The sequence below is a fragment of the Globicephala melas genome, chromosome 13 (assembly GCF_963455315.2).
Source record: "Globicephala melas chromosome 13, mGloMel1.2, whole genome shotgun sequence".
Taxonomy (NCBI): Eukaryota; Metazoa; Chordata; class Mammalia; order Artiodactyla; family Delphinidae; genus Globicephala; species Globicephala melas.
In genome coordinates this window covers 38,920,050-39,064,228 of record NC_083326.1, presented here as the reverse complement: position 1 = coordinate 39,064,228, position 144,179 = coordinate 38,920,050, and the positions used below count along the sequence as shown (strand labels likewise).

Sequence of the window (144,179 nt, the reverse complement as noted above, 5' to 3'; positions counted from 1 at the left end):
CTGTTAATTAACTAAAATATTAGGTCATTTTCTTGGATTTGGTGCTATTTAAGGCATCTTTCAGCATGTTATTTTTTAAAATAAATTTATTTATTTATTTATTTTTGGCTGCTCTGGGTCTTCATTGCTGTGTGCAGGCTTTCTCTAGTTGTGGTGAGTGGGGGCTACTCCGTTGTGGTGCACAGGCTTCTCATTGTGGTGGCTTCTCTTGTTGCGGAGCACAGGCTCTAGGCACGTGGGCTTCAGTAGCTGCAGCATGCGAGTTCAGTAGTTGCAGCATGTGGGCCCTAGAGCGCACGGGCTTCAGTAGCTGTGGCTCGCGGGCTCTAGAGTGCAGGCTCAGTAGTTGTGGCGCACGGGCTTAGTTGCTCCGTGGCATGTGGGATCTTCCCAGACCAGGGATCGAACCCACGTCCCCTGCATTGGCAGGCGGATTCTTAACCACTGGGCCACCAGGGAAGCCCCAGGAGATGGGCGTTTTAATGCTGACTTTACCACAGGATTAATTTCCTACTGTTTTAACAAAATACCACCAATCGAATAACTTAAAACAACACTGGTTTACTATCTTTCAGTTCTGGAAGTCAGAAGTTTGATATGAGTCTCACGGGGCTATAATCAAGGTGTCGGCAGAGCTGCGATTCCTCTGGAGGTGACAGGGATGAATTTGTTTCCTTGACTTTTTCAGTTTCTAGAAGTCATGGCTGCATCACTCTGACCTCTGTTTCCATGGTCACATCTCTCTCTCTTTTACCCTTGCCTCCTGCCTCCCACTTATAAGAACCCTTGTGATTATACCTGGATACTCCAGGATAATCTCTGCATCTCAAAATCCTTAATCATATCTGAAAAGTCCCGTTTGCCATGAAAGGGAACATAGTCACAGGTTCTGGGGATAAGAGTGTGACATCTTCGGAGCCATTATTCTGCTTACCACAACCCCCAACTTGCTGTGTGATCCTGACCAAACCATCCACCTCTCTGAGCCTGCTTCATCTTGTGTATCATAAAGAATTGAAATAATTCATGCCTCTTAGCTCTAAGAGTCTATGATTCCATGATCCAGGGCTGACCAGCGTACTTTGGTGAGATGGGAGCTCAGGTCAAGTGCAGTATCCCTGGTTATGGGTAAAATGTCCCTGTGGAAGCCAAACAGCACGGGGCTGAGACCAGGGCCTGTGGCTTCTCAACATGTTTCTGTGCACAAATTCACCTAGTGATTTGAATTTTGTTTGAAGAAACCTGGAGCAACATGTGAAAAAGTTTTAGGAAGTTAAGTTCTGCTTATTTATCTCACTTTACCTTAAAGTAAAGCTATCTCATGAAGCAAAGGTAATTCTTGGCTGTTTTTCATGGATATAGAGCTGCAAATTCAGTCTTCAAAACATTGTTTCTTTTCCCTTAGATGCTTTACTTAGCTAACATAACGCATTGTTATCTCCCATAGCCACTGCCTTCAGTCACACTCAGTGGAATGGCTCTTTTCCCTCCCTCAGTGATATTCTGGTAGGTCTCATACCTTACCCTTAGCTTAGTCCACTTCGCAGCTTCCAGCAAGGCTCCCTCCCTTCCCTCCTCCCCCGTCTGGCCAGGCTCGCTGGAGGCAGTAGGAATGGGGAGGAGTTTGCTTGGAGCACCTGCTTCCCCTCCCTCCCTGTGCTGGGTCTCCACTGGGCAGAGGGGTGTGTAGAAGAATGGGCCGGACAGAGCTGGACAAGTGGCCTCCCATGTCCGGTCAACCTGCTACCTGCTGATGCCCTCTGTGGGGGTTATCCAAATGCTGGCTGTCTTGAAGCGGGGGACAGGCTTCCTCAGAGGCCTGCAGGGCCTCCTCACTATACTCCTCTTTCACCTGGGACCATGGCAGACCTGCCCCACTCAGCTTCTTCCAACCCTACCCCAGCTCCAGCCTCCAAGAGTTCCCTCATCACCACATGTCCAGCTCAGTCACCAGTCGCATGTGAGCAACTCAGTGACCACTTGACCCAGAGGAACCTCCATCATTTTAGCTACAATGAAGGCCACGCCTGCAGGCTACTCCACTGTAGGCGGCCCATCTCTTTACCATGCCAGCTCTCATAGGTTCTTCTCCTCCTGCCCAAGAAGCATGATGCTCATGTGGATATCCAACCAGAGAAGGACATACCAGTCACCCCTTTTTCCAATCATTCATTCACTCAGCAAACATTTATCAGTAACCAGCTATGAGGCAGGCACAGCTCAAGGCACTAGGAATATAGCAAAGACATAAACCCCTATCCTCACGGAACTTACAAATAAGCAAATTATATGTTGGATTGTGTAAGGTAATGGGGATAAAAAGTGCCAGTGGCAAGGGAGAGTGTAAATGGGTTTGTCAGTGAAGGTCTCATGAAGAAGGTGACATTTGATAGAATTACCTACCATATGGTCCAGCAATACCACTCTTGGGCATATATCCAGAGAAAACTCTAATTCAAAAAGACACAGGAACCCCTATGTTCGTAGCAGCACAACTCACAATAGCCAAGACATGGAAGCAACGTAAATGTCCATCAACAGAAGAATGGATAAAGAAGATGTGGTACATATATACAATGGAATATTACTCAGCCATAAAAAAGAATGAAATAATGCCATTTGCAGCAACATGGATGGACGTAGAGATTATCATACTAAGTGAAGTAAGTCAGAAAGAGAAAGATGAATACCTTATGGTATCACTTATATGTGGAATCTAAAATACGACACGAACTTATGTACGAAACAGACTCACAGAGAACAGACTTGTGGTTGCCAGGAGGTGAGGGATGGATTGGGAGTTTGGGTTAGCAAAGAGGCAAACTACTATATATATATATATATATATATATATATATATATATATATATATATATATATATATATATATAACTGAATCACTTTGCTGTACACCAGAAACTAACACAACATTGTAAATCAACTATACTTCAATAAAATAAATTTTTTAAAAAAAGGTGACATTTGAGAAAAGCCTTGAAGGAGGTGAGGAAGTAGGCCCTGTGGATCTCTTGGGGAAGAACGTGCCGGGCAGAGGGACTGGTGCCAAGGCCCTGAGGTGGGAGCCTGTGTAGGATGTTCAAAGAACAGGAAGCAGGCCAGGGTGGCTGGAGCAGAGTGAGCCAGGAGGAGCAGTGGGTGGTGAATGGGTAGTACAAGTGATAAAGGACCATATGGGCTACTATGAGGTCTTTGGAATTTACTCTGAATTCAAAGGAAAGACACTGGACGGACCCAGGCAAAAGAGTGACATGATCTGACTTTAACAGCTTCCTTCTAGCTGCTCTGTGGATAATAGACTATCAAGAAGCAAGGGAATAAGCAGGGAGACCAGTCAGGAGGCTGTTGCAGTGACCCAGGAAAGGGATGATGGTGGCTTGCACCAGCATGGTAGCAGGGTAGATGGTAAGAAATGGTTGGATTCTTGATGTATTTTGAAGTAGAAGCAACAGAATTTCCTGACCTATTTGATGAGAAGTATGAGAGAGTGAAGAGAAGTCAAGATTTTTGACCAGAACAACAGGAAAGATGGAGTTGCCATGGAGATGGGAGGAGAAGCAGATGGGGTAGCGGGGAAGGAGATCATGTTACGTTTGGACGTGGTCAGTTTGAGATGTCTGTTAGACATTTGAGTGGAGATACAGGACGGCAGTGGATATATGTGTCTGAACTTCAGGGGAGAAGTCCAGGCTAGACATAAAAATTCAAGAGCCTCAGCAGTGATACTTGAAGTTATGAAATATGGAACAGAATAGAGAGTTCAGAAGTAGGCCCATACAAGTATAGTCAAATGATCTTTGACAAGGAAGCAAAGTCAATTAAGTAGAGAAAGGATAGTCTTTTCAACAAATTGTGCTAGAACAATTGGATGTCCATATACAAAAAATAAACCTAGACACAGACTTCCTTACACCTTTCACAAAAATTAACTCAAAATGGATTATAGACTGAAAAGTAAAATGTAAAACCATAAAATTGCTAGAAGAAAATATAGGAGAAAATCTATAATGACCTTGGGTTTAGTGATGAGTTTTTAGATGCAACCCCAAAAGCATGATCTATGAAAGAAAAAAATGATACGCTGGACTTCATTAAAATAAATCTATAAGACTGGATAAGACCGCCAAGTGAAGGAGTGCAAAGAAGAGAAGAGGTCCAAGGACAGGGCCCACTGAGCCCTCTCACATTTCTAGCATCCCCATGAACAATTCTCCTGAACTCCCATAGTTTTAGGATGGGAGGGTTGGAGATACAAATTTGGAAGTCAGGAGCAATATAATATTTACAGTACCCACCATCCTACATGAGATCACCTGAAGGGGGTCCCAGACCGAGGAGAGAAGAGGTGAAGAAACAAGACTTGGGACTCTCCAACACTTAGATATGCTGGAGATATGAAGAGCAGTAGCCTTCAGCAGACTGAATAGGAAGGACCAGCAAGGCACATGAAAAGCCAAGTGACAGAGCTGTACCAGGGGCCAGGAGAAGAAAGTGCTTCAGGAACGTGAGGACGATCAACGTGTCAATGCAACTGATAAGCTGCATTGAGAGGCTGAGGGTCAACTATGGGATCAGTCATGTGGGGTCACTGGCAACGACACCGTGGGCCATTTTGGTGGAGTGGCAGATACAAAGCCCCGCCCAAACTGAGTTCAAGAGGGAACTGAAGAAGAGGCAGGGAAAGTTACCTTAGACAATTCCATCCCAGAATTCTCTGGAAAGGGAATCAGAGATGATGGGCAGTATCTGAAGGGGAAGCCAGGCAAAGAGAGGGTTTTTGTAGACAGAAAAAAATTGCTGCAGGTGTGCATCCTGTTACAAATGGTCCAGTAAAGGGAAAACTCAACAGTACAGGAGAGAAAGGAGAAAACTGCAGGAGGAAAGGGTCTATCAGAGAGAGGAGAGGGAGGGGCCCACACTCAGCCATCTAATCCTACAGGACACATGGCGAGATTCAAATGCAGCTGTGACGTTCTGGATTCCCAGTTCTGAGGAGTTCAAACATTGGGCCAACTTCCTCATGAAATCTGCTTTGTCATAGCAGTTCATACTCTGAGAAGCACCCAAGAATACAAGTTAAATTAACGACATGAATTTCAGAGAAAAAGAAAATGGTAACAAAAAATCAAATCTAGGCTTGTACCCTACTATCTCTATGGAGTTCTACAATCATCTAGCTATATGAAAGTTTGGACCTTCAAGTCAGCCGACAATTCATAACTGACCTTTCACAGAATATATTCAAAGATGATAAGCAATAGGTTATTGCATCTTTTAACACATTAAATTGTAACACATTAAAGTTACTGAATTTTTTATTTTTATGAGACTATGCAAAAATTGTCAACTTGTCTGTGTTTTGCTTCATCCCAGGTGCAGGGCAGATGCTGTGTTTGCAAAACATCCCCAGTTTCATCCGTATATAAAACTGTTCAGACAGAAAGCAGATAAGTGGTTGCCTAGGCCTGGAGGTAAAAACTGGGTGTGAATACAAATGGAGGTTTCTTTTTGGGGATGATGGAAATGTTCTAAAATTAGATCGTCATATATGTACAACTCTTTAAAGGTACTAAATACCATTGGGTTGTACACTTAAAACAGGTGAATTGGGCTTCCCTGGTGGTGCAGTGGTTGAGAGTCCGCCTGCTGATGCAGGGGACACGGGTTCGTGCCCCAGTCCGGGAAGATCCCACATGCCACGGAGCGGCTGGGACCGTGAGCCATGGCTGCTGAGCCTGCACGTCCGGAGCCTGTACTCCGCAACAGGAGAGGCCACAACAATGAGAGGCCCGCGTACCACAAAACAAACAAACAAACAAAAACAGGTGAATTTTATGGTAGGTAAATTATATCTTATAAAACTTTTTTTTAAAGAGAGAGAAAACTGTATGTTAAAGACTTGGGTCCTGTGGGAGGAGCTTGGGAGAGGATGCTTCAACCCTCCGGCTCTGGTTCTTGGGAGCCAGAATTTGCCTTCAGTGCTGTTGGATCTGGAAACACCAAAGTCACCTAGCGAAAGTCCGGGTTCTGTCCAATGAGCAGCCAAGAGCTCCTCAAACAAACATGGTCTAGCCTCTGGTGTGTTTGTGTGGTGCTTTAATATATAGCTACTTGACCAGTGATCTGCAAAGATTTCTATCAGCTGGTAAATAGCACCGTGTCTGGGACACTTTGGTAAGAAGTAATGGTCCTCAGGGCAAATAGGTGGAGTTCACAAGGAAGAAGCATGGCTGTGCTCATCTAAACAAATTTTTGGCGCTCACTCTGTTCCAATGACATAAAGATTCCCATTTTCTCCCTTAAGGTTTAGATCAGTGTTTTTATGGGTTTGCTCCTACCTTAGGATCTTTGAGTCTCTGTCCCAGTAGCCTGCTCAATAAAGTCCTCTATATGATGATAATCCACCCTCCAGACATGCAGCTCAGCATGCATGGTCCCCTCTAGAAACTGCCCTACACCAGTGTAACCCCTCAAATCCCACACCCATGGCCGCCTTCAACAGTACAGAGGCTCAGCAACAGCTTGATATGTGGTGCTATTTGGCCAGTAGAAAGCAGATTGTCTAGGTTTTCTAGGTGGTTTCCTCCCCCTGCAGTTGAAGGCTGTAGGTCTCCTGAGCTGGGAACTGGGCCCTGTCCGGTCCCCACCCCTCAGTGGTCTCTCTTTTTTACTGTTCTTGAGGCAGGAGATGGATGGGCCACAAGCTAGGCATTCACAACTGGCCTCCTGTTTACATGTCATGGGGCAGGAAGAAGTGGGCTTCAGGCCGGACACTTACAACTAGTCTCCTGTTTGCATTTCCTGAGACAGGAGATAGATGGGCTCCAGGTTAGACATTTAAAATCAGCCTCCTGTTTGCTCTCCGAAATGGAAGTAACAACAGAAACAAGGTAAACAGCCAGGCTTTGTCTCCTGTGGACACCTTAAAATAACAGTCATGGCAGGAACAGAGAGGGGCTAAACATTGTTTGGGTAAAGGACCAAGAGGTCACATGTTTCCCATCCTTGGGGCAAAGGAGACATTGCACATGTGCATAAAAGCTCCTTGGGGGTCAAAAAGGAGGGGGCACTGCCCCATAATATGTGATGCTAAGGCCATCCCATAGGCCTCTGGGCTGAAATCCATCTTGGAAAAAAGTTGCGCACGCCTGTTGGGGAGGGCCTTAGGGCAGGTCAGGTGTGGAAAAAGAAACCAGGTAATTGGCCAAAGGTAAACAAAGACCCGGAAGAACTGCCCTATATAGATCACTTAACCGCCTCTTTGCTGTGTTCCTCCTCATTAGGGAGGACGCCCACATCCTTTCTCTCCCGGTGTGCCTCTCTGCCTTGCTTCTATCTTAACTAAACAAACTGTGTGCTCTCCCACTGTTGTGCTGTGCCTCTAATAATAAACTTTGTACCTGTTTTTACAGTTTTTGCCTCTGTGAGAAATGCATTTTTCACTGGAGGCAAGAGCCAGGGCTTCTGGTAGCTAGGATTCCTGGTTTTCATCCAGGCTACCCAGGTTCAATTCCTGGGCAGGGAATGAAGATCTTGCTTCAGGCCACCACTCACTGCTGCCTCTCTGAGATCATTCTCATGCTGCTTACGTCGTCCCTCTTCACTTACCTGCTCCCTGTGCCCCCAACACCGCATTTCAGATCATCACCATCCACGCAAACCTTTTCTTTCTGTTTGATCTGAGCAGTTGAGAGCAGAGGCACAAATCCTGGCTCCTTCTCTTAATCACTGAGCACCTGGGGCAAGTAACTTCCAGCCATCTGTGTATCAGTTTCTTAGTCTGTTTGGAGAATTAAACGGGCTACAAGGAAAGTGTTTTCTAGCACACTCCTGTGCATGGGAGTCAGCACACAGACATTGTTAGCTCTTCCGCGGTCAATGAATGGTTCTGTTGCAGTGCCTTTGGGGGAATCTTCAGGTTTGGGGGACTTTCCAGCTGTCTTCAGTATCATTGTTTGTGGCCCAGGAATTGCCGTTTTACTGTCAGAGATCTTCTCTTCCCTCTTCGTGCTGTTGCCGAAGTTTGCAATTGCTGGGCTGCCAACTCTGGGTACCAAACATGCTTCCTGCAGCTATTCACACTCATTCCAAGGCAAGCCGAGACCAGAGGAGCCTGCCAGGAGCCATGCAGCTCTCCTCATCCTTGCTCTGTCCCCACTCCTCCTTGGCTCTCAGTTCCTGGACTGAGCAAACGTTCACATTTGTCACTGCAAGACCCTTGTCCTCTGTAGGGAGTCATTTTCCCTTCCCAGCCCTAATTCTTTGCCATTTTAAACCGGAGCTATTATCACTTCTAATTTGCATTGAATGGTCTCTTAACAACAATCCCACATTGAATGGGATATCAACTTACTTCTAATACTGCTAGATTTACCAAAATCTTAGCTCTACCAGAGTACAACTTAAAATGAAATAAACAGAAATGTAAACAGCTGTCACCACGTCCCCATACATAAATATTCTCCTTTACAGAACAGCTGCACAACAGCCAAGTTGACTAGAAGGCACGTTTGGATGAATCCCATTTTTCCTTTGCCATCAATAAAAAATAATCTCATAAATTTATGTACCCTGGAAACATTTTTGGACCCAAAACAGTGCCAATGTTCTTTAGATTTAAAATTATAGGCAATATTTAAATAAGATAGATAATTTCATAGTACTTGTAAAAAACACAATAAAAAACTTTTTTTAAGTTGAAGTAGAGTTGATTTACAAAACTGTGTTAGTTTCTGGTGTATAGCAAAGTGATTCAGTTATATGTATATATTCTTTTTCAGATTCTTTTCCATTATAGTTTACTACAAGATATTGAATTTAGTTCCCTGTGCTATACAGTAGGTCTTTGTTGTTTGTCTATTTTATATAGACTACTGTAGTATGTATCTGCTAATCCCAAACTCCTAATTTATCCCTCCCCACCTTTCCCCTTTGGTAACCATAAGTTTGTTTTCTGTGTCTGTGAGTCTGTTTCTGTTCTGTAAATAAATTCATTTGTATCATTTTTTTAGATTCCACATACAAGTGATATGATATTTGTCTTTCTCTGTCTGACTTACTCCACTTAGTATGATAATCTCTAGGTCCTAAAAAAAAAACATCTATTAAGACTTCACCTTTTCTAGATAAGATATAAACAGTAGTATGCTGGTAAACTAGTTCCCTGGTGGTGGGGGGGAAGGCCTATTTTGTAGTGCCTGCCTATGTCTGTGGTGTAAATATTCCCACTATGGCTGATTTCAAGCTATCAACTGTTTAACGGGGGGCTCATAAAATGCCTGAATATTTAACAACTGCAAAGGTTCTAGAACACCACTGGAAGACAACCTAAAAGGGTACATAAAATGCATCAAGGTAACATAAGCAAAAAGTAGGTGAAAAGGAAGGAATGAAACAAGCATAAAGGAGTAAAATGGAGCCAGGAATTAGTAAACATGAAAATGTACAAAGCCCTATACACAGGTTGAAAACTCACATTTGGCTTTAAGAAACTTCCAACACTGTGAGAAGCTTACCTGATTCACAGTGTCCTTAAGATAAAAATAAGTCTCATGCTGAGAAGTACAAGTTTCTTGTTCTTCAAATAGGTCACATTTCTCCGGAGGGTGCCCATGAACCAAAGACTGTGTCACATAGTGAAGTCCCTCATCCACATCAGGGTGGTAGGCTGACCTTGAGACTCCAGTTAGGTGAAAGCAACTCTGCAGGATGCTGAGCACAGTCGGGGTCCGGGACCAGCATTCCCGCATTCCCAGTTTAATCCCTGGCAGGTGGAGCTGTGGCTGCATTCCGCAGCCTTTGAGTAATCTTCCGGGCTTTTGCTAAAGACAGAGTGTGCTAAGTTTGAAACTGCTCTCCCAGGCAGATCTCCCTATCCAAGGGTCTTTCTAGAAATTCCAATGTTCACAATATTCATATGATGGGGCTTCTGCCTCAGGGGCCTGATCAACAAGGCCCTGATCTTGGACTGGGTCCCAAGAACCAGAGCTTCAACAGAGTCAGGTCATGTCCCAGCCTGATCAATCCAGAGCTATCTGCAACCCTTGGCACTGTAGTTTGCATGGTTGACCACTCCCTTTGAGGGTGAGCCCTCTATGTGGTCTGGTCTCCAGCCCCGACCTGCCCTTCCCAGTCCTCCCCTTGTCCTCCCTGGCACTCCTTGGCTAAGCTCAAGCAAGCGCCCGCACAAACCTCCACCAACTGGCTCCACTTTGGGGGGAATTTGCCTTTGTTAACATGGGCCCGCAGCAATGTTTCTCAGGGCAAGAAACAGTCCCGTTCACTCGGTTGTCTTGTGCCATCACCCAAAACACACTGGATTCAACAAATGGCCTTTCCAAGTTCCTCATTTCTGCTTTTTTAGGTAGAAGTGAAGATGGGTGGGGAGAGGTGTTAAGCAGCTGACAGTAATTACTGAAGGGATGACGACAACACCTAGAACACACGCAGCGACCCTGTTATATAGAGAGCCCTGGGCCACCTTGGCCTGGTTTTCCTCACTGAGGACAAAGCCACCAAGATTCATCCTTCACTACAAGCCCCAGTGAGACTCAAGTACCCTGGCCTCACCCAGCAGCGAACAGGCTCTCAGGACAGCTGGGTACAGAAATGGCACAGCTTGTCTGCTGGGGCAGGTTCCATCCTCCCCCAGCCAACATGCCCATCCTGCTACCCTGGGTCATTTTACTCTCGAAACCAAAAGTATGTACGCCTGTGCTGCAGCATACGGCCAAGCCACAGCTCTGCAAGGGAACTTGAAAGCCACAGTGCCTATCCAAGAAGAGGCCTTTGGCAGAGGCCATTGTCCTACCCTTAGTCCAGCAATGAAAAAGACGCTGGCGTAAAGGAAACAGTCATCTGTGAGTCAGGGTGTATGTGTACCTGTGTGTGCACACATGGGGTTTCTTCTTTTCCATAAATTCTGATGGTCCTCTATGAAATGCTTACTTCAGACATAAATTATAATCAGATACAGCAAAATATAGGAACTGGGAAAGAAAACAGTTACTTCTAAAAAGAAGTGAAATATTCCTTGGTTAATTAAGAGGAAAAGAATCCAGAACCCTTTTGAGCCCTCTTTGCAGAAGTGTATTAATTCCTCTAGGGATTTTTCTCCCATAAAGCAATTGGTGGACACGTTGAGCCAGGCACCAGGCTGCTCCCTGGGCACATGGAACCCGCCTCTCCTTCTCTGATGCACTAAACTCACGTCTCAAATCCGCTATCAACTGGTTGATGGACCCTACAAAACTGCAAATGTCTGGTAGAGAAACGTTACCTATAAGGAGTATAATTGCAGGAAGCTTTCCACCTGCCCCAATCTAGAGGCATCGCAAGACAAATTCTTTCTGGAGGCCAACAAAAGAGTGAGAGAGTTTTGATAGAATTTACAAGACCTGCCAAGGCACAATCTGGCATTGTTCATCCCAAAGAAATGCATATGCACACAGTTTTATAGTAGCGCTCCTCACAGTAGGTCCAAGTCCTTCTCTTGTTCTCTTTTCATTGGCCCTGTCAGATGGAGTGAGCAATAAACCTCCCTTTCTCTCTTCCACTCCACCCCACCCTACCATGCAGCGCCCGGGGACTTTGTGTGGGGTCGCGGCTGCAGGTAGGACCTGACTAGTCCAGCCCAATCAGAGCACCCCTATTCCTCTGCTGCAGTGTTTGGTTCAGGAATAGTCTCGCACAGAGTGTGGCCCAATCAGAGTAAAGCACAGAGGCAGCTGGCAGCCCCTACCCCTATGAATGAAGTCAGCCTCAAGAAAAAGCCAACACAGAGGTGAGCAATCTAGGAGAAACTAAGAGAAATAGATCCATAAGCAGAACCCTGATCAAACCATGCCTGAAACCCATCAAGCACTTGGGTCACAAGACTCAGTGAATCTCCTCTAATGTTCAAGTCCTGTGAATTAGATGGGATTTTCAGTAAACTGCAACCCAAAACGTCCTAACTAAAATGTCATGTGTCTTCTGAATTATTAAACGATAGAATAGAAACTACCACATCTTGCGTAACAGGCTTCAGAAATTCTGGCTTTGAAAGGTGCTATACTCAGGAAGAGCAAACAACCAACAGTGACTGTATTTTAATGGGGGCAATTCTAATAATTCACACATCACTTTCTACTTATGCACTGCCTCTAGCAGGATTTGAGTCAGCTTACAATACAAAGACCTATATATTAGGACAATTAAAATAAGAATTAAATATCCAGTGGAAAAGATAGATATATCAGAAAACAACAGTGAAGTATAATTTTTATACTGGAACATACAATTTAACTCAGAGCATCCTAGCAACCAAAGTAAAAAAAAAAAAAAAAGTAGCTTAATTTTTACATAACTCTTATTATCTGAAAAAGAAAAACATTCCTGTTTGCCAGAAGATATCACAGTTTTTCCTAGCAGAAAGTAAGATCTAGAATGGTTGTAGTCAATTTGGAAAGATTAGGCCCCTGAAAGCTGACATTAGCCGAACCACTTCACCTTATCTGTCTTTAGAAGGTCAACAAAAGTGTCGACACTAATCTAAGTCCTGGAAGTATTAGAATGTTACCAGATTCTGGCAGAGAAACATTTACATCAGCACTTGCAAGAAAGTACAGCGAGTTGCAGTGAATTTTTGAAGAAATTACAATGTGACACCAGCCCCACAGGGGTGCAGCCAGCAGCACCAGGAGGGCATGTTGAGGGCTTGAGCTTTGCAGCCCCTCTGTATCCAGACAACGAAGATGGCAGAAAAGTAGAGAAGTGGAGGGATGGAAAAGGAGAAGGGGGACCACGTGGGAGTCCTTGGAGAGGCAGCTAAGCTGCAAGACCCTGAGGTATGCGGCAGGAGACATAAGGCGTGCTTCATCAGCGTGTGCTGACACAGGTCTCCACGTTTCCCCAAGAGAAATATGGAAGCACAGAGAAGTTGGCTCACCTTGAAAGAGAAAAGGGAACTCTGGACACACTTTAGACTAGGAGACTGTTGTTGGGTAACGATAGCTAATCTTTATTGAGCACAATACTCCATGAGGTACCGTAATAGGGAAGAACAAATCAGACTCCATATTAGATCTGTTTCTTTTAGTTTAACCTTTGTATTCTTATAGCGTTTGCTTTGAGTTAAGAATGTTGCCTATAGCCTGAAATATACAGGATAGCCCATTCTCAAGGCTCTGACCTTTAAGGGTATAATAATACTTTTCCATTCATGTAGAGATAAAAATTTGCAGAACAGAGAATAACATCTGTCTTGTGGGAGGTTTACAGGAACATCATGACCTGACCTACCTGGACAGCTGCAAGAAAAAGGATTCCTACACCAAGGAGGTAGCAACCAACCATGCCCCTCCCTCACCTTGCCTTTAAAAATGCTTTGCTTAAACACTTGGAGGAGTTCAGGGTTTTCTGGGGCATGAGCCACCCATTCTCCTTGCATGGCCCTGCAATAAACCTTTCTTTGCTCCAAACTCCTATGTTTCAGTTTGTTGGGCCTCAGTGTGTGTCGGGCACATGAACTTGCCTTCGGTAATGGTACTATTATTATCCCCAAGAGGATAATAATATCCAACGATGAAAGTGATGTTTGGTTTTTTGACCAGGATCTCACAGTTAATCATCGTTGGAGCCAGGGATCTGATCTGAGGTGGTCTGGCTGCAAAGTGAGCTGCTCACCTCTGGTTACGATGTCCATCACATTCATCCCCCCTAATAGGAGGTGCAGCTGCAGGGGACATTTCCACGTGAGCTGTGACAGGCCCTCCAGCTTATGCCGCACCTCTCCGCTTTCCCACACCATCCCACTCTACCTGCAGCCTAGAGATGCAAGGCAGGGAAGAGGCCCAGGGAGCATTCAACCAATGGGCAACAGGAGCCAGTGGAGAAATGCTCTGGGCTCTGGCCCTCAGCAGACAACTCTGAGAGGTGTTCTGACAGAACTGAGCCCTCTACCCAGAGAGAGAGCCCCCGCTCCTCTCTGACTCACCCTCTCCTCTCCCAGAATCACCTCCCAAATGAACTGTCTGCAGCAAAGCCCTTGTCTCAGGCTCTGCTAGAAAGCAGCCTTAACCAGGAGAAGGCATCAGCATCTAGGACATCAGAGACTGGAAAAGACAAAGCATCATATTCTTAGCAGGTTCAGCCTCTCACTGTGAAAGCCACTGGCCACTGCCCTACTCTGGAGAGAGAGGTTTTCAAGGAAAGGTGAGCTCAGTGCTCAGCCACAGGCAAAGATTTCAGTGGACAAGTATGTCTGACTGCACTATGTATTTTCTGAAGATTGACTTGTCCATTTCAAAGTGAGTCATGACAGGAATCATCAGACCATGGCGCTGGTGGACAATGTGAGGCGTTCTCAGATAGATGCATTTCAAAGTACTCTTTCTCTAGGGCAGTTGTACAAGGCTGATGAAATGGGTCTTTGTAGTGTCACTTGTCAGTTTCCTCATAAGTGGAGCATGTGCCCCTGATTTGAAACAGAGTAAAAAAGGACACATTGACTTTTTTGCATATTCTTATGCTACAGGCACCCATTTAAAAATAAAAAAGAAGAAGAAACTTTGGTGCCTGGGAAGAAATCTAATTTTCTCCAGGTTCTCAAAGGTGCCACATTTTTGCCAGCCGTTTGCAAAGTGTGAACAAATGCACTGAGAAAGTGACCTTTCATGACTGCATTCAATTTATTCGACTGTATCCAATGGTTACTGCAGAACCAGGGGTTTGCCTGAAGACAGTAAATGAGTCTACTGCTAGACAAGACATGGGGCCGCCCTTGAGCAAGGAAAAAGTCTAAGCTTTTTTTTTTTCTATCCATCACTCTTACCTCAGTGATTCAACTTATGGTCCAAGCCATTATTCAGAATATCATTTCATGAGACATTTCATGCCAAAGTTCTCCAGCAAGGGAAGGCAAGTTTCCTCAGACACAAGAGGGCAAGAGATGCTTCCACTGATGCTGGTGTTTCTGAGCTGCTCAGAGAAGAATGAGATCCAGACCTGGGACCCAAAACTCTGAGAAAGGGGCGCTGACCAGTTGGTGCTGGTGCCTCTGAGCTTGGATGGAGGTCCCAGTGCGCCTGGAGCCCAGATCTCTAGGAGGAGACACTGGGTCTCACAGAGGAGCACAATGAGTGTAGCTTTGCAAGTGTTGGAAAAACTACAAACAGGATCCATCAGGATCCAGCTGCCTCTGTGGGAGGAACTGCCGCCTCCAGGGTGATCAACCATTGTCGGAATAATGTTCACAGGAGCCACAAGCCAAGAGAAGAGGGGAGCATGTCCCTTCCTCCTGCAGTTTGCCCTTTCCATCTAGCACCCCCTACTGGCACAGCCTGAGTGTCAGCAGGAAAAGCAAAAATGAGGTTTGCAGAGCCCCTGTACCAGCATCCAACCCAGGATGGGTTTGCAGGTTAGAGGCAGCTTAATGACTGGCACAGCACTCTATAAGACTTTCAGCCTCAGAATACTAAAGCCCTAGTTTTCAAATATTTCCTGTGCTTGGAATTCAGTGAAAAAAATAAAATATTGAGGAAGCTGTGGAGGAACAGTAGTCCTGTGTTTTGTCGGCAAAAGTGCGCTCAGCTGGGAAGGTGAGCTCTGGATAAAACCTGAAGATGGTGAGGGATGTCTCTCCTGATTGTTTTAGCCACTTCAATATGAGTGAGGTAAGCTGAAGAGTTGTGTTGTGTTAGAGGCAAAAACAAGAGACAACGTTTGGGATACCAGTGGAAAATCAAAGGATGTGGATAATGGCAGAGAAAAAGGAAAAGGTAGAGTTTTCTGGCATTTAAGAAAGTGTTGGGCTTCCCTGGTGGTCCAGTGGTTAAGAATCCACCTGCCAATGCAGGGGACATGGGTTCGAGCCCTGGTCCAGGAAGATCCCACATGCCGTGGAGCAACTAAGCCCGTGCACCACAACTGATCCTGCGCTCTAGAACTTGCAAGCCACAACTGCTGAGCCCACCTGCCACAATTACTGAAGCCCATGCACCTAGAGCCCGTGCTCCGTAACAAGAGAAGCCCGTCCACCGCAATGAAGAGTAGCCCCACTCACCGCAACTAGAGAAAGCCCGCGTGCAGCAACAAAGACCCAACACAGCCATTAATTAATTAATTTATTAAAAGTGTTGCTGGGAATTCCCTGGCTGTCCAGTGGTTAGGACTCCATGCTCTCATTGCCGGGGTCCCAGGTTCAATCCCTGGTCGGGGAACTAGGATCCCACAAGCCACGCAGCGCAGGCAAAAAAAAACAAGTGTTGTGCATTGTGGGGAAAGACTGTTTCTGCTTGTAACACATTACTGTTTGAAGGAAGCAGCCTCGTTAAATTGCCTCCAGGTCTGCAGCCCCACACTTGCCTTTGCACTTCTGTGAGGAGGCAAAGTGGAAAGCAGGCCAGCGCTTGGAGCTCTTCTGAGCCCACCTGTGCTCCTTCCCAGGGAACTAACCCACAGCAGTTGCTGGGGTCACTCCCCATCCCCTCAAAACAAAGCAGTCCATTCAGCTGAGTAAGGACAAAATGTGTGCTATGTTTCTGGAATGATTTATGTTCAAAGGCACAGAATATGTGGATGTAAAGGATTGACATTTGTTAATCCAGGAAAGTCGTGTTCAAAGACCCTGGATAGTCAAGGTGTTACTGACAGTTGAGAAGAGAATGTCGGCAAACCCTAGGGGAATGTGCTCAGTGAGAAAAGTCATGCTCACAGCCAATGCCTGAGAGGGTGAGGACTTTTTGAAAACCTCAGGATGGAAATCAAGGCCCCTCCATGGAGAGAAGGACCCTCCCCCCACCTCCCAGCTTCCTTTCCCAGCCTTGTGGCTGTACCAGACCCAGACTCACTCACGGTCATAAGAGGGGTTCCTGGCCTCTCGTGCAGGTGGCCTGCAAGGCCTTTTCCTATCAAATGATGATAAAGAGGACGTTTAGGTTTAGGACAGGAAAACATGACAAAAGTACGGAATAAACATACAAGAATGCCCTGAGGGTAAATGCATTATGCACCTTCTAAGAAGGACCCACAGCTCTAAATGCCTATGATGATAGTTCTGCATTCTGTTTGTTTTTGTCAGGTTTAACTCCGGCCACTTACTTCTGTGCAGCGTGGATGTTTTTCAAGTTCAAAGTGAAAACTCTGCCTTTTATCTTTCTTATAAGGTTTTTCTAATCTTCACCTGGCATTCATGTGCTCTGGCAACAGACACTTCTATCCCCTGCCTCCTTATGGTTCCACTGTGACTCAAGTCAACTAAGTAAATTTCAATGCTTTGTGGGAGCTTTAATTAGCTTTGGGGAGGGGGAAGTAATTATTAATAGCTCGTCATGATCTTTCTGACCTCTGTTTCGGGGTTCAGCCAGTTCCTTTCAAATGACACATAAGCCAACGGTTGGTCTGCAGACCCATGTTCCCTGGGAGAAATATTCTGGGGAATAATTGGCTTCATCTAACACAACACTTGACCTCTTATACAAAATCCCCTTGAGCTGTGGGTGGGAAGGAGTTCTCAGGAAAGGACAGTGACTCCTACATAAAGTCAGAAAGACAGGGAACAACAGAAAGCAGTCTTAGGGGCGACTGTCTTAGATGGAAGTGGGTAAAAAAGGGGGGTAGGGTCTCTGACCTGTTGGGTACCTCTCATCCATGTGCAGACTGAGCTTCCTGGCAGCAATCCCTACGCTAAGGCCAGCCCCAATACCTGATATTTATATAAAGACACACACACAAACCACCACCACCTTCGCCTACCACCTTCTGAGGCTTGCCAGCTCTTGCAGACACTTTTATTCATTCCATCAGCCAACACTTTCCAACAGGCCTGGTTATGTGCCAGGCACTATACTAGGCTTTGGGGATCAAAGTTAAGTAAGCACGAGTCTGAAAAGATGGCAAACAGACAGTCACGTGGAGGTCATGGTGCAGCCCTGCAAGTGCTATCACCAAAGCAAGACTAGGGTCCTGGCAATGCACAGCTCCAGCGGCACAATCGTGGGAGCCTCTGGGAATCTCACTCCTCCCCCCCATTGTCCATTCACCAGGTGAACGTGGCCCCTGGAGTTGTGCTACCCAGTGGCCCTGGATGTGACCCAGGGACACAGAGATAGGTGGAGGAGGTGCTAATGGTAGGTGTCACCATCCTACTGTGATAATGGCAGCTGCCCAGAGGATGGGAATCTACCCTCTGTCCACCTGGTGCCTGCACTGCCTGCTCTGACCTACTTCAGCCTTTGAAAGGCCACCACATTTAAACTTATTAACCACACGGGCAAAGGATATGAACAACGAACCCACATGCCTATAATGAGCTACCCAGGGCCACTAGCTGTAAAAACAATGCAAATTAAAGCAATACCAGCAGATGGGAAAATGTTTTAAAGGCTGCTAACATCCAGCACTGATGAGGATGTGGAAATGCATTTCTCATACATTGCTGGTGAGGGAATGAATTTTTACAATCTTTTGGAAGATACTCTGGCAATATCCAATAAAATTAGAAATTCATTCCACCTTTGACCCAAGAGTCCCACTTCAGGGAATTTATCCTATAAGAATAAAAGCACCAGCATTGTTTATAATGGAAAAGGAAAATAAAACTGGACACATCCTAAATATCCACCCTAAAACTAGAGGAATGGCTAAATTATAATATCCATACCAAGGAATATTGCACGGCCATGAAGAAAAACGTCACATTTATACATATTTGGCTAGACATATACCAGTGGTGAATTGTTTCGAGGGAGGGGATAAAATAAAATTATGGAGAAATGTATACAGAAACTTATTCTTGAACAAAAATATAAGGAAGAAGCCCACGTACATTTCCATAAACACACACACACACACACACACACACAAACACATTTGAGCAGAAAGATGCAGAAGGTTACAAATCAAGCTCTTTAGATCAGTTACCTCAAAGGATACAATCAGAGGCAAAGAGATGATTATTGAGTTTTTCTTAATACCTCTGCTTTGTAACACTTGCTACAATGGATATGATTTTTTCAGTAATTAAAAAAATTCTAGTCAAGAAAATGAGACGACAAGCCACAGACTGGGAGAAAATATTTGCCAAAGCTATATCTGATATAGAACTGTTAGAGAACACTTAAAACTCAACAATAAGAAAACAAACAACCTGGTTTAAAAATAAGCAAAGCATGTGGATGGATAACGCACCAAAAAGTTATTGAGATGGCAATTAAGCTTATGAAAAGATGCTCAACTTCATTTGTTGTTAGGGAATTGCAAATGAAAACAACAATAAGATACCACTACATACTCATTAGAATGGCCAAAATTCAAAACACTGACAACAGCAAATATTGGCAAGGGAGTGGAGCAACAGGAACTCTGATTCATTGCTTGTGGGAATGCAAAACGGTACAGCCACTTTGGAAGACACTGGCAGTTTTTTACAAAACTAAACACACCCTTACCAAATGATGTAGGACTCCTTGGTATTTTACCCAAATGAATTGAAGATTTAAATTGTGTGCTGTTCTGAGTAGCGTGATGAAATCTTGTGCCTTCCTTCTCTGTCCCTCCAGGGACATGAATCATCCCTTGGACCAGTGTATCCATGCTGCATATGCTACCCGTCCATCAGTATTGGAGAGAATTTAGTATATATAGGGTTTGATACTATTCAAGGTTTCAGGTATTCACTGGGGATCTTGGAACATAACTCTTACAGATAAGGGGAACTGCTGTTTCCTGCAGATAAGGGAAACTGCTGTATATGACATTCTGGAAAAGGCAAAAACTATGAAGACAGTAAAAAGATCAGTGGTGGCCAGGGATTGGAGGGTGGGGGGAATGACTAGGTCGAGCACAGAGCATTTTTAGGGCAGTGAAACTATTCTGTATGATACTATAGTGGTGGATACATGTCATTATACATTTGTCAAAACCCACAGAGTGTACAACACCAAGAATGAACCCTAGTGTAAACTACAAACTTCGGGTGTGTATGCACAGAAAATTGCTAATTGGAGAATGAGAGACTCTTAGTGGTTGTCTAGCTATGGGGGATGGGAGGGAGGTCTTATACCCTCCTGAGCTGTCTGAAATTTATGAGTAGATTAGCTTATAAATAAGTTAGAAACTAATTGTTTTAGGAAAAGCAGTTTTTCTTCCTTGCCTCATATCAATATTGTGCACTAAGATGTAAGTGTATACTCTACCCTGTTACAGAGCCCTTGTCAGTCTCAAGCTCACAAAGTCAATCATCAGTTTCTACGTGTGGTACTACCTGACCCTCAGGTATTATGAAAAGACATGTCATAACCAAGTAAAGGTGTGTCCAGCTTAAAGAATTATAGTGACACTTACATTTATATAGTGCTTCACAATCTAGGAAAGGCAAAAAGTCCTCCGTGAGGAATTTGTCTTTATGGAAGTAATATATAATGCAAGCAGTAAGTTTAAAGGTCTATCACAAGCAGAATGGCAAGCCTGTCCTCACTGTAAACAGCCACAAAAAATATCAAAAAACACATCAACAACCTGTAACATCCCTGCCTATAGCTATTACATAAGCAATTATGAGAAAATTCACTTTACAATATTTTTAAAACCCTCCCCACATGGAAGATCACACTTAACCTTTGGTTAAGGCACAGCCTAAAACAAATTCAAAGTATGTCTTCAAGAGCACCCAGACGTGACTGGTTTTTCTCTCAAGCTGCCTTTGTCCCAAAGGAGCAGTCTAAGTCCCACCCAAAAGCAGCATTGGGGGATCATGTAACACAGAGGAACAAACACCCCATACTTCCAACCTCCTCACTTACCCCCGACAGAGCAAAAACAGGTACATATATTATGGAGAAACTTTGCGTTACCTTTGGTATGTAATTAGATACTGTTCCTCTCAATTCATGATTTTGAAAAAAGTTTTGCAGTATTTTAAAAGAAGCTTTTAAATGTAGTAATGGCGTTGAAAATAAACTTTTCAGTGGGAAAGGATTCTTGTTTTATGACAGACATCTATGGGAAGATATCATTTGATGAATAGCTAACTTTTCAAGATCATCGATTCCACAAAGGGAGCACACAGTTGCTTATGTAAGTTAAAATAAAATAACAGTAATGGCTGCCATCTATTGAGCACACACTAGTATTCACATGCACTCTCTCTAATTTTCACAACAACCCTATAAAGTGGGTACCATTGACCCCATTTCACAGATGGGAAAACTGAGGCAGAACAATAAAGCCTGCTCAAGATCACACAGCCAGAAAAGGGGTGTATCCAGGACTTGATCCAGTTCTTCCAGAGCTCAAGGGCCACAGCCCTCTCCTGGATAAGGGATAGAGGGATCAGGGGAAGGGATGTGCAGCCAATCCAGAGCACAGCACTGACTGTGCAGTGGCCTGGCTGGATGGAGATCTGATTCGATCAGCCCTCCTCTCTGAGAACAGGAGCCAGGCAGCCTGACAGCAGTGAGGAGCTGCCAGCTCACAATGCACACAGAGAGGGGGTTGAGGCAGCCTGAGGTCACGCAGGACAGAAGCTTTGGAACAGAGGAAGAGGGTCGAGGCCAAACACAGGAGCACGGCCCACGTGCCAAAGTCTGAGAGTAATGATCCCATAGGACCTTGCTCCTGAGGTCCCATATGTGCCTTTTCTGTTTCAAGCTGCCACCAGGTAACTGGCGGCTGTGTAAAACTGTTCACCCCTCCCCAACCCCACCTGGGATAGCCATCCCCTTCCTCTATAATAACAGACTTCTACCACTTCCAATGCAGCCAAGGACCCAAATAATGAACCTCACGTCTTGGCCATCCTGGCATTTGGAGGCAGGGGGCCAACTGATTGTGTTTCAACTCAATTCAGCAACGATTATCATTTTTGACAATTCTGTAGGTTGGCAAGGCTTAGCTGGGTGGTTCTTGTGTATCATGTGGTATCCGCTGGAGCTCAGCTGGTGCTGGTACAACCAAGATGACTTAATGTACATGATTGATACCTCAGCTGGGGTAGTTGGAATAGCTGGGGACTGGCTGAGCCTCCCTTCAGATGGTTGCTCATTATTAAGTAGTCTAGTCCAAGTCTCTTTACATGGTAGCTAGATCCCAAGAGGGTAAAAACAGAAACAACAAGGCCTAGTAAGGCCTTCCAATGCATTCTATTGGTCAAGGCAAGTCACAGGGCCAGCCCCCACACAATGAGAAAAGAAAGAGACTCCACTCCTTGATGGGAAAAGTGACATGAGCATACAAGAATGATTGGCAGCCATCTATGTGGCCAATATACCACAAAATATATCGAGGCAAGGTACTCGTCACTAAATAGTGGAAGTTGTTAAATCTTACTCAGCTACCAGGTGCCCTCTGCCCTTCTCCCTTTCTTCTTTGCTCCCACCTAGAATGTGGGTATGATGACTGGAACTTCAGCAGTCACCTTGCAACCATGAGGCAACCTGGAAGATGGACGCTACACACTGAGGATAACAGAAAGGAAGAAGGTTCCTGGTGAGATACAGGAGCTGCTACACCAGCCAAGGACTGCCTACTTCCAGAGTATTTACACATTTAAAAAAGACAGACCTCTGGGACTTCCCTGGTGGTCCAGTGGTAAAGAATCCACCTTCAGATTCAGGGGATGAGAGTTCGATCCCTGGTGGGGGAACTAAGATCCCACATGCTGTGGGGCAACTAAGCCCCTCACACCACAACTAAGACACAATGCAGCCAAAAATAAATCAATAAAAAAGATAGACCTCTATCTTACCTAAGTTATGATTATTTGGATTTTCCAGTGGGCAGCAGCTCAAATGTGAACAGCCAACAGAAGGAATCACATAGCCCACAACACAACATTTCTTATTAAAAAAAAATATATATATATGTACATATATATATATAACTAATAGCACATATCCTGATTAATCATTAAGTTCCGTTAGAGCCATATAAAATATACTAAAGCAAAGGTAAATGTTTAGTGGCAAGTAACTTGTGCCTCTAAGGTACCAGGCATCAGTCCCTGGGGGCTTATGAGAAAATGTAAAGAGGTTCCTTAATACTTCCATGTAAACCGTGCCTGAGAAAAATATTTTTAATGTCTTTCAGCCAAAACGAAGCTTGAGTGCCTATTCTAAACTCCTCCCCATTTAGGAAGAAATAGTATGTAAAGTTCAAATGGGGTCACCATATCCTACCCCAAACCCCTAATTTCTCATTTTCCACGCAGTCAGATGATCCCTTCTCCAACAATTGAGGCTGATTTATGAGCCTTTCCTCCCCATTCCAAATTTTCTTAAATGTCAAGCAAACAGGCAAGTTTTAAAACACAAGAATGGGATTTTTTTTTTTTTTAACAGATGTGCATAGGAGGACCCTAGGACCGGTAAATTGAGAAGTGGGAAGGACAGTCAAGTATTACAGGCCTAACTGGGGCACACAGACCAAATCTGCAGTAACAAATAGCCCCCAGCGCTCAAATACAAAGACAGGGGAAATGGCTGCATTGTAGCCTAATACATCTCTTCTGAATAGTAGCTGAAGTTGGCTATGTTATCATTTCACTCATTTTCGTGTAGGGTTTGGCAAATGTTTTATTTGATGTTTTGCATATATTTCAAATGATTGGAATATTTTAGATTCCTGTCTATTTAAAACTAGTAATTAGCTATCTTAAAAAAGGACACATTGTTGAAATAGTTTTTAAACATAATTAGAGTACTACTGCTGCTACATGCAGTATTATTAAGACCTTAGAGTAATTAAAAAATTTGTTGTGCTGTTTTTCAACCCTTTAATCCTAAAGTCTAATTATTTACACGAAAGGCTTTTCCAGAGATTCCTCTTTGAATGTTCATCAGGGTGCAGAAAAACAAAGCATCTGGCAATTTATCTCCTAATCCAATTAAATGTGTACATCTTATCACTTGACCATTTGTCAGAAGAAAACTTGCTGACATGGTGCACACGTTTCTATCCCTACCATGATAACCTTAAAATACCAGCGATAACCAGTGGGTTCTGAAACAATGACCTCCTTCCTCTGACTCCAACAATCTGCTTAGGGTCTGGCTCTCGACAGACAGACGTCAACCCGGACGTACTCCTGCTGCTAACCTGCGCGCCTCACCGAGCTGCGGGGTCCACCCGGCTGTTTCCACGCGGTTCCTTTCCTTGACTTCCCATATCTTTGCTTCTTATCTTTCTGTTCTTTGCTTTCCGTCTCCAATCTCTCTCGCTGCTTCAGCACCCACTGACTTTCCATGTTAAAGATCTCGAAAGTGGTGGCTGTTTCTTTCCAGACTCAGCTCATCATTTGCCCACGCATTTACTCTGGGGCACAGACCCAGGCTCTACGACTGGTCACCAGATACAGAGTTTAGTCAAGATCCTGGAGGGAATAGTTAACATTCAGCGCTAATAAAATAACCACTCTCCTTCCCCTTCCACACACAGCATCTCAGGAGCATGGTTTATTTTTAAGGCTAATACTGTGAACACACTTGGCAGGAGAATGTCCTTTCCAATCTCCTGATCCCCGCCCTGGAAGACACAACTGTGCAGGCCGGTATCTTGAATCACCAGCCGGCTTCGCTGTCCGCTTCAAACCATTTTGCCCTCTGACTGCTTGAGTCCTATGACCCGACTCTGACCGGGACCCTAGAGTCGCTGGACGCGGGCTCACCTGGTCACCGGCGGACACGGGCGTACGCTCACCTGGCTCCCACTCGGACTCTGGCGTGGGCTTACCTGGTCACCCGCGGAGCGGCGCGCGGCCCCACCTGGGTCCCCCTCCTGCCCGCGCCTCTGCGGCCGCTCTGGAGCAGGCTTTGCGCTGCTGCAGCCCTGCATGCAGGGCTGAGCGGTCAGCAGGGAGTTCCAGCCAACTTATCCTGTGTGCCTGGAAAGACAGGGCTGCTGGGACTATGTATATCCTGTTTCGCGGGTCCTTGTGTTCCGAGTGACCGCTCTAGGCCACTTACCTCTGTACACTGACCGAGATCTCCCCGGCGCTCTTCCCTTCTTTCCCTTTGGTTAGGGAATTAGCTGCGAGGCGCCGGGATCCATCGGAAACAGAAAACTACCTTTTCCCCCTGCTGGTGACTGTAAGGAACTGCATGTGGTGGATTAAACCCGCAAACAAGGCTTCCTAACCTCCTAGCAGTTAAGATTAGGGTTCGTGCCCACCCCCACGCCTGCCATATCAAACTTTTGAAATTTTTCCTTTTTATTCATTTTACTGTATTTTAAGTGCCATATTAAGGGAAGGCAACTCATTTTTAGCCTTCGAATTAGAAAATTTAAGACAATTAAGACCCAAAAAATTAAGACAAAATCCTGTGCAATCCATTTTTATTTCTTTTTGTAATTATAGAAAATTGGTGGGCTTCCCTGGTGGCCCAGTGGTTAAGAATCTGCCTGCCAATTCAGGGGACACAGGTTCGAGCCCTGGGGAGGGAAGATCCCACATGCCCAACTAAGGCCCTGCGCCAAAACTACTGAACCCTGCACACCTAGAGCCTGTGCTCTGCAACAAGAGAAGCCACCGCAATGAGAAGCCCATGCACCTCAACAGAGAGTAGCCCTCACTCGCCATAACTAGAGAAAGCCCGTGCGCAGCAACAAAGACCCAACGCAGCCAAAAATAAATAAATTAAATAAATTTATTTTTTAAAAAAAGAAAATTGCAGAATAAAAGTATGCAGAAGAGTATAATAGATTCTAGCTTTTGGTGATGGTGGACTAATCTTCATGCAGATAAGATTTCTAAAATCTGAGCAAAACATTTAAAAAAAATATTTGAAGGCCTTGGAGGTTGACCAAAAGAAGGTAGAAGCTGGAGAGGAAACCATCCTTGAAAGATGAATGGAAATTGTTGAAATTTGTGAGGTTGTGGATTTTTATCTGAGGGCAACCCCCAATCCATGAGCAGCTCCAGCTGAAGAGAGCCACAGCCTGACTGGCTTGAAGGAGACACAAGGCCAGTAGAAGAATGGGAAAGTTAGCGGGAAAATGCACGGAGGAATCTATGGAGAGAATGAACTCCAAAATATGTGTTGTATTAGTTTTCTATTGCTGCCACAACAAATTACCACAAGCTTAGTGACTTAAAAACAACACTGTAAGATTTGTTATCTTACAGTCCCGGAGGTCAGAAGTCCTGTGCAGGTCTCACTTGACCAAAATCAATGTGTTGACAGGCTACACTACTTTCTAGAGGATGTAGGGGAGAATCCGTTTCTGGATCATTCAGGTTTTTGACAGAATTCAGTTCCTTGCAGTTGTAGGACTGAGTTTCCTGCCTTGTTGCTGGCTGTCAGCTGAGGGTCATTCCCAGTTCCTACAGGCCTCTGCCACATTCCTTGACTTGAGGCCTCCTTCCTCCATCTTCAAAGCCTACAACTGTAGGTTCAATCCCTTTCACACTCTTCACTGTCTCATCTCTCTGACCCAGCCCAGAAAGTTTCTCTGCTTCTAAAAGAATAATGTAATTAGATTGGGCACACCCAGATTATGCAGGATAATCTTCCCATTTCAAGGTCAGTAAACTTAATCCCATCAGTGAAATCCCTCTTGCCATGTAAAGTAACATATGGACATGTTCTGGGGATTAGGGCATGGACATCTTCAAGGGGCCATTACGCTGTCTATGACAGTCTGCCCTCTGATCCCTCAAAGATGTCACATCTTAATATCAATAATTACATTAAATATAAATACACTAGGCATGCCAATTAAATCACAGAGATTGTAAGACTGGATTAAAAACTAAAGAAGACAAGACCCAATTGTATACTATCTACCAAAAAAAAGGACTTTAACTACAAAGACACAAATAGATTGAAAGTAAAAGGATGGAAAGAGATACACCATGTAAACAGAAAGAATAAGAAATCTGAAGTGGAAAGTAAAAGGATGGAAAGAGATATGCCATGCGAACAGAAAGAATAAGAAATCTGAAATGGCCAATGAGCACATGCATAAAATGATGCTCAATATCACTAATAATAAGAGAAATGAAAGTCAAAACTGCAATGAGATATCATCTCATATCCATTAAGATGGTCACTATTAAAAAACAAACAAACAAACAAAAACAGACAATGACAAGTGTTGGTAAAGATGTGGAGAAATTGGAACCCTTGCGTACTGTTTGTAGGACTATAAAATGGTGCAACTGTATGGAAAACAGTGTGGAGGTAGAGCAAAACATTAAAAAAATTAAAAGTAGAATTACCATATGATCCAGCAATCTCAGAAAACTAAAAGTAGAATTACCATATGATCCAGCAATCTCACTTCTTGGTATATATGCAAAAGAATTCAAAGCAAGATCTCAAAGAGATATTTGCACACCCATGTTCACTGCAGGATTATTTAAAGTAGCCAAGAGGTGGAAGAAACCCAAGTGTCCATCGACAGACAAATGGTTAAAGAAAACCTGATATATACATATGGTGGAATATTATGCAGCCTTTAAAAATAAGGAAATCCTGTAACATGCTGTCACATGGATGAAACTCAAGGACATTATGCTAACTGAAATAAGCCAGTCACAAAAGGGCAAAATACTGTATAATTGCACTCATACAAAATATCTAAAGCAGTCAAAACTCATAGAAACAGAAAGTAGATAAGTGGTTTCTAAGGGCTGAGGAGAGAGGGAGGGGAAATTAGTGTTTAATGGGTATAGAGTTTCAGTTTTGCAAGATGAAACTGTCCTAGAGATCTGTAGCACAATATGAATATACTTAACACTACTGAACTTAAAAGTTGTTAAGGTGGGACTTCCCTGGTGGCACAGGGGTTGAGAGTCCGCCTGCCGATGCAGGGGACGCGGGTTCGTGCCCCGGTCCGGGAAGATCCCACATGCCGTGGAGCGGCTAGGCCCATGAGCCATGGCCACTGAGCCTGCGCGTCCAGAGCCTGTGCTCCGCAACAGGAGAGGCCACAACAGTGAGAGGCAAGTTGTTAAGATGATAAATTTAATGTTATGTGTTTTTACAACCCCCCCACAAAAAAAAGAAATCAGAAGTGGCTATATTAATATTTGACAAAATAGACTTTAAGACAGAATATTATTAGAGATAAAAAGGGAAATTTCATAATTGTAAAAGGTCAATCCAGACAGAGAAAGACAAATACTGTATGATATCACTTATATGTGGAATCTAAAAAATACATACTGAATATAACAAAAAATAAACAGATTCACAGATACAGAGAACAAACTAGTAGGGAGAGGGAAGGGGGAGGGGCAATATAGGAAATTAAGAGATAACAAACAATTATGTATAAAATAAGCTACAAGGATATATTGTACAACAGGGAATATAGCCAATATTTTATAATAACTATAAATGGAGTATAACCTTTAAAAATTGTGAATCACTATATTGTATACTTGTAACATATAATATTGTACATCAACTAAACTTCCAGCTTAAAAAGGGGTTAATCCATCAGGAAAACTTAACAATTATAAGTTTTTATGCACCTAATGTCAGAGCTTCAAAATAACCTTAAGCAAAACTAACAGAACTAAAGGGAGAAATAAGCAAACCCACAATCACAGTGAAAGACTTTAAGACCCTGCTTTTGATAATTGATTGAATTAGACACAAAAACTCAGTAAATATATAGAATATCTTCAAAACACTATAGTCCAGGGATTGGTGAACTATGGTCTCTGACCAAATCCCATGAATAAAGTGTTATTGGAAAATAGCTACCTCCATTTGTTTATGTACTGTTTATGGCTATCTATGGCTGTTTTCATGGGACTGAGCAGATGAATCAGATCCAAATTGTTTGCAAAGCCCAATAATATTTACTACCTAGCCCTTCATGGGAAATTTTGCTGTCTTTCTACTTTTCAAGAGTGTTCTTGTTGGAGCATTTGTACTATAGGTACTTTAAAGTCATTGTCAGATAATTCCAACATCTGTGTCAATCTCAGCTTTGATGTCTGTTGATTTTTTGGCCATGTGAGTTGAGAATTTCCTCGTTTTTTTTAATGTACCAAGAATTTTTTTACTGTCTCCTGGAAAAATTTAATACTGTGTAATGAGACTCTAGGTCTTGTTTAAATTCTATGGAGAATGGACATATTTTTGTCTTAGGCAATAGACTTGCTTAGGTTTGGGCTACAAGTTCACCCTGCCTTCTGTGGGTTGTGGCAAATGTAAATTCAGTTTTCAAAGCCCTTGCAGTACCATTTGGATAGACCCTGAACATGTGACACTCAATCATCTGGAACCTGGTCGATTGTCTGTTAGTTCAGTTTTCAAAGTCACAGCTATCCTGATCAGACTCATGTGTGCAGAGCCTAGTGGTGAGCCCAGAAATTCATGTACAACTTTATGAGATTTTCCTATAAAATTAAGAAAGAGCACCTCTTTCTACACAATCTCCCCAGTACTGTGCAGTTTTCTACAATTCCCCCTTTGGATCCTATGGCCAGAAAGTTACTTCACTCTGTGTACTCCTGTGACTGCTGCCATCTGTGGCCAAGTGGCAGAAGACAGAAAGAGGATAAAAAGAATATGGGGCTTCCCTGGTGGTGCAGTGGTTGGGAGTCTGCCTGCCAACGTAGGGGATACGGGTTCGAGCCCTGGTCTGGGAAGATCCCACATGCCGCGGAGCAACTAAGCCCGTGAGCCACAACTACTGATCTTGCGCGTCTGGAGCCTGTGCTCCGATCCGCAATGGGAGAGGCCGCGATAGTGAGAGGCCCACGCACCACGATGAAGAGTGGCCCCCGCTCGCCGGAACTGGAGAAAGCCCCCACACAGAAACGAAGACCCAACACAGCCAAAAATAAATAAATTAATTAAATATATTTTTTAAAAGGAGCAATAGGGATTGGTCAAATTGGGGAGGAATGTTCCCCTTCCTCAGAGTTTTGGCTCCTGCTGGTTCTTGTTGTGGCCTGTGCTGCTGTCACCACAGGAAGGCTTAGGGGCTGGGGCTACAGAAAACTGGGAGAAGAAAAAACATGGGAGAATTCGACACACACTCTCTCTGAGTGTTAGGAGTTTCCTGATAATCAGCCAGAACTAAAGGGCCTCCCCTGGAGCTCCCTCTACATGCATCCCAGGCTACATTGCCACCAAATGAACAAAAATGATAAACTCACATCTAGCTCACTGGTACTTCAAGTTGTCTTCCCATTTAGCCTGCTACTATTCACTTTTCAGTCTTCCTGTAGGTGCCCTATGCATTCTGTCCAGGTTTTACAGTTACATTCAGTGGAGGGACAGAATGGAGTGCGCTCACTCAATCCTTACCCAGAACCACAATATCAAAGATTAAAGCGAGGATTTCACTACAGATTTTACAGACATGAAAAAGATAATAAGTTAGTATTATAAATAATTTTATGCCAATAAAGTTGACAGTTTAGATGCAACAGACAAATTGCTTAAAATAAAACTTACCAAAAATAACACAAAAAGAAATGGAATATCTGAATAGCCTTATATTTTTTATTAAAGTAAAATTAACTTCCAATATTATATTAGTTTCAGGTGTACAACATAGTGATTCGATATTTTTATGCTTACTAAATGTTCACCACTATAAGTCTAATTACCATCTGTTACCAAAGTTGTCACAATATTATGAACTATATTCCTTATGCTGTACATTATGCGCCCATGATTTATTTATTTTATAACTAGAAGTCTGTAACTCTCTTAGAACCCTTGCCCTATTTCACCCATCTCCCCATTCCTTCCCCTCTAGCAACCACCAGTTTGTTCTCTGTATCTATGAGTCTGTTTCTGTTTTATCTTTGTTCAATTGTTGTGTTTTAGATTCCATATAAGTGAAATCATAAGGTATTTGTCTTTCTCTGTCTGACATTTCATTTAGCATAATACCCTCTAGGTCCATCCATGTTGTCACAAATGGCAAGATTTCATTCTTTTTATGGCTCAATAATGTTCCACTCTGTGTGTGTGTGTGTGTGTGTGTGTGTGTGTGTGTGTGTATACCACATCTTCTTTATCCATTAATCTAGTGATAGACACTTAGTCTGCTTACATATCTTGGCTATTGTAAATAATGCTACAATGAACATTGGGGTGCATTTATTTTTTTCCAATCAGTGTTTTTGTTTTCTTTGGATAAATACCCATAAACGGAATTGCTGGATCATAAAGTAGTTCTATTTTTAATTTTTTGAGGAAACTCCGTATTTTTTTCCATAGTGGATGTACCAAATTACATTTCTACCAACAGTGCACAAGGGTTCCCTTTTCTCCACATCCTCACCAACACTTGTTACTTATCTTTTAGATAGTAGCCATTCTGACAGGTGTGAGATGATACCTCACTGTGTTTTTTATTTGCATTTGCCTGATGACTAGTGATGTTGAGCCTCTTTTCATATACCTGTTAGCCATCTGTATGTCTCCTTCGGAAATATGTCTATTCAGATCCTCTGCCCATTTTTTAAATTTGCTTGGGTTTTTTTAGGTTGTTATTGTTGAGTTGAATGAGTTCTTTATATATTTTGGATATTAACCCCTTATCAGACATATCATTTGCAAATATCTTCTCCCATTCAGTAGGTTGTCATAGATTAATATAAGCATGGGTTCACTTTTGGCTCTCTATTCTGTTTCTTTGTGTGAAAGACACATCTGTGTCTGTTTTTTTGCCATACCATACTGTTTTGATTATTAAAGCTTGGCAATATAGTTTGAAATCAGGGAGCATAATACCTCCAGCTTTGTTCTTCTTTCTCAAAATTGCTTTGGCTATTTGGGGTCTGTTTTGGTTTCATATAAATTTTAGGATTGTTTGGTCCCGATCTGTTGAAAAATGCCTTTGGTATTTCAATAGGGATTGCACTGAATCTGTAGATGCCTTGGGTAATATGGTCATTTTAACAATATTCATGCTTCCAATGCATGAGCCTGGTATATCTTTCCATCTGTTTGCATCATCTTCAAATTCTTTCATCAATGTCTTATAGTTTTCTGAGTACACATCTTTACCTCCTTAGGTAGGTATTTTGTTCTTTTTGCTGCAGTTGTAAAGGGGACTGTTTTCTAATTTCTCCTTCTGATATTTTGTTATTAGTGTATAGAAATGCAACAGATTTCTGTATGTTAACTTTGTAGGTTGCAATTTTACTGAATTAATTTATTATTTCTAATAGTTTTTTGGTGGAGTCTTTAGGGTTTCTATATATCAGATCATCATCTGCAAACAGTGACAATTTTACTTCTTCCTTTCTTATTTGGATGGTTTTTATTTCTTTTTCTTCTCTGATTGCTGTGACCAGGACTTCCAATCGTATGTTGAATAAAAGTGTCAAGAGTGGGCTTCCTTGTCTTTTTCCTGATCTTAGAGGAAATGATTTCCATTTTTGACCATTGAGTATGATGTGTGCTGTGGTTTTGTCATAAATGGCCTCTATTATTTTGAGATATGTTCCCTCTATGCCCACTTTGTTGAGAGTTTTTACTATAAGTGGATGTTGAATTTTGTCAAATGATTTTTCTGCATCTATTGAAATTATCATATGATTTTTATCATCTTGTTAATGTGGTGTATCACACTGATTGATTTGCAGATACTGAACCATCCTTGCATTCCTGGAATAAATTCCACTTGGTCATGGAGTATGATCCTTTTAATGTATTATTGAATTCAATTTGCTAATATTTTGTTAAGGATTTTTGCATCTATGTTCATTAGGGATATTGCCCTGTAATTTTCTTTTTTTGTAGTGTCTTTGTCTGGTTTTGGCAATGCTGGCCTTGTAGAATGAGTTCAGAAGCATTCCTTCCTCTTCAATTTTTTGTAGTAGTTTTAGAAAGATACGTGTTGACTCTTCTTTAAATGTTTAGTAGAATTCACTTGTGAAGCCATCTGATCCTGGGATTTTTTTTGTTGGGAGCTTTTGGATTACTGATTCAATTTCATTGCTTGTTTTTTGGTTTTTAATTTATTTATTCTATTTATTTATTTTTGGCTGCATTGGGTCTTCATTGCTGGGCGCGGGCTTTCTCTAGTTGCAGAGAGTGGGGGCTACTCTTCGTTGTGGTGTGCGGGCTTCTTATTGTGGTGGCTTCTCTTGTTGCAGAGCACAGGCTCTAGGTGTACAGGCTTCAGTAGTTGTGGCTCGCGGGCTCAGTAGTTGTGGCTCGTGGGATCTAGAGTGCAGGCTCAGTAGTTGTGGTGCATGGGCTTACTTGCTCTGTGGCGTGTGGGATCTTCCCCGACCAGAGCTCGAACCCGTGTCCCCTGCACTGACAGGCAGACTCTTAACCACTGCACCACCAGGGAAGTCCCAATTTCATTACTTGTAATTGGTCCATTACTTGTAATTGATCTTCCCCGACCAGGGCTCGAACCCATGTCCCCTGCACTGACAGGCAGACTCTTAACCACTGCACCACCAGGGAAGCCCCAATTTCATTACTTGTAATTGGTCTGTTCAGATTTTCAATTTCTTCCTGATTCAGTCTTGGAAGATTGTATGTTTCTAGGAATTTAGCTTTCTTCTGGACTGTCCAACTTGTTGGCATGTAATTGCTTACAGTAGTCCCATGATTCTTTGTATTTCTGTAGTATCAGTTGTAATTTCTCCTTTCAGTTCTGAATCTATTTAATCCCTCTCTCTCTCTCGATAAGTGTGGCTAAAAGTTTATTTTTTAATCTTTTCAAAGAACCAGGTCTTAGTTTCATATATCTTTTCTATTATTTCTTAGTCTCTATTTCTGATCTTTATTATTGCCTTCATTCTATTAATTTTGCAGCTTTGTTTCTTCTTTTTCTATTCCTTTAGGTGTAAAGTCCAGTTGTTTATTCGAGATTTTTCTTGTTTCTTGAGGTAGGTCTGTATCAGTAGGAACTTCCATCTGAGAACTGCTTTTGCTGTGTCCCATAGATTTTGGAAAAGTGTGTTTCCACTTTTATTTATCGCAAGGTATTTTTTAATTTCCCCTTTGATTTCTTCATTGATTCATTGGTTGTTTAGCAGCATGTTATTTAGTCTCCACGTATTTGTGGGGTTTACAGTTTTCTTCTTGTAAGTGATTTCCAGTTTGATATCATTGTGGTCAGAAAAGATGCTTGATATGATTTCAGTCTTCTTAAATTTTTTGAGACTTGTTTTGTGGGCCTAACGTGTTCTATCCTGGAGAACATATCATGTGCACTCGAAAAGAATGTGTATTCAGCAGTTTGGGGATGGAATGTTCTGTATATTCCATCTAGTATAATGTGTCATTTAAGGACAATTTTCCTTATTGGATAAGTAGATGATCTCTCCATTGATGTAAGTGGGGTGTTAAAACTCCCCTACTATTATTGTATTATTGTCAATTTCTCTCTTTATGTTTGTTAATATCTGCTGTATATATTTAGGTGCTCCTGTATTAGGTGCATATATGTTTACAAATATTATATCCCCTTCTTGTATTGATCCTTTATTATTATATAATGTCCTTCTTTGTCTTTTATTGTAGACTTTGTTTTAAAGTCTACCTTGTCTGAAATGAGTATTGCTACCCCAAATTTCTGTTCATTTCCATTTGCATGGAATATCTTTTTCCAACTCCTCACTTTCAGTCTCTGTGTGTCTTTAAATGTGAAGAGAGTCTCTTGTAGGCAGTATACAGATGGGTCTTCTTTTTTTATTCATTCAGCCACCCTACATCTTTTGATTGGAACATTCAGTCCATTTACATTTAAAGTAATTATTGATAGGCGTGTACTTTTTGCCATCTTGTTAACTGTTTTCTGGTAGTTTTCATAGTTCTTCCCTGTTATTTTCTTTTCTTGGTCTCTTCCCTTTCTATTTGATGATTTTCTTTATTGTTATTTTTGGGTTCCTGTCTCTTCATTTTTGTGTATCTATTGTAGGTTTTTGGTTTGTGGTTACCATGAAGTTCCTAAATATTGACTTATATGTATAGTTGTTTATTTTAAGCTGATAGTCCTTAACTTTGAATGCATTCTAAAAGCACCTAAAGTTTTACTCCATCACCGCCACAACGTTTTGTTTTTGATGTCTTATTTTATATCATTTAATTTTGAGTATCCCTTAACTACTTACTGTAGTTATAGTTGATTTTAGTACTTTTGTCATTTAACCTTCAAACTAGCTTTTTAAGTGGCTGGTCCATTCCCTTTACTGTATACTTGCCTTTACCAGTGAGAGTTTTTCTTTCATATATTTTCTTTCTTTTTTAACATCTTTATTGGAATATAATTCATATATTTTCTTATTTCTACTTATGGCCTTTTCTTTTTTACTTAAAGAAGACCCTTTAACAAATAGCTTAAAAATGCAACTTACCAAAACTAATACAAAAAGTGAATATCTGAGTAACTTTATATTTATCAATGAAACTTAATATACTACCAAAAACTCTCAAGAAAACCTAAGCCTAAGATGGTTTCACTAGTAAATTCTATCAAACATTTAAGGAAGAAATAACATCAATCTTAAACTCTTTCAGAACACAAAGGATAAAGGCACATTTTCCAACTTGTTTTATGAGATCAGCATAACCCTGATACCAAAGACCTTATAAGATATGAATACAAAAATTATTCACAAAATATCAGTAAATCAAACATAACAATACATAAATCCATCATGAAAAAGTAGGGTTTAATCCTAGGAATACAAAGTTTCTTTAGCATTCAGAGACCAATCAGTGTAACCCACCATATTTAGGTAATAAAGAAAAACATATGACTATCTCAACTGATGCAAAGAAAGCATCTGACAAAATTCAATACCTATTCATTATGAAAAAAATGTTTTTAACTCTCAGTAAACTGGGAACAAAAGAGAGTTTGTTTAATTCGATTGCAGATATCTGTGAAAAACCTACAACTAATTAATTCTTAATGGTGAAACACTAAACACATTTTCCCTAATAATAGAAAGAAAGTAAGGTTTTCTGCTCTTGCCAATTCTATTGTATTGGAGGTCTTTGCCAGTTCAATAAGGGAAGAAAAAGAAACAGAAGGCACATAGACTGAAAAAGAAGAACTATATATACCCCTATTTGCACGTGGCATGATCATTTGTATAGAAAATCCTAAGGAATCAACTATAGGAACAAACCTTCTAGATCTAATACATGAGTTTAACTAGGTTACTCGTAAACTAACGTGTGAGATTAACTAAGTCAATATATTAAAATCAATAGTATGTCTATATTGGGAAAGTGGAATTAAAAAATAATCTTGGGGACTTCCCTGGTGGTCCAGTGGCTAAGATTCTGTGCTCCCAATGCAGGGGGCCCGGGTTCGATCCCTGGTCAGGGAACTAGATCCCACATGCTGCAACTAAAGATCCCACACGTCACAATGAAGATCCCACATGCTGCAATGAAGATCCAGCATGCTGCAATGAAAATCCAGCGTGCTGCAACTAAGACCCTGTGCAGCCAAATAAATGAGTAAATAAATAAATAAATAATCTCATTTACAATACCATCAAAAGCATAAAGTATTTGGAATAAATTTCATAAAAGACATGTAAGCCCTATACTCTACAGGGCTTACATGTCTTTTATGAAAACAACAGAACATTGCAAAGATAAATTAATGAAGACCTAAATAAATGGAGATATATACTACATTTATGGATTTAAATTCAACATTTTTTAGCTGTCAATTCTCCCCACAGTGGTCTCCCTACAATTCAATGTCAATAGGCTCCTTTTAGAAATTGGCAGGAAAATTCTAAAATGCATATGTAAAGGCAAAGGATCTGGAATAGCCAAAGCAATCTTGGGAAAGTAGAACAAAGCTGGAGCACTTACACTACCTGACTTCAAGGTTTATTACAAAATTATAGTAATTAAGACAGTATGGTATCTATATAAGGGTAGACAAATAGATCCATACAACAGACTAGAAAGTCCAGAAATAGACCCACAGTTAAGTGATCAACTGGTTTTGACAAAGGTGTTAGATAAATTCAATGGCGAAAAGCTAGTCTCTACAACAAATGTTGCTGGAACTACTAACACCCTGCCCTCACACCACACAAAAATTAATTTGAGATATCTCATTGACCTAAACATAAAAACAAAATTACCAAGCTTTTAGAAGACAATATAGGAGAATATCTTACAATCTGAGGCTAGATGAGCAATAACCATAGAAGAAAAATAACAAAAATTAACAAATTAGATTTCATCAAAATTAAAACTTCTGCTCATCAAAAGACACCATTAAGAAAATGGGTAGTCAAGACTTTTATTAAAAATATATAATGGGGGGGACTTCCCTGGTGGCGCAGTGGTTGAGAATCTGCCTGCCAATGCAGGGGACATGGGTTCGATCCCTGGTCTGGGAAGATCCCACATGCCACGGAGCAACTGGGCCCGTGAGCCATAACTACTGAGCCTGCACGTCTGGAGCCTGTGCTCTGCAACAAGAGAGGCCGCGATAGTGAGAGGCCCACGCACCACGATTAAGAGTGGCCCCCGCTCGCCGCAACTAGAGAAAGCCCTTGCACAGAAACGAAGACCCAACACAGCCAAAAATAAATAAATAAATTTATTTTTTTAAAAAAAAGAATATATAATGGGAAATTCCCTGGTGGTCCAGTGGTTAGGACTCCACACACTCACTGCCAAGGGCCCAGGTTTAATCCCTGGTCAGGGAACTAAGATTCCATAAGCTACGTGGTGTGGCAAAATGAAATGAAATGAAATAAAATAAAATAAAATAAACTCCTACAATTTGATAATAAAAACAAACACAATTTTTTAAATGGGCAAAAGACTTGAATAGACACTTCACAATGGAAGTCACACAAATGGCCAATAAGCACACGAAAAAGTGCTCGATATCATTATTCACCAGTCAAGTGAATACTGAAACCACAAAGAGATATCACTCCATACCATTACAATTGTTCAAAAGTTAAAAGACTGACAACACCAAATATTAGCAAAAATGTGGAGCAACTGGAACTCTCATACATTCTTGATGAGAATCCAAAATGATCCAAACACCTTGGAAAAATATTTGCCCATTTCTTATAAAGTTAAACATGCTCATTTGACCAAGAAATTCTACTATTATTTACTCAAGAAAAGTGAAAATATAGGTTACAAAAAGACTTGTGTAACAATGTTAATCACAGCTCTATTTAAAATAGACAAAAACTGGAAACAGTCCAAATGTTCAACAGGTGAATCAATAAACAAAATGTAGTATAACCATAAAATGGAATGCCACCCAGCAATAAAAACAGTAAAAGAAGTACATACTATTTCAATCCATTAATGTGAAGTTCTAGAAAGTCATAACTAATTTACGTGAAAAGTGTATATCATATGATTCCACTTGTATGAAATTCTGGACAGGTGAAACTAATATATGATAGAAGAAAAAGAAGAAGGAGGAGAAGAAGAAAGAAGAAGAAGAAGGAGAAGGAGAAGGAGAAGAAGAAGAAGGAGGGGGAAGAGGAGGAAGAGGAGGAAGAGAAGGAGAAGAAAAGTGGTGCCTCTTTGAGGGGCAGGTGACTGGGAAAGATCACTACAGGGACTTACGGGATGAGGAAAATCTTGATAGAGTGTAGTTCCTCTTCCAGGGGGTTGGAAATGTTCTATATCTTGATAGGAGTATACTCACTTTTTAAATTGTACATTTAAGATTTGTACATTTCAACATAGGTACATTTTTCCTTAAAAATGTTTACAATTGTTATTATAATTGAAGGGGATTAGGGAGAGTTAGAGATGAAACAAGAATGCCAGGATGCTGAGAGTTGCTGTGTGGTGTATATATGAAGGTTCATTATATTATGGTGATTATTTTGTATATGTTTGAGATTTTTCATAATAAAAAGTTTAAAATAAATAAATAAACATAACAAACTCACTGCCAACAACTGTCAACTCATGGCCAATCTAGTTTTATTTTCAACCCCTTCAACTTCCTTTCCTTCCAGTATGATTTTGCAGCTCCTTATTGAGCCCCTGCTCTGTTGCCAGGCCCTGGGCTGGGGTCCACGTAAAGAGCAACAAAAAGGACAGACCAAGTCCTGCTGCCAAGGCATTCAGGAGGATAACAGGAGGAGAACAGGCAAACCATGAATGAATAAGGCAATTTCAGATAGTGAGGTTACTATGACAATAAAAACTAGTTATGGCAGAGAGTGACTTGGTGGGTGGGCCAGGAGCAGTTCTTTATTGGGTGGTCAAGGAACGCCTCTCTGAGAGAGTGATATTTGAGCCAAGATGAATGAGGAGGAAAAGTAGCCATGGAAAGGATCCTCATTCAAAGCCAAGGCCCTGGGGTGGGTCTGAGCAGGATATGTTGAGTGACAGAGAGAAGGCTGGCAAGACAGGAGCAGTATGAGTATAGGTAGGTGAGACAAGGTGAGGTCTGCGGTGGGGCAGTGACCAGCCACATGGGGCCCTGGAGAGCAGGGCAAGGAGCTTGTGTTCCAAGTGCAACGAGGAGCTTGCAGAGGACACTCCATGTCCCCCCAAATGATTTACATTTTAAGAATGTCACTTTGTCTGCCCTGTGAAGAATGGACTGGGAGAAAGGAAGCAGGAAAAGAATGTAGGAGCCAAGGTAGGGATGCAGGCAAAAGAAGAGAGGATGGCCAAGGTGTGAGGAGAAGTGGGCAGAGTCGTGATCTGCCTCTGATTGGGAGCCCGCAGAGCTTGTGGGTGGAGTGGCTACAAGGGGTGGGAAGCAGCAGCAGCAATGGCTCTTTGGTGGGGGAAGTCAAGGGTGCTACCTGGGCCCCACGGCGTCTGAGAAAATAAGTTGTGATGCAAGTAGTGGTGCTGACGAGGCATCTGGTTATAGGAGTGAGGTGTTCAGAGCAGATAGAAGGAAACAGCTGAAGGAAAGTGTGCTGGGGGCCAGGGGAGTACGTACACATGCATATACAGTGCGTTTCTCCTCTTCTGCTTTACCGGCTAGTGAAACAAAAAAAATCTAGAAGCAGATGCAACTTTATTTTAAAAAAACTTATATAGATAAGCTGACATTTCACCTATGCCACGGGGTTGTGAGGATGACGTGAATTAATACAAGACACTTTAAAAAGTGCCTGGCACATATGCAGTGTTCAGTGCATATTTTTTTAAACTTCAATTCCAGTAGAAAAAGACTAGTTTAGCTAGTAAGGGATCTTTGCATAACTTGCTGTGCATCTGGAAAAAATTCCAGTTATATGTTCTACCTCATACTTAAGTGAAAATACATTTCATACGGTTTAAAGATGTACATGGAAGAGAGACTTCCCTGGTGGCGCAGTGGTTGAGAATCCATCTGCCAATGCAGGGTACATGGGTTCAAGCCCTGGTCCAGGAGGATACCACATGTCATGGAGCAACTAAGCCCCACGACTACTGAGCCTGCGCTCTAGAGGCCATGAGCCACAACTACTGAGCCCACGTGCCACAACTACTGAGGTCCGTGCACCTAGAACCCGTGCTCGGCAACAAGAGAAGCCACCACACTGAGAAGACCGTGCACTGCAACGAAGAGTAGCCCCTGATCGCCGCAACTAGAGAAAGCCCACACGCAGTAACGAAGACCCAGCGCAGCCAAAAATAAATAAATAAAATAAATAAATTTATTTTAAAAAAAGAGATGTATATGGAAGAAACCAAACTAGAAAAGCATGAGAAAAACATTTGGATGAATAGTCAGTTGTCTAGCTTCAGCATAAATGAGGCCCTTTAACACTATACAGAAAACCCAGACCCAATCGTGCAGATTTTGACCACATACAAAATCTTGTGTGGCAAAAATGCTATAAACCTTGCCAAGGATAAGAGTTAAGTGAGGAAACATTGCGTCATAAATGACAAGCAGAGGACGAATTTCACCAAAATACAAAGATTCCTAGAAATTGATAAACAACCCAGTGACGATTTCTTTTCACAAAAGAAAATGCAAACCATCAAGAAATAAATGAATAGAGGCTTTATCTCACTGGTATTTAAGCGAACTAATGACCTTCGCCTTTTCACTCATCCAGTTTGACCCAGTTCTCTCACATATTGATGCTGGGAGTGTGAATTGCTACAACCTTTTTTGAATGCTCTAGCAAATTAAAATATGGATATCATTCCACTCAGTGATTTCTCTTTTAGGAATTCAGACAAAAGAAATAAAAAGCATTAGCATATACAAGATATTTGCTGGTATACTAGTTGAACTAGCAAAGAACTGAAAAAAAATTGAATGTTCATCAATAGGAAAATAAATTATGGTTCATTACATTTTGTAATATTGTCAGCTATTAAAAAGTACATGTGAGAACTGTGTATACTGGAGAGATGTTTGTGGCCTGTTGTTAAGGAAAAAGGCAAGTTATATCGTAAAGGACTAACATTCTATTTTTGGTTTTTGGTTTTTGTGTATGTCTTGGTTTTTTGTTGTTGTTGTTTGTGTGGTGATGGCGATTGGGGATATTTATACATTCATACAAGTGCTTACATGTGTAAGGTCATAGAAGGAGAAGAGACCCAACTGCTAATGTTGATCACCTCACAGAAGCAGGATGGAAAGGTGGGAAGAGCAGACGTAATAACTTCTCTTCTGAAAAATTAAAATATGTCTATATAGGAGTAAATATATAGTTTCTCTTTACAAACTTTTGCATCATTTGACTCCTTCCTGAACTTAAAAATGAAGGATAAATAAGGGTTTAGTATCCAGAATATATTTTTTTTCCTTTTTTTTTCAGAATATATTTTTTAAAAACTCTAACAACTCAACAACAAAAGGCAAATAATCCAATTTAAACATGGGCAAAGAAGTGGAACAGACATTTCTTCAAAGATATACAAATTGCCAACAACACATGAAAAGATGCTTAACATCATTAGCCATTAGACAAATGCAAATCAAAACCACAAAGAGATGCTACTTCACACTACTAGGATGGTTAGAATTAAAAAACCAGAAAATGAGTGTTGGTGAGGATGTGGAGAAACTGGAATCCTTGTTAAAAATGGAATTACAGTATAACCCAGCAATTTCACTGCTAGGTATAAATCCAAAAGAATAGAAAACAGATACAGTAGCAAATACATGTTCAAGTTCATAGCAGCATTATTCACAATAGCCAAAAGGTAGAAACAACTCACATGTCTATCAATGGATGAATGGATAAACAATACATGGTACATACATACAACGTAATATTACTCGGGCATAAAAAGATATGAAGTTCTGATATAGGCTGCAAAGTGGATGAACCTCAAAAACATTATACTAAATGGAAGAAGCCTCACACCAGAGATTCCACGTATGATTCCATTTATATGATATGTCCAGAATAGGTAAATCCATAGAGACAAAAAGCAGACTAGTGGTCGCCAGGGGCTGGGAGGGAGGGAAGAATGGGGAGTAACTGCTAATGGGGTACCGGTAGGCTGACAGAAATGTTTCCAAACTAGTAACAGTGGTGTTTGCACAACACTGCCATTGTACTAAACATCGCTGAGTTGTTCACCTAAAATTGGTTAACGTTATGTCATCTGAATTTCAGTTGACGGAAGTTAGGAAGGAAGCTCGAGGCCTCGCTTCTCCCAGCTGCCCCCCGCGGACCGCACTTCCGCCCGCCGCGGCCCAAGTCAGTACCCCAGCCCGCAAATTTAGAGGGCGACGGGGGCTGATGAAATGACAACCAGGGGTATGGTAAAGGAGGCTACCAGACAAAGACGGAGAGGCGGGCGGCACCCTCGGCTCCTGACGCTGCCACCCCTGCCCAGTCAAGCTGCTCCACCCAGACTATCGTCTGAGGTGATCGCCACCTCGCCCGCGGGGACGGGGTGGGACCCGGGGGGCGGGGCCAACGGCAGGGGGAGGGTCGCCTGCGCGCCGGACCGGACGCGAAGGCACCGGAACCCTTCAGCCTAGGGCACCTGTTTCCGGAGGGAGCTCTTATCCCGACGTCAAAGTCCGCCACGTTGGGAATCCGGTTTCCGGAGTCTCTTTTTGTGACCGGGTCTCAGCGGTGCAGAGGTGGCGGTGGCTATGAGGCAGAAGCACTACCTTGAGACTGCGGCGCGGAAACTACAAGATAGCTGCCCGGGCCAGGCCCGCTATCTCCTGTAAGAGAGGGAGGGAGGGGGAGCGGGAGGCTAGCCGCTAGGGGGTGTTTCCTTGTCCCTTATGAGTCTCTTTCTCTTTTGCAGCTGGGCCTACAGTTCGTCACACGGTAGGGAGGACGCCCGTTGGTTGTGGGTCAGGCTGTCGTCGCCCCGCTCGCCTTCATTCCCCACAACGCTCAGGATGATCCAAAAGAATCAGATCGACCCACTGCCATAATAAACCCCCTCGAGAGGCTTCTCAGTTTCGTAAAAAAATCCAAATTCCTTAACGTGCCTTATCTTGCCTGACCTATTAGCGGCATTTGACGCATTGATCAGTCTACTCGAAATAGTTTCCTCACTTGGCTTCCGGACCATCACAAAGTTCACCTCCTACCTCTTTAGCCAGTACTTCTGTTTTGCTGGTTTCTTCTAATTTCCCCAACTTACAAATGTTGGAGTGTCCCAGGACTCATCCCTTGGACGTTTTTTCTAGCTACACTCAATTCCTTGGTGACAGTTTTTCATCCACTCTCATGGCCTTTAAATTCTGCATACTGAGGACTTACAAATTTATATCCCCAGTCCAGACCACTCCCGCGAATCCTAGACTCATTCAGATACGTTGACAACTTTTTTTGAATATTATGCTAGGCGAAAATTCAAGCTTTATCCCCCAACACGACAACCCGCCTCCTCCAATTATTCCCATTTCAGTAAATGGTAACCCCATCCTTAAGAATTAGCCCCCAAACCTAGGAGCCACTCTTGACTCACTAACAGCCTTCCTCCCCAAGCCAGTACGCCAGAAATCCCACTGGCTTTAAAATCTATCCAATATCTAGCCACTTCTCTCCACATCCAACTTACCACCGTGGTCCAAGCCATCAGTTTCTCTCCTGGATTATTGGCAATAGCTCCCATGCATTTCTACAGTCCATTCTCAATCCAGCAGCCAACGTGAGCCTAATAGAAACCTAAGCTAGATCATGTCACTTCTGTGCTACCAACTCTGAAATAACTGCCCATCTCAGAGTAAAAGTGAAAATCTTTTAAAGGGACTTCATGGCCCTATGTCATAGGTCTGCATTACCTCTCCGACCTGCTCTCCCTTTTGTTCACTGAACTCCAACCACTGCCAGGCCCCTGTGCTGTTTCACAGCCTTTGCACCTGCCCTTCCTTCTACCTGGAAATCTTACCTCACATATCTCCTTGGATTCTTCCTTCACTTCCTTCTGGTCTCTTGCAAATGTCACCCCACAAAGCCTTCACTGGCTGCCCTATTTAAGATTATAGCAGCTCCATCGCTATGCCCCATTCTCCTTTTCCTGTATTTCTTTTTTCTCCCCAGCACTTAACATTTGGCATTGTTGTATTCATTGTCTCTCTGCATGAATTGTCCTTTGTTCTCTGTGGTATTTCCCACACCCAGAACAGTGCTTGGCACTTAACTGTCACTCAGTAAATATGAATGAATTTTACATTTGGCAGAGCTAAGTTACGAACATGGTCTTTGGCTTTTTGTAGTGCTGTCTATCCCTAGCACTTAACACAGGGCTCACCAATAAGTATTTATTGAATAACAGATAGTGTGCCCACCTTCCTTTTCAGCAGCATCACCTTCACACCTCACCTTTCCCGAAATAACCATGCTTGCTTTTTCACTGTACTTGTACCTGAAAGCCCGTTACCAATAATAGATGCCATTTCCAAATACAGATAAGAGTTTACAGTCACCTGTGATGACTTTTTCCAAGCCTGTTGGAAGTGTTTCTGGCTAGTCTATGCAGAGTTTAATAATTTTCAGGGCGTTTTAATCATATTCTGTTGCAGTTTTTACCAATCTTATCTTTATTTGTTTAGGGCTCCCCAAGAGCGTGAGTTCTGTAAAGGTAGCAACTCCTTTACTTCCATGTTTATGTCTCCACAGCCTAGCATGGTAGATGGTCAGTGAATGCTTTCTTGACTGCATAAAGGTCCTGGGGCAAGTCTGTTGTCCTGTTACCTTGTACTGCAGACAAAGCCCAGCTCACAACCACAGAATTGTGCTAATTGTTTTAAAAAGAAAAGTCACAATATAATTTGTTATTTTGTGATAAATGTGTTTGTAAAATTGATGAGAAATACAGCCTTTTTTACTTGGTAGCAAGTAATGAACAATGTAGCAAAGGGTGGGGACTTACCTATCTGTTGCTAAAAGGAGTGAATGGATAGAATTATAGTGTTTTATAAAATAAATTATTGCTGATTTATGCTTTTGTAAATTCTCATATTTTGAGTGTGCTTAAGGAAAATGTATATTTGCTTGTATTAAATAATATACTCTTTTGCATTTATAATATTGATAGTTTACAGTAACAAAATATTCTGTTTGCTGACTCGTGAGTTTCATTTGTATAATTTTAGATGATAAAAGCACTTTTGAAGGAACATGTCCATACTGTTTCCAGTTGCTGGTTCAGGATAAGTCTCGAGTACGTCTCAAACCCAAACCCAAATTGACACCCAAAATACAGAAACTTCTTAATCGAGAAGCAAGAAATTATACACTCAGTTTTAAAGAAGCAAAAATTTTGAAAAAGTACAAAGACTCCACAAGTGTATTGGTAAGATTTCAATTCCAGTATGTATAAGTAAACCAGAATTTTCTTTTCTTTCACTTAAGATGAGGTTAAGAATTAGCCTGAATATAACTCAGAGGTTTGTAGTAGTATATTTAGATTGTCAAAATATATACATAGGATTTCTTTCTAGTGATTCCTGTTTCATCAAGAGTACAGCTTATTTTTGTTTTTCACAATTACCTAAAACCAAACATCGTGAACTCTCAATTGCCCAGATCTTATTGCTGAGCACAATTATTTTCACAAAGTTGAGAATTTCTTGAGCTCACCAGTGTGACTTCACCTGAACTGCAGTTACCACTAAATTATTTTTTCAGCTAATGGTTCCTTTCTTCGAACAACAGTATGTATTAGGTATACATAAAGCTCTTGCCTTATGTATTAGGTACCAGTGTTACTTCTTCAGTCACCTCCGCTCCATGTCAGAGTATGTATTTAAGTTTATGCCCAACAAAGGTAAGTGCATCTTATGTTCATTCATCAAACATTTATTGAGGATCTATCTTATGCCAGACAATGCTGTGTATTGGGGATGTTAAGTGCAATAAAACAACCAAAAGCAAATTACTCTGGTTTACTGTATAGAGACCAGTATCAGATACACTTTATCTGCATGTTTTGTGTTAACATTCATCAACTATTCGAGTGCTTGCTTACTACCAGGCACTGTGCTGGGCATTCTGGACATTATGACAGATTATGTCTGGCCCAAGACTACAGTTGGTAATAACTTAGATTGGAACTGCCATATTTAGGAGTTTACCATAATTGGACAGGTAAATGAATTTTGCTATGTCATAAAATTGATTGTTTATAGAAAGCATAAAGTAACCTAAATAGACCTCTATAAATGCATTTTTACCTGCTCATGAACATCAGAGTACTTCTCAGCTAAACTAGTTTCTGTTAATTTTGTTGAGGCCTGGGCTGAATCCTGTGCCTTGTGAGTCAGATATGTAGAAGAAAGGCATTTAGCTATAAAATGAACCATGTGTTGAAAAATGAATCCTGAAAAGAAAGTCAACCTCTATCGCTAATGAAGTAAAGAAGTATGAGAATGTGAGGATTCATTTGATTGGTTTTATAAATTGCTTTAGACCTGTATTTACAGAATAAAGGTTTGAAGGAGTCAATTAAATTTTCAGTGATATTTTGCCATGTTGTATTGGGAAAAGGCTTGGAGTTTGTCTGCAAAAAAATGCTAAATGTCTACTATTGTTATAAAGAACAACTTTCCGGATGTTAAAGGGTATCATTCCCAGTCTCCTCCATTCCCTGCCGAACACGGTTTTACACTGAGAAAGTAAAGACTTTATCATCTTTAAAAAGGTGTTTTAAATTATATACAAATGTTTAGCCATTAACTTTTTATTGAAGATTTTCTTTTAAGTTTGTGTCTTGTCTGATTCCTGCTGCTAGTTTACAAGCTTGCTGAGGGCAGCCTTTGTTACTCACCCTGTAGTACCTGGTGTAGTCCCTTATGTATATGAATTTAATGAGCATGCAGTTTATTGGATTAAATTATAAGAGAAATCAGACCCACTATTTCTTCTTTTTATGGCAGGTGATTACTTGTAAAACATGCAACAGAACAGTTAAACATCATGGTAAAAGTAGAAGCTTTCTGTCAACATTGAAGAGCAATCCTACCACTCCTGCAAGTAAACTCAGCCTAAAGACCCCAGAGAGAAAGACTCTAAGTTCTGCAAAACTAAATCATGATATGTCTGGTTCCAAAGCCAAGAGCCCAGCATTGATTTTCAGGTATATTAATCCATTAAGCTATTTAAATTACCAGTGTTAACCCATGAGTTCTAATTTCTCTGTTAATACACTCCCTGAAATTGCCATGCAGTTGAGGAAGTCATCACTGCACTGACTTCCAGGTGTATTCCTCTACTTCCAGTCTCTCCCTGGACCTGTTCCCAGCTGCCTATTAAATATATCCATTTCCCACCCCTACATGTCCCCACAGGTAACTACTCAAACCTGCCCATCCTCCTAAGTTCTTTATTCTGTAAATGAACATGCCCTTCTAGACATTCTGACCTGAAATGGTGAGTATAGTTGACAATCCTGCTTGCTCAGTCTTGGTCCAGTTAGTCGCCAGTTTCTACCCATCCTGCTTCCAAGGTGTCTGCAGCTATTCTTTCCTTTTTCTCCCTGCTGCTGCTATCTGTTCAGGTCATTATTCACTCTTTGCCAGGACTACTACAATAATTCCCTGAGTCTTCCAGCTCCTAGTTTCAAGCCCTTTTAGTCTGATATTTTTTATTTTTATTTTTTATATATTTATTTGTTTACTTATCTTTCACCGTGTTGGGTCTTCGTTGCTGCATGCAGGCTTTCTCTAGTTGTGGCGAGCAGGGGCTACTCTTCGTTGTGGTGTGTGGGCTTCTCCTTGCAGTGGCTTCTCTTGTTCTGGAGCATGGGCTCTAGGCTCACGGGGTTGCTTCTCTTGTTGCGGAGCACGGGTGCTGGGCATGAGGCCTTCAGTAGTTGTGGCACATGGGCTCAGTAGTTGTGGCTCATGGGCTGTAGAGTGCAGGCTCAGTAGTTGTGGCATGTGGGCTCAATAGTTGTGGCACGTGGGCTCTAGAGCGCAGGCTCCGTAGTTGTGGCACACGGGCTTAGTTGCTCCACGGCATGTGGGATCTTCCTAGACCAGGGCACGAACTCGTGTCCCCTGCATCGGCAGGCGGACTCTCAACCATTGCGCCACCAGGGAAGCCCCGACAGGCGGATTCTTAACCACCGTGCCACCAGGAAGTCCAAAAGCACAGTTCTGATTAGAAGCTTTAGCACCTCACTCTGTAGCATATGGAACAAATACTCCAGCATGGATTTCCAGCCCCCACTACCTGGCACCAATCTGTCTGCCTCTCTTACTTGCCTTAATTCATCTTATGTGTCAGCAAAACTGAAGCACTCAGTTTACTTTCCTGCTCTAAACCTTTGTTCTTGCTGTTCCTGTATCAGAAATTCCTGTGGCAATCTAACTGAATAGGGATTTGTGAAATGATACTAAGTTAACTGTGTGACTGGGCACATGTTTTATTTTTAATAATCCTCAATACACTCTTCACTATGCTAATCAATAAATTTAGCTCCATAGAAACTGTGAAAGGAATTTTTAAACATTTTGTTACAAAAGAGTCTGGTAGTTTCTTGAAAATCAATAACAAAATTCAGCAGGAACTGGATTATTTGTTTTTACTGAATTGAGGTTTTTTTATATTGGGTTTGACATTTAAAATTTCAAGTCCAGTTTTCTCTATATTCCTAGTTATTTTGATGTTTGGTACAATAGGAATTCATCATGGAAGTTTCTACTTTATTGGACATGTGCAGATAAAAGAACATTTTGCATATTTAAAATAATTCAATTGCATTTAGACCAGACTCCTTCTTAGATATATGCAGGAAAGAGAAAGCTATTTCACATTTGTCATGGATGGGGAGTCAGAAAAGGGATGAGACTGACAAACCCCAAATATTGTTTGGGGGGATGAACACAATTAGAAGGAAGGAAATAGAACGAGGCATAAATACACACATACCAGATGGGGAATCATCTATTCAGTGGATATTTTTAGAGGGCGTCCTCTGTGCTTGGCACTGTTAAAAAGCACTGGAATATACAGTTAGTTGTACAAAGTGTCTGCCCCATGGAGCTTATATTGTAGGGGCGAAAATACAATGGAATGGTACCTATATGTGTAGGTTGATATTCTTCACTTTTGAGAAAGAAATGGGTCTTGAGCTGTGAAGAAAAAATATGTTTTTAAAGTCCTTGCTTAGAACTGTCATGAGTCTTGGTGTCAGACTTACAAGGAACTCAGACCTGATGACACTTTGCCTTTAGCTTTCTCTTTCAGGTGGTGAAAGAAGCTTCCAGAACCCTCATTATACCTCCTAAATGTTGCCTGTAGCCTGTTTAGTGAGGAGATTTTTAAATAAAATTGGAATGACTTTGCTGGGTACAGCCACTGCTCATATATGGCCATAATTATGGAAGAGTAGAAAACGATTCTAGTAGCAGGTATCTAGGCTAAGAAGGAAGAACTGTTGTTTGTCAGTATACCTAAGTGTGGCTTTATGTTTCTTTTCAGAAGAGCTAAATCTGGACAGTCAACACCCATTTGCTCCTCAAAGAATGTGAGCAAAACAAAGAAACACTTCTCTCAACTAAAAATGTTGCTTAGTCAGAGTGAATCCGAAAAGAATCCAAAGGTGGACTTCAGAAATTTCTTGTCTTCTTTGTAAAGGATGGACTATGAAAATAAGAAATGTTTAATGTAATTTCTGAAACTAAAGTTAGTCAGAAAACCTACTTTTAAAGAACTTATTTATTCTTAAAATACATGGAAACTAGGGTTCAAGAGCAAACTTTTCTTGGCATTCTTCAGTGTTTATGGAGAAAATACCTCATTAGAATGAAAAACTGAAACCTGCCTACCTCACCAGGTGATTGTGAGGATCAAAAATATATGAAAGGTCCTTGTAAGTAGTAAAGATATATATGGAATTGAGTGGTTATATTATTATTTTCTCCTCCCTTAAGTTTTCATTATGTCATTTTATTTCATAAGGAAATTGAGATCTTTATGAGAGGTGTGCTTACTCCTTTCTAGGTGTCTGTAACCTTATTGATAATTCAGAAAAACAATAAAGTATAATATTTCACCATAAGTGGCATTTCATTTGCTCTGGTGAAGACTTATTTTTAGGTCTAAAATTTATATCAGAACATAACATGGGAAGACAGAGTCAAGATGGTGGAGTAGGAGGACGCAGAGTCCGTGTCTCCTCACAACTAGGGCACCTACCAGATGCTGGTGGGGGACCTCGACACCCAAGGGTATGGGAGGAACCCCCAAAAGATAAGGCAGAACATGGGCGGGGGAGCGAGGGGGGAGGAGAGGTGGAGGTGGAATGGGACTGGCACCCCTGAGGGGTGGCGGTAGGGGAGGGGTTCCCACGCCTCAAGAGGCCCACTCACTGTGAGGGGATCAGCAGGGATGCGGAGAGACCCTCGGGGATTCAGAGGATCGGAGGGGAGCACAGCTAGCATTTCCCCTGCCCACTTGGGCCCCAGGGAACCTGCTGGGGTCATGGGCCTTGTCTTCCACCCTCCAGGGCCCCCTCTGGCTGTGTGGGGGCATTGGAGGATGGGGGAGGAAGAGTAGAGGTGAATGGGGACGGACCCTTGGGGGTATGAGGATTGGGGGGGAATGTAGCTATCATTTCCCGCACCCACTTGGGCCCTGGCGAGCCTGCTGAGGTCCTGGCCCTGATACTCTGCACTCTGAGGCCGGCAGCACTCCAGGGCCCCATCCAGCTGCGCTGAGCCTAAGCCCCGCCCCCCACTTGGGCCTTTTCTGGCCCCGTGGGACCTGAGCATAGGCCCCAGCCCCCTGCCTAAACCCCACCCTTGCCTAAGCCTCACACCCTGCCTAAGCCAAGGCCTTTTCTGGCCTTTTTTTTTTTTTTTGCTATTTTGGTTCTGTTTTCTCTTCCAGTTGTTGTTTCATTTATACCTTTATTGTTTCTAATATATCTGTTAGTTTTCTAATTTTATTTCTTATTCTTTGTTATTGTTATGTGCCATGTTGGTTTTTTTTTTTTTTTTTTTTTTTGCTGCGTGGCTTGTGGGATCTTGATTCACAGGTCAGGGGTCAGGCCTGAGCTCCTGTGGTGGGAGCACTGAGTCTGAACCTCTGGACTAACAGACAACCTCAGACCCCAGGGAATATTCCTTGGAGTCAGGTCTCCCAGAGTTCCTCATCTGTGCACCAAGACCCAGCTTTACCCAACTGCCTGCAAACTCCAGTGCTGGAAGCCTCATTCCAAACAACCAGTAAGACAGGAACACAGTCTCACCCATCAAAAAAAATGAGATGACAAAAAAATATACTACAGATGAAGGAGCAAGGTTAAAAACCTACAAGACCAAATAAATGAAGAGGAAATAGGCAAACTACCTGAAAAAGAGTTCAGAGTAATGATAGGAAAGATGATCCAAAATCTCGGAAATAGAATGGAGGCACAGACTGAGAAAATACAAGAAATGTTCAACAAAGACCTAGAAGAACTAAAGAACAAACAAACAGAGATGAACAACACAATAACTGAAATGAAAAACACACTAGAAGGAATCAACAGGATTATAACAGGCAGAAGAACAAATAAGTGAGCTGGAAGATAGAATGGTGGAAGTAACTGCCAAGGAGCAGAGTAAAGAAAAAAGAATGGAAAACAGTCTCAGAGACCTCTGGGACAACACTAAACTCACCAACATTCAAATAACAGGGGTCCCAGAAGAAGAAGAGAAATAGAAAGAGTCTGAGGAAATATTCAAAGAGATTATAGTTGAAAACTTCCCTAAATTGGGAAAGGAAATAGCCACCCAAGTCCAGGAAGCACAGAGAGTCTCATACAGGATAAACCCTAGGAGAAACACACCAAGACACATATTAACCAAACTAACAAAAATTAAATTCAAAGAAAAAATATTTTAAAAGCAGCAAGGGAAAAGCAAAAAATAACATATAAGGGAATCCCCATAAGGTTATCAGCTGATTTTTCAGTAGAAACTCTGCAAGCCAAGAGGGAGGGGCAGGGCATATTTAAAGTGATGAAAGGGAAAAACCTACAACCAAGATTAGTCTTCCCAGCAAGGATCTCATTCAGGTTTGATAGAGAAATCAAAAGCTTTACAGATAGGCAAAAGCTAAGAGAATTCAGCACCACCAAACCAACTTTACAACAAATGCTAAAGGAACTTCTCTAGGCAGGAAATACAAGAGAAGAAAAAGACCTACAAAAACAAACCCAAGACAATTACGAAAATGGTAATAGGAACATACATATCGATAATTACCTCAAATGTAAATAACTTAAATGCTCCAACCAAAAGACACAGACTGGCTGAATGCATACAAAAATAAGACCCATATATATGCTGTGTACAAGAGACCAGACCTAGGGACACATACAGACTGAAAGTCAGGGGATGGAAAAAGATATTCTATGCAAACGGGAATCACAAGAAAGCTGGAGTAGCAATACTCATATCAGATAAAATAGACTTTAAAATAAAGCCTGTTACAAGAGATAAGGAAGGACACTACCTAATGATCAAGGGATCAATCCAAAAGAAGATATAACAATTATAAATATTTATGCACCCAAAATAGGAGCACCTCAATACATAAGGAAAGTGCTAACAGCTATAAAAGGGGAAATCGACAGTAACACAATAATAGTGGGGGACCTTAACATCCCACTTACACCAACAGACAGATCATCCAAACAGAAAACTAGTAAGGAAACACAAGCTTGAAATGACACAATAGACCAGATAGATTTAATTGATATTTATAAGACATTCCACCCAAAAGTGGCAGAATACACTTTCTCCTCAAGTGCACACAGCACATTCTCCAGGATAGATCACATCTTGGGTCACAAATCAATCCTCGGAAAATTTAAGAAAATTGAAATCGTATCAAGTATCTTTTCTGACCACAACGCTATGAGATTAGAAATCAATTACAGGAAAAAAAACTGTAAAAACCCCCACAAACACATGGAGGCTAGACAATGTGCTGCTAAATAACCAAGAGATCACTGAAGAAATCAAAGAGGAAATAAAAAAATACCTAGAAACAAATGACAGTGAAAACACGACAACCCAAGACCTGTGGCATGCAGCAAAAGCAGTTCTAAGAGGGAAGTTTATAGCAATTCAATCTCACCTCAAGAAACAAGAAAAATCTCAAAACAATCTAATCTTACACCTAAAGCACCTAGAAAAAGAACAAAAACAAAAAACCCCAAAGTCAGTAAAAGGAAAGAAATCATAAAGATCAGAGCAGAAATAAATGAAATAGAAATGGAGAAAAAAATAGCAAAGATCAATAAAACTAAAAGCTGGTTCTTTGAGAAGATAAACAAAATTGGTAAACCTTAGGCCAGACTCATCAAGAAAAAACAGGAGAGGACGCAAATCAATAAAATTAGAAATGAGAAAGGAGAAATTACAACTGACAATGCAGAAATAGAAAGGATCATAAGAAACTACTACAGGCAACTACGTGGCAATAAAATGGACAACCTGGAAGAAATTGACAAATTCTTAGAAAAGTACAACTTTCCAAGACTGAATCAGGAAGAATTAGAAAATATAAACGGACAAATCACAAGTAATGAAATTGAAACTGTGATTAAAAATCTTCCAACAAACAAAAGTCTAGGACCAGATGGCTTTACAGGAGAATTCTATCAAACATTTAGAGAAGAGCTAACACCTATCCTTCTGAAACTCTTCCCAAAAAATTGCAGAGGGAGGAACACTCCCACTTTCATTTTACGAGGCCACCATCAACCTGATACCAAAACCATAGAAAGATATCACAGAAAAAGAAAATTACAGACCAATAACACTGATGAACATAGACGCAAAAATAATCAACAAAATACTAGCAAACAGAATCCAACAACACATTAAAAGGATCATACATCATGATCAAGTGGGATTTATCCCAGGGATGCAAGGATTCTTCAATACACACAAATCAATTAATATGATACAGCATATTAACAAATTGAAGAATAAAACCCATATGATCATCTCAATAGATGCAGAAAAAGTTTTTAACAAAATTCAACACCCATTTATGATAAAAACTCTCCAGATAGTCAGCATAGAGGAAACCTACCTCAACATGATAAAGGCCATATATGACAAACCCACAGCAAACATTCTCAATGGTGAAAACCTGAAAGCATTTCCTCTAAGATCAGGAATAAGACAAGGGTGTCTACCCTCCACTATTACTCAACATAGTTTTGGAAGTCCTAGCCATGGCAATCAGAGAAGAAAAAGAAATAAAAGGAATCCAAATTGGAAAAGAAGTAAAACTCACTGTTTGTAGATGACATGACACTATACATAGAAAATCCTAAAGATGCCACCAGAAAACTACTAGAGCTAATCAATGAGTTTGGTAAAGTTGCAGGATACAAAATTAATGCACAGAAATCTCTTGCATTCCTATACACTAACAATGAAAGATCAGAAAGAGAAATTAAGGAAACAATCCCATTTACCATTGCAACAAAAAGAATAAAATACCTAGAAATAAACCTACCTAAGGAGGCAAAAAACCCCGTACTCAGAAAACTATATACTGTATAGCACAGGGAACCCTACTCAGTGCTCTGTGGTGACCTAAATGAGAAGGAAAACCAAAAAGGAGGGGATATATGTATATGTTTAGCTGATTCTCTTTGCTGTACATTATAAACTAACACAGTATTGTAGAGCAACTATGCTCCAATTAAAAAAAAGAAAATTATAAAATACCAATGAAAGAAGTCAAAGATGACACAAACAGATGGAAAAATATACCATGTTCTTGGACTGGAGGAATCAATATTTTGAAAATGACTATACTACCCAAAGCAATCTACAGATTCAGTGCAATCCCTATCAAATTACCCATGGCATTCTTCACAGAATTAGAACAAAAAGTTTTACAATTTGTATGGAGACACAAAAGACCCCAAATAGCCAAAGCAAATTTGGGAAAGAAAAACGGAACTCGAGAAATCAGGCTCCCCAACTTCAAACTATTACACAAAGCTACAGTAATCAAGACAGTATGTACTGACAAAAAACAGAAATACAGATCAATGGTACAGGATAGAAAGTCCAGAGATAAACCCACATACCTATGGTCACCAAATCTATGACAAAGGAGGCAAGAACACACAACGGAGAAAAGACAGCCTCTTCGGTAAGTGGTGCTGGGAAAACTGGACAGCTACATGTGAAAGAATGAAATTAGAACACTCCCTAACACCATACACAAAAATAAACTTAAAATGGATTAAAGACCTAAATGTAAGATCAGACCCTATAAAACTCTTAGAGGAAAACATAGGAAAAACACTCTGACATAAACCAGTGCAAGATCTTTTTTGACCCACCTCCTAGAGTAATGAAAATAAAAACAAAAATAAACAAATGGGACTTAAACTTAAAAGCTTTTGCACAGAGAAGGAAACCATAAACAAGACAAAAAGACAGTCCTCAGAATGGGAGAAAATATTTGCAAAGAAAGCAATGGACAAAGGATTAATCTCCAAAATATACAAACAGCTCATGGAGCTCAATATCAAAAAACCAAAAAACCCAATCAAAAAATGGGCAAAAGACCTAAATAAACATTTCTCTAAAGAAGACATACAGAGGGCCAAGAGGGACATGAAAAGATGCTCAACATCACTAGTTAGAGAAATGAAATCAAAACTACAACAAGGGCTTTCCTGGTGGCGCAGTGGTTGAGAGTCCGCCTGCTGATGCAGGGGACATGGGTTCGTGCCCTGGTCCAGGAAGATCCCACAAGCTGTGGAGCAGCTGGGCCCGTGAGCCATGGCCGCTGAGCCTGCACATCCGGAGCCTGTGCTCCGCAACGGGAGAGGCCACAACAGTGAGAGGCCCGCGTACCACACACACACACAAAATAACCACACTGGTCAGAATGGCCATCATCAAAATATCTATAAACAATAAATGCTGGAGAGGGTGTGGAGAAAGGGAACCCTCTTGCACTCTTGGTGGCAATATAAATTGATACAGCCACTGTGGAGAACAGTATGGAGGTTCCTTGAAAAACTAAAGATAGAACTACCATATGACCCAGCAATCCCACTCCTGGGCATATACCCTGAGAAAACCGAAATTCAAAAGGACATGTGCCCCAGTGTTCATTGCAGCACTATTTACAATAGCCAGGATATGGAAACAACCTAAATGTCCAATGACAGATGAATGGAAAAAGAAGAGGTGGTACATATATACAATGCAATATTACTCGGCCATAAAAAGGAACGAAATTGGGTCATTTGTAGAGATGTGGATGGACATAGAGTCTGTCATACAGAGTGAAGTAAGTCAGAAAGAGAAAAACAAATATTGTATATTAACGCATATATATGGAATCTAGAAAAATGGTACAGATGAATCTATTTCCAGGGCAGTAATAGAGACGCAGATGTAGAGAACAAACATGTGGACACAGTCAGGGAAGGGGAGGGTGGGACCAACTTGGAGATTAGGATTGACATATATGCACTACCATGTGTAAAATAGCTAGCTAGTGGGAACCTGCTATAAAGCACGGGAAGCTCAGCTCTGTGATGACCTAGATGGGTGGGATGGGGGGTGGGGTGGGAGGGAGGTCCAAGAGGGAGGTATGTATACATATAGCTGACTCACTTCATTGTACAGCAGAAACTAACACAACATTGTAAAGCAATTATACTGCAATTTTTTAAAAAAAATAACATAGTAACAGTTTATCATAAGTCTTTCCTGGAACATAGATAAACATTCTTTAAATGATAGGCTAGGACTGTATTCAACCTTTTAAAACCTCTTTAAATAAACAATTTAGATACTTTATAATACGTTTCCAAGCCTCTTTGCTGCTCAAAAGTTTAAAACTTAAATTTTCTTAAGAACATACAATGAAGAAAGGTTAGTTTCTTCAATAAATTGTGCTAGGAAAACTGGACAACCACATGCAAAAACATGAAACTACCACTATCACACCATACATAAAAATGAACTCAAGGGCTTCCCTAGTGGCGCAGTGGTTGAGAGTCCGCCTGCCGATGCTGGGGACACTGGTTTGTGCCCCGGTCTGGGAAGATCCCAGATGCCACGGAGCGGCTAGGCCTGTGAGCCATGGCCACTGAGCCTGCGCGTCCGGAGCCTGTGGTCCACAATGGGAGAGGCCACAACAGTGAGAGGCCCGCCTACCACCAAAAAATAAGAAAAAAAAAGAACTCAAAATGGATTAAAGACTTGAATGTTAAGACCTGAAACCACAAAACTCCTAGAAGAAATCATAGGCAATATGCTCTTTGACATCAGTCTTAGCATTATCTTTCTAGATATGTCTCCTCAGGCAAAGGAAACAAAAGCAAAAATAAATGGGATTACATCAAACTAAGAAGCTTCTACACAGCAAGGGAAACCATCAATAAAATGAAAAAACCTGAATGGGAGAAGATATTTGCAAATGATATATCTGATAAGGGATTAATTTATAAAAGACTCATATAACTCAACAACAACAGCAAAAATAACCTGTTAAAAAATGGGCAGAGAAGCTGAATAGACATTTTTCCAAAGAAGACATACAGATGGTCAACAGACACATGAAAAGATGTTCAATATCACTAATTATTAGGGAAATGCAAATCAAAACCACAATGAGATATCACTTCACACCTGTCAGAAATGTGAGTATCAAAAAAAGCAACAAAGTGTTGGCAAGGATGTGGAGAAAAGGAAAGACTTGTACGCTGTTTGTTAGTAGGAATGTAAATTGGTGTAGACACTGTGGAAGACAGTATAGAGATTTCTCCAAAAATTAAGAATAGAATTACCACAAGATCTACCTATCCCACTTCTTGGTATTTATCCAAAGAATACAAAAACACTGATCTGAAAAGATACCTGTATCCCATGTTCATCGCAGCATTATTTACAATAGCCAAGATATGGAAACAACCTAAGTGCCCATCAACAGATGAAGATAAAAAAAGATGTGGTAAAGCTGTTATTTTAAAAATGAAAATTAAAAATTACCTAAAAATGTTACAGCGTATGTTGACGGCAATGTAAATTGGTGCAGCCAGTATAGAAAAGGGTATGTAGGTTCCTTAAAAACCTAAAAACAGAGCTACCATATGATCCAGCAATTCCACTCCTGGGTATCTTCTGGAAAAAATGAAAACACTAATTCGAGAAGATACATGCATCCCAATGCTCATAGCAGCACTATTTACAATAGCCAAGACATGGAAGTAATCCAAGTGCCCATCAACAGATGACTGGATTAATAAGACATATATACACATACATATACATACAATGGAATATTAGTCATAAAAAGAATGAAATACTGCTATTTACAGCAATGTGGCTAGACCTAGAGAATATTATGCTTTGTAAAATAAGTCACAGAAAGACAAATAATGTATGATATCACTTATATGTAGAATCTAAAAAATAATATAAATGAATGTATATGCAAAACAGACTCACAGATACAGAAAACAAACTTGTGCTTACCAAAGGGGAGAGGAAAGGGGAAAGGGACAAATGAGGGGTATGGGATTAACAGACACAAATTACTCTATATAAAATAGATAAGCAACAAGGATATACTGTACAGCACAGGGAATTATACCATGAGTCTTGTAATAACCTATAATGGAGTGTAATCTGCAAAAATACTGACTCCCTATACTGTACATCTGAAACTAACACAATATTGTAAATCAAGTATACTTCAATAAAATATTTTAAATATTACAGTGTAGATAGTTAAGTGAAAATGATAGTCTTATAAAGAGAAGCAGCACATGTGCAGGGCTCAGACTACGAGCAGTCCTGATTCCTGGACCTCCATCTCGTTGCCATGGCACTTGTTCATATGCTGATGAATCCTCCCAGCTACCACAGTGCTTCCTGAACACACCTCGCTTAGCTCTGGGCTACTTGTCTAGTCATTGGATGTGGAGACTGGAACATGTGACCAGAGAACCACTGATCCTGTGGACTGCAGCAAGCCTAATTGGAGGCCCTCACCAGCCAGAGAGGGATGGGGTGGGCAGAACCCTGAGAGGGAAAATCAAACCAACAGGAATGGGTGGGAAAGGGGCAAGGGGAGACAAAGAGCTAATATTGCCTCATTTGTGTCCACAAAGAACTTTGGCACCAGATAGTTGACAATCTGTAGACCAAAATCATCTTCAATATACCCTGGTTCCATGCTGTCCACTATTGTCTCCCTCAGCACAGCCCCTGGGCCGCAACTGCAAAAGCACAATGGTGACTTTTAATGTGATCCCTATTCAGATTTTAGGACTCTGAGTAATGTTCCTAGGTGGGTCAGTCAAAGTACAATTGCACATTTGAGACATTGCTCTACTTTTTTTTTTTTTTTTTTTTTTTTTGCGGTACGCGGGCCTCTCACTGTTGTGGCCTCTCCCGTTGTGGAGGGCTCGGATGCGCAGGCTCAGCGGCCATGGCTCACGGGCCCAGCCGCTCCGCGGCATGTGGGATCCTCCCGGACTGGGGCACGAACCCGAGTCCCCTGCATCGGCAGGCGGACTCTCAACCACTGCGCCACCAAGGAAGCCCACATTGCTCTACTTTTAAGCTGAGTTCTCTCACTTTCTCACCAGTGCCTCTCTTGCTTCCCTCCTGTTCCAGAAGAGGCAGCCTTCCTCCTCCCCAGCAAGGCCAGTCTGGCCATCGATCCTGGATTTCACCCCTTCTCTGACCCAGGGCAGTTGGCCAGTGGAATAGCCCTGCCTTCTTCATCTTCTCCCTCTACTGGATCCTTACTCTCAGCCTTTTTAATTTGCTTTTAGTAAGCCATTTATTGATGTATAACACACAGAGAAATGCTCAAAGCCCTGATCACAAGCCTTTGCACAGCTCTTCCCACACAGGAGCCTGGTGAGACTTGTGCCTGTGTGCCTCCCAGTCTGAGCTGTGCGGGCTGTAACCCCTGGGTGTAACTCAGCCAGAAAGTGTTCAGTATGCTTCCATCTGTCCTGGGACTAAACGTACAATTAAATATAAATAGGAATTTTTCTGAATAAAAATCAATTGCATATAATACTAGTTATTTGAAAAGAAAATCCCAATTTTTCTATAGACTACTTGTTTTAATTTAGTCTCTATTTTGTATTTTGATGTTTACATTGTTACATCTTGACCAATGAGAGGCCCTTTTAAGCTGCCTTCTTTTTTCTTTCAGCCCCATCAGAACTTTGAAAGCATCTGCCTTGCTTTCTCGCAAAGAAAAGTTCCAGACTATCTTCATTCTCTCAGTCAGAAGATGTGGAAGCAGCCCCTCTCCAAGAAACCCTACTACTTTTGAGCACAAATTAGTAGTGATGCCAGAAATAGGATGTTGCTGATACTTCTACTGAGGAATAGTAATAGTACCTAGACCACTGCAGAGGCAGAGCTGGAAAAGATAAATTCTTAAAAATCCTGAGTTCTTATACTTAAAATTTAATTCTAATATTACCAAATGCCTATTTGAATGTTTTAACCCTGCAACCAAATATAAGTATCTTTTCTTTTATAATCTGATAAGCCATATATTGTTCATTTAAATAAAATTAATTCTAAGAATTACTTGTTTGTTCTTAAAAACAAGTACAACCTTCTGGTTAAGACTGTAGTCTTTGTGGTCCTGCCTTGCAGAACCTGGCTGTGCCATTTATTAACTGTGTAATCTTTGGCAAATTCTTAATTTCTCTGAGTCTGTTTCCTAATATGTAAAATGAGGGTAACGATAGTACTTACCACAGAAAGGTGCTGTGAGGACTCCATGAGATGGTACGTGAAAAACATCTAAAAGAGTGGATGGCATGTTGAAAGTGCTCAAGAAATTTGTGGTATTATCATAATTGATCAAAAAAATTGAAAAACTATGAACACCAACAATAAAACCACTAGATGAATAACAAGATCTAGCATTGCCCTGTGGTGGTTGTCCTTTGAAAGCATCTCGTTAATGATGTAGGCAAATTGTTTTGAGGTATTTGTAAACATTTTTTGGTTTTAATTATATGGACAAAGACCCTCTTCTTGACCAAACTTTAGACAAGCTTCTCTGAGCCCTCTTTTTGACTAGGCCTCATCCTTGGGCTTTGTATTTGGCCTGCCTAGCCCAGTTATAGCAAAAATCCTGCTAAGTCAGTTTAGCAAGAATTTCCCCACCCTCAACATCTCCTTTTAGTAATTTTTCATCCACCGATCCTCTTACTCTGCTCCTTGGCCATAAATCCCCAGCTGTCTTTAGCACAGAGTTGAGCTCAAACTTTCTCCCCTATTGGAATAGTCTTGATACCTATCACAAAGGTCCTGAATAAAGTCTTTTAACAAGTGTTAGATTGTTTTTTTCTTTAACAATATCAACACTTGTCTAATATATCTTCAGTCTAAGTTCAGGTTCAATTCAAGGCAATTTGGTGTTCTAACAAGTGACAGATTTACTTTGGTGACTGCTTTCTTGAGGTGGCATGTAGGTAGTGGAGGTTAATGGAAGTCTGACCTATGAATTCATTTCATGAAATGCAGAAACTCCAAGTGGTTCAACCTCCAGAATTATGGACAAGAGGCCCTTACAGCCTCAACTGGGTCTTCCTGTAATGGCTCTACGAGTTGTAAATACAAGATTTATATACATGTCTGCTTAGAATAATTCCAAATCATCTTTTACTTTTCTCAAGGACAGAAATTGTAGCAACACTTGTGGAATCAACATATTCTCTTATATATTGTGCACCCCAAAATGTTGGTTATAAATCTTGAGGTCAATTATCAATTGTCATTAAAGTTAACAGACAAAAGAGAACGCAGTGGTACAGGTGTTTAAAGTATATAGTTTTTGATATATTCAATTCAACCTAAGTCTTTTTAACCTTTTCTTGATATGAAATATTTAAAATTTATCTTTTTAGAACTATTAGCTTTTTAGAGAATATTTTCTTACTAATTTTAATATGCAATCACACACACACATCAAATATACATATGATTTACACTATTTAAAGTATGTCTTTGAATCCTTAACTTTTAAAAATGTAAAATCACCAGTCATAGCATTAGATCTAACTCATTTCAGATTAGTTATTCCAAAATTTCACTCTGAATTTAGGGAAACTTTGCACAAAGATTGGGTAGTGGTCTTAAATATCTGTATTTGGGATTTTCATTTCAGTATCTTGGAATTACATTTACAGTGTATAGCTCTAAATAATTCTCCCTGTATTACTAGCTAGCTATAGTACCAGCTACTTTTTTTCGTACACCCTCAGGGGCACACCAGGCAGGATACCTGGTATTTAAATATAATTGATAATTATATGATTAATGAAAAGAGACAAAAGTTTTTTAGGTAGGTAAAATTTAACTTCTTAATTTTGTGGCCAAAAGCAGGACTATTTATTTAATAGTGACAGTTTTGGGGAGGTTTAAAGCAGTTTTTGTTGAACTCCCAAGTCAATACAGGCAATGCTTCTGAATTTTAAATATCTCCTAAACTTCTGCTGTTGTCTTGATGAAAGACACGACTGTTTGACAAATGGAATATAAAGGAGCAGTTGGGTGGCTGACTTCAAACTTCTGTTTAAAAATCTAACTTGGGGGAGTTCCTGGTGGCCTAGTGGTTGGGATTCCAGGCTTTCACTGCTGTGGCCTGGGTTCAATCCCTGGTCGGGGAACTGGGATCCTGCAAACCGTACAGTGTGGCCAAAAAATAAAAATAAAAATCTAACTTGACTTTTGGGTTTTGGGGAGAGCACACTCCACCGCTAAGATTCCAATCAGTGCTGTGTTGCTCCCTCACATCAATTCAGTAAGAATTTCACTATTCCCCTGAGCTTCAAGTATCTCTCTCTAAGGTACAGCATCTTGTCTAGGATAAAAGTGCTCAGAGAGAATGGTCTACCTAAACTATTTCTGGCATACCAATTCTATTCTAAAGAATTTACAAACTTTCTTACCACAGTCTTATATACACACATCAAATATGATAATACTCTCTCTAGGCACTTCCTTGAAAACTATAGTACCTAAATTCTGACAAGAGAAAAACACTTACTTACTCAGATCAGTAAGCCTAATGAAACCTGAGGCTATGAAACCTGGGGGAGTTTCATAACCTCAATTAAATATGTAAGCCTTTAGGCTCATGCAGGGGAATTATTAATTCAATAAAAGCAGGAAAATATAGTAGATTCCAACAAATCAGTCCTTAGATTAATCGGTGAACAGAACCCTCACTTGAGTCTTGAACTTAAAGGTCCAGGTCTGAGCGACACAGCCAAAGCTGGGTGAGGGATGCTCCTCCAAAGAGAATTCAAATATTTTACCTCAGCCAGTATGTAGTCCTGGCTGTTGCCTCAGATCCTTTACACAGTCAGAAACGGCATTCCTCAAATTATGTGGTTAAACAAACGAGCTGCTGCATTTACCCAAGGGTAAATCTAGCTAGTTAGCAGCAAGAACAAGTGGCATGCTCCTTGGTCTACAGTTCAGACAGATAGCTGCCATCTGTTCCACTCTCCCTGTCAGATAGTCAATCCCAGTCATGACAATATAGTGAAAGAAATCAGACTGCACATCATGTTTCATTTCTATATGCTAGAGTCTTTATTTTACTGGTCTATACTTTAACAATTGTTGCAATACAGTTCAGACACAGAGTTGGGTTTTATGAAACTAAACATCATGTTCTATCTATCACAGAATTTCCAACAACATGAATAGAATAAAAAAACTGCATCACCTTTTTAGCCACAGAGAAATGTGTGTGTGTACATATACATACACACATACGTGTACTTACACATATAGCTGTGGCTTGGGGTAGGGGCTGGGGGGGCAAGGAACAATCCTGAAGACAGCTTCTGTCATTTGGCCCATGCAGCACATGGTTGAAATCAGGTAACTACGTTCTTCCTTAAAATCTTACCCTTCTTTCCAGTAGACTTACCCTAAACCTAGCCATGTTATTCAACATGAGTAAGATCTAATGCCTTCAGATTTCCACTGAGCAAAAGGTATGTTTATATATATTATTTCATTTAGCTTAATTTTCATTTAATTCATCAGTATTGTTGTGTTCAGGTACGGAACACATTTTAAAAAATCTTTTTCATTGCTTATTTGACGCATGGTTAGTTAACAGAGATGAATTCAAATGTCCTTCATCTTTTCTATAAAGCTCTAGGCAACGGTTCCCCATAGACATCAACCATTCTTTTCTCAGTGTTCCACATTTTTCATACCACTTGTGTAGAACTTAATACATTATAATATAGTCAGTATCTGTTTCCCACATTAGATTCTGAGCTCTGTAAGGGCAGAGCTGCATCTTACTCATGTTTGAATTCTCTCAGCTTCTGGTATGGTAACTTCCATATATTAAAGGCTCAACACATTCATTCAAAAACCATAGAAACTACATTTGCTGTATTAAATGGAAAGGAGGGATTTATTTAGACACTATACATCCCTATTAATTGGGCTTCTGACAACTTAGGTCAATGAAATCTTGAAAAGCTGGACTGGGAATTTTGGACTGGGAAACTACAGTTTTCTTGGGAATCTACAAACTCTGAGACCACCTTCCTCTTACTAGTCACTACAGTTTAGTTGACGCCATTTTTGAAACTGTAAAGAACTCATTAAACTTCTTCCTAGACAGCAAAGAAATATATTTCAATTGCTGTTCCAACTCCAGCTGAATTTTGTTGGCTCTTGATAGTATGTCTTTTGAAATAGAAGACTGCTTAATTTTTTTTAATCTGAAGACCTCTGCAAACAATTACTGACAGTTTTTATCCTTTAGAAAAGTACACTGTGCATTCTTAGAGGACATAAAATACAAATTACAATTTCACTAAGTGGCATACAATGAAACAAGTCTATATATCCTTAATACTATACTTTAACAACAAATGAGATTTCTACTACAGTATCAAGAAATTATAAACTGCCTACAGAATGCTATCATATCCATGTAATGCACTCAGTAATATAACAAAAATGGAAACCAAATCAATGTTCAAAAACAAATATGAAATAGAGGAATATTTTAACCAAATGATGCTTAACACTGCCTCTAACTTTTTATGATGAAAGTAACTGTTTAGAATTTCTAAAATGACAGCAAACAAGCACTTGGGAAATCTCTTCATTATATCTAACCTCATCAAAGTATTCAAAGGTAATTATTAAGCTGCAAAATATATATCTAGTAAAGATTAAATTTCATATATGACTATGATTAAGTAACATCTAAAAATAAAATTGCATACCTATTGCCCTGGGTTATTTGAATTACCAATTATTACATTGTATAACTACAAGGATTCTAAAACTAATTTAAATAATATGGAGCTTTTTAAAAACGCCCTAGGGGCTTCCCTGGTGGTGCAGTGGTTGAGAGTCCGCCTGCCGATGCAGGGGACACGAGTTCGTGCCCCGGTCCGGGAAGATCCCACATACCGCGGAGCGGCTGGGCCCGTGAGCCATGGCCGCTGAGCCTGCGCGTCTGGAGCCTGTGCTCCGCAACCGGGGAGGCCACAACAGTGAGAGGCCCACGTACCGCAAACAAAACAAAACAAAACAAAACGCCCTTAAAAACACTTCCACTATATTAAAATAATTAGGTTTTCTGTTTACATATTATTTCTAAAACACTTCCACTATATTAAAATAATTAGGTTTTCTGTTTAAATATTATTTCTAAGTCATACATTTTGAAAAACATACTAGCCTTAAAAAAAAAAGCTCTAAGCCATGTTGCAAAACCTGCTGGTTAAGGAAAAATTATATTTTAACCAATCAATAAGCTCCATCATTAGTAGTTTGCTTTTTATTGGTTCCTGGTGGGAAAATTACACCCAACTAGTAAAAGAGCTTTATTCTGTTGATGTAAAACTTTACCACAATTGTAACTGCTCTGTCCATCAATGGACATAAAAGCAAGGAAGAAAAGACAAAGGAAATAGAAAGAAGTTAGTCTTTCTTCCTCATGCTAGCCAAGGTAGGGAGGGACAAGCAACTCTAACAGGGAGAATGCTAAGCACTAATGACTAGGATAGGGTATCAAGAACTATCAATTAGATAAAGGCACAAGGAACTGGACATGGACATGAAGTGTGCCCGAGGTCCTGCAGAGCTCAAATACCAGCTCAAAAAGAAGAATGAAAACTGAATTTCCCTCTGTTAAGCGGTCTAACAGTTCAAATCACAAAACCACAACCAAACCCACAAGCACCTTATGGCAGTTATCACTAAATTATGCAAAGACCCTTAAGAATCAAATAGCATTGTGAGCTCTCTGCTAGTAACTCAATCCCATAAGAGTATTACAAGATTTTATAACATAAATATCAAGAGCTGGAAAAAGGAAACACTAAATACTAATGTAATAATGTATTAATGTATGATTTAAACCTCAGAATTTCTTGTTTAACTTGTATTTCCATAAATAAACGTTTTATTTTTAAAAAATATTTCTTTGTATATTTGAAATGACTTTAAGACAATCAACCAAACTAAACAATACCGATACAACTGATTTTTTCTAGATACATCTGAATAAGCTAATGGCTCTGCATAACAATTTCACTTAAATTAATTCAAAATTTCAATTTTTTACCTTTTCCATGATGCATAGAATTCAAATGTGAAATGTGTAATTCTAAAATTCACTTTAGTCATTCCATTTTAGTCAGTGATTCATTTACAAAAAGGGCAGTAAAATACAGTTTTCATTTTTGATGGCATCCAACAAGTTGGAAATAAAATCACAGGGACTTCAGCAATTAAAATGGCTAAACCTGTGGTGGTGTAATTATACCAAGGGCTAATCAGTCTTTTAGATAAGGCAGATAATGGTCAGAGCCCAGACTGCATTACTGTTTCTCCTTCACTCTACCCGCCTCAGAAGAATGACAAGAGATGCACTAGACAGAGAAATGAAATAAGAAAATATGGAGAAATTTGCCAGGGCAGAGAGAGTGGGGTTCCTAAGAGTAGAAATAAGGCAGATAAAAAGCATTCCTTGGCTTGTCAGGAAAAGCACACTTTTTTACAATAGCTTTTGTTGGACCAAGTCCTTTTATTCCCTCTAAAGTTTTCCCATACTTGAGAATAAAGTGTTGAGGTAAGGTGTTGGATGCCTAGAACAGTGGTACCCAAAACAAACCTGGAACTTGAGTGTGCATTAGAATTACCTAGAGGGCTTGTTTAAAAGATACATTGCTGGTCCCCAGCCTTAGATTTTCTAATTCAGTAGGTCTGGAGCCTGAGACTTCAGCACTTCAAAGAAGTTCCCAGCTGAGGCTAATGCTGGCCTATGGAACCACTGGCTTGGAAAAAATATGCTAGTTTAAAAATAAAAGCAAGCTTTGGTCAATTCTAAAAACTGTTACTGTATCCATTCCCACTAGATTGTAAGTTTTTTGAGAGCAGCCATGCAGTTGAATAATCTCTGTATATCTCACAAGATTTAACACCATGCCTTAAACATAGGTATTCATTAAAATGTTGTCTAGACTATCCCTATCAATAGTTCATTCTAACTCTACTTCATTGATACTAATATAAATAATTGCTTTGAAAAAACCAATTGGAAATCAAAGCAGGGACTTGCACAGATATTTGTACACCCATGTTTATAGTCGTATTATTCACAATAGTCAAAAGGTGGAAGCAATCCAGGGTCCATCAACAGACGAATGGATAAACAAAATGTGGATAAACAAAATATCCATTGGATAAACAAAATATACCATTCTATATCTATACAATGGAATACTACTGAGCCTTAAAAAGGGAAATTCAAGGGCTTCCTTGGTGGCGCAGTGGTTAAGAATCCGCCTGCCAATGCAGGGGACACGGGTTCAAGCCCTGGTCTGGGAAGATCCCACATGCCGCGGAGCAACTAAGCCCGTGAGTCACAACTACTGAGTCTGCGCTCTAGAGCCCACGTGCCACAACTACTGAGCCCGTGTGTCTCAACTACTGAAGCCCGTGCACCTAGAGCCCGTGCTCCGCAACAAGAGAAGCCACCTCAATGGGAGGCCCGCGCACTGCCACGAAGAGTAGCCCCGCTCGATGCAGCTAAAGAAAGCCCGAACAGCAACAAAGACCCAACGCAGCCAAAAATAAATAAATTAATTTTAAAAGAATGTCTGTGGTGAGAAACTTTATAAAAAAAAAAAAAAAAGGAAATCCTGGGCTTCCCGGGTGGCGCAGTGGTTGAGAGTCCGCCTGCCGATGCAGGGGACACGAGTTCGTGCCCCGGTCCGGGAAGATCCCACATACCACGGAGCGGCTGGGCCCGTGAGCCATGGCCGCTGAGCCTGCGCGTCTGGAGCCTGTGCTCCGCAACCGGGAGAGGCCACAACAGTGAGAGGCCCGCGTACAGGAAAAAAAAAAAAAAAAAGTAAATCCTGACACATGATACAACATGAACGAACCTAGAGGAGATTATGCTAAGTTTAATAAGCCAAGCACAAAAGAACAAATATTTTATAATTCCACTTATATGAGGTACCTGGAGAAGTCAAATTCATAGAGACAGAAAGTAAAATGGCTGCAAGGGGCTGGAGAGAGAGGGAGTTATAGTTTAATGGGCAGAGTTTTAAATGGGGAAGATGAAAATGTTCTAAAGATGAATGGTGGTGATGGTTGCACAACAGTGTTAATCATCAATGTATTGAATGCCAGAGTACACTTTACAATGGTGCATTTTATGTTACATACATTTTACCTCAATAAAAACAACACACAAGACAACTGCATATAATATCTTTTCAAAAGCCCCCCTCCTTCACCACACTTCTAGCTAAGATGTTACTTTTTAATTTGAATATTTGCATGTTATAATTTCACTATAACTTCACGTTATGCAAAATGTGGATATGGTGATGATGGAGCTGCTACACAACATATCAGTATAACAGGCAGCACTATGTAGTAGTTCAGAAGCACAGGCTCAGAGTCAGACTTGGAGCTGGGTCTGAATCCCAGCTTCACCATCTGACTTGCTCAGGGTCACACAGAATTTACACTGTGTCTTAGCTTCCCCATATGTAAAACTAGAATAATCAGAGCATCTATCGCAAAGGATATGTGAAGTGCTTAGAGCAGCCCTGGTGTACAGGAAGTACCATAAATGCGTGACCTACCATCACTGTATGTTATAGACCATAATTTGCTTTGCAGGGCATTGTTTCTCAAAGTACAGTCAAGAATTACCTGCATCAGAATCATCTTGGTAGCTTGTTTAAAATGCAGATTTCCAAATCTATCCCAAATCTTCAGAAACAGAATCTCTGGATGCAGGTCCCACTGTATAAAACCTACTGCTGCAAGGGGGGAAGATTGGAATGGGAATGGGAATGGGAAGCACCCGGATACAGATAAAGTGACCAGAATGGCCATCCAGAATGGAAAACCAGGGGCACTAGCCTAAGGACTAGACCTCCCAGACTTTCTAGATAAGAATCACAGAGAATTCTGATTCAGGAGGTATGTGCCGTTTTTGCAAACGTCCCAAGTGAGTCTTATAAAAGGAGTTTGGCAAACACTGCCCTAGAGATTCCCTCAGATTTCTAGTATTTTCCAATTCTGCTTTAAATTCAAGATGTGGTGAGAGGACCTGTACTCCAAGGGATTTCAAGGTACCAAGTGAATCTGTTCACTCAAAAGCACTACTGGGCTTCCCCGGTGGCGCAGTGGTTGAGAGTCCGCCTGCCGATGCAGAGGACACGGGTTCGTGCCCCGGTCCAGGAAGATCCCACATGATGCGGAGCCCTGGGCCCGTGAGCCATGGCCGCTGAGCCTGTGCGTCCGGAGCCTGTGCTCTGCAACGGGAGAGGCCACAACAGTGAGAGGCCCGCGTACCGCAAAAAAAAAAAGAAAGAAAAAAAGCACTATTTATTTCTGTGCAGTAGGTCACAAAACAAGATATGGTCTCATTCTCTGCCCAAAGGAACCTGCTATATACGGAACTGTAAAACCCATACTTTATTATCTTATTACTTGGAATTGCCTGAAATTACCTGGAATTTTAAATCATGAAGCAAGTCACGGACTTGAAAGTTACTCTAGAGCAGCGGTTGTCAAAATGTGGTCCCTAAACTCAGTGGCATTACCATCAAATTGTTAGAAATGTAAACTATCAGGCCTTATCCCAGAACCTCTGGGGGTGGGGCCCAGCAACCTATAGCTTAATAAGCCCTCCAGGTGATTCGGATGTTCGCTCAAGTTCGGTTCCCATTGACCATGCAAATAGAATCTCCTTTGGCAGTTTCTCCACGGTAATATTGCTGGACACTTCCAGTACTTTGTTTCCCTCCCAGTCCATCAATGTCTCCCTCCCCACCCCATATCCAATTAAACAAATTCACAAAAATAATCTACACATCTCAAAAAGAACGTAAAACTTTATTAAGAACATCTTATATTTTCATCAGATACCACCAAAGAAAAAGGGGTAAAGAAATAGGGAAACTTCATCTTCCCGTGTGCTACTGCCACCTCAGAACAGACTCATGTGTGGATGGCTGGAATTACAGATGGCAACAAATGCTCTGTATAAATAAATTCAGTAAGTAACACAATGCTCCCTTTCTATACAGAGAAGAATTGGATTTACACTTTAAAAAGCTTTGATACAGTGCAACAACTATTAAACAAGACTACATCTTAGGAGCTACTTCTTAATAGAAATCAAAGCAGTATAGAGCTTTATGTTATTTCATATAATATAAATTTTTTGAATGGAAAATTCAGGAAGGACATTCTAACTTTCCTTATTAATTTGTACTTTTGAGTGTTTTCTTTCTAAAGATTTCTCAGAACCTGTTCAATAATGATAATAGATGAGTTGCTCATCTACAGTGACAATTGACAACCTAGGTTTGTTATTTTAATTTTACAAATCAAGATGACAAGGTCATCCCGGCTGTTGCTGACCCTGAAGGAGTTCTTACAGAAAAACCCTGACGCAGAGTGTATGTGAGAAGAGGTACCAAAATAGCTGCACCTGGACTGGTTTTCATAGAAAGGGAGGTTGGCTATTAAGCACAGCTCATTTTCTCAGACTCCCGGGTTCCCCCATGTGGTTCTTTTACTTACTGTAATGATGGAAGGAGCAGAGGGAACACCAGGGAATCTGTTCAAACTGCCACTCCAGACAGCTCTCTGCACTGTTTGTGGAGAAAAGAGTGATGGTATCCATTCAAACCAAAATACCCCTACTGCAAGTATGGTGACATGCTTTTCTCCTGAGGGGCCAGGCCAAGCTGCACTCAAAAATGCATGACTTGCCTCACGTACACAGTGAAGAAAATGCTCATGATTCAGAATCTGGTATTATAGTACCCCCAGCTAGCCCCATTTCTTGAGAAAATGTAGTCTCCCTTTTAGAAAGGAAAGCTATTTACTGCTAAGGCTTACCATGTTAATTATCATAAGGCTGAAAACATAACTTCTAAACCAGACCATATCATTTGTGTTTACAGTCAGTAAATCAACCAACAACTGAAGGTTTGTGGAGGACTGGTCAAAGGGTGAAATTGGGAGTAGGATTCAGGTTGAGTACTATCACTTATCACAAATCGCATCAAGCTCTTTAAAAAATAATGCGTTTTTATCATAAATATTTAGAGCAGATACTGGCATTAAAATCAGTATCTATGTCAGAAGTCTGTCTTAAATGGTGAAAATATTTCAACAAACTTCTAATAGGTTTCAAATCTTCCCAGGAGTACATAGTTTATAAATTAGTTTTAAATGGAAAAAATGCATTTTGAATAGATAAATCAACACTTCAGCAGATCATAAATAAGGTCAAGATGCTGAAAATAAATTAATACACAAGCTTTTGCTTTCACTTTAACAAAAATTAACTTATGTGGCATACTTTTACAACAGGTATAACCAGGTTTTAATAATTGTGCGTTGGTTACACCCTCCACCACCATGCTGAATCTTTTTCTTACATATCCTACACCTAGGGACAGAAGTACACAAGACAGACATACACCCCAATGTGTAAGTCTGGCTGCTACACACCATTTTCTTAGTGACGTTACAAATGTTGGTCAGGATCTACTACCAGTAATTTGTCAACCACATTACAAGTTAAGTACATTCATGGTTAAGTGGATTAGATTCCTGGGTGAGCTTTCTGTGGTAGTGTTCACAGGGAATCTAATTACTACCGTTCCTGTGAAAAAATGTGCCCCGAGTCCCAAAAGTTGACTAAAAAACTTTGGAATATAAGCCATATGTGGGAACTACTTCTCTGTGTGTCTGTTTCTGAGAGGTCAAACTGTTAAAAGCACTGTTCCCAAAACTACTGGCTACCAAAAATAAATATTTGTCTTCTCCTTCACATATAAATTCATTTTAGCTATAATCTCTAATACTGAGAAAGAGTGAAGCCATTCAGACTAGTGAGACATAACTGGCTTGTGGGATCTAAAAGATGTTTTATTGACTATCTCAGTTGAATCTTCTTACAACGAAAAGAAAAATTTCTAATATGTAAAGTAATGAATGAAAAAAACGTTCATCCTAAGTCATCACTGAGTACAAAATCCACAGCTTAACAATGTGATTTAAAGAGAAAGCAGGAGAGCATGCAACTGCTCTAACACACAGGGTTAGAAATAAAAGGTAAAAAAAAAGTACATTTGTTTTGGTAATTCTAAATATACAAATATAATATTTACCAGATCTACCCTGTAGTGTAGCACTGCTTAATTTCCAAATATACAGTCATTCAAAAACCTTAAGGAAACATTAATAATGTTCCAGGCTACTTTACTGAACATTAATGAATATTGTGTTCTTGAGATATTAAAGCTAAAAATACTATTGTTTTTAAAGTTAAATGGCTAAGAGAATAATAAAGTATCATTATTTTACACTTCTTTTAATCCCACAGATGGCTTTGTGTTAAAGGGATCAATTATGTTAAAAGGAGCCTGATTTGACAACTAGAAATCAGTTCTAGAATCAGAGTTGTTCTCTTGGTACAATGTCAAAATTCATAACATTTCCAAAGCATTTTCATATTAATCTATCCAAATAATAATAAACAGTTTATTCAAGGGGGTCCCTATTTAACACTCCTTTTATTCTACACTGTGGCAGTTGGAATGGAACCCCTATAGTACTATTGTGGAAAAGTTCTCTAGGTTCTGATCTGACTCTCAAAATGACATCCATATTTACTGTTAAATTACTGACCTCTAGGAAATAGGAATCAAAGGCATTGAGAGGCACAGAACTGATATTTTGGTTGGGGAGAAGGATGAAAATTAAGTTGGAACACTTAGTCCCTTCTACAATCAAGTCCTAACTATACCATAATAAATTCTCAACAAACTCCTCATTAGTTCTTACTCTTTAGGAATTACATACTATACAGTGATTAGATACTGAAGAAAATAAAGAAAATCATTTGAAAATACATGAAGAAATAGAAACATGGAATTTCTCACAAGGCCCTGAATCAAAAAAATTTACAAAAAGATCTTTTGAAAATAATCACTATTTGTGAGCTTATTAATACACAGAGATTCACGTTGTTTAAACTAAGTCATGTTAACTTACCAATAAAATAGTAAACAAACCAACATTTTAAACAATTTTATAAATTACTTATTTCTTTTTGTTAATGTCACTCTCTCAACAATATACAAAAATAACACTACAGGACTATCCACCTAACCTGTCTCCATCTCTTGCAAAGTCCTGGGCCCTGGAAAGAGACTGGTCATCAATCTTCACTGTAGATGTCCCCCGCAAAGGGCAGGTGCATGTGGCTGCCAGTAACATTGGGCAATCGAGATAAGTCCGGCAGGCTCTGGATCCGGGACCTGAGTTCTTTTCGCACCAGGGAAACTCTGGCTAACTTGCGCTTGTATTCCTGTAACATCAAACCACTCTCATTAGCATTTCTGGGAGTTCAGAGAAGAGCTATCTAGCTTATCTAGCTAATGCTCTACATTAAATCTGGTAAAACATTCAGTTTATGCTGTATAACGAGATTATAATGTGAGCTTTAGGATCAAAAGAGGGACTTGGGAAATACTCAAGTAGGTAAACTCATTATTATGAAAAATCACAATCGTAAGCTCTTGTTTCACACTTGTAAAGAGAAGACTAAAGTATTAATATACTTAACCACAACATATAAGATTTTCAGGTATACAGGAGCTTGGGTAAGAAAAAGTATATATTTATTTTCACAAACTTAAACTGAAATTTAGCACTGTTTTCAATTCTGAATGTTGGCAGCAGACCACAGGAGCATTATCAGTATCTGTGAGTTTAATAGAAACCAGTTGCTTCAATATTACTTTACAGTTTTTCACATCTATCTTAAAATATTGTTTACATTTATGACTACTTTGAAATTATTAGACCAACTGCTACATGTAATTTAATGTATCAGTAAAGAAGCATATATTACTGTACTTTTATTATTTCAATAAGCTCTACTTCAATATAACTTGTTTCCATTGTAATGCTATGCATTTTATTTTCTATATTTAAAATATTTAACTTGAGAAGGGGTCCAAGGCTTTGCCAGATCACCAAAGGATTACAATGCCACAGAAAGAAGGTTAGGAAACCCTGCAAACAGCAGCCTAAGGAGTCAGAGACTGGAAACTAATTAACATCATGTTTGGCTTAGGGGGAAACAGCCCCTTCTCTGTAGTGGAAATATCTTTTAACTGAAGTTTCCAGACTTCAACAAGGAGAGAGGACCCTTCTTTACTCCATCACCTAGCAGAGGTGGGATGTGAAGAGGGGAACCTAGAAAGTGGGTATTATTCCCTCTATAAAGCCTACAGCCCTCTTCTTCCCTCTGACCGAGGGTGATCTCAAGACAGACCAGGTGAGTGATAAGCTTTCATCTGGGGTCGAGGGTCTCTCCACAAAGGGCTCTCTCCACAAAAAGCCCTTCTTCTTTAGCTGTTTCTCAACTCTGACTGAATCACCTAGGAAATTTTTGAAGAAACTCAGAATTTTCAAGAGAACTCCAGCCTCACTATCTATCAATTAAATGAGAATCTCTGGCAGTGGATCCAGAGCTCTCAAATTTTGTAAAATCTCCCCCAAAGGATGCTAATACACAGCCAATTTGTGAGCTACTTCTCTACGGTTTTTCTGTATAAAATGAAATCAGTTAGCAAACTTTGTGTTACTGAGCCTCCTCTTTTAAAGAATAACTAAACCTGGGGAAAGGAGTTTGTCAGAATTACTATATCACAACTGCTCTAAGGGAAAGGAGAAGATTTCTGAAGCATGGGGAACTGGGCACAATGGCAGACAAAGCAGACAAGGTTGAAAGCTGGACATGTTCTAGGAGAGCTTTGGGCACACAAGAGAGGGGTCAATCTTTGCCATGTCTGCCTGTTCCTGAATTTCTAATCCATCATGAAGATCAAGGTTGAGTAAAAGAGAGTTTAATTGGGATCTATAACCTCAAGGTAAGATTTTCCTGTTCCCTTTTCCCCTTTGCCAGTGACACACTGGAACATCAGGTAGGTTTCAGCATAACAGCTCGGAGTGGCAAACAAAAGAGAAGCACCAGAGTATTTCATTCTAGATGCATACTCTTCAGTCGGATCTCCACACACATCTCATTTAGCATACGTGTCTTCCTCAGCACATGCTGATAGGGGGGCAAACACATATCTCCATCTGTCCCTCTGTTCTTACTAAATCATTCTCTAATAAGTAACACCTAAAGTACTCTGGGGTCAGCATGACATAGCCAGATGCTGTTCAAACATGCTCAGAAGTAATTACTCTCTGCTCCTCTCGAGGCTAGATGTTTTGAGAAATGTCTTATGTGCCTTTAGTGGTCATTACTGCTCACCCTAATTTCTAGTTTCTAGCATCCAGATAGGCTGTACTTCAATTATTAAGGTTTATATTAATCCTTTGATTCAAAGGATCTGTGGCAATTATTGATAAAAGCCTTCTACCAATTGGCAACACTGCATACAAGAAATTTGGTAAACATAATCAAAAGCTGCCATTTATTGAATGCCCATAATATGCCACACATTAAAATACGAACTCATTTAATCCTTTCAATAATCCTGTGAGAAGAGTGATTATCCTTCATAAGCGAGTAAAATCGTGCTTTACTATATTAGGAACAAAAGTAGTAATCAAAAGCTTTCTGCTACTGTCACAGGCAGACTTTCATCTGAAAGACAAAAGATTTAAGTAGCCCTGGTTAACTATTTGATGTTAGCCTGAAGAAAAAACCAGATGAAACCTGACGAACTACCCAATTCTATGATCCAGGCCATAGTCCCAAAACTTTTCAATTGCCTCACTGGTGGTCTAGAAAGAGGCTCCAAGATTCCACAAGTTGGCTTCCTATGGCAACAATGCTTACAATAAGATATGTATATTGTTTTGATTCTGATGTACAATAATGATAGTAATTCTCTTAGGTCAGAATCATCACAGCACCATGAATGCACACCTTTAGAAAAATGTTGTTGACTGTCTATTTACAATCCTCCTCTCTGCCCTACAAGACTGGGAGTGTTGTGATGGCAGTCCCCAGCATATGGCTAGTATATATTTATTAAGCGCTGGAGATAACAGTGTTAAACAAAACAGATGAGGTCTCTTGCCTTTACAAAGCTAACATTTCAGGGGGAAGGAGGCATAAAAAAACATAAATATCAATATTATTTCAGGTATAAATGAAGAAAATAAAGTTGAGCAATAGGAGAATAAAATACAGCCATGTGGGGGGGGGGCGGGGAAGTCAAGGCTACTTTACAAGTAAACAAAAAAAGAGAGGATTAAGGGTTCAAAAATTTTAAGTTTAAGAGCCTGAGGGCGCCCTTCTGCTCAGCCCCACTCCGTGAAACGCAGGCTCTACCTTAGATGCAGAAGCTGAGAATACTGGAGCACGGATAACCCTTGCCCCCAATTCAGGAGGTGGTGGTCTTCACGAGAAGAGGCAAGCCAAGAGGAACACAGGCTCCTGCACCCCCTCCCTTCACCAACGGCTCAGCTCCTATAGCAGGGGCATCACTTAAAGAAAAGCTTGCCATTGTCCCACTCCTAGTTCCACAGACCTGACTCAAAGATTTTGCATGAGAAACATGTAATAAAACAGATAGCGCCCTCCTGGTGTCAGAACAAATATCTAACACTGACCTCAAAACAAAATCAGTGTCTGGAAGAGATACCTGCACTCCCATGTTCATCGCAGCATTATTCACAATAGCCAAGATATGGAAGAAACCCAACTCTTTGTCAACAGGTGAATGGATAAAGACATGGTACACATATACAATGGAACATTCAGCTATGAGAACGAGGAAATTCTGTCATTTGCAACAACCTGCACAAACCTATTAAGACATTATGTTAACTGAAATTAGCCAGACAGAGAAAGACAAATACTATATAATCTCACTTATATGTGGACCCTTAAAAAAAAGATGAACTCACAGAAACAGAAAATGATGGTGACCAGGGACTGGGGTGGAGCAGGGGTGGGAGATGGGGAGATACTGGTCAAAAGGTACAAGCCTTCAGTTATAAAATGAATATGCTCTGGGGATCTAATGTACAGATGGTGATTATAGTTAATAATACTGTGTTGTACACTTGTTGTACCCCTGATACACTGCTAAGAGAGTAGACCTTGTGTTCTCATCACCAAAGTAGCCATGTGATGAATATATTAATTAACCTGGTTGTGGTAATCATTTCACAAATACATGTGTTAAATCATCCCATCGTAGACTTTAAATATATACAATTTTATGTGCCAATTTTACTTCAATAAAGCTGGAGTGGGAGAAAAGAAATATCTCTTTTTATTCTCAGTAAACCAGAAAAATTACCCTAAGCATGAAAGAGAAAACACAAACGTGGACCCAGTGGCATGCATGTATCAGGGAAAGTCAAAGGTGTGATAGTCTAATCTGATAAACACATCAATAGGTAAGGCCACTACATAAGTCTCTTTCAGTGTTCTCATTCTTTTCTAACTAAACCTGCATTTTGCAAAAACAGCTTTCAAAAGACTTATTTTGTGTTTTAACCTAAATAACCTTTTTTTTTTCCTAAAAGAATTTAGCTCTGTTCCAGTCCCAAAGAAGGGGAAGGACCTAATCTTAAGTTTTTAAAAAGAACTGCTGAAAAGCCAAAGCATTAAAAAATTAAGCCCCTTCCCTCAGCAATACTGAACTGCTTTTACTGCAAAGGTATCGTGCTCTGACTAGTCTGTGTATTTAAAAGTCTTTTTTTTAATTTTAATTTTTTAATTGAAGTATAGTTGATTTACAATGTTTCAGATGTACAGGAAAAGTGGTTCAGTTATATATAATATATATTTAAAGAATATATCTATATATATTCTTTTAGATTCTTTTCCATTATAGGTTATTACAAGATATTGAATATAGTTCCCTGTGCCATAGAGTAGGTCCTTGTTATCTATTTTATATATAGTAGTCTGTATCTGTTAATCTCGAATTCCAAATTTATCCCTCCCGCCCTGTCCCCTTTGGTCTCTTTCTTCTTTTGTTCTCTTCTCCTGTGATCTGATGACTATTTTTAGTGTTTGGATCCCTTCTTTTTCGTGTTTATATGTATTATAGATTTTCTGGTTTGTGGTTACCTTGAGGTTTTGTAATAGAAGTCTATATATATACGTGATTGCTCTAAGTTGCTGATCTTTTAATTTCAAATGCATTTAAAAATACCCTGCATTTGTACTCTCCTCCCCTCACAATTACTGTTTTTGATATATTTTACATCTTGTTTTGTGCATCCCTTACCTCCTTATTGTGGACGGATAATTTTACTACTTTTGTCTAACTTCCCTACTAGCTTTGTGTATGGATGATTTCCTACCTTTACTGTATGTTCGCCTTTATCTGTGAGCTTTTTCATTCTGTAATTTTGTTTCTAGTTGTGGCCTTTTCTTTTTTACCCAGAGAGTTCCATTAACAGCCGTAAAGCTGGTGCTGAAATCTTTTACCTGTTACTTGTCTGTAAAGCTTTCGATTTCTCCATCAAATCTGAATGAGAGTCTTGCTGGGTAGAGTATTCTTGGTTGTAGGTTCTTCCCTTTTGTCACTTTAAATGCATCATGCCACTCCTTTCTGGCCTGCGGAATTTCTGCTGAAAGATCAGCTGCCACTTTGGGAACCAATGCTTCACCTCATTTCCTGTTGACTGTTTACATGAGTCATTTTACTTCTCCCTCACTATTCTCCCCTCATTCAACAAGGTCTGTATTTTTGTTCTTAATTTACTTGCCAGTATCACCACCACCACCACCCTAAAACTGCAAATCCTCGTCTGACTATATTTCAACATTAATGAATCAGGAGGTGTTATCTATCTTGTGTGCAGTTAGAGTGGGTTAGAGCTAGGTTGAAATCTGAACCACCACTAGAAATGCTTTTCTTTACAGCTAATGTTGAGTATACATTGTGTCCAAATCTCCATTTTACAAGACCTATTTTAAGACCAAACTTTGCCACAGAAACTTTTCCTACTTTAGTTTCACACTAACTTCCTATGATCTGCTACTATTCAAGTTATTTCTGAACTTAAATACTACTATACTGTTTTCTAGTTTTCATAATTAGGGGGAAACACACTTTCTGTGTATCTATATTCCTTACAGTGTTCAGCAGAACACTGGGTGTGAAGAGGTCCCCAGTCGATTCTCCTGGGCATTAGGTCAAAAGATCTGGATACAAGTACCACCTCCTCAATTTACTACCTGTAATCTTAGGCAAGGGCACCCTAAGATTATCTAAGCCTCAGCTGCTTCCTTTGTAAAATATGGGTATCTATTTTATTGGGCTGTGAGGCTTAAATAAGTTAATGTGGAAGTTTTCAAATTATGAAGTGCCACAGAACTGCAGTTATCATTCGGGGATGGTATCAGAACCATCTTGCACCAAAAACAGCTAAGAGGATAAATTTCCTAAAATTTGGAGTTCTTATTCATTTTAGGGCTGATCCAGATACAGTTGTTCTAATATTTCAGTTGCTTAAATAGCTTAACTATTTCTGAATTTAAATAAATAAATAAATAATATATATATATATATATATATATATATATATATATATATATATATATAGGGGCTGCCATTACCTTGCACATGCTACTAATAATTCTGCTCTCTTCTCTCATACATGACTCTGAATTAAAAAAAAAAACTGGGAGAAATTCAACTATACCCACATGTGCATCTTTAGTGGCCATTAAGGGCTATGGTCAACAATTTCAAGCATCATGCCTACCATATTACTGCCCCTTCCTTCCTACCCACTTCCTGAGAGACAGCTGCTGCAGCAGAAAGAGGAATATATCAAGTTAGGAAGCCCAATCCTGATTCTAGTGAGCAAGCTGTGTAGCTTTTGTAGGAATCAAGTTTGAGTGTAATCCAGATTCCGGAATGCTCTGAAAACAAGGCTTTGATAATGCATTCTCTCTCACTTTTCATTTGTGAAATCAATGTTTAGGGTGCCTTTCAAGTATAACAATATGGGCTGGACAACCCCCAGTTTTAAAAGACATATGAGGATATTTTTTTCAGCCAAAAAAACATGGACATCCTAGTATTAAAGACTTTCTCCGTGCTTCCCTGGTGGCGCAGTGGTTGATAGTCCGCCTGCCGATGCAGGCGACACGGCTTCGTGCCCCGGTCCGGGAAGATCCCACATGCCGCGGAGCGGCTGGGCCCGTGAGTCATGGCCGCTGAACCTGCGCGTCTGGAGCCTGTGCTCCGCAAAGGGAGAGGCCACAACAGTGAGAGGCCCGCGTACCGCACAAAAAAAATAAAATAAAATAAAATAAAATAAAGACTTTCTCCACAATAGCATTTCTTAAAGATGGAGTGATGTAGTATTTCCATACGACATCTTATTTCCATAGTATTCCACAAGCTGTATCTATGCAAACACCTAAGCAATTTAATTTCTCCCTTTATATCTCACTATATGTATTCTTAGTCTGAAATCTGGTTGATTCAGTTTTGGCTACTTAAAATTTACCTGTTACATCATTTTTAATCAGTCGTCATAGTAACTACATGTTTGAGAATAAAATAAGTTGGTCCTTGGGTCACAAAAGCACAAATTAACGTTGAAGGTGGAGCTAGTTATCTTCATTCAAAATAGTTATCAAGACATAATCTTCAGAACATATTATAGAACCCCTTAGGTTGATGGTAATCTTCATAATCCTGGTTCATTTTATTTGTTCTTCTGCAGACCCCTAAATGGTTTTGTTCTTTGATATGTATTTCATTATGTCTTCTGCCTCTCTTTAAATGTTAACAAGTCTTCCTTAAGTGACTTTCTTCAATGTAACTATTTAGAAGCTCTGATTCTCATTTTTCAGGATCCACCATAATTTACTTCATTTTGCTTACCCTGGGGTTGGGGCTCTTTGCTAGATTAGACAGGAAAAGTTAATTGAAGTATCAATCAATATTTTAAAAATACCACTTATTTTCTTAAAGGCGGCCAAGAAATTCCATGATGTCAGGGAGATTAGTCAAGTCTGTTGCCATCTCCAGGTAACAGAGTGTAAAGCAGGTAAAGATCTCAGTGATTTGCCCTAACTTGTCTTCTAGAAAACAAATACCCAAACTTAGCTTGGGATCTAGTCCTGCAATTGTTAAAAACTATTGTATATATAATTAAAGTATTTTAAAAGTAAAATATCAAATCCTTTCTCATTTCTTTTCACATTATCCCACACATCTCTGATGGAACCATTTTTCCTTGACCAACTGCAGAAAAGTTACCTTTTAGTGGGAAATACTTTAGTGTAAATGAATGTCATCTAACAAACTGTCTTATATCTTGCAGTTCCTTTGAGGGCTTACTATCATTCTCTTAAATAAGTATTCTACAATAAAAGCAGATTTTACTTCTAAAATATTCTTGGAATAGGTAATTCCCACCTGTTAGTAAATTATAATTCTATTACCATGAAGGCTCATTAGCCTTCTGGATTAACAAGTAGAAAAAAGATTTAATATTTTCTCAGGGAATTAGTTTTCTGCAAGGAACCCAATGCCTACCTGGCTATCGACTGGGTTTTAAAAAATCAAAAATGCTAAATTGTAATGAGGGTAGATACTGTTATAAATAAGCTTTATAAATTTCTAGATTGAGGGTGACCCTAACCAAGATTTTGATGTGCTTACTAAATGCCAAATGCTGTTCTAAGTGGTCCATTTAATCTTCATAGGTAGAGACTCTTATTATCCATGCATTACAGATAATAAAATTAAAGCACAATTAACCACTAATTAAGAAACTTCCTTTTAAGTCAACAGACAAGGTCAAAAAAGCTTGAAACCCAGACAGTCTGGCTTCAGAGTCCTCATGCTTAACCATTATGCTATCCTGCCTCTCGTATCTTGGAATTGTTATTGGGATGGGTATTCTTTAGAAGTGTGTTATCCAACTGAAATCTACCTTACATGAAATATAGGATCACCACAGTCACAGGACTAACAGTTATGTCCCTAAAACTCAAAATCCAACATGTTTAGGAAACAAACTGTGACTTGTATTAGGTAGTCTAATTCTGCCATTAAAACATCTCTGGAATCCCCAGTAATGGAGAGGAGCTGTCATTTTCTCATGAATAACAGCATATGGGCCTAGAGACTTAAAAAAACAAAACAAAACAAAAGAAGGACTAATAATAATAGCAGCAACATACAGAAGACACAAGGGAAAAGAAACAAGAAAAGGCAAGGGGCTAGTCCAATGAGGAACGATGACCAATATTCCAGGAAAGTTGAACCTATCACTAATCATCAGTTTTGACCTTGGAGGGGGAGGGGGAGCCAGGAGCTGATAGGCAGCATATAACTGAGGTCATTTATTTGTAAGCAACTTCAAAATCAAGTGGGAAGAAGGAATTTAAGGAAGTGAGATATAACTAATTTTTCTACTTGTCTGATATTTAAGTTAGGAAGTAGACTTAATTATGCTTTCTATAAATTTTCATGTTGTGTGACCTTTTAGCCTAAATTATTTTCATTTTCTGTGTGACCTTCTGGTCTCACTCCCTTAGTATGTATTACCCAGTTTCTAAAGAATCACACTATTTCAGGGTCATGGAGGTCAGCCAATTTGATATTTCCCAAATTGGGCATCCCATGGAACACTGTTACACAAGGCTTTAACAGGCAGGCCACAAATCAGAGGTTCTGGGCTGTTTGGGAGCACACATAGTTTCTCTGCTACATCCCTGCTCCAATCTCCAATATGCTCATGTCCAGAGTGAAGCTCCAAGAAGGGAATCTGGTTTGTAACATTCCTCAAAAACCTGAAATACATGTTTGCTGAATATATACTACCATCTCCCAGAGCCAGTTGTTTATATATAGAATACAGTGAGGCAAACATTAGACCCAACATTTCTCTTGTCCTTGTCATTCAACCTCTTCTTGACCACCTTCAGTAACAGCAAACAATACTTTATCCTTCACTTTTAAAGAACAGTTTCACTGGATATAGAATTTTAGGTTGTTTTTCCTTGAACAGTTTTCACCCCACTCCCTTCTTGCGTGATTCTACTGAGAAGTGCACTGTAATTCTTAGCCTACAAGTAAGATGTTTTTTCCCTCTGGCTTTTTTCAAGGTTTTCTCTTTGCCTTTCATTTTCTGCAGTTTGAATATGACACACCTAAGTGCAGACTAGATTTTCTGATATCCTGTCGGGTGTTTGTTCTGCGTTTCCTGGGTCAGTGGTTTGATGTCTGTCATTAACTCTGGAATTTCTTGGCCATTATTACTTCAAATATTTCTTCTGCTTCATTTGTTCTTCTGGTATTCCAAGCACATGTATGTTACACTTTTCCAAACTGTCCCACAATTCTTGAATGCTCTGTGTTTGGTTTTTGTTTTGTTTGGGAGGGGAGGTTGTTGCTTGTTCTATTTTCTTTTTGCATTTCAGTTTGGAAAGTTTCCACTATCAAGCTCACTGATTTTTTCCTCAGCAGTGTCCAGTCTACTGAGGTGATCATCAAAGGCACTTTTCATTTGTCAGTGTTTATTTCTAACATTTAAAATTTGCTTTTGATTCTTTCTTAAGCATGTTCACCTCTACTTAGATCTGTTCTTGAATGGTGTCTACTTTTCATTAGAGCTGTTAACATATTAATCAGTTATTTTAAATTCCTGAACTGGTGATTCCAGAATTTGTGTCATACAAGAATTTGTTGCTGATCCTTGTTTTGTCTCTTCAGGCTGTTTCTTGCCTTTTGGCATGCTTTGTAATTTTTTCAAAAGCTGAACGTGATTACCAGGCAATAAAAACTGAGGTAAATAAATCTTTATTGAGAGGTTTTACATTAATCTGGCCAGGATTGGGGCAGTATTTAAGGTTTGCTGTAGATGTAGATAGCTGAGGCTGAAACATTTATTAAGTAATCCTTTCACATTAGGACAGTTCTAATTGCCAGAATGGTCTTGCTTGTCACCTGGAACATATCCACTGGTCCTAGGTTCTGCCTTCTTATGTAAACCCAACTCTTCTCTTCTGATAGCTTTCAAAGCATCTGAAGACAGGTAGCACATAAATTATGCCTGTCCTCAAGTCTGATCTCTGATATCCCCATTTGTTCAACTGTTCTCCAATGTATTTTGTTTCCATTTCCTTTGCCATCCTGGCCTCTGCCTCTGAATAAACACTGTGCTAAGTTAATTCCCTTTGCTAACGCAGAATTCAGCCTGAGTTCAATACATAAATCCGGCTGTTGTTTAACCAGCATCCAATAAAACAGAACGTACTTTCCATATTCTGAACACTTAGTGTAGCTTAACACTGTTTATGTTACCATAGCTATATCACCATGCTGACTAACAGCTACATGACCGCTGCTTTCTTCCATGAAGTGATGCCAAGCCAGGTCCTGATCATGTTGATGCAGTTAGCTTAGAGGAATCTAAATGTAGGAACTGACAGTAGAAATTTTTAAGCAGCGAAAAGTGATAATGAAAGCAATGCAAGATTCACATTGATTCCCATTCAATTTGCACTAGTTATGGACCAATGGTTATTAAACTGTGAGCCAAAGATGCATATTAGGGGCAGCCCTAATTCAACTGAAGTTGTAAGCAAATTTGTGCGCGTGTGCATTTTTCAAACCTGTTGGCAACTCAAAAAAGGTTAAAAAGGGCCATGTTCTCATATTTCTGCAATCTTTCTGGTGTTTCATGAATACACCTTTTTAATCAAAGAAAACTGAACACATTTAGCTATGGTCCCGAAAGTCAAAAGGTAACTACAGTCTCATTTGGAATTAGAATATAAAGCACATTACTGTAGCAAAATGTGTTTAGCATCTAATAAGTTATCAGAATTTATCAAATTTACTGATAATGACCTGCCTAGTTAATATATGTACATTTTCATTGTATGCAAATTACCTCAATTTTAAAATGTACTAAGTTTATTAATCCTAAAAAACACCCAAGACTATTACTTTATATTGGAATAAGATCACTGATATTAGAAAGATCCCAAGAATGGGACTGGCTTTACTTTGAAGCAGTGCTTTTCTCCATAACCTGATCTAAGCATGACCAAATTTGGCAGATGCTTTACAAAGAATTTTTGCTTTAGGAAGTTATGCCTGACAGAATTCTTTCTGTGAGACTGTTAGTGTGAATGACATAAGGCTCTCCTTAAAATTTTGATTGATTTAACTATCTAAGAGGTTCACATTTTACTTTATCAAATCTTATGTGTGCAATGATATGAAAATTACAAGATAAATTCTAGTTCTAACATGAATCTTACTTCAAAAGTAAGGAGTGAATAAATTAGAAGGTATAGCTAACAAAAATACCACCCCCCCAATAAATTACAATGGTGTACTCAAGGACTGAACTTAGAGAAGAAATGACTTGTAGTAAACAGATAACTTCCAATATTCTTGATAGTAAATATCCCCCCCCACCCCAATCTGTCACATGGACCTAGTTCTTTCAGTAAATCCAGTAAGTACAACTTATTTATCCTGATGTGGATAAATGGACCTTTTTTAAAGTTCCACTCCTGTTTGAAATAAAGGAAACAAAAGATACAATAAATGCTAGCCACCTATAATGTTTTCAAAAAATCACTTTCACAAACATTTTTTAAAAGATGAGACTGAATATACACAATTATTTAAAACAAACAAAAAACCCAGAGTGGAGTGAAACACATTAAAATATTAATAAGTGTTTTCAGAGGTTCGTGTAAACTTTTGAGTTGGTTTTTTTTTTCTGTATTTTCCAAATTTTCTATAATAAGCATGTACTGTTTTTATGATGGGAAAGTGTTTTAGGAATAAAAGGCAAGGAAAAAAATTTAAACTCTGCACATTGCTTTCAAGAGATGAATTTCTAAAGTATTCAGAAGTTTCTAACTATAAGAAGGGAAGAGGAGAAAAGTCAAAAGCACTGAATTTTAGAACTTAAATAGATCTCACAAATCATTAGGTTTGATATCTACATTTTGAAAAAAAGGGCTTGATATTGCACAATTTCTTCAAGTTCACACAGTAAGTTCTAAAACTCATAACTCTCAGTTCATTACTCTAATCCATACTCCATACTCACTGAAGACTAACCAAGATAAATACCTGAGTTGGATGTAAATTTGTACACAGTATGGTTACAACTGTTTAACATTTTTATAATTATGCTTACAATGGTGTTTTTAATCTATGATTTTTATAAGATTAAGGAAATACATTGAAGTGTTATCAGGAGCTAAGTGGTTTTAATGTATTCATTTTAATGTAATTAATGTATTTTTCAAATTTCCTTTGAAGATAATGTTAATACTTCTGTGCCTCAGTGTTCTCATTCATAAAACAGGTATAATAATAGTAATCCACCTCATATAGTCACAAATAAAAATACGATCAGTACCTAGAATGGTACCTTCACACAGAGTAAATGCTAAGTATCAGTTATTATTTTATGATAAAAATTTAAATGATCTCCCTTACAATGGAGTTAAAGTGCAATAGCAGGTATCAGGTTAGGCACTGGTAATTTTTCACCCACATAATGTATGGAAATGTTTCCCTTATGCAGGATTGGGATATTGCATTCAAGAGGCCAAAGAATTCTGGGAATCTAAAAACTAATAATCTCTTAGAGGCTCCAAGAGCAGGGTTTCTTGATGAATAGGAGTTTTTGTTGTTTTCATTATGAGTGTAGACACTCAAAATGACGGAAAATGGTGCTCACTGATGAGTCAGGAAGGAGTAACAACATGGGATTGCAGAGAGAATGAAATCTAGCAGGCAGAGCCCGAGCTGACGTCCTAAAAGTCAATCTACCTCACTAGCACTAGTCATCCAGATGCTCCACTCCTTCCTACAGATAAATTCTCGGACAGGTCTAGGTAGCGAGCTGAAGAAAAAGAGTCATCTGGCAATAGCAGCTGCTGGATAGGAACCAACATTAAATTCTGGCAGGTGTGAAGAAAGCTGTACTCTTTGTTCCTATCTTCTTTCTTTCTCCCAGTTTTCCTTCTTTCCATCTTTTTTTCTCTCCTCTGTTTTTGTTCCTTTGCCTCATGCTGAGTTCTACTGTCAAAGGAAACTCTTAACTCTGTTATCATTTACAACACGAAGTTCATTTTGTGTGAAATGTATATATACTATATACCAGTATACCTAATACTCCCTACGTATATACACTATATACAGATAATCCTAAACAGCTTTTGTGACACCAAATTCAGATTTTCACACATTCGTTAGCAAACAGGTCAAAGCTACCCTATCATGATACTACTGTCAACATTTCAGCTTTGTACGGAAGTCTGAGGAGGTACGTGGGTGCTGATACTTGTGATAAAAACAAACAAACAAACAACAACAAAAATACAAGGATAGAAGTCAGACATGCTAAGAGTGGCGAATACTTGCCACACAGATACTCCCTGGACTTTGGCTGGCTTGCTGTGTGTTCCATGCTAAAAGATAATGAAAACAGAATTTTACTATTCTGAATTGGGATTCAACATCAAAAACTCCAGTAATCCAAAAGTAAAGGGAATTTCACAAATCCAAAGAGAGGACGATAATGCTTCTTTACATTTCATAAGAAAGCAAGAGAAGATGACAAATTGTTACACATCTTCTGCTTGACAGATAGAAGTTGATGAGACTGCTGTCAAAATGTCAAAATCAGCACTGCAATATCCAGTTCAATAAAAACTAAATCCTTCAACTTGAAGATCAGTTCTTCCTGACTATATTATTTTTAAATTGCATTGTCTATATTTAATAATTAATTTACGTCCTTACTAACTTTATATCTCAAATAATACATGGGGGCTTAAAAAACATCAATAACTATAGCAAGGAAGTTTGTAATTTAAAAAAATCTCTCTGGGCAAAAATTGTCCCTCTTAATATATGCTTTTGTTGCTAAAATTTAGTATAATTTATTTTTATTCACATTTTTAGGAATGCATCATATGCCAACAATGGAGCACTGACTTACTACACTATGTTTAAACTTCATCAGCACAATTTTAGTTTTGCAAAATCTCACAAAGTATCTCACTTGTTCGACTGTTCCACTCTCACCTACTCTCATTTCATAGCCATTGAGGTTTTTATATCATTGCTTACATTGTTTCCTTGCTTACTTGCCTAGAATTCCCAAACATTCCTTTGTTGATCAGAACAAAACAGTACAGAGCTTTTCATAACATGGCTGTGAGGACACCCTGTTTTCTGATGAATACTAATTAGGGATGGGACAGGATCTCGAGGTGTTTAGATATTTTCAGTAGTTTACATTACTGTGCTGAATCCTCTATCAACTATTTCCTAGGGGAAAAGTCCTTCCCTCTTGAATCTGCTGTCTTACGTACTGTCCTTTCAAAAATGTTTGATGGTTCCAGTGATGTTACTATTTTTATGTAATTAGACTGTATGTACAACCTACTTGGGATGTCAGTAAAGTGGACAAGATCCAACATGAATTATCCCAGGGAATGGTTTTCCAGATACAGATGATCCCCATCACTCCTGGGTTTCACCGGCCTGGAGGAGACACTACCCGTTTCCCCTGTTCCAAGCTCCTACAAAGACACAGACACCTCACCACTGGTACCTGGCCCAGGAAGGGGGGAATGCACAGGAGTCGACCTTCCTGATTGTTTCCACTGCAACACCCTTAGTTACTGTGTTGTTCCAACCTCCTTCTTCCCGGTGTTCCACTTCTGAGCATAGAGCATTTGTGTAAATGAGATGCTCCCACCTTTAAGAGGGCACATGCCAGGATGTGGTTTATTTCTTCAATTCAATTCCTGTCAGTAATCCACCTTCTAAGAAGACTGCCACTTGAGGGAGGGGGGCACCTACAGCATTCCTTCTCTTATTAGAGTGGAGTTATTACATACCTTATATGTAATAAATATAATTTCCCCACTTTATCTACATCTATCTTTTAAGCAATCTTTATCAATCATTATGAATAGAACTTTCTGTGACAATGGAAATGTTCTACATCTGCACTATTCAACAGAGTAGCCAAGAGCCACATGTGGCTATTAAGCATCTGAAATATGGCTAGTGCTGATAATTTAAATTTTATTTAATTGTAATTAATTTAAATATCACTGTGGCTAGTGGCCACCTATTGAACAGTGCAGCTCCTTATCTCTCTACATTTCACCTCAACCCTCTCATTTCATCTCTCTCCTTCCATTTCATTTCTCTTCCTGTTTCATCTCCCTCTCTTCATTATATCTTTAGATTTTATATTTAGGTAATATATATGTAACATAAGATGTATACATCTTTATTATATAATTATATGATAAAGACAGACTACACTAGGTTTTATAATTTATTTTAATATATATTAAATTTTCTATAAGTTCTAGGAGGTGGGAAAAGCTGCCACTCAGTCTAACATGGTAAAAAGAAATCTATTCTGCTTTTGTTTTCTCTACAGAATAGAGTGAAAATCTAAATCAGGCAAGGAAATAATGTGAACACCACACTTTAATTAAGTCCAAGTCTCTTAACAGAATCAATTACATTCCAGAATGCTGGGGTAAAAGGTAAAAAACACTTCAGACCAACTTGATTCCTGAGACAATTACATCTCAGATGTCATGAAGAACTACCAAGAAGGTACACACCAGCAAATACCGTACCTAATTCTGAAAAGAGGTAGACTCTATAAACAAGAGAGGTAGGCCTGGTGCAGATTAAGTCAGAATCTTAGAAAATGGTTCAACATATTGTTTAAAAGAACTTAGGAATCCAGTTGCAATCACTGAGATGCTAAGAATATAACTAGGAATGTAAACACTTCTTGAGAGGACTATAAACGCTTTTTGAGAGGACTACAGATATAAAAACATTGCAGATATCTTATACTCTTTTTAGAGTATCCTTATAAATAAAACATAAATTCACTGGTTAAATGAGAGAACAGATATAAACTAGTTAGAAAACCTCCAAGTCTTTTTGTTTGGGGCTGCAACTTCTGAGGTACTTCCTATATGCTGGGCAGTTTAGCACCCAAATCATTTAAATCTCATAATAACCATATAAAGCAGGTGTAATTATTATCTCTATTTTACAGACAAGGAAACTGAGGTACAGAGAGGTCAAACGCTTTGCCGAATGTCACTCAGCTAGTAAGTGGTGAAGCCAGAATCTAATCTCAGGTAATCCAGTTCCAGAGTCCCTACTCCTCAGCACAAGGCTAAACTGCCTCTCGATGTGTTCACGAATCCAAGACCAAGTCAATTAACGGAGAAAAATTTCTAACCACAGGCATATTTTTAGCCTTATCTCTTGAACACATAAAATGATTTTTATCTATAATTTAGAATATATCCTTAAGAAATCTGAAGAAGAAACAAAGCCAAGAGAACCAAAACAAGAAATAACAAAAGTCAAGTTTTCAAAAAAACTCTACAGGCTTAAACATTGACTCAATTAATTAACATAGACATATATATATATTTTAAAAACTAATTACATAAGAATCTGACAAACAACTCCAAGATTAAGAATGGCTGACGTGGACTTCCCTGGTGGCGCAGTTGGTTAAGAATCCGCCTGCCAATGCAGGGGACACGGGTTTGAGCCCTGCTCCAGGAAGATCCCACATGCTGTGGAGCAACTAAGCCCGTGGGCCACAACTACTGAGCCTGTGCTCTAGAGCCTGCGGGTCACAACCACTGACCCCGTGGGCCACAACTACTGAGGCCCACGGGCCTAGAGCCTGTGCTCCACAACAAAAAAAGCTACCACAATGAGAAGCCCGTGCACCACAACAAAGAGCAGCCCTTGCTTGCCGCAACTAGAGAAAGCCGGCCGGCGCTCAGCAACAAAGTCCCAATGCAGCCCAAAATAAATTAATTAATTTTTAAAAAAAATTTAAAAAAAAATAAAAAAGAATGGCTGACGTTTAAAAAGTTAGAGGTAGTCCCAAAATTAGCATGAGCAAAAAAATGCCAGTGCTACATTGTCAAAAATATACGCCACCAAAAAAAAAAAAAAGACCCCTCAGAGCCTAGAAAAAAGTTTATATGCAGCCAAAAAAGCTCTACATTATTTATGTTGTAATAAATATTTTATTTACAGGAAATAATTTAAATATTCTTTACTTAAAGAATAAAAAGTATAAAGACTCATTATATATTTACTTTGCTTACTGAAATGATCCTTAAGATCCTTTCTCAGAGCCCATTATTTTCACCAAACATATACTTTCAAATACCTATTTACTTGCACATTTCCTAAACCCATGGATTAGGAAAAGTAATCTAAAAGCCGGGAGAGATTGACCCACCTCCTAGAATAACGGAAATAAAAACAAAAATAAACAAATGGGACCCAATGAAATTTAAAAGCTTTTGCACAGCAAAGGAAACTATAAACGACGAAAACACAACCCTCAGAATGGGAGAAAACATTTGCAAACAAATCAACGGACAAAGGATTAATCTCCAAAATATATAAACAGCTCATGCAGCTCAATATTAAAAAAACAACCCAATCAAAAGATGGGCAGAAGACCTAAACAGACTTTTCTCCAAAGAAGACATACAGATGGCCAAGAGGCACGTAAAAAGCTGCTCAACATTACTGATTATTAGAGAAATGCAAATCAAAACTACAATCAGGTATCACCTCACACTGGTTAGAATGAGCATCATCAGAAATCTACAAACAACAAATGCTGGAGAGGGTGTAGAGAAAAGGGAACCCTCCTGCACTGTGCTGGGAATGTAAATTGATACAGCCACTATGGAGAACAGTATGGAGGTGCCTTAAAAAACTAAAACTAGGGCTTCCCTGGTGGCGCAGTGGTTGAGAGTCCGCCTGCCGATGCAGGGGACACAGGTTCGTGCCCCAGTCTGGGAAGATCCCACATGCCGCGGAGCGGCTAAGCCCGTGAGCCATGGCCACTGAGCCTGCGCGTCCAGAGCCTGTTCTCTGCAACGGGAGAGGCCACAACAGTGGGAGGCCCGTGTACCGCAAAAAAAAAAAAAAAAAAAAAAAAAAAACTAAAAATAGAATTACCATACGACCCAGCAACCTCACTACTGGGCATATACCCAGAGGAAACCATAATTCAAAAAGACACATGCACCCCAATGTTCACTGCAGCACTATTTACAATAGCAAGGTCATGAAAGCAACTTAAATACCCATCAACAGACGAATGGATAAAGAAGATGTGGTACATATATACAATGGAGTATTACTCAGCCATAAAAAGGAATGAAATTGGGTCATTTGTAGAGACGTGGATGGACCTAGAGACTGTCATATGAGTAAAGTCAGTCAGAAAGAGAAAAACAAATATCGTATATTAACACATATATGTGGAATCTAGAAAAATGGTACAGATGAACTGGTTTGCAGGGCAGAAATAGAGACACAGATGTAAAGAACAAACGTATAGACACCACAGGAGAAAAGTGAGGGGCCAGTGGTGGTGGGATGAATTGGGAGATTGGGATTGACATATATACACTAATATGTATAAAATAGATAACTAATAAGAAGCTGCTATAAAAAAATAAATAAATAGGGACTCCCCTGGTGGCACAGTGGTTAAGAATCCACCTGCCAATGCAGGGGACACAGGTTCCAGCCCTGGTCTGGGACGATCCCACATGCCGCGGAGCAACTGGGCCCGTGAGCCACTGGTGGCTCAGTGAGCCACTACTGAGCCTGCACTCTAGAGCCCGCGAGCCACAAGTACTGAAGCCCGCGCACCTAGAGTCCATGCTCCGCAACAAGAGAAGCTACCGCAATGAGAAGCCCGCACACCACAACGAAGAGTAGCCCCCACTCACCGCAACCAGAGAAATCCTGTGTGCGGCAACGAAGACCCAACGCAGTCAAAAATAAATAAATTTTAAAATAAATAAATAAATTCAAATAAAAAATGAATTTTGCTACAAAAATAAAAGGAGAGAAAATGCTTTAAGCACTCATTGCTAGTAATAAAAAATATAAGAAGCTATCCTACAAAGAAACATATATTAAGGTTTATAAAAAGTAGACAGTAGCAAATTAAGCAGTATTTTACATTTACATTGAATAGGTCCCAACACTCCTGTAGACTTCACCAAGCTCTGGATGCAGGACTATTTTACAGTCGTTACAGATATTTATACTGCAGACTCTCGTATGTGTCACTTTAACAAAGCAACCTGTGCCCGTGGGGACTCCCAGCAGCACGGAGAGGGTCCAAGCACCACAATGACTAAAGGAGTACTGTATGGTGTGGCTGGTGGGCTGGCAAAAGAGAGGCAAAGCTCCAGTGAGGTCTGGGCTGACTGGGCAAACTCACAAAACTCTGGCCCTAACACCTCCTCTGACTCTGATTTCCTATGCACTTGCCTCAGAGTCGCAGAATCTGTGAACTGGCCAAGTAAAAGCTGTAATAAATCTCTTTTTTTCAATAGAGACTGATAAAAAACTGACAAAACTCTCCACTCCCACCATTAGACAAGCATGCTGCGAGGAAGGACAACTACAACAAAAACAGCAACATCAACAAAAACTCATGGGAAAAACTGAAGGAAAATAACAGAAAGGAGAAAAAATGATGAAAAAAGATAAGCAATGTGGAATAAAGATTCAAAAGATTCAATATATATGTAATAGGAATTTAAAGAGAAACTATAAAAAATTAACAAAAATAAAAGGCAACATGCATTTTTCCGATAAAAGGGCATATCAATGTCAAGCCAAATTAATGAAAGGCCAATATCCTAGACATATGATAGTCAAACTGTTAAATGTGTATGAGAAAGGAAAAAATACAGTAATTAGGCCAAAAGAAAAAAGTGACCCAAGAATTCTATATTCAGCCAAGCAGACATTCACAGGTGAGCAGAAAGGAAAGGCACTCTCAGACACACCAGGACTTGCACTATTTTGTTATTCTTCATGACTTCCACATCTCTGTCCTTTATTTTGACATAGTTGACTGGAATAACTTTACAAGTAAATTTTTGTGTGTGTGTGTGGTACGCAGGCCTCTCTGTTGTGGCCTCTCCCGTTGCGGAGCACAGGCTTCAGACGTGCAGGCTCAGCGGCCACGGCTCACGGGCCCAGCCGTTCCGTGGCATGTGGGATCTTCCCGGACCGGGGCACAAACCAGTGTCCCCTGCATCGGCAGGCGGACTCTCAACCACTGCGCCACCAGGGAAGCCCTCAAGTAAATTTTTTAATGACAAATAATATATGAATAATGTAATAAAATCTAAAAATAAGAAAAACATGATTCTCTACAGACCACTAAAAGGATCTAGGTTTCTATAAATAAAACTGGTCGGTAAGGAAGAAAGAGAAGAGAGGGAGAAACTAAAAGAGGGCTAATATTTCAAATTATGCAATTTCAATATCAATAGTAGGTTGTGGTTTTTATCTACCATTCTGGATTTCTGGTATATTCCACGTTTTCCCCAATGAATAAATGTGAATGTACACACACACACACACACATATAGGTGAACAAATACTTTTGTGAAATTTCATAAATAAAAGTATATAATAAATTTCTAGCAACTGCCCAGAAAATGGAGAAGACTACTCTCAAAACCGTATGCTCCCTTCACATCAGAAACATTCAAGCAGATAGATTAATCTATCTTTTGGGAAGAAAGATTAATCTATCTTTCAGGAAGTGTGCTAAAATAATTATCAGCACTGGGTAGGTTAGATGATCTCCAAACTATTTCGAGTAACAAATATCAATCTAAGACTATAACCATCACTTTTCAATGAAAAAACTAAACACTCATTTAAAAAATGGACAAAGGATTTCTCCAAAGGCGGTAAACAAATGGCCAACAAGTATATGAAAAGATGCTCAATATCACTATTAGGAAAATGCAAAGCAAAACCACAGTGAGATACCACCTCACATCCATTAGGATGGCTACTGACCAACAAAAACAGAAACAAGTGTTGGCAAGGATGTGGAGAAATTGGAACCCTGTGCATTGTTGGTGGGAATCTAAAATAGTTGTCATTATAGATGGTATAGTATGGTAATAACATTTTCCCAGAAAAATGGAAAACAGAATTACCATATGATCCAACAATCCCTTTGGGTATACACCCAAAAGGTGTGAAGCAAAGACTCAAAGAGATATCTGCTATGAACCCATGTTCACAGCAGCATTATTCACAATAGCCAAAAGGTGGAAGCTACTCAAGTGTCCACTGATGGATAATTGGGAAAACAAAATGTGGTATTATACATATTATGAAATATTATTCAGCCTTAAAAAAGAAAATTCTGGCAGATGGTATGACATGGACGAACCTAGAGAACATAATGCTAAGTGAAATAAGCCAGTCACAAAAGGACAAATACTGTATGATTCCACATTTATTAGATACCTAGCATAGACAAATTCATAGAGAAATGTAGCCGGGGCAGTAGGGAATGGGGAGTTGATTAATGGGTATAGTTTCAGTTTTGCAACATGAAAAGAGTTCTGGAGACTGGTTACACAAGAACATGAATATACTTAACACAACTGAACTGTACACTTTTAAAAATGGTTAATATGATCAATTGTATGTCTATCTTAACTACAATTTTTTTTAATGTAAAAGAAAAAAAAACTATACCATCACTTTAAGTGCTCCCAGAATTTGTCCCACTAACTACTTTTAGAGTACTATGCAATCTAAAATGATCTGGCAGAAGGCCAAAAGCAGGAAAAAATCATGTAAAATAAGGGCTCTGGTACTTATTGCCAACTGTCCTTCACATAGAATGGGTGATATACGAATTTATATCCACAATGTAGTAAGAGTCCCCACTTCCACCTTCCCTTGCCATTGCAGAGGACGTTCATTTCATTTTCTTAAACTACCTGACTTGAGCATGAAAATCACATCGCTTATTACTTTTTCTTGTTTTCCCCTACTAGGAATTTGAGAAAATTATCACAGATAAGCAAAGATTTTTAGCTAAAAGGTGATTCAAAACAATGTTTTTCAATGGCAAGAAACTGGAAAATACAAATGCTAAACAGGTAGCTGGCTAAAGAAATACTTCTTTAAAGCAGAATATGATCTAGCTATTAAAATGAGAATATCTGTAATCATGGGAAAACGTTTACAGTAAATGTGTAAAAATGACAATGTGTAAAAATGTCATTAGGTGCTAATGTAATAATCGATTCCATCTTCCAAATCTTGTCAAGGGTTATTTAAGGGGTAATGAGACTTTAGGGGGCCTCTGTGCTTACCAATGGTTTCTAAACCATGAGGAGCACATACTACTTCTATAATTCCTTTTAAAGAACTAAAATTTATTGATCTACTTAAAACCAAAATCATCCTTTCCCCCCCCAAACTAGCTCCCTAGTTCAATATCCTCTTAGTCAGTGCCAGAATTATGTGCCCCATCATTTTCAATATCTCATTTATCACTGATTCCTCCTACTTCTCAGACCCAATTAACAAATTATGGTGATTTAATTGTTCCCCATACCTGCCCATTCCTTTATTTTCTCACTGCTATCATCAACTATGGTTCAGGCCTTCATTACCCACAATATAAAAATTTCCAATCAAGTCATATCTTGGTCTCCCTATTGTAAATCTCTCGCCATTCTAATCCACTTAGCAACTATAACCAGGTCTCCAAACACTACTACTACCAGTCCTCTCTGTCCTCTGGACTACTATAACCATCTGCTCGGCCAGCCATTCACTCCCTTCACAATTTGGTTCCAACCTACTTATCAATCTCATCTCATTCCTAGTAATTCTCAGCTGCTACAGCAAGCTGAGAGAGCAATGCCCCTCTTGAAGGATATTACTATTATGAGTTCTATTCCACGAAGGAGTTAACAAGCAGAGAGCAATTAGAGCCTAATGAACAAACACAGGATTAAGGTCTGATTTCATTTGTAGCTCCAGTTCTTCCACCAGGTAGCACTGTGATGCTTACAAATTCTGCACTTATGGACTCATGAGTACTACTGTTCATTTGTCATTCATGTTTTCCAACATGTTGTTAATGTGTTACTCTACTAAAGGAAAAAAAAGGGCAAACTGGTAAAATAATTTTAAAATTTCAAAATGGTCATTCATTCTTTAGTTCAAAATGCTCAGCTGCAGTTCTAGAATTCACAGTCCTTGAACACACAACCACTTTTTTTTAAAGTACTGGGCTATACTAACATGACTTAAAATTAGTTAACCGGGCTTCCCTGGTGGCGCAGTGGTTGAGAGTCCGCCTGCCGATGCAGGGGACACGGGTTCGTGCCCCGGTCCGGGAGGATCCCACATGCCGCGGAGCGACTGGGTCCGTGAGCCATGGCCACAGAGCCTGCGCGTCCGGAGCCTGTGCTCAGCAACGGGAGAGGCCCCAACAGTGAGAGGCCCGTGTACCACAAAAAAAAAAAAAAAAAAAAAAATTAGTTAACCTATTTTGTGCTGGATACGACTTTCTTCAAAAACATCAAGTATCTTTAATCATTTTATCAAAGCATCATTCTTTTGTAATTTAACTACAAAAGAAATCACCAATTTAAAATATAAACATTACATACTCCTTGCAAACTACATTTGTACTAGCATTCATTCATTCATTCATTCATCATTCGATGGCCAACTATCATTTACTCACTCAACAAAAACACCTGACTGCCTACCAGGGGAAAAGGACTGCTCCGAGCACTTAGGATATAGCAATAAACATGAAAAACAAAACAAAGTTCTTCTTCTCATGGTGCTCACATTCCAGGCAGGTACAGATGATAACTAAGTATACAAAGTTTTAAATTTCAAGCAGTGTAAGTTCCATGAAGAAAAAATTAAAAAAACAAAAATGACAATGTAATACAGTGGTAGGGAGCAATGTATTGGCATGAATCAGTAATGTAATACAGGAGAAGAGTAGGTGGAATCAAATGAAATGGATACAGAAGGGCTCTAAAGAGGTGACAGAGGAACTTAAACCTGAATGAAAAAAGGAACCAGCTAAGTAAAGATTAGGAGAGAGCACTCCAGCCACCTTGTTAGCAATCAGCAAAGCAAAAGCTCTGGTGTGAGAACTTGCTTCATCTGCTTAAAGAGCAAAATGGATGCCTTTGAGATGGTACAAGATGAGGTTAAATGGAGACTCAAGACTAGTGACCTCATAGGCCTTATATGGAGTTTAATATCCAGAAGTGAAATGGGAAGCACTGGAGAGTTTTACATAGGGGAATGATGAGACCTGTTTTCTTAAAAGATCAATCTGGCTGCAGTGATGTAGACAGTTAAGAGAGGGAATAGGAATATCAGCTGTTAACCAGGCAACAGACAAGAGTAATTTGGCAGGAGTTATGAAACATATTATTAGTTCTATTTAATTAGACACAAAAGGTCTTCCATTTATATAACAAAGTGAACTCATGTTTATCTCCACTCCTCCCAAAAAGTCACTAAAATAATAAAACAATTTATAAGGGCAGAAACCCACAGAGACAGAGAAGAGGGAACCACAGTACACAAATGTTCTGAAATTTTTGAAAGACGGAAAAAACTGAAACAGGGATAATGACCAAAAATAATGTAATTCACCCTGAGTAATTTTGAAAGTCTCAGGACTTTGGGGCATCAACCTCCTTGAAATATAACGGTGAGTCTTAAGGTTGACAATGAAGATCAAATAGATATCTTTACATCAATCTGTTCAAACTCATCCCATAGAGCCAAAAAATGAGGGATAAGAAACTAAGCCAAAGATCTGCATTTGGAGATCCAAATCACACAGATAAGAGGTTCTGAATACAGATGCCCTATGTTAGCTACCCAGCAAACTTAAAACATTTTCTCTAGAGAAAAGGAATGGCTCAGAAGAGAAGACCTATATAGATAATGATTATCCGGGAATCACTGAAGACAATGATCTAGTATAATCTTACAGAAAGTCTTTAACATGAATCAGCAATTTCACCTTTAGGGGTTTATCACAAGAGATGATATAAGTGAGTAAAGGGGGCTTCCCTGGTGACACAGTGGTTAAGAATCTGCCCGCCAATGCAAGGGACACAGGTTCGATCCCTGGCCCGGGAAGATCCCACATGCCACGGAGCAACTAAGCCTGTGCGCCACAACTATTGAGCCTGAGCTCTAGAGCCCACAAGCCACAACTAATGAGCCCACGTGCCACAACTAGTGAAGCCTGCAAGCCTAAAGCCCATGCTCCGCAACAACAGAAGCCACGACGAGAAGCCTCCACTCGCCACAACTAGAGAAAGCCTGCGCTCAGCAATGAAGACCCAATACAGCCATAAATAAATGAATTTATTTATTTAAAAAAAATAAGTGAGTAAAGGGTTAATAAAAGAGACGTTCACTGGGAATTCCCTGGCGGTCCAGTGGTTAGGACTCGGTGCTTTCACTGCTGAGGGCCTGGGTTCAATCCCCGGTCGGGGAACTAAGATCCCACAAGCTGCGTGGTATGGCCAAAAAAAAAAAGATGTTCACTGCAATACTGTTTATAATATCAAACCAATGAAAGCAATTGGTCATAAAGAACAGATAGCTATGATATATCCATACATTAAAAAGGAAAGCACTGACATGATAAGATGAACATAAAATATTACATGAAAAGGACAATATGCAAAATAATACATGGACCCAATACATGGCGCTAAGCCTTTTGCGTATGTAGCTTTTTTCTATGATGAAAATAGCTTATTTGCATAATTAATAAAAATAATTAAAAGATTACATGATTCTTGACTAATGGATAAATTAACCATAAAAAGTTTTTAGACTTAATGATATTTCGATCTCGAAAAATTATCTAAGAAATCATTAATAGTAACATTTGCTCCTTTAAAAAATCCATATAGCTCCATCTTATCAAATTAATTTTAAATTTAAATGAAATCAATATGATTTCAATGGAAAAACAAAGTAAAATATAAAGAAATAACTGAACCACAGATGAAAGATTCCATAAGCAGTTCTCCATATTCTTCCTACTATCCCCTTGAATGGTATTTGTAATTTGATAAATCAATAACCATCAAAAAAGCTACATGAAAACAACACCTTCAGCAACAGACTTTTAAATTTGCATTTTCAGTGCTATATATTTCAAACATTCTTATATCCTATATTGGGAGATGACATTAAGCATTTCTAATCACTAAATGTCTCAGGCAAAACAAAATTGATCTTTAAGCATCTTAAAAAAATGGAAATTGAACATTTTGGAAAACAAAATTTTATAAAAGCAAGCCCTCTTAAAAAGACCCAATTAAGAAATGTCTACTGGGCTTCCCTGGTGGCGCAGTGGTTGAGAGTCTGCCTGCCGATGCAGGGGATGCGGGTTCGTGCTCCGGTCCGGGAAGATCCCACATACCGCGGAGTGGCTGGGCCCGTGAGCCATGGCCGCTGGAGCCTGCGCGTCCGGAGCCTGTGCTCCGCAACGGGAGAGACCACAACAGTGAGAGGCCCGTGTACCGCAAAAAAAAAAAAAAAAAAAAAAAAAGTCTACTTAGCAAAATGTCATTTAAAATATTAATTATGAAGGCAAATATATATGATAATAAGTGGGAAGAAAATATAATTCATATGCACAATAATGATTAGCTAAAATTACAGACATGAAAAATACCGAAAATAAAAACAAAAATCTACCAAGCAGCTAAATGTGGGTAAATCAAATGAGCCAGTAGAACAGAAAACTGACCACATTCATGTATACACATGTATATATAGAAATAAATGACAGAAATGGCATTTTACAATATAGTAAAATATAGACTGTCATTAATTGACTAATCTTTAATCAATAAATGACGGGACATTTACTATCACTTTCAGACAATTAGTTATATCCCTACATCATATATACCATGAACAAAAAAACCTAATGGATAAAATTATGAGGAAAAAAACTATAGAAAACTTGTATTTATGAATTGAGAAGGCGATCTTAACTATATCCAAAAAACCTAGAATCTATAAAGGCAAAGACAAATATTAATTTGTCTTAGAACCATAAACTTAGAACCAAACAGAAAAGTAGCCAAAGGATATAGGAAATTTGCAGCAGAAATAAAAAGGCTAATAAATATTTTTAAATGACCAATCTGAGTGAATAAAAAAAATTTTTTTTTAACCTATCAGATATGCAAAAATTTTAAAGATCACTGACATTCAGTGTTGGGTGAGGTTGTGCAGGAAAAGATGCACTTATACTTCAAGGAGTTTAAAAAGGCAAAACCTTTTGGAGGGCTTGAGTACATTATCAACATTTAAACAGACATTCTTTTTGACCCACCTATTTTATTCTACTTCTGAGAATCAATCCAACAGATATACTAGCACAGCTGTACAAACCTGCATCACCAGGATGTTCTCTCTGGTACTACCTATAATGCACAAAACTTAAAGCAACTCAATGGATGCAATCTGACACCATGAGAAGGGACTGACATAAACAACATTCATAAAATGATTATGCCCTCATTTTTTTTGTTTGGGTTTTTTTTGCGGTGCGCGGGCCTCTCACTGCTGTGGCCTCTCCCATTGCAGAGCACAGGCTCCGGATGCGCAGGCTCAGCGGCCATGGCTCATGGGCCTAGCCGCTCTGCGGCATGTGGGATCCTCCCGGACCGGGGTACGAACCCGTGTCCCCTGCATCGGCAGGTGGACTCTCAACCACTGCGCCACCAGGGAAGCCCCCCTCATTTTTTTTTAAATGAGGTAACTCTGAATATACTGATGTAAGACTACAAAAGATAAACACTATCCTTTCTGACAGCTTTCCCATCCTGACTTCTAGAACTTGGAACTATGATTTGATTTCCCCTTTTAAGAGCCATCAAACTTTGATTTCCAATTTTCTATGGAAGTCTAAATTGGGATTTTATAAAAGCATGTTTTCTTATACCAATTGAATCATGAAAAAAGTATTAAAAATTGAGCAACAAAGATGTTATCATGGTGAATGATTCCCATAGCAATCTATGAAATAGATTTTTAAACATAAATTAGGTTTATTAATTAGGTTTATTAGTCTATTTTAAGTTAACTGCTTTAATAACCAGCTGAAGGTAGTTACAAGTTTAAAAAATGATTCACAATTTTCAAAAATTTTGAAAACACTTCATGTTTTCATTCATTACAAATGCTTTAACAGTGGCTTCCTTAAGAAATATGAAATAGCCAATTCCTGAGCTGATACTTTAAATTTATGTCTTTTTTTTTAAAGAGCAATTAATGACATGTCAATACCTAGTCAATCACAGTTGATGTTCAAAGATGCCTGATAAGTGAAAACTATGTGATGCTATCACAGCTGATATGGTAAGTATAAATCCTGACCTCTCAGCCTCAACTTCAAAGGGATACCACCTACTTGGTACAAAAAAGTATCTAAATAACTCAACTCATTTTCACATCTTCTGACACAAGAATCACACAGTTATAAATGATAATTTACAAAGAGTTATATGGAATAATTTCCTAGTTTATTAGAAATCTAAATATTTTTTACTTGTAAGAAACGTTTGACATAATTTAGGTGGTTTATTTATAATATGAAAATCCAGTCATGCTAAAAAACAACAAAAAAGTTCCTAGAACACTTTATTTTAAGAAAGTGATTACCTCCGAGGAGGGAGGAAACAGAGTTGGAGAGAGGGCTTTAGCTGTTGCTGTAATCGTACATTTAAGCAAAAACTGAAAGCAAAATTCTCATTTTGCAGGCAGACTCCCTAGGTTCTAAACAACTCACTACCTCTTTGTGACCTTTAGCAAGTTATTTAATCTCCCAGTACCTCAGTTTCCTTTATCTGTAAAATCTGGATAATAACATTTCCTGCTACATAGGATTAAATGAGTTGATACATGTGAAGTGCTTAGAAAAGTACCTGACACATGGTAAATTTTACTGCCATTATTATCATCAGCCTCACCACCTATAATTATCAATCATGAAATCCAGCTGGTACCTGACACATGGTAAATTTTACTGCCATTATTATCATCAGCCTCACCACCTATAATTATCAATCATGAACTCTGGCTGGAAGGCACTGGGAAAAGAGGGAGTTAAAGTGGGATGGTATCTGGTCTTTTTTCTACACGTTTCAAACATAAATGCTATTTTTGTAACGAGTGATATATAACCAGTTTAAGTGAGAAAGCAGTATGCAGTAGAATAACAAAGCTTCAGTCTTCAATTTTCAAAAACATGAGACAATTCAGGCTTTGGATTTTGATATTTATTTTTAGCAGGAAGAATATGCTAATGATGATGACATCGTTAGAAGATACGCCCATGTCCAATACCTGCAACAGAAGCTCAATAGAAGTTAAAGAAACCATACCAAAGACTAAAGACAAAAATTGTATGACATTACTTACCCTTAATTCTGCTAACAATAAAACAAGTAACAGTATGTTTAGGATTGAAGTTCCATCACAAGATCAAAAACTGGCAAGTTAACTATGAAATGTACTTTTTTGAAAAATTCTATCTTTTCCTTTCTATGTAAAATTGGGCAGCCTCTCTGAAGGTAGAGTACAATGCCAACAACTATGAGTGTGTATATGTGAGCGGAGGAGGGGCAGACTGAAAAGGTGCAATGCTAAACAGTGCTACAATTTGGGGTGGGAGAGCTCTGCTGCTGATACTAATTAACTGCTTTCACAGGTAGAGATGGCAATCATCTTTGGCACAATTAGAGACTGCTGAAACAAGAACTAAACTCTAATAAATAAAAGCAACTTAACAGAGGCAGCATCATAACATACCTACAAATTTAAAGAGAACTGTCTTAAAAAAGGGATCCGGACATATGAGAAATTCTCCTACATATTATTTGAAAAAGAAATTGCTACAGCAGCAAACAATTTAAACAAGAACTAATCAAATGGAAGATTCTTTTAAATAAAGCCAATCTGGTTCATCCACCCCTGACAATGGCTACTCTGCTCAAAGGAAATTTGAGTGTTTCTTCTTTTAACCCCTGCACCTTCCAGGGGTGTCCAGACTTCTCATCAACAGTATCAATCATCATTCAATTTAAAGAAACAATAATAACTTTCTACCTAAGGGTGTGTCTGAGCCAAGAGTCCGGTAGGAATATGTTAAGCATCAGAATCAGGGATAGGAATAAAGGAGTAACTTGAAGACTACCTTCCCAAACAAAAATGATGTTCAGGAACAGGGAGACTGGGGATACTCATAGCAAAAAGTCTTTATTTCATAACTGTATACCCAAAAGACTGCATGTAGTCAGACAGAAATTAAGTCCAACCATAATTTACTGTAGTTGACACCAGACTTTATACCAACTGTTATTTTCCCATTATTTTTGTTCTTGAAGATAAAGGTTTAAGCTCAGAAGATGAAATACTATTACTGGAATTTCACGTGAATAATTTTAAAATGCAACCAATTTTGCGAATTCCAAATTTCTAAATTTACTTAGGCAGATTGATTTGGTTCAAATAAAAAGAAACCAATTAATGCAAGGAGTAGCTTACCTGGGCCATTGTTTAAAAAGATCTATGTCCAAAAAATGCAAAATGTTCAGGAATATTAAGCTATTTTAAAATTCCTACCAAAAATAAATTAAATAAATAAGCACTAAATAAGGAAAAGGTTACGCACTTCCAATTTATGCTCTTTCTCTGCAAGGGCTTCCTTTTGACAACGAAGAAAATCTGCTAACATTCGAGTGAGTTGCTTCCTATCATCTATTTCAGCTGCCAATCTTCCATTGTAATCTGCCAGCAACATACAAGCGTCCTCTACCATTTTAGAAAGTCTTTCTCCAGATTCTTTATCTAAGAAAGGCACAGAATAACGAAATTATTACACAACAAAAACAATGCCATATGTGGTTTCCTTACTCCAACTCCCAAAAAAGTTCCAGATCACATTTTCTTTTCTTACCTGTTATTTTATCTAGTAGGGATACTTCTTGAACTTCAACAGGCAAAGAAGCTATCCTTTGATGAACTGCTGCATCACCAGAAGCTGCATTTTCTAGATCTTGTAATGCTCTAACGAGATCTAGAGTCTAAAAAGTTATACAACTTTAGAACCAAAATTAGTGAAGCTTAAACAAATATAAAAGACTTGAAATTTATTTCATATTCCTTAATCCTTATGGGCTATTTATTAGTTTAAACTGCTTTCAGAGTCCATTTCTTTCACATATTAAGAAAAAAGCTACACTATATTAGGTATTGGAAATATATAAATTGGGAACATATAGATATTTCTAGTGGTGGAGACAGATAGTGTAAAAATAATTATCTGACTATTAAAATGTGATTCATTTATAAGCCAAATATATACAGTGGTAAAAGGTAGGCTATAATTTCAACCTGGAGAATACAAGTTTTATATATGCTATAGTCACTGTATTATCATTATACATAAGAATTTTTTGTATTAAATTTGATATTGGGGGATGGGGGATACAAATCATCATCTACCACAACATACAAGAGCCCCCCAAATTCCATTTCTCAATAAAGTAGTTAAAGCATAAGAGAAATGTAATTTTGGAATATGTATGTTCAAATATGGCACCTTAACTATCCTATGGTTTATTACTAAGATCATTAAAATATTACGAAGTTCCATACAGCTGGTGACTAATATTTATATAATGCTTAACCAGTATTTTATCATCAGAATATTTTATTTGCACTGTTTTCATACCAGCTATAATTAGGAGGGAAGGGCAAGTCTCTGCTGATGATTTCACAATTCATAATATATCTAAAGTTATTCCAAAGAAAATGGAGTAAATTTTCTTTTTGCTAGTCTCCATTCCCATCCCACCTCCCTTTTTCTTTTTTCCTTCTTTTTTTCATCTCTAAGCCTAGATTCTAGAACACTAGGAAATTACACACATACATGATAGGATATAGGAAACATAGGATATTCAAATTCTGTGTATATATTTATATGACACCGACAGCCAGTAACTGATTTTTCTTTAAGTTATTCCCTTATAAAAAATGCTATCACTGGGGTCTAGTACATAGCAAATGATCAAACATGATAAGAATGAGTGGAACCTAATAAGAAATATACTATCCCAAGTGTGCTTTTAATTCACCACTACATGTTTAAAATCCCAAAATTTAAAAAAATAATTTTGTTATATTTCCCCTCTACAATGAAAGTGAGCTTAAGAGCAATGACAATTACCGGGAAGCTTGTTTCTCATGGTATCCCAAACAACTTATATATTTTTATTTTTTAATCAGTCTTAGAAAGTTCTAAAATTTTCTGGAGTTCTAAGAAGAAACCTGGCTTTACGGTTTTGACGATGTACGCATGCTTTAATTACAACCTACTCTCATCGCACCTTCACACTCCTACATGAGCTAATTCTCCCAACGCTCAGTCAAGGATCCAGATAAGAAAGCAAAGTTATCTGAAACAACACTAGCCTAGGACTTCCTGATAGAGGAGAATGAAATGAGTTCAACTACATTCTATAAAGAGAAATTTTAGCCATTCTTATAAAGAATGACATATATAAAATGGTAACTATAAAGCTGAACCACTGAGAATTAAGCAGTACAACTAATCTGAAAATGGTCATTATAAAACAAAACGCGACAGCATTTTACACAACAAGTACTAGAGAAGAGTCAGGTGGTTACTCAGAAACTCCAGGAAGTACAACTTAGGTTACTCTTTCATGAGGTAGAATACGAGAGGGTAAGACCCTATATTTAGAACTGGGGTAAAATACTGTTCATGGAGTCATTACGGGGCTTGTCTTGAATTATTACCAAACAGAGAGAAATATAAGCCTTAGCGTTTGGTTGTTCCAAACGTTATGTTCCTATCACATTTCTATTCAAGCTCTTATCCATGGTGACCACATGGGCTTCAGCATTCCTGTCATTAAGCCCCAACAGGGGCTTGACTCAGGTACTAGCTGAGACCCTCAGTCAAATTCTTTCTGCCTCCTAAGTACTAACACTGATATAAATCCACAATTCCAGGCAGTAATTGGTTGTATCTTTATTTCAAGCTCTTTTCATGGCGGAAAGAGCTCCATCCACCTTCAGGTTTCACGCAGTGAGTTCTGGTCCAGGTCTCCAACTCCTTAAGTTCTTGTTACTCTACAGGATACTAATTTATGCAAACCATGTCTGCTTCCAGACACAAGCTCAGCAGGAACCATACTCTGGCTCACATTTTGAGTTATGTTTCTGTACCATTTGTAGCCCATGGCAATATTTACCTTGTTTTAAGACTATGGCTATGTCTTCATTTTCTCCTTTAAAATTTTATCTATCCCTCCTATATGTTTGAAACATAGAAGCAGGAAGCTTTAAGACTCAATGCCCACATAATTAAGGTAAAAATGTCTTTTTGGAATCATCTGATGGTTAGAAAATGCTATATTGTATCAACCTGGGAGGACATGGAGTATTAAGATAATGATTCTGATTCATCTTATTTTATTACCATGGAACTACATGGTTTTATATAGTTACATAGAACTGTATGAATACATACTCGTTAACTCTAACATGCATTCTTACATGTTTAAAAGCAAAAATACTTAAAAGAGTGGTGCTTATCTCTAGGCATGGAATTTTTAGCATACTTAAATCAAACAACAAAATAGTCTTATCATATAATGTTTTATTTATTTAAAAGGAAACTTTAAATGGTAGATATCTCATCAGACCTAATTATACTTAGCAATCAAATACTCTTTCTACGCAAAATGTAAGCGCCTAATATACAATATACAGCACACTACATTAAACATAAGCAATGTATTAATCAGAAAATAAGACTTATTCACATAGCTTCTTTCCTGTACCCAGAATTATAATAAAAGTCAATTTACAGAAGTAAAACACTGAAATTAGTAAAGCTTGATGGCTACATGAAGTACTAGCAATTAACTCCCTTAACAGAGAAAAGCCACTACCTGTGGTGGTTCACTTGGAGATCCTAGAGAGGAACAGTTTTCATTCTCATCCACCTTTATCTGTTCATATGTTCGCTTCCTAGGCTTCTTATCGCCATCTGAATTGAAAGAACATTTAAGTTTTAATCAGAGAATACATTTTAATGAAGAGATAATGATAAAAGATTATATACTTACACAGAGCTTGCTTAAGTTGTTCTAATACATCATTTTCATAAACAGACCTTTCTTCCCAAATAGATAACACTCTTCCAAGGTGCTTCTTACAACTTTCATCAGTTTCACTAAAGAAAGATAAAAATATTAACAGTAAAATGCATAGTGCTATTGCAAAGAAAATGGTGATTTTAAATACAATGACACTCATTCCCTGAAAAAAGCTGCCCAAATGTTTACTGAGTTCCACTATGTGACCAGCAGTTTAGGGGTGAAGTGACTAAGATAGACATATTCCCTGCTTCCCTTAAAGAGCTTAGAGACATATTATTAAACAAAAAATGATGAAAGTGTTAGTACTGGTGACTAGGGGTTATCAAGAAGATACCCCTAACCTAATGGGGGATGAACATAAAGCTAAGGAAGATTTCTAATGGGTGATTTTTAAACTTATTTAACAAATATTTATTGATCAAGGTACTATCTCTGACACTGGAGATACAAATGGAGCTTTATGGCAGCTGTATTTTTATAAGTGCCACAAAAGAGAACAGGGTGTTAAAAACAGGCTTAACAGAGAGACACAGTCCACTTCAAGAGAGATCAGGAAGGATATGTGAGGAGGGGTATTTGAGGAAATGATGTATTTAATCTGAGTTCTAAAGACTGGATATACAGGGGAGTGGGAAGCAGACTACTTCCAACCACTTCCCACCGCCTTCATCACTACCACTATAGAATGAGCCACAATTATCTCCTTCATTCTATTCCCTACTAAAGTAAATCATATCATACTGCTCTCAGTTCTCTAAGAACCACCAATCATACCAAGAATAAAAGCGAAATTCTTATCCTGGGCCACAAAGTGGACATATTCTGCTTCCTGGCTACCTATCAGTCCACATTTCCTAAATATAAATCTCCTTGCTGATCTTCAAACATGCCCAGCACATGGCTATCTCACTGTTTCTGCCAAGTTTTTTCTCTACCTAGGATCCTTTCCTCCTAGAGTCAAATGGCTCGTTTCATCCCTCCCTTTAGTCTCTGTTCAAATGCTACCTCCCCAAAACAGTCAATCTTTATCTCATAAAACAACTGAGCACCATCACACTCTCTAGCTCCTTCCCTGCTTTAAGTTTCTTCACAGTACTTATCTTTTGACATTTTAATATATATTCACTTGTCTATTACTTTGTCATCCACTAAAATGTAAGCTCTATTAGAACAGAACTTTGTCTTTCACTACTGTATCCTCACTGACTAGCACATAGTAGGTGGTCAATAAATATTTTATTGAATTCTAGGGAGAAGCAACATATATTAAAAGGCCTAAGGCAGAAAGAACTAAAAGAGATTCAGTTAGCTTAAACTGTATAGTGTATAGAGTGTGTGTGAGAGAGTGTGGTGGTGGGGGGATGGCCAGGGGGAATGTGAGACAGGAGACTGAACAGGTAGCCTGGGCCATGAAGGAACACCTGAAGTCTTACTCAGGACCTGAGACTTGATGTCTAGGACAAACGAGAACCACTCAAAGGCAAGAGAACCACTCAAAGGCAAGAGAGTGTTGTATCAGCTCTGCAACTCTGGCTACAGTTTCCTAAGTGGATTAAACAATACTGGAGGCTACTGTAATTATACAGAAATGACATTATGGTAATTGGAATGGAAAGAAATCTAAAGAACCGAGGGAACTATATGTACTATAAGGGATAAGGGGCGTGAAGGAGAAAGGACAGTTGATATATTATGAATCACTATATCACAGAGAGTTCAAGATAACACCTAGTTTCTCACATGGGCATCTGGATAGATGGAGTTGCCATTCATCAACAGAGTGAACCGAGAGAGGAAGCAAGTTTGACAGGGAGGAAGGACATAGTGAGTTCAATAACAGACACAGTGAGTCTGAGATGTTTGGAGGCATACAACTAGAAATCAAAAGGCAATTGGATATACAGGACTAAAAGGAAAAACATCTGGACTGAAGCATAAGATTGCCAGTTTTTATGGTATGGATAATAAATAAATACATGTAATGTATGAAATCACCCAGAGGGCTAGTAAAGAGTATGACACCAGAAGAAGGCCCAGGACTAAACTCTAAGAAATACCAGCACCTGAAAAGATGGTAAGAGTATCTAAATTGAAGGATAAATAATATTAATTTAAGAAAGCAACATACTGCAGTGTTTCACACTCTGTAATTTTTCTTTCCACACTCTATAATTTGTTTAAAAAATGCTTCTACTGTGACTGAACCTGCAGGGCATGTAGTAAGTATATTTTCATCCTTAAATCATTCAACACAGATCATCATTCACCACTGAATTCTATACTTTAGATTGATTTAATCGCCTACCCCAATAATGTTTACCCAGTAATCTACCAAATATTTGCATATAATGTTTGGGAATAAGCATTTTAAAAGTACAGATTTCTACCTTCAGAATTTTTCTGTAGCAAAATTTTCAACAGGCTTATGATTATTTTAAATATTCTATATTTCCAAAGCATTAAAAAATGTTATGACATACACCCACACACTAGAAAACCTTAAAATCATTATAAGCAACATGAAAGGGGTACTAAGTTTTTCCAGAAATATTAGTTGGAAGATTGATAGTTTTATAAGCACACAAATTTTCAATTCAACACATTCATTCATTCTCAATGAATTTCATTCCAAAATGGCAGTTGCTTTTGGTTACTTAAGGAAAAGGTGAAATTCAGGTACTCCAAATGCCCACCTTAGTAACAGCTCAAAAAATGTTTCCTTCACAGCAAGTATTTAACACATTTACAAATGCCATTACAGGTAAGTCTTTTCAAGTGAAAACTTCAAAGAAATATATACTTTGTTTTATTTTAATGTCTTAAGGCAAGTTTTAGCAAAAGGACACATTAGGCATTTACAACAGGTTACCTAGTACCCAAAACAATTATCATACCTTGAAACATGCTTAAAAGCCTCCACTATAACTGGTGCAAAATCTTTTGTAAACTCTGGCCCCTTCCTTTTGCTGTTCTGAATGACATCATTAGCTAGGTAGAGAAAAGTAAGCTTCCTGTTTGGTTTGGCTGAAAAAAAAAAAAAAAAAATTTAACCTAATTAAAATATTCTCACTTAATTTAGACAAACTTTCTCAATACCTGAATTAAGCAGTTTGAGAACTACGACAAACTTACTAACCTTTTTGTATTATGTTCAACCCTAACTTCTCATTCTACTACCAAACTTAGCAAGTCATTATTCTTTAAAAGATAACTACTCTGGTTTCTGAAGGTCACTCACGTGAGGAAAAAAGAGAACTAAAGAGGCAGAGATAGTCAATGAAATATCTGTTTCCTTACAGTTCTAAGTCGCCCAAACCACTTATCCTTGATTAGTCTTTTTTTCCCCAAAACAAAATTATTTATTTATTCCAAATTATTTATTTAATCCAAAATTAAAAAGATATTGGTGGTAAGGAAATAGACTGTTACATGACACAAGATAAAAAGCCTAATTCTATATTAAAAAAAAAATCAAACCTTAAAAATAAAAATACTACCACCTCGTGTCGTGGACACGAGCACCATAGGGCCAGGGATGGACCAGCTGTCAGGTGGGCAGGCGGGCGGGGAGGAAGCCAAGGCCGCAGCTTGAGGAAGGCCCTGGCCCCTCCTCGCCTGTGTCTGGCAGAGCCAGTGTGAGACGAAGAGACTGTTAAGGGAAACACTGACCAAAACCGCCCGCCCTGTTCAGGCAAGATAGTAACCACTTGCATGAGTTATCTTACAACAGAAGGTCCTGGTTCAGAACGTGGAACTAACAAGTTACCACAAACCAGAAGAATTTGGGAAAGGTCAAAAGAGAGAGGAGATGCCAGTCCATACATCCTGCCAACCTCCCAGAATCCTTCTCACTGGAATCCATCTTGGCTGAGCAATCCTTGATTGCTAGTCATAATTATTTCCAAACTAATAGTTTTATACACAGAAATCCTCACCTCTGACTATCCTGTACTAAATTTTATTAAAACTATTAAACACTACATGAAATACAGCCACTTAAGATGATGACTGGTCATGTTATTAAAATGGTACCCTAAATCTTAACTGAATTTATGACTATTTTAATACCCATGTTGATTTAAAACTCAATATTATTGTCAAATAAAAGAATACAAAATGTAAAATAGGTTGAAAGAGATATCACTTCAATCAATTACATATTTTTTGTTTATGAAAGAAATATTTGCCAAGCTAACAGAGTAAATGTTAGGGAAACCAAATGGACAAAGTTTAGATTTTTCCCCCCCTTTGGATTACATGGCCTTAAATAACTGATTCATCTTGACAAAAATATGCCCCTACTCACTATATTCTGTGGGTATAGTCATCCTCCCAAAAGAGCAGATAAGATTTCACTAATTGCTGACCAGAATCCATTTTTTACTGGTTACAATGTTAAGTGGCATAGTAGTATTAAATATGACTTAAGATTCATATATAAAAGGAAAACCTATTAGTTGAACACAATCTTTTATATTGACTATTTTCATAATTCAATTTTACTAGAATTAAAATTGAATCATTCAAAGTTGTACAATTATATTCAGAAACAACATACTTTGTGGCATCCACATTACGATGGTGTAGGGGACTTATGATCAGGACTGATAATCCAGTGCACTATTCATGTGGGCCAGTTTATTGGATTTAAGACAAATATTTGGGCCAGGTGCACTTGGTCCTCAAGATTTGAGTATTCAATTTAAAATTTAACCCACTTTTGAGTTCACATTTTTCTTTTAGGGGAAACTAGCATCCCAACCTTCTCATAAGAAACTGTAAAATACTGAGTCACAACTGATCGGACCTTACAAACCTGTGCCACCCACTGCATAACCTGGTTTGCCTGTCTAAAGTTGCAGCCCACCAATTTTCATGCTTTTGAAAGTTGCTGGCATAGAATAAAGATAAGGGAGAGATGGCAATACAGAGACCAATTTCTGATTCTTCCGGCTTGTCTGGTTAGTCAAGCCATAGAGTATAACTGGTTAAGATACCAGGACCCTTTCCCATGAAAATAATAATGGTAACTTTCCCAGTATTCAACGCTTTTTTTTTTTTGGTACCTACCTCTGCCTCTGCCCACAAAACACCTCACACAAAGAAAAGGCCTTATTTAATCCAAGTATTAAAGTATTATTTAATCCAAGTATTTGCCTTCTTAGCATCAAAATGAGTTTAAATACTCAAATCTGTTCTAAGCACTTTATATATATATAGATAAATATATATATAAAACCTAATTTATCCATATAATGTAAGGTACCATTATTATCTGCATTTGGCAGTTGAATAAAAATAGACATCAAAAAGGTTATCTGCCCACAGTGAAACAGACAGGAAGGGATCAGCCATGATTTGAATCTTAAAAGTCCAACTCCAAAGCATTCCCTCTTTACAACTGGACTATGCCTACTGTCATAAATGAAAGAGGATACTACCTTTAGAGAAGATTTAGTAGCAACTCAACCAAAATATTTTATGTTAGCAGTATTATTCACAACAGCCAAAAAGTGGAAGCAATCCAGTGTCTGTCGAAAGATGAATGGATAAGCAAAAGGTGGTATATACATACAAATAGAATACTACTCAGCCTTAAAAAGGACATTCTGACACATGCTACAATATGAATGAACCCAGAGGACATCAAGTTAAATGAAACAAGCCAGTCATAGAAAGACATATACTGTGTGATTCCATTTATACCAGGTGCCTAGAATAGTCAAATTCAAAGAAAAAGTAGAATGGTGATTGCCAGGGGCTAGGTGAGGGAGATATGGAGAGTTACTGTTTAATGGGTATAGAGTTCCAGTTTTATAATAGGAAAAGAGTTCTGGAGATGGATGCTAATGATAGTTGCATAACAGGATAAATGTACTTAATACCATTAAACTTCACACCTAAAAATGATTAAAGCTGTCAATTTTTTGTTATGTTTATTTTACCACAAACATTTAAAAGTATACATTTTACACTGTTTTTTAAAATTTGTGAGCTACTAATCTCTTGAAAATAATTCAGAATCATTTCTGCAATGTACACTAAAGTAAAAATTTTCAAGATTTCAACACACATTTCCCAGTATATTCCAAAGAATGAACTCTGTACCAGGAGCATGGCTTTAGTATGGAATCCAAATACCAAAACATAATTTTCATTTCTTTCCTTGTGGAACCCAGGCTAAAATATGAGAAAAACTAGAAATTGCCATAAATTATACCCTTCTCCAAATTTTCAGAGAAAAGTTTACTTCCATTTAAAACTTTATGTAGAACAAATAATAAACTAATGCAACAAATCACAACAAGCAATTCCAGAAGAAAATCACAAAAATGATTTTCAAATAAATTTTTATAAGTTATATATAACAGAGCCATAAATTGTTACAAAGACATGCAAAGTTAACAGAAAGGGCAAACAAGCCATTTCATAATTTCTTAAAGAAATAACTCTATTGGCAACAGAATATAAGGCTAAATAATGGGTCTGATGTAATCAACTTCTACGTTTTTACAGTTCACAGTTTCCTTATAAAGACACATATTTTCTCAATCTTCCATTCAATTTAACTAGCGTTTATTTAATGTTTGCTATGTGCCAGGGACCATGCTGGGCACAGACCAAAAATAACCTTTCCTGTTCAATCAGGAGTTTGCAAGCACCATACAAACTGGCACATGATAGGTGACATGACTAAGTATGTTAGTTCTCTTTTTTTAATTCTTTGTCTTCACTAATATATGACACCACCAGAGAAAGCAACCATAAATTCAATATTATATCCCCGTTAGTCTGTGTGTATACTGCTATGTTTGTACCAATATAAGCCAAGTAAGGACTAGTCAACGTATTGTGAGAAACCATTTTCTTATATCTCACCTCAATGAACTAAATCTTAAGCTCCTGTAGGTACTAAGTATAGCCCTTTTCCAGGGACCTTGTATATGAATAGGTACATCAAAACAAATAATAATAATAATAAAGTCTGGCTGGCTAATATAAGAGAACATAGTATTACCTAAAAAGTTGAGCATACTCCCCAAAAAGGGCGATACAAGTTTAGTTCATCACACAAGTAAGAAATGGATTCACAATAATTCACAAACAATTCAAATAAGGATCAATTACAAAGCTTCAGAAAGAAGAATCCAGACTAGTAAACAATAGGAAACAAACTTATTCAAAGGATTACAGAAATGCCATCTAGTCTCACTAATTCATACTGAGTTCATAATCTAGTTTTATTTCTTCATAATCAGAAAGTGATAGGATCATTACTTATTTTCTTACACTGTTCAGACCATATGCCTACTTGTTTTGATATGATACAGAATATCATAATCTAATTTAATCACTGTGTTTTTATGTAGATTGAAATTTATAACCACAGTAGATGATAATGCTCATAAACACAACAAATAGCTAAAAAAACGTTGTTTTATCTGTAAATACAGGAACCTTCTTTCCAAGGGAAGCATTCTATATAGAGAAGCAGCAAAAAAATTTAATAAACAAATATATATATATGTATATACACACATGCATGTACACACACGCACCAATGAGCATTACTGCAGTTCTTATAGAAGGACATCAGAAGAAAAGCCATTATCTTGAAACAAAAATCTATTAAGGATTTATTAACAACTGTTGGACAGCCCTATTTATTTATTTCCCTGATAAACTGAATCACAGACTAGAAAACATGTTCATATGGATGGATAGGTGGCTGTAAGGCAGAAACTGCTTTAACTTAGTAATATTCTTTGCCACAGAAAACGCATAGTCAACAGATGGTTCTTGAATGGATCCTATCGATCCCAGACAGGACAAACAGTTCAGTCAGACACAGATGGCTGCTTCTTAATGGCTGAGGTGGGTGAAAAATGGATAGAGCTGGCATACTCCTGTATCACTGCCAGGATGCCTCACACTTTTGGTAGCCCATCCCTTGCTTAAAATCCTTCAAAGATTTTCTACTGTTCTCCAGATAACATTTTAAATCCTTAACATGAACCAAAGGCCCAAAAAGGTCTGTCTCCACCTCTACACTACTCTCTCTTCATGCCCAACACTACTCCTCCTCCAATTTCCCCAACTCCTACCCATGCTTTAGACCTCAGTTAAATGGTTTCCTCTAATTTTTCCCTGACCACCCACTACACATAGGTTAGGCAGCCCTGATATGCTCTCATACCACCTCATACTTTTCCTATGGAGCATTTACTCCAACTATAATTGTTTTAATTTAATCTGGTGCTTCCCAACTAAATTCCATCTAAAGCAACAATTGTCAGTCTCATCTACCAATCTATGGAATCAAGGCTAGCAGCTGATTCATAATTTGCTCAACATTTACTAAATCAATCAATTTTGGCCTAAACTTATGTCTTTAATTATTTGTTCTACTAGCTTAGCTTCTGGTCTTAACCTCACCCAGCAGCTGAAAGGGGAACACATGTAAAATTACACTACTTTCAGAAACCTCAACTTCAAATTCTGATTATGGAAGACAAACTTTACTTTCTTACAGATCTAGCACTCTTTCTTATTTTCAGTGTATTGAGTTCAAATATTTACTTTTCCCCTCCTCCATTCTAGAGTTCTCACAAATCATAACCCCATTGAAAAATATGCAAGTAGTGTGAAGGGGAAGGTCAAAAAGTACAAATGTTAAGCAATTAAAACCAACTATCATTTTCTACCTGTTAGACTGATCAAGATGAACGTCTGACACTAACTAAAGTTGGCAAGAATATGGGTAAGATTATCACCTTTAGATACCTTCAGACATTGTAATTAAAATATAAATTAGTGTGACTTCTTAGAAAAATAATTTGGCAATATCTATGAAAAATGTAATGCACAAATCCCTTGACCCTGCAAATTTCACTTCCAGGAATTTATCCTATGGGTATCTTCTCATAAATGCACAAAGAAATCACTAAGCATATTAATGATAAAACACAAAAGATAGAACTAATTAAATCATGGTACATTCATACAATCCAATACTCTATAGCTGTTAAAAAATGAGATAGATTTATATACAAATATAGAAAGATATCTAACAGTATTGAATTACACACATCCAAACAAACACACACATAGTAGATAGCTTTACTCTGGGGGAAGATCAAGAAAGAATTTGAGGGGGATCAAGAGTTACCAACAAAGAAGTCATAACATGGAAACATGAGCTATATATTAAATGATTAACTTGAGCCTCCATGCTGAAAAGGGCTTCTGGGTAGTACTGACTTGGTGCTCCACCAACTGACTTTGTCCTGCAAGGGCATTTACCCATGATCTCTCCTGTCTCAATGTCTGGTTTAAAAAAAAACTCCACCTAGGCCCAGACAAATGGACATCTTTCCCATTCTAAAAGGCCCAAGGCAATTCTGCTTCCTCAAATTTTAAAAACCTTCATTTTGGTATACACAACAAATGAATTCTTAAAATCTTGAAAAGCACAAACTTCATCCTGGACCATTACACCACTATAAAAGACACTGTGAACTGGAAGAGTTCTAAAGAATACACATCACATTGTATATTCACATTATGCTTATAGAGTGGAACTGAAACTAAAACTTTTTTGGCCTATTAAGAATATCTTTAAAATAATACTGACTAGTTTCTTATGACCTAGGCACTGTTCTAAAAGTTTATTACGTATCTCATTTAGTCTTCAAAACAACCCTACAGAATAAGTTATTATCCCCATTTACCAATGAAAGAAGTATTAAAGTAATTAAACGCACTAAAAGAAATGCACTGAAATCAATCAACACATACTATGGTCCCTAAATAACATTTTGTTAATAAAAGCAGGAACTACATAAGATGAGCCTGTAACATCTCGTCGTGATAGAAAGTAAGAAAATTATTTTAAAAACTACCAAGGTTGTATCCAAAGGACACAAGCAATGCCCCAAGATGCTGCCACTGGCAAAAGAGTATCAAAAAGAACGACTACAATGGTCTGAAACACAAATAGCTAAAAATCCATAAGTTCATAAAAAATACTTAAAAAAAAAAGGTTGCTAAAGAACTAATTTAGCTGACAAGGGGGAAAAAATAAGCCATTTATCCTCCTTTTCCTGGATGAACTGAATTTCAGAGTCAACAATGGCTGATGAAGAAAGTTCTTATGCAACAAATGCTCAAACTGCAGCATGCCTCAGAACCACTTAGAGGGCTTGTTAATACACAGATAACTGGTTCCTACCAATAGTTTCTGATGTAGGTCTGGGATAGGACCCAAGAATTTGCATTTCCAACAAATTCCCAGGTGATACTGATGCTGCAGAGGCCTACACTTTTTGAGAGGCACTGTTAGAAAAGAATTCTGCATAATAAACACAGAAAGAATAAAAGAACTAGAAATTCATAATTTCGCAACTCCTGATAAAATAAGGAGTCTAACCAACCACCATCAGAAGCTGCTAAAACCACTGGGTGAAAGGTGATGAGGAACTTCATAATGGATTCATAATGATAACAACTGAATCCACTGATCAATCTCATCCCTAAATATAGAACAACTTGACATTAGGTATCTCTTAATGTAATGCAGCAGGAAGTGCATAACACAGGTAATGCAGTATTCTTTGGGAATGACACCATAAGGACGGAATTACCCAAATGCCTAAGGAGGGAAATTCTATAGTCCATGTGACACAGTCTCCTCAACAAGTAAACTACATGAAAAAAATGTAGGGGGAAAGGGGACACAAATTAAAGAGAACTGTTAACCAAATGTTATGAGTGGAACTTTTTGGATTCTACTTTGAACATTAACTATAAAGAGACATTTTTCAAGGAATCTAGGATACTGAACATGGACTAGGTTCAACAAAAATCAAAGTTAACTTCGTTAGGTGTGACAGAGCTCTTACAATTACATTAAAATTTTAATATAAGGCTTAATTTATCTATTATAAATATATCCTGACATATGTGTTTTAAATGGTTTGAAGTCTGGGTTTTGCTTTAAAAAAACAAAAAAACAGGAAAATAAGTAGGTATCAGGGTAGGAAAGATTTAGGTAGATGAAACCAGAAAGGTATAACGTTAGTAACAATGCAGCTGGGTGATGGGTTCATGGAAGTTCAAAATCTTATTGTCTTTACTTACTTTTGTATATAATTTTAAGTCTATGATAAACAGTTAATTTAAAAATTAAATAAAAATTGAGCATAAAAAGTGAAATCTCCTTTCATCTCCACACCCTCACCATGAATGAGTTAATTATTTAGTATGTGTATCCTTTTCATACCATTTAATGTGCCTTTGCAAATACTATATACTTATTCACAGATACACACATACACAGAATTTTTTCTTCAGTAAGATCATGTTACACATAATGCTTTACAGTTTTCTTCACACTTCATATATCCAAAGCATTTTTGTGTTCATAAACAGATCTGTTACAAACTCTCTTTAAGAGCCTCATTCCTTTTAATAACTACTTAGTCACATGATATATATATGTGTATATATATATATGTTGTTTCAAATCTTTAATATCTTTTATGTTTGTAAACCTGAGCAAGTATTTCTATAGGATAGATTTTGACAGGCAGAGGTGATAGGTTAAAAGGTATGCAGTTTAAATTTTGACAGATATTGTCAAGTTGCCCATCAAAAAGGCCAACTGTTTGAACTCCTCCCACGTGAAAATGCTCATTTCCCAACATCAACATAATACTATTAATATTTAAGATCTTTGCCAATCTCTCAGGAGTAAAGTGATCCTGTTTTTATTTGCAATTCCCTATATATTACTAAAGCTGATTTCTCAGTCATTTATATTCCTTCTTTTGTAAATTGAAGGAATTCAAGTTCCCCACTCACATCATTTTCCCTATTTTCCTACTGAGCTGTTTGTTTTTTTTATCAACTCACAGGAGCATTTTATATGTTATGCATATTAGCTTTTTCCTGTTTTAGGTAGTGCAAATATTTTCTCCAAATCTGTTGCTTAAATTAAAATTTGATATTTTCTGCATTCAGGGATTTTATAACTTTATGTAGCCAAATCTATTTCCTATATGACTCATGGCCTATATTGTATTTAAAAAGTCCTTTCATGATCCAAAACTAGAAATGATTATAAATATGTATTTTTCTTACATGACTCCATAGTTGATTCTTTTCAATGTTATATCTTTAATTCAACTGGATTAATTTCATATGACATTAGTTAGGAATCTAAGAATCATTTATTAATATTCCATCTCTTATCACATGAGTTTCAAGTGTCTAATTTACCAAATGCCCACATAAAATAGGTCTTCTCACAAATCTCTACTCTGTTCCTTTCATATATATATATTTCTCTTCCTCTACCGACATCATACTCTCCTAATTTCAATGTCTTTACAGTCTACGTGGATACCTAAAAGGGCACACTACTTTCATTATTGTTTTCCCTTCAAAACTGTCAAAATTCACAAGACAAAGATTGCCTTGGCTCTTCCTCCACATTCACATTTCCCAATGATCTATAGAATTAGTTTTACATTTCTTACAGACTGCCCTGAATTTACAGATTAATCTGGGAATATCTGACCTCTCTGCAATCAATTTTTACTTAGCAATTTTACATACTACTGTACTTTAAAACACATACAACAAATGTATGTTTTAAACCGATAAAAAGTAAAATTTAGTGTTTAGCATACAGTTACATTAAAATAAGCTTGTTAAAATACTAACACAACAGGCAAGCCCGAAAATATCCTATAATATCAAAGACAAGAAAATACTGGTAGAACACACTAGTCTCAGAGTTCCAAATGATGTGTACCAATTCCAATAGAAAGCCCAATTTGTAGAGGACTTCTGCTTCTGAGAAGATAGAGCAGACATACTTTTCCCTATTCCTCCTGCAAAGCACAACTACAAATCATAGACATTATAAATAAACCAAACATAGGAAAAGAAAAGGCAGCAGACTGGCTAGGGAACTTGGGAGTTCAACACAAGGTGAGTTCCCAGAGTTTTCACTTTGCCTCATATATCTCAGATTCAAAGTTGAAGAGGCCAGCACCCCAGAAATCCTAACAGGTGCAGATATAAAAAGTTCCAACAAAAGCCTTCTCACTCTCGTCAAAGGAGCAGGAAAAGGGCAGCCTAGCAAGACAGAAAAACTTTTAGAAAATACCCTATCTACTCCAACCAAACACACCGCAGAAAGGAAAAGAAAAGAGAAAAAAGAAAAATCTGTGACCCCACTCACATCCACACCAGCAAAGGCTGTAATGTGGAAGCCCAACACCTCTCTAGAGTAGTGTCAGAGAAGGCAAAGGAGGGAGCCTGGACTTCCACCCCACTCAGCAGTAAGGAGGCACTCACTGGGGTGGTGTCACAGAAGGCCTAGTGGAAAGTCAGCACCTCCACCGTGGCCCAGCAACTCTGTGGTATCAGCGGAAGTCTCGTGGGGAGCCAGAACTCCCACTCACACCCAACAGTAACAAAGAACACCTCCTTCCCCTGATGAGGTAGTGTCAGAGAAACCCAGCTTAAACAGGATTAAGTAAGGTCCAGAGTATCATAACATAATATAATACAAAAAAATCTATGGATCAGCAAAATTTCCATCATACCAAGTACCAGGAGGCTCTCAAGCTGAACGAAAAAAGTCAGTCAGTAGATGTCAACACTAAGATGACAGAGATTTGAGAATTATTGACAAAGATTTTAAGGCAGCCATCATAAAAATGCTTCAACTAGCATATGCAAATATGTTGAAAATACAAAATTTGTGGGATAAAGCTGAAGCAGTGCTGAGAGAAACTTGCAGCACTAAATGCACACACTAGAAAAGATGAACAAGTCTAAAATCAATAATCTAAGCTCCCACCTCAAAAACCTAGAATAAGAAGAACAAAATAAACACAAGGAAGCATGAGGAAATAATAAAAGTAAAAAAAAAGAAAAAATGAAACTGACACATAAAAATAAAGAAAAAGCTGCTTCCCCCACCCCAGTTTTTTGAGATATAATTGACATACAGCACTATATCAGTTTAAGGTGTACAGCATAACGGTTTGGTTTACATATACTGTGAACTGATTACCACAGTAAGTTAACTATCATCTCGTATAGACGCAAAAACAAAAAGATAAAAAAATTTTCTTCTCCTTGCGATGACACCTCTTAGGCTTTATTTTCTTAACACTGTCATACATATCATACAACAGTGTTAATTATAGTCATCCTGTTGTACATTACATCCCTACTACTTATTTATCTTAGAACTGTTAGTTTGTACCTTTTGACCACCTTCTTCCAATTCCCCCTCCTACACCTCGACCTCTGGCAACCACAAATCTGATTTCTTTTTCTGAGTTTGGGTTTGTGGCTTTTTTTTTTTTTTTAAAGATTCAACATATAAGTGAGATTGTACAGTATTTCCTTCTCTGATTTATTTCACATAGCATTACATCCTCAAGGTCCATCCACATTGTTAAAAATGGCAGCATTTCCTCACTTCTTTAAGGCTGAATGATATTCTGCTGTGTGTGGTGTGTGTGTGTGTGTGTGTGCGCATATCTCACAACTTCTTTATCCATTCATCTCTTGATAGACACTCAGGTTGTTTCCATGTCTTGGCTATTATATCAGTTGTATTTCAATATATTAGGAATAAATATGAGAAAAATAAAATTAAAAATAAAATATCCCTTTAAATTGCTCAAAATAATTGAAATACTTAAGTGTAAATAAAACAAAACAAGTACAGGACTTGTATGCTGAAAGCTACATAATACTGATAAAAAAAAGTCAAAGAAGATCAAAATAAATAGAGAAATATACCATGTTCATGGATTAGAAGATGTTACATAATAAAGAGGTCAATTTCCCCTAAACTGATATGCAGGATTAATGCAACTCTCATCAAAATCCCAGCAAAATAATTTTTATTGATATAGACCAGATTATATTCTAAAGTCTATAGACAAAGGCAAAAGAACCAGAGTAGCTAAAACAGTTCTACAAAGGAATACAGTGGAAGGCATCAATCTACCCAATTTCAAGACTTATCATATAGCTATCAAGATTACCTGTGGCATTGGTGGAGGGAGACACACATGGATCAATGGAATAGGACAGAGAACCCAGAAACAGACTCACACAAATACACTCAAGTCAATTTTGACAAAGGAGCAAAGCAATTCAATAAAGGAAAGACAGCCTGCCTTTTCAACAAACGGTGCTGGAGCATTTGAACCTTGACCTAACTTTCACGCATTATATAAAAATTAACTCAAAATGGATCATGGACTTAAATGCAAAACTATAAGTATTTTAGAACAAAACACAGGGAAAAAAATCTTTGGAATCCAGGGCTAAGCAGAGTTCTTAAACTTGACACTAAAAGCATAACGCATAAAAGAAAAATTCAATAAACTAGGGTTAAATAAGGGTGTGCCGGGATTGAGGTGGATGTGGCTATTAAAAGGCAACATGAGGGTTCCTCGTGGTGATGGAAATGTTCCATATTTTGACTATATCAATGTCAATATTACAGTTATGATGTTTTTCAATATCTATAGAGATTTTATTTTAAACTAGTTTTCCATGATGCTATCATTGGGGGAAGCTGGAAATGGGTAAACAGGACCCCTCTGTATTATTTCTTACAAATGAATGTGAATCTGTAGTTACAGAAAAATAAACAGTATTTTCAAAAATTTCATTTTAAGTCCTCTAGTTTTGAAGCTAAAAAATCACTACAAAAGCACTCCCAGAAGAGGGTGGTTGAAACAAAATCCAGTGTTCACTCTACATATTTATTTATAAACATTAATATCAATTTCAGTGACTTAACTCCAAATGAATCTGAAAGCTAAAGCTTTAAAAACGAAAACAATTACTACATTAAACTAGGCAAGATAGAGATGAACTAAAAGAAAATTAATGCAAAGCACCCATGGTCTCTGTTAATCTGAGAACAACTCTCAAACTTTCTGGTTTCAGGACCCCTTCATACTCTTACAAATTCTTGAGAATCCCAAAAAACTTTTGTTTATCCACCAATACTTACCTTATTAAAAATTAAAACAGAGGAATTCTTAAGACATGTGCTAGTTCATTTAAAAACAATTTTTAAAATTATATGTTAACATAAATAACATTTGTTTAAAAAATATATTTCCACCAAAAAAATTTTAAGTGAGAGGAATCATATTGTTTTACGTTTTTGCAAATCTCCAGTTCAACAGAATACAGCTGGATTCTCATATGTGCTTCCTATTAAACATACCACAATATATTGTTTTAGTAAAAGTAAAGTTAAAAAAAAAGCAGACCACATCCAAATATAAACTTGGTAAGAGAAAAATGTTTTAACAGTCTTTACAGATAATTGTGGATATTCTTTGAAACTACACCAAAATCCAACAAGTTGTAGTTTTTAAGAAGATTCTAAATTGTAATATGGAATCTGAAAACATATCAATGAACGGCTAAAACCCTCTTACATTAAAATACTTTAAGCTACCATGCTCTTTGAATGGATCTTTGACTCCTGTATAATTTTGTAACATCATGCATAAGTCTTTTGAAAAATATTGGTTTGCTGAGTTACACAAACATTCCAACTGCTGAAACATTTTATTAGGCAAATAAAAAAATCACATTTGTAAGTATCACTATTGATTTCACTGGAAAAGTGTTTAAAAGCATTGGGAAGTTGTCAGGCTCATGATGGCACATTTGAGTTTTTCAAAATTCTAATTTTTGCTTGAAAACTTGAATTTTATAATGGGCAACAAATACTGTCAGTTGTCTTCCTTGATGAACAGGTTCATTGTATTCATTTTTTTGAGAAAACATCTGCCAAATATCCGTGTCTGAATAATCACAGTTTCTCTTGTCATTTTTTCAAATAAAATGGTGCTCCATGAAAAAAGCATCTGGTTTAGCTCACAACTCAATCACACAGGCATATTTCCTCCAGAATGTTCAATATACGGTACTTTATGTAGACTTCCCATTTTGTCACACAGATTATTAAAAAGATATTTAATCACCTCTAATGCAATACTCAATAGTCAAAGACTGACAGCTTTTCCCCTAAGATCAGGAAAAAGAGAAGGATGTTCACTTTTACCACTTTAATTCAACACAGTATTGGAACTTCTAGCCATAGCAATTAGGTAAGAAAAAGAAATAAGACATCCAAATTAGAAAGGAAGAGGTAAAATTATCTCTGTTCACAGATGTTACTTGTATAAAACCCTAATGAGTCCAAAAAAACTGTTAGAGCTAATAAATGAATTCAGCAAAGTTGCAGAATACAAAACGTTCAAAAATGAATTGCATTTCTATAGATTAACAATGAATGATCCAAAAAAGAAATTAAGAATTCTACTTACCATTATATCAAAAAGAATAAAATACTTAGGAATAAGTTTAACCAAAGAGGTGTAAGATTTGTACACTGAAAACTATAATAAGAAATAAAAGAAGATACAAATAAATTGAAATACATCCCATTTTCATGGATTGGAAGACTTAATATTGCTAAGATAACACTGCTCAAAGCAACCTACAAATTAAATGCAATCCTTATCAAACTCCCAATGGCATTTTGGTAGAAATCAAAAAACTCATCTTAAAATTCATATAGATACCCAAATGATCCCAAATAGTCAAAACAATATTTTAAAAGAAAATTAAAATTGAAAGACTCATACTAACTGATTTCAATACTTACTAGAAAACTATCATAATCAGAATAGTGTAGTATAGGCATAAGGACAGACATATAGACCAATAAAATGGAAGAGCGAGCATAGCAAAAAACTCTTGCGTATATAGTCATCACTAGTCATTATGGAACCGCAAATTAAAACCACAGATACCACTCCATTCCGATTAGAATGTCTTTTTTCAAAACAAAAAAGAAAAAAACAGAAAATAACAGGCACTGATGAAAACGTGCAGAAATTGGAATCCTGGTGCACTGCAAGTAGGAATGTAAAATGGCACAGCTAGTATGGAAAACAGTACAGTTGTTCCTCAAAAAATTAAACACAGAGAGCTTTCCTGGTGGCAAAGTGGTTAAGAATCTTCCCGCCTATGCAGGGGACATGGGTTCGAGCCCTGGTCCAGGAAGATCCCACATGCCGCAGAGCAACTAAGCCCATGCGCCACAACTACTAAGCCTGCCTGTGTTCTAGAGCCTGTGAGCCACAACTACTGAGCCCATGTGTAGCAACTACTGAAGCCCACGCACCCAGAGCCCGTGCTCTGCAACAAGAGAAGCCACTACAATGAGGAGCACGAGCACCACAACGAAGAGTAGCCCCCGTTCGCTGCAACTGGAGAAAGCCTGCGTGCAGCAACGAAAGACCCAATGCAGCCAAAAATAAATAAGTAAAATAAATTTATTTTTAAAAAAATTAGCATCGAATTACCATATGATTTACCAACTCTACTTCTCGGTACATACTCAAAATAAGAAGGGACTCAAACAGATATTTGTACAACCATGTTCATACCAGCATTATTCACAATAGCCAAAAAGTGGAAGCAACCCTAATGTCATCAACAAATAAATAAAATGTGGTATATACATACAAGAGTATTATTCAGCCTTTTAAAAGGAAAGAAGTTCTGACACATGCTACAGCATGGATGAACCTTGAAGATATTATGCTAAGTTAAATAAGCCAGTCACAAAAGAATAAACTGTATGATTTCACTTAAATGAAGCAACTAGAGTAGCTGAATTCAAACTGACAGGAAGTAGACGGGTGGTTGCCAGGTGCTGGGAGAGAAAAGGGAATTATTGTTTAATGGGAATGGAGTTTCAGTTTGGGAAAATGAAAAAAGTTCTGGAGGTGGATGGTGATGACAGCTGCAAAACAATGTGAATGGACTTAACTGCACTGAACTGTACACTTAAAAAATGGTTAAAATAGTAAATTTATATTATGTATATTTTACCACAATAAAGAGAAAGAAAAAAAGGTTAAAACGTTAAATTTTATGTTATGTATATTTTACACAACGAAAAAAGTGCACACGCACACACACGCACAGAGACACATGCACTCAAGGGTCAAGATTTAACCAAATTAGTAATCTGAGCTACGCTGATGAGCACTGTCAGGTAAGTGATATATTTTTTAAGCTGTGAACGTGTGGTGTGAAAAATACAATGATTACTGGTACAGTCTGGTGTCTCTGCCTTGACTACTGATTAGACACTACCAGTTTTCACCCACCTTTGCTTTTACACCACCACAGAACATGCCAACACAGTGAAAAGGGCCAGGGGAGAGAGAACATCTCAGTAGTACTATGAAAACATTTTTTACCTTGTCCCATATGCCTCTTAAAAGGGTCTTGGTGATCCACCAAGGGGGATCCAGTTACCACACTTTAAGAACCACTTCTCTAAAGATGGATAAATATGGCAAGAGCAGAACAATATGATAGACTGAAAAAGCTGGAAATTTTTCAAGTCTTTCTCTCAATCAGGTAAATGTTTATAAATGGAGTTCAATATTTGCCTTAAGATGTCAGAAGTTCCAAATTCAGGCACTACTCTTAAAAAAAAACAGCAAAACATTCTGTAATACTCCTTCTAGCTCTAAAAGTCTCATTCTATATACTTTGCAACATTCATTCAGTAGCTCACTCAACACATACTTACTGTGTATCTACTGTATGCTACGTTGAGGAAACAAAGGAATAGGCTCAGTCCTCCAGTAATAAGAAACTCAACACAGAACCACTAAAATACTATATTTTAAATGCTATAATAATAGCAATAAAAAGTACATGGGGGTGACACCAGAGAAAATGTCAAGAATAAAGAGAACTGACAAATATGAAGATAAGACCATTGAAATGGAGTCTGGGGAGCAGAAAGAAAAAGAATAAAGGCAAGAGAACAGAGTGAAATGTACCTGTGGGACACCACCAAGCTAACAAACACACATTATAGGAGTCTGAGAAAGAGAAGAGGGTGCATAAAGAATATATGGAGAAATAATGGCCCCCAACTCCACAAATTTTAAAAAAGGCATGAATCTACGAATCTAAGAAGCTCAATGAACTCCAGGTAGGAATAACTCAGAGACCCACACTGAGAAACATTATAATCAAACTGTCCAAAGACAAAGACAAAGAATTTTTGAAAGCAGCAATTAGCGACTCATTGTCATGTAAACACAAGGGAGCCTCAATAAAATTAACAATTTCTCATCAAACTGTGGAGGCCAGAAGGCTATGAGATGTCATATTTAAACCCCTGGGGGTGGGGGTGAGGTGGGGAATGTCGACCAAGAATTTTAAATCTGGCAAAACTACCCTTCAATACTGAAGAAGAAATTAAGACATTTCAAGGTAAACAAAACCTGAAGGACTTTATTGGTAGTAGATGTCTCCTACAAGAAATGCTAAAGAGAGTCCTTCAGACTGACATGAAAGGACACTAGATCATAACTAGAAGCCATATAAAGAAATAACGAACATCAGTAAAGTATCTACATAAGTAAATATAAAAGCCAGTATTACTTTATTTTTTGGTTGGTAACTTCTCTTTTTGTTTCCTATGTGAATTAAAATAGAAATGTATAAAATAATAATAAGTCTGATGATGGGCACACAACATATATAAGATGCAGTTTGTGGGACTTCCCTGGTGGTCCAGTGGTTAAGACTCCACGATCCCAATGCAGGAGGCCCAGGTTCAATCTCTGGTCAGGGAACTAAGACCCCGCATGCTGCATACCGCACATGGTGTACTGCGCAGCCAAAAAAAAAAAAAAAAATGTAGTTTGTGACAACAAAAAAGACACATAAAAGTGCAATGTGTTTATATCACTTTTTTTTTTTTTTTTTTGGCAGCACGCGGGCCTCCCACTGCTGTGGCCTCTCCCGTTGCGGCACACAGGCTCCCGACGCGCAGGCTCAGCAGCCATGGCTCACGGGCCCAGCCGCTCCGCGGCATGTAGGATCTTCCCGGACCGGGGCACGAACCCGTGTCCCCTGCATCGGCAGGTGGATTCTCAACCACTGCGCCACCAGGGAAGCCCCACCTTTTTTTATTTTTATATTTTTATTTATTTATTTTTTTGGCCACACTGTAATGCTTGTGGGATTTTAGTTCCCCAAGGAGGGATCGAACCTGTGCCCTTGGCAATGAAAGCCCGGATTCTCAACCACTGGACCGCTGGGTAATTCCCTATATCATCTTTTTTTTAATTGAGAGAAAGTTCACATTACATTAAATTAACCATGTTAAAGTGTATAATCCAGGAGCATTTACCATATAGTTGTGCAACTATCACCTACATCTATTTCCAAAACACGTTTGTCACCCCCAAAGACAACCTCATACCCATTAAACAGTCATTCATTTCCCATTACTCTTCTCCCCCCCAGTCTCTGGCAACGACTTTCTCCCTTTGTGGAATCATATATTCTATTGGTATTCAACAGATATTTCATATAAAATGAAATCCTACGATATGCGACCTTTTGTGTCTGGCTTCTTTCTCTTCATTTTTCCTTTCTTTTCTGTTTTTTGTTTTTTGGCTGCTGTTGGGCCTTCGTTGCTGCACACAGGCTTCCTCTAGTTACAGCAAGCAGGGGCTACTCTTTGTTGTGGTGCTCAGGCTCCTCATTGCATTGGCTTCTCTTGTTGCAGAGCACAGGCTCTAGGCGTGCAGGCTTCAGTAGTTGTGGCGCGTGGGCTCAGTAGTTACAGCTCATGGGCTGTAGAGCATGGGCTCAGTAGTTGTGGCACACTGGCTTAGTTGTCCCGCAGCACATGGGATCTTCCTGGAGCAGGGATCGAACCCATGTCTCCTGCACTGGCAGGAGGATTCTTAACCACTGGACCACCAGGTAAGTCCTCACTTCATATGTTTTTGAGATTCATCCACATTGTACCATGAATCAGTATTTCATTCCTTTCTATGGCTGAATAATATTTCATTGCATGGATATACCACATAAATCTATTCATCCACTAATGGACGTTCAGGTTGTTTCCACCTTTTGAGTACTGTGAATAACACTGCTATGAGCATTCTTGTATAGTATTTGCTTGAATACCTACTTTCAATTCTTCTGAATATATACCTAGGAGTAGGATTACTGCAAGAGTGCTAGTAAAAGATGAGGAGCTGGGCAGTGGGATGGGATAGCAGAGACAAACAGAATACTGCTAAAATAGCAATAAAAAGCTGCAGGTGAGGTATGTATAAAGAGAGTTGTCAAGATAATCTTGAAGTTCTGAAATTAGGCAACTGGTAATCCCTTTCACTCAAATAGGAAATACAGGAAGAGTAACAGGGAAGTGGGACAAGAGTGGGGAAAGATGACAAAGTGTTGCATTGTACATGCTGAGTAGAGGTGCTCAAGAAATACAGTGACATTGAGACTGCTAAAAAAAAAAAAAAGAATATTGAATCATCAGCATATTGATGGAAGAAAGCAAAAATTACACCTAAAGTGTCAATTATAAATATATAAAGTGGGACTTCCCTGGCGGCACAGTGGTTAAGAATCCACCTGCCAGGGCTTCCCTGGTGGCGCAGTGGTTGAGAATCGGCCTGCCAATGCAGGGGACACGGGTTCGAGCCCTGGTCTGGGAAGATCCCACATGCCGCGGAGCAACTAGGTCCGTGAGCCACAACTACCGAGCCTGCGCCTCTGGAGCCTGTGCTCCGCAACAAGAGAGGCCGCAACAGTGAGAGGCCCGAGCACTGCGATGAAGAGTGGCCCCTGCTTGCAGCAACTAGAGAAAGCCCTCGCACAGAAACTAAGACCCAACACAGCCAAAAATAAATAAATTAATTAATTAATTTAAAAAAATATTCTGTAAAAAAAAAAAAAAAAGAATCCACCTGCCAATGCTGGGGACATGGGTTCAATCCCTGATCCGGGAAGATCCCACATGCTGCAGAGCAACCAAGCCCATGTGCCACAACTACTGAGCCTGTACTCTAGAGCCTGTGAGCCACAACTACTGAAGCCCGCGTGCCACAACTACTGAAGCCCACGCGCCTAGAGCCCTGCTCCTCAACAAGAGAAGCCACTGCAATGAGAAGCCTGTGCACTGCAACGAAGAGTAGCCCCCACTCGCTGCAACTAGAGAAAGCCCGTGCACAGCAATGAAAACCCAACGCAGCCAAAAAAATAAATAAAAATAAATTTAAAAAAATTTTAAAAATAAATAAAGTGAAATTATTCTTAATCATTAAGCGTTTTTATGTGCTAGTTATAGCACATCAACTGCATTTTTAAAATTCTAAAACAATAAACTTGATTAAATCCACATTAAGTATTAGTTGATTTACTAATTAAATTGTTGTAAATCTGGATTATGTATACATTACTCAGGGTTTTCCAGAGAAACAGAACTAATAAGGTGTGTGTGCATACACAGAAAGAAATTATAAGGAACTGGTTCATGTGATTATAGAGGCTGTCAAGTCCCAAGATCTGCAGTCAGCAAACTGGAGACCCAGGAGAGCTGATGGCATAGCACTTGTCAGAAAGCAGACTCAAGATCTGGGAAGAGCCCATGTTTCACTTTAAGTCCAAAGGAAGGAAAGAAGGCAGTCAGGCAGGACAAGTTTCCCTCTTACTCACAGAAGCATCAGCCTTTTTGTTCTATTCCAGCCCTCAACTGACTGAAAGAGGCCCATCAACATTAAGGACAACCTGCTTTACTCACTCTACAGATTAAAATGTTTTATCTCAGCCAGAAACATCTTCACAGACATACCCAAAATACTGTTTGACCAAATATCTAAAGCCACCTGTGGCCCAGTCAATTTGACACATAAAATTAACCATCACAAGTGCTCTTCAAGATAACTCATGATTTTCTACCAAGAAAACTGAATTTTTTGATAGTTCAGGAAAAACATGGTCCTTAACTACCCAAACCTCCTTGTTTAAAAGAATAATCTATAAAATAGAATACCATACACATTATGATTTATTCCAATACTAAAGAGATGAAAACAGCATGTTGAATTAAATAGACAAAGGTTTTTTTTAATTGTTGTGTAGTTGATTTGCAAAGTTGTGTTAATTTTTGCTATACAGCAAGGTGATTCAGTTATACATATATATACATTCTTTTTTATATTCTTTGCCATTATGGTTTATCACATATAGTTCCCTGTGCCATACAGTAGGACCTTGTTGTTTATCCATTCCATATATAATAGTTTGCATCTACTAACCCTCAACTCCCAGTCCATCCCTCCCCCGCCCCCCTTAGCAACCACAAGTCTATTCTCTAGGTCTGTGAGTCTGTTTCATAGATTGGTTCATTTGTGTTATGTTTTAGATTCCACATACAAGTGATATCATATGGCATTTTTCATTCTCTCTCTGACTTACTTCACTTAGTATGACAATCTCTAAGTCCATCCATGTTGCTGTAAATGGCATTATTTCATTCTTTTTCATGGCTGAGTAGTATTCCATTGCATATACGTACATCTTGTTCATCCATTCATAAATAGATAAGGTTTTTAAACCATGCTCTTGAAGAAGAATATTCCTTGAACTGGACCAAAATGTCATCACAAAAATCAACCAATGCAAACCATTTTCCCAATTTACAAAGAAAAAAACAAAAAACAAAACCTTAATGAATGTAAATGTTTTCAGTTTTAAGTGCTTTCGCATAACATGACAATCCTCTGACACTTTCTTCTATTAGCCTGTACTAGAATTAAATGAGATACATTTAGTGCAAAGTTATACAGTTACTGTAAACTTAAATGTGCATTTTGTGATGGTCTTCACAGGGCTTTACAAGGCATCATGAACGAATACCTGAACAAGTTTGAGAACCACTTACTTAAACAATTACAACAAATACATTTAGAATAAGACTGCACGGTTCTCAGCCTAAGAAGATTAGCCATCATAAAGATGTAAATTCTCGGGAATTTCCTGGCAGTCCAGTGGTTAAGACTCTGAGCTTCCACTTCAGGGGGCACGGGTTCAATCCCTGGTCAGGGAACTAAGATCCCACATGCCATGCAGAAAGAAAAAAAAAAAAAAAAAGATGTGAATTCTCTTTGAGCTAATAAAATACCAAAATAATTTTTTTCTTGCAAATGACAAGTTGATTCTAGCGTTTATATGGAAAAACAAAACAAGAAGACACAAGAAAACTCTGGGGAAAAAAAAAAAAGAAGAGCAATTTGCAGGCTGGCGGGGGGTTGGAGTGGGATGTCCTACTAGATGTGAAAACATAATAAAGAGTGTGACAGTGATACATGAGTAGTCCGATGAACGGAGCAGAATGACAGTCTACAAATATGCCAAATATATATATGAAAACTGAGTGTATGTTAAAGGAGGCATTTCAAATGGGTGGAGGTAAAAAGAACTTAAAAAAAAATGGTGTGATAAACCAATGCCTACCACTTCTATCAGCTGAAACCGTTAAGAAAATAAGAATATTTAGTAACATAAATTAATACTTATAAACTATAAGATAAACTGACACATCCTAAATGTTCATCAATAGAGTAACAGTTATATAAATTTTGGTGCATCCATAAAATGGAATACAGTGCAGTCATTTTTTTAATTGAGGCAACATCATATATATAAATACATCATAATCTGAAAGATATATTAAAAAGAAAAGCAAAAGCACAGAGAAATCTATATAATATCCAACCATTTGTCTAAACATGAAAGAGAGAAAGAAACTGTAACATATGTAGATGACTATGCATAGAAAATTCTGGAAGAATAAACTTAACAGATTGATTCTGGGTAAGGAAAATGGGTGGCAGGGGGAGAAGAGTGGAAAGGAGGCTTTGTGACTTTTAAATTTCGTATTACATGCATGTTACTACCTACTAAAATATACTGTATTTTAAAAAATACACCTGGAAAGTATATAGAATGGTAATTTTTTTCTTAGTTTCTCAGTTATTATAGATATAAAAGGGACTAAGGAAAAGCTATAAAAAGAAGAACAAGAGGGCTTCCCTGGTGGCGCAGTGGTTGAGAGTCTGCCTGCCGATGCAGGGGACACGGGTTCGTGCCCCGGTGAGCCATGGCCGCTGAGCCTGCGCGTCCAGAGCCTGTGCTCCGCAACGGGAGAGGCCACAACAGGGAGAGGCCTGCGTACCGCAAAAAAAAAAAAAAAAAAAGAAGAACAAGACTAACAGGTACCTGATAAAAGCCAAGAGAACCAAAAATGACCAAATAACCTAGATGACTGCAAGGTGACTACATAAATAATTCATTATTATAATCCTCTTCATACATTTTTACAAACAAAAGGATTTTAAAAATCTTAAATCACTTAAAGTTCCTTGCAGACATAAAACATTAAAAGTCTACCTAAAATATTTACTTTATTATCCTGTCTAGTTCCAAAAAGGAGTTGTGAACTGAAATGTTACATTTAAAATGTCAAATAACCTTTGTTTGACATAAAACGACATTCAAACGATTAAAGCAACAGTAAAAACTATGTCTACATACTTTGTACAGCTCCTAGTAAATTCAAATCTCAAATCAATTGCCTAAACTAAGCTAGTTTCCCAATTATATTGATATTTCTCTTTGTATCACTATGAAGTTACTAATTTAGCAGTCTGTTGCCCTGACTGATATGTAAGCTATGTCTCCCTTATCCACTGAATCATCCTTGGTCTAGCAACAGAGCAGGAGCTCAATAGGTATTTGATGAGTAAAGGAAACCAACAGGAGAAACTTTTACATATCAAATGAAAATTTCATTTTATTCAAAAATACACTTGTAAAATTATGAACTATAATTATGTTTGTTTAATGCAGGCGCACACCTTTATTTTTATTAGAAATTTAAGGATAATTTCCTTAAATTTTGGAGCCATAAAAACAACATCAAATCATCGATTTTTAAAAAAGCTGTATGTTATAGGAAAGAGAACCTAAAGAAAATTATATTATAACCCAAAGGGAAATTTCATAAATTTGGTTTAAGTTCACACTGAGTAGGAATTAACATTTTGGAGGGAATATGTCTGCTTAAGGCAAAGCAATGGGTGCTAGCCTCTTGATCTAACTACCAATAATAGGAAATGGCCTAGCTCTTAGTATCTGGTTTGTGAATTGTTGGCGGGTCCTCAAAACCCTTTCATGGAGTCCATGAACTCAAAACTATTTTCACAATAATACTAAGACATTATTTGTCTTTTTCGCTCTCATCCTCTCACCTGTGTACAGTGTTATATTCCTGCGGTTATGTGATATACATCACAAGAAGACTGAATGGAAAAGCTGACATGAGAATTCAGCTGTCTTTAATTAAGACAGACAAAGATTTGCAAAAATGTAAAACAATCACTCCTTTCTCTAATATTTTTAAGTTATTTTTCATTAAAAATGTCATTTTATGTTAACATAAAATCAATTTAGTACCACAGTTTTAAAATAATAATTATTAAATAAATATTTTTCAAGGTTTCACTTTCTAATATAACTCCCAGTAAATATAAACCACATAAATGAAAGATCAGGGGCCTTTAATAATTTTTACAAAAATAAAGGGATCCTTTAATCATACAGTCGATAATCCCTGGTCTAGACGCTGAGAATATCTATGTAACAACCAATGTGATTTTTTCAAACAATAAATTTAAAATAAAAGAGGGAATCCATAGATGTAAAGGAACTTAAATATAATAATCAAATGCAATGAAGAAACTTTACTTGCATCCTGATTCAAATAACTGGCTAAAATTTAAAAAATGTGAGACAATCAAGGAAACAAATACTAGCTGGATATTTGATGATATTTTAAGAAATTAACTTTTTTAAAGTTGTTAACAAAGAATATAACTGTTACAGCTGGATGATGACTACACTGAGGTGCATAAAAGTCATACAGATTTGAGAAAAACAAATTCTTAGTGTAATTAACAAAATATAAACACTGTCTAACTTACTTGTTTAATGCTAACTACAAAAAAGTATAGTATTTCCAAAATAACAGTATTAGACAATATAAAAGCCATTGAATTGTCAATTCAAAAACAGAATCTCTTCGTTGTAAGGATTTATATGGCTACATGTTTTTAAAGAGGATGAAAAATGTTCTTTAACCTTTTGTATTTTTCTAAAACCAAATAGAGTATCTAAGAATATACTTATTTTAGCACCACTTACAAACCTAAAGCCATATTCATGAATATAAATGTTAATTCGACATATTTAAGAACCTTTATCAAAGGCAATATGTTGAGATTATGCAGGCTAAAACTTGGAAAACAACCACCTATAGGAACCCACTATCTACTTCATAACCAACACATAATCCCCCAGTCTATAATACAATATAAAGTGATAATTAGTTCCCTGAAAGATGTCTAACACAGTTTATTGATAACAAAGTACTGATTTTAACAAGTGATTACAAATAGAAGGAAAATCTAAACTTTAGGCATTTTAATATTTTAATTGTTGCCAGTGGGGGAAAAACAGTAAAGAGCACTCAAGGGCTGAACATTCCCAGGTTTGGCTCTTTGCATTCCAAGCTATTTCTTGCCTCAGCATCTTCACATATCCCAGTAGCTGAATACCTCCTCCCCATTTATGGCATAGCTGGTTCAGAGAGGTCTTTAATTGAAGGTCACCTTACAGAGATCATTTCCCTCACCATCTAACTACTTAAGGTTCTCCTCCCTTAAATGCACTTAATACAAAACTTATATTTACAATTTTCTTGTTCGTTGTTTGCCCTCCCCATGAGACTACAAATTCTATGAGGGCAGGGACCAACGTTCTTTCTTTTTATTTATTTTTTTAATTGAAATATATTTGACATATAAATATATCCCTGCCGGTCCAGTGGTTAGGACCTGGCACTTTCACTGCTGTGGCCCGGGTTCAATCCCTGGTCAGGGAACTAAGATCCCGCAAGCCACGCGGCATGGCCAAAACAAAACCAAAAAAACACGTTGTTTTATGACTGGAATATATCCAATGCTAGACATATATAAGATAATAAATACAGGGTGAATTAACATACTCTAAAGGGCTGAGAAAATTATGATTTTGTTAAGACTCAAATATGAATAACATACAAGAGGCAAGTGTAAACGACTCAATCAACTAGACTACTGAAAGCAGCAACTCTAATCAACTACAAAGAACTTCCTCCTATCTATTCTCTTTCTACAACTCTTGCAGAGACTTGTTGTTCTTGTACTTGCATGTAGGAAAGAGCCTAGTGTTTGCATGTAGGAAAGAGCCTGTCAGTGTTGTTTCGTAAATTCTGGTACATTCATGGATGATATTTCTACAGCAATTAATGCAACATATAATTTAATTAGTGGGCTAATTTATAATTTAGCCCACTACTGAGAAGTTCAGAGTTTAAAACAATCACCTTCAAAAGACAGTATTAAGAAAGTGAAAAGACAACCCAATGAATGGGAGAAAATATTTGCAAGTCATGGATCTGATAACAGACTTGTATGTAAAATACATAAAGATATATGTATATGTATAGCTGATTCACTTTGTTATAAAGCAGAAACTAACACCATTGTAAAGCAATTATACTTCAATAAAGATGTAAAAATAAATTTAAAAAATAAAATAAAGAACACTTAATAATAAAAGACAACTAATAAGAACCTGCTGTATAAAAAAAAATGAAATTCTAAAATTAAAAAAAAAAGACAATGCAATTTTAAAATGGGCAAGGATCTGAATAGACAGTTCTCCAAAGATGACATACAAATGGCCAATAAGCAAATGAAAATATGCTCAACAGCATTAGTCATCAGGGAAACACAAATCAAAACCACAAGACACTTTACACCCAACAGGGTATCTATAATCAAAAAGACAGATAATAATAAGTGTTGTTAAAGATGTGGAGAAATTGGACCCTCATACACTGCAGGCAGGAATGTATAATGATGCAGTCACTGTGGAAAAGTCTGGCAACTCCCCAAAACATTAAATGTAGAGTTCATATATGACCTAGCAATTCTATTCCTAGGTATATATCCAAGAAAAATTAAAACACATCCACACAAAAACTTGTACACAAATATTCATAGCAGTATTGTTCATAATAGCCAAAAAGTGGAATCAACCCAAATGTCTATCAACTGATGAATGGATAAATGCATACAATGGATTATTATTTGGCCATAAAAAGGGATGAAGTACTAAATACATGCTACAACAAGAATAAGCCTAGAGGATATTATCCTAAGCAAAGGAAGCCTAGTCACAAAAGACTATATATCATATGATTCCATTTAAGGTAAATCTATAGAAACAAAGTAAATTAGTGGTTGCCTAGAGGTGGGGAAGCGGGAATGACAGCTAAAAGGCATGGGTTATGAAAATGTTCTAAAATTTATTGTGGTGATGGTTTTACAATATATGATATACTAAAAACCAAATGGGTAAATTGTATGGTATCTTAATTATAACTCAATAGAGCTGTTACAAAACAAAAAAATGGTCACTTATGTTTTTGGTTACACTCTATTGCATTTATCAGGGAAATTATAGCTACTTTGGTCTTCATAAGGGCCACGGGGTATATTCCTCCAAAAATAAATTATCTTTCTTTAAAGGAGACAAAAATAAGAAAAGTGGACAAAGGGGAAATCTTCACAACTGCATGATTACCATATCTGACGTATCATTTTACCTACTTATTCTCATATTTTGAGCAGTAATTTTTCCTACCGATGTCACATTTTTGTCTTCTTTAAACACTTCAAGAAACTAAAGAATGCCTAGCTTAATACAAAATGTTCAACTAATTTTCCTTAATTTCTTGACATTTCAAATTTGATCAATTCCTTTCAAAAATACTTACTTTGCAGAGATAATGTGAGGAGTCAAGATACCACAGTAAGATGTCTAAAACAATGCCTTGTACTCAGTAAATTACTGTCACTATCATTATGCTAAAGGAAAGAGAGGATCCTAAAGTTGATGAGCAAAACTGCAGAGAATGGGGAGGACATAATGGCTACACCCTACAAAGGCACAATCGTGTGTCAAGGAAAGGAAACCCTTGGCAGAAAAGCCCAGAGCACACTGAGAACTGCAGCAGCAGCAGCAGCAGCAGCAGCAGCAGCAGCAGCAGCAGCAGCATGATCATCACCTCCACTATTACTACCATTTCTATCATCACCATCATCACCCAACACTATTCTCCTCCTAAAGCATCTGTTTATATGCCTTTAACTCTATTTATGAAACATTTTAACATATGAAAACATCCCCAAACTCAGCTAATAGAACATCTTATCATTTTCCATTTGTTTCAAAAAATGTTTCATATATATGTACTATAAGCTAACACAGATCCATTTTCATTCCCTCTCTTCCTTATGGTAGCCACTATCTTGGACTATGGTGTTAATCATTTCTATGCATGTTCTAGCTACAGATACCTGTAAACAATATAGAGTATTGTTCTGCATGTTTTCAAACTTTCACTATATAGCATATTGGTCTGCACCTTGCTTTCTTAGCCCAATATTCATGTCATGTTGTTTCATGCAGCTCTAGTTCATTCACAAAAACTGTTGGACAGTATTATATTATACTGTATGAAAGACAAAATATATTTGTCCATACTCTAACTAATGAGATGTTTAAAGTGTTTATCTAATTTTGTTATTAAGAGGCTACAATAAACATAATTTCTTGAGTTTCCAGGATATATTCATGGAACTGGTAGGCCAAAGGACATATACCTTCAACTTCTTTAGAGCTGGAAACAAATGGAAACAAATGGAAACACATCTTTGTTTCCAACTTCTTTAGAGTTGGAAACAAATGGAAACAAATGGAAACACATCTCCTTTTTTACACTACAGTCAGCAGTGTGAGAGAGTTCTTGTTTCCTGTCATCCTCACCAATCCTAGGTACTGTCACACCTGTTTTTCTTTTTTTTTTTTTTTGGCTGTACCCCACGGGAGCTTACTTCTCCAACCAGAAATCGAACTGGGGTCCCAGGCAGTGAAAACGCCGGGTCCTAACCACTGGACTGGCAGGGCATTTCCTATCATAATTTTAATTTTGCAAACCAAAGGGTCTAAAGTGGTACTTCATTGATTTATTTTTTCTTGATTAGTAAGATTGAGTATCATTTATAGGCCTTTCAGGTTTCCGCTTACGTAAAATGCCTTTTAACAGTATGGCCATTTTTCTACTGATTTGTGGTAGTTCTTAAGAACAATTTGGGTACCAATCCTTATGCTCTTTCTTCCCTCCCCACCCCACCCCCAAATATAAACCTGTTGTTGATTTTCATATCTAGTAAGGTAGAAAAGCAAAGACAATTCCTGCCTTCTCAAAGTTCACAGCTATTTGCCAGACATTTATATCTGTGTTTCTCAAACCTTTTCAGCCACTCACAGGTGAATTCCTCCATGACAGCCAATACACATACACTTACATATGAAGTGAAAAACAGGGCTCTACATCAACTTATTCTAAGGCAGGGGTCCCCAACTGCTGGGCCACAGACCGGTACTGGTCCATGGCATGTTAGGAACTGGGCTGCACAGCAGAAGGTGAGCAGTGGGCAAGTGAGCGAAGCTTCATCTGTATTTACAGCTGCTCCCCGTCACTCGCATTACCACCTGAGCTCCACCTCGTGTCAGATCAGCAGCAGCATTAAATTCTCATAGGAGCACGAACCCTACTGTGAACTGCGCATGCCAGGGATCTAGGTTGCATGCTCCTTATGAGAATCTAATGCCTGGTGATCTGAGGTGGAGCTGAGGCGGTGATGCTAGCGCTGGGGAGCGGCTGCAAATACAGATTATCATTAGCAGAGAGGTTTGACTGCACAGAGACCATAATAAATCAACTGCTTGCAGACTCATATCAAAACCCTATCAGTGAGTGGCAAGTGACAATTAAGCTGCATCTTACGGAGTAGACTGGACATAAGCAACACACTTAGGGTATCACTGTCTCCCATCACCCCCACATGGGACCATCTAGTTGCAGGAAAACAAGCTCAGGGCTCCCACTGATTCTGCATTATAGTGAGTTGTACAATTATTTCATTATGTATTACAACGTAATAATAATAGAAATAAAGTGCACAATAAATGTAATGCTCTTGAATCATCCCCAAACCATCCTGCTCCCCCCCAGGTCCGTGGAAAAATTGTCTTCCATGAAACCAGTCTCTGGTGTCAAAAAGGTTGGAGACCACTGTTCTAAGGGATTAACCACAAGCAAATACACAAGAAAACATACAGAATGTCTCCACTCTATATAGCCAATGCCACATTTTGGCTCTGATATTAATCATCATGTGGCTTTCATATGGATCAGTACACAAGCATCTACTTGATTAATAATGGCTTGTTAAAACAATTAATAATAACCATCGTATCAGGTACATTAGGATGTCTGAAACAACAATTAAGAGTGCCCATTCTCTTTACCGAATGAAATAAGAATTAAGGTACAAATTCAGACTAAGCAAATGAAATATTTTAATTTTCAGTCGTACCATCATACAATCAGTTCTTACGGATAAATCTGCTCTGCAGTAGTGAAATGATTCTTCTAGATATTTTAGTGACAGCAGACTACAGCTGAAAAAAAGTTAACTTCATTTACAGGAGCACTATAGAATGCTTTGCAAAATAAAGACGCTGCCCCAGAGGCATGTAATCATAGAGCAAGAAAGGACCTTAGATCAACTTAATCTAATTCCCTCATTTTCAGGTGAGGCACTTGCAATCCAGAAATTAAGAAATCTCCCTAATCCATCTCCTCTGAAATCTACAAATTCAGAGTTCTTTCCATTGCATCACGCATCTTATTTTACACTCCCCAGCTCTAAAACTATGTTTCCCCTTAATTTCACAAGTTTGAGTTGATGTGTTATAGAAATAATGGAAGTATCTCCCCATACCAATCTTTCCCCTCCTCTATCCTCCATTATAATGTACCCAATGAAAAAACCTGACTGCCTAAATTTATGACTGTAATTAGGTGCGGAGTGCTGAGCCCCTGGCTACTGTTTCCGCGTTAAACCAATATAAATGTTAATCCTTTATACAATACCTTCTTCAACAACACCTACTAAACGTAGACTTTGCAGGAAACGCAGTACACGCCGCTCCTCCTGGCCCGCAGACCACCGACGCCAGGAAGCCCGGGGCCCTGGGGAGGCGGCGTGCGGGGCAGTCGGGAGTTGGGGTCGCTAGGGGAATGGGGCTCCTAAGGAGGGGGGTGGTCCCGGGGATGCCAGGGAACTGGCCGGGTGGCGGGGAGCGGCAGGGAGCGGCGGGGAGAGGCCGAGAGGCGCGGCCGACTCACCTTTCCGCAGCTCCCGCTCCCACACTGTGACGATGGGCCGCGAGTGCTTGCGGTGGTGGATTAGCCACAGGGACAGGGTCTGCACGCTCTGCTGCGAGTTGCTCAACTCCGACAGCTTCTTCTCCAGCGCCGCCTCAGAGAAAGCGGACATCACTCCGATACCGTGCTCACGCCGTCCCACGCGGTGAGGCTGAGGGGGAGGAGAGTTTCACCGCCCCCGCCGCGGCCTCGCCCCCTCACCCCACCCTTCCCCACGCCCTCACCACCGCTGCCGCCACTTCCAAGATCGGCCGCAAACCAGCAAGATGGCGACCAGCCGGCAGTGACGTCACGGCCTACCCACGCCCCGCCCACCGAACAGGCTCTGCCGAGGCCGAGCGGAAGGGGCGGGGAAGAGACGCGCCCTGGAGAGGCGGTCGGGGGGCGTGCCGCCTGGGTCTGGGCCGGAGGCGGGGCGGTGTTTGCCAGGCTTAGAACCGTCCTCCTGGGAGAAACTGTATTTACCAAGGGGTAATTAAAAATCTCTTAAACACCAGCGTGTTTGCACAGGGCACCAAATGCTAGTTGTGTGGTCCAGCTCAGTAACAGTGAAGAGTTGGGACTTTCTTCATGTAAATGGCTAAATCAATTGTGATACTTCATCTTACAGAATACATGCAGCAGCTTAAAAGATTCATAAATCCAATGGTGGATTGTTTTTAAGTTACAAAAAATAAGTACAGTATAATGTTTGTTTTATAGAAGTATATATTTTATAAGAATTCATAAGTATGCAAATAAGAGAGGATAAGAATT

The 144,179-nt window shown here is 38.7% G+C and overlaps 2 protein-coding genes across 3 annotated transcripts; one reads left to right on the top strand and one right to left on the bottom strand.

The window, feature by feature from the left end:
* The first annotated feature begins 42,910 nt into the window (after positions 1-42,910).
* On the top strand, positions 42,911-50,348 carry C13H18orf21 (chromosome 13 C18orf21 homolog). The gene is made up of 5 exons (XM_030876542.2): positions 42,911-43,058; positions 43,143-43,165; positions 45,445-45,644; positions 47,227-47,426; positions 49,775-50,348. Exons 1-5 carry the CDS (start codon positions 42,982-42,984, stop codon positions 49,926-49,928), a joined length of 654 nt encoding a protein of 217 aa, XP_030732402.1. The 5' UTR covers positions 42,911-42,981; the 3' UTR covers positions 49,929-50,348.
* A 20,373-nt stretch (positions 50,349-70,721) lies between these two features.
* RPRD1A (regulation of nuclear pre-mRNA domain containing 1A) lies at positions 70,722-143,654 on the bottom strand. 2 transcript variants are annotated; one of them, XM_030876544.3, is made up of 7 exons: positions 143,385-143,648; positions 111,934-112,063; positions 109,007-109,113; positions 108,830-108,927; positions 105,805-105,931; positions 105,520-105,695; positions 70,722-74,236 (listed from the first exon to the last, which is right to left on the bottom strand). In XM_030876544.3, exons 1-7 carry the CDS (start codon positions 143,533-143,535, stop codon positions 74,087-74,089), a joined length of 939 nt encoding a protein of 312 aa, XP_030732404.1. In that variant the 5' UTR covers positions 143,536-143,648; the 3' UTR covers positions 70,722-74,086. The 2 variants fall into 2 exon arrangements, with proteins under 2 accessions (XP_030732404.1, XP_030732406.1); XM_030876546.2 differs by lacking the exon at positions 70,722-74,236 and adding an exon at positions 102,612-104,192 and having other exon boundaries at positions 143,385-143,654.
* Between the last annotated feature and the right edge of the window lie 525 nt (positions 143,655-144,179).

Bases quoted from the DNA above. Each gene is read 5' to 3' on its own strand.
- C13H18orf21 (XM_030876542.2), top strand. From the start codon at position 42,982: ATGAGGCAGAAGCACTACCTTGAGACTGCGGCGCGGAAACTACAAGAT. The intron at 43,166-45,444 runs GTAGGGAGGACG...GTATAATTTTAG, and splicing joins GGCCTACAGTTCGTCACACG to ATGATAAAAGCACTTTTGAA. The intron at 47,427-49,774 runs GTATATTAATCC...GTTTCTTTTCAG, and splicing joins AGCCCAGCATTGATTTTCAG to AAGAGCTAAATCTGGACAGT.
- RPRD1A (XM_030876544.3), bottom strand. From the start codon at position 143,535: ATGTCCGCTTTCTCTGAGGCGGCGCTGGAGAAGAAGCTGTCGGAGTTG. The intron at 109,114-111,933 runs GTATGATAATTG...ATCTTTCTTTAG, and splicing joins GCTTTTAAGCATGTTTCAAG to TGAAACTGATGAAAGTTGTA. The intron at 105,696-105,804 runs GTAAGAAAAGAA...TGCCTTTCTTAG, and splicing joins CCTACTAGATAAAATAACAG to ATAAAGAATCTGGAGAAAGA.